The following is a 144179-nucleotide window of genomic DNA, read 5'->3' as shown; positions in this document are numbered from 1 at the left end:
GAAAATCCTACCATTGCCAGATGATGTAATCAGAGCACTTGCTGTTAGCAGCTTCTCATCCGCCATCTTCCCCTCCCTCCCGAAAATAATAATTTTGGCAATACACTTTGAGCATTTTCACTGAAGCTTAGTTTAGGAAACAATGTTATTAAAAAATAAATTAGGGGATCTCGTCATAGTGCAGTGGGTTAAGCACATGTGGTGCAAAATACAGGAACCAGGCATAAGGCTCCCGGTTCGAGCCCGGCTCCCCACCTGCTGAGGTAATCGCTTCACAGGCAGTGAAGCAGGTCTGCAGGTGTCTATCTTCCTCCCCCCCCTCGTCTCCCCTCCTCTCTCCATTTCTCTCTGTCATATCCAACACAAGGTCATCAGTGACACCAATAATAATAATCACAACAATGGTAAAACAACCAGGGTAACAAAAGGGAAAAAATGGCCTCCAGGAGTAGTGGATTTGTGGTGCAGGCGCCGAGCCTTGGCAATAACCATGGAGGCTAAATAAATAAGTAAATAAATTAGTAGGGGGCCAAGTGGTAGCGCATTAAACACATGGCATGAAGCGCAAGGTCCAGTGCAAGCATTCGGGTTCAAACTCCCAAAACCCACCTGCAGGGGTCGCGTCACAGGCAGTGAAGCAGGTCTGCAGCTGTCTTTCTCTTCCCCCTTTGTCTTACCCTGCTCTCTCAATTTCTCGATGTTCTATCCAACAACAATAAAAACAACAAGGGGGGGGTAGAGGGGGGATCGCCACCAGGAGCTGTGGATTCGTAGTGCAGGCACCAAGCCCCAGCGATTAACACTGGAGAAAAAAAAATAGTATGTCTTACAATTCAGAATCCTTTTTATACCATCATATATGAATAATCTATTGAATATTATATAAAATACCAAAATATTGATAAATGAATACACTTAGAGGGGATGGATGGATGGTGGTGTACATGGTAGAGTGCACATGTCATAATGTGCAAGAACCTGAGTTCAAGGCACAATTCCTTTCCTCATTGGCAAGGGATAGGGGAACTTATGGTGAGGGTTTTACAAGAGATAGAGCAGTGCTGCGGGTGTCTCCTTTCTCTTTTCTTGTTTTATATTTATTTATTTATTTATTTATTTATTTATTTATTTATTATCTTTTGTTGTCCTTGTTTTATTGTTGTAGTTATTATTATTGTTGATATTGATGTTGACATTGTTGGATAGGACAGAGAAAAAAGGAGAAAGGAGGAGTAGACAGAGAAGGGGACAGAAAGACACCTGCAGACCTGCTTCACCACCAGTGAAGCGACTCCCCTGCCGAGCCGGGGGCTCAAACCCGGATCCTTATGCTGGTCCTTGCACTTCTCACTGCGTGCGCTCAACCCACTGCTCTACTGCTGGACTCCCTCCTTTTCTCTTTTCTATCTCCTCCTTCCCTCTCAATTTCTCTGTATCTATCCAAAATATACAAATAAAATATGATTTTAAGAGCACTTAGAGTATAGAGAATGGGGAGTAGGGCGGTAGCGCAGCGGGTTAAGCACGTCGTGCAAAGCGCAAGGACTGGTGTAAGGATCCTGGTTTGAGCCCCCGCCTGGCTCCCCACCTGCAGGGGAGTCACTTCACAGGCTGTGAAGCAGGTCTGCGGGTGTCTATCTTTTTCTCCCCCTCTCTGTCTTCCCCTCCTCTCTCCATTTCTCTCTGTCCTATCCAACAATGACAACACTAATAACTACAACAATAAAACAACAAGGGCAACAAAAGGGAATAAGTAAATTAAAAAATAAATAAATAAATAAATAAGAATATAGAGAATGATATTAAATATTGAAACTAAACCAAGTTAAATAATGACATAATAGTACTTAGGAGAATGAAGGCGAAATCATGAGTGACCTGTACTATCTTGAAAACAGTATATACTGAAGACAGAATGCTGGCCACTTTTCCATTCAGGTAGAACAGAGATCTAGATATTGGCAGCTGAAGAGACACAATCATCACAGCACTTGAGTGTCTGACAGTGTAATAGCACCCGTGTGCTGAGACTGAGTTTGGGTTGTGTACATGACAAGTCTGCACACTACTCAGTGAGCTACCCCTACAGTTTCAAACATTGGACCCTTGAAGGGAATGTGTGTGTATATATATATATATATATATATATATATATATATGAATTTTTCATCAGTATTCAGGCCTCTTATTTTTCTCATAAAGTATTTTGATAGTCAATAGAATTGATCCAATAACAATTGTCAGTATTTTAAAAATAATTATTACTTTCTATTTTTTATTAATTTAATAAAGATCGACAAGATTGTAGGATAAGAGGGGTACAATTCCATACAATCCCCACCACCAGAGTTCTATAATCCCATCCTCTCCAATGGAAGCTTTCTATTCTTTATCCCTCTGGGAGTATGAACCAAAGATCTTTATGGGGTGGTGGAAGGTCTGGCCTCTGTAATTGTTTCTTCACTAGACATGGGTGTTGGCAGGTAGATCTGATCCATACTTCCAGCCAGTTTCTAACTTTCCCTAGTGGGGCAAGGCTCTGGAGAAGTAAGGTTCCAGGTCACATTGCTGAGGTCAGCTACCCAGGAAGTCAATTGATGTCATGGTATCATCTGCAATTTGGTAGCTGAAAAACATTAAGATATAAGTAGAACAAATTGTTTCAGAATCAGGAACCTAAAAGTAAGAATAGAGCAGATGAGATTTGGCCTCTCCATTTTTGAAAAAAAGCTAGGAAGTCTATCTTATATATATTTCAAGGGGCCCGTGACTTTACTAATTTTTGTCTGAGCCTGGCAGCTAATATGCCAGTGGGCTAAAGGTATGGTCTGGGGGAGATGGTGTCAGAGTTGGAAATGGGACTACAAAGCTGGATCAGGGCAGAGAGTAGCTTTCTAATTCTTTAATGTAGCACCACAGAATGACATAAAGTCTATAAATACTCATTATTGCTTAGTGTCTCTTGTGTCTCTTTAACACAATTTTTTCTTTCAAATTTTAATGTTTTTTTTTGCCTCCTGGGTTATTGCTGGGGCTTGCTGTCTGCACTATGAATCCATTGCTCCTGGAGGCTGTTTTTTCCCCTTTTGTTGCCCTTGTTATTTTTATCCTTGTAGTTATCATCGTTGTTATTGATGGCCTATTTGTTGGATAGGACAGAGAGAAATGGAGAGAGGAGGGGAAGACAGAGAGGGGGAGAGAAAGATAGACACCAGCAGGCCTTTGTCATCACCTATGAAGTGATCCCCCCACTCCCCACAGGTGGGGAGCTAGGGGCTTGAACCGATATCTGGTCAGTCCTTGTGCTTTTGCACCATGTAGACTTACCCCCCTGTGCTACTGTAACCCCCAATTTTTAATATGTCTTTATCTAATTTTTAATAATTTATGAGGTAATTTTGGTTTAATAGACTATGTTTTAAGTGAACTGGTTTTGAATTGGGGGGAGGGAGAGATTGACAGAAGCATCAGTCCTTCATCTGTAGAGTTCTTCGCCCACTTAGTGCTAGGCATTGACCCCAAAGCCCCATACATGACAAGTGGGTCTTTTATTGCTGACTCCTATATGTTTCTATATAAATAAATAAATATATCACCAGCAAGCAAATCCTGGAGAAATTAAATCACATATTAAAACTGCTGCTTTTGTTTTTAGTAGTTCACTTTATTTTGTCTACCTGACAAATCATAGGCCACTTCTGGAGAACCAATTGGCATTTCATATGATGGTAATGTCTGCAGATGCTCTTGTTGTCAGCACTACTTTCAAAAGGTGTTTTCTGGGTGTCATTACTGACATTAACTTATGTTGTGATATTTTTCTGCACATTGACTTTGCAACCTGCTTGTTATGCACAATGCTTTGGTCTGTCTTCAGAATTTGTTGCTTAAGAATGCCCTTGCCTCGTGTCCTCTGGCTTCATGCAGTGTTTGAGTAGAAGGTGCATTATTCTTGTTGATAGCTTCTGAAATTTTTGATAGGTTTTATGAATCTCTATGTTCATTTTATAATGCACTTTAGTCTTCTCTAAGAGTTCATGACTAAACTCCCTAACTCATTTTCTCAGCAGCCAACAATGTATTTAGTTGTGTATGTTTATTTGAATTAGGAATGCCATACTTTTGCTGAAAATGTTAAATTTAGTTTTACTGGTAAAATAATGATTGTCCCATACTAAGAAGGCATACGATGCACTTATTTTTCTTTTCCTTTTGCCAGAATTTTACTGGGCCTTCAGGCCTGTAATACTCCACTGCATCTACTATTTTTTTTTTTTCAGTAGAAGGTGAAAGGCAGAGAAGAAGAGAGAGTGATAGCATCACTTTACCACTTATGAAACTTACCTTTCATTTGGTACACCCATGTGGTGGCCAAGGGCTCAAACCCCACAGTCAAATGGCAAATTTAATAAGTTGTTGGAACCTGGATATAATTAGCTTGAAAAAAAAAGTTTTAAAAACTCTTGGCTTGATGAAGAACTCACACACTTTTTTTTTTCCATTTATAAGTAAGCACTTTGATATAGTAAATGAAGTGTATGGGGGCCGGGAGCTAGCACAGTGGGTTAAGCACACATGGTGCAAAATACAAGGACCAGCATAAGATCTGGGTTCAAGCCCCTGGCTCCCCACCTGCAGGGATGTCACTTCATAAGTGGTGAAGCAGGTCTACAGGTGTCTGTCTTTCTCTCTCCTTCTGTCTTCCTTCTCTCTTGATTTCTCTCTGTTATTGACAGCAATAAAAACAATAATAATAACAACAATGAACAACAAAAAGGGAAAAATAACCTCCAGGAGCAGTGGATTTGTAGTGCAGGCACCAAGCCCAAGTAATAACCCTGGAGACAAAAAAATAAATAAATAAAGATGTGTATGACATTATTTTATTCCATTGATGTATGTGAATCAAATCACTCACCATTGATCAATATTTATTTCTTTAAAAAATTAATGTTTTAGATTATATCATGTATATATGTATACATGATACCAGGTTTATTGATGGGGCTTAGTACCTGCACTATTATCAGTGTCAAAAGTCATGCCAAGTGTCAAATTCTTGGCTGAAGTGGTTCAGGGAGGTGGGGCCTTTAGCACAAAAAGGAAAAGCACAGAGAACTAGGAAGAGGGAGGGGGGAATGGAGAGAAGGACAGAGGGAGGGAGAGAGAGAGATGGAGAGAGAAACGGAGAGGGAGGGAGAGGGAGAGAGAGAGAGAGAGGCGCCAGGGGAATGACAGCTTTACTTCTCCCTACCTCCTACTTTTGTTGCTGTTCCAAACAGCCTTTATATATTACATCAGTTAGCATCAGGTGCCAACATTACATTGATCAATACCAGGTGCAGAGGGTCAACACCACATCAATCAAGCAAAAATTGAGCTTTGAGCTAAAGCTATCATGAGCTTTGAGTCAGTGCATAATCTTGTCCTGACAACTCTGAATCCCAGGCTCCTGGCAGCCATGTTGTTCCTTTTTATTTTTTCTTTTTCTTAATCTATTTATTTGTTTTTCTATTTTTTGATCAGAGAGAAACTGAGAGGCAAAGACAAGATAAGTAGATAGAGATAGAAAGACACCTGCATATCTGACTCAGTGCTTGTGAAGCATGCCCTCTTCAAGAGGGGAGTGGAGGCTTTAACTTTGGTCCTTGCTCATGGTAAAGTGTGCACTAAACCAGGTGCACCAGGACCCAGCTCCTGTATCTATCATGTTTTTTACCTTTCATTTTTTTCTAGTACAGTTCTTTTAAAATTTTACCACAGTCCTGGAGCATGATGGCAGAGGAAGCCTTAGTGTGGTTTGAATTGTTCTGTGGAAAACTGGGAAATATTACACATGTACTGACTACGGTATTTTACTGTCAGCTATAAACAGTTAATCCCCCAATAAAGAAAAATAAATAAATAAAAGAGTCTCAAATATTTTTTTTTTGCCATAGTACATGTTAAATTTTCTTTACTACTTTGGTATTTTACATTTGTTCTAATTGTTTTAACTTCAATACTCTGTTAACTAAATGTATACAGTGTAATGCTCAGTTAAATGGAAAAATAAATGAATAGATAAATGAGTATCTCCTAGGACTGTGTTGCCTGTCATGAAATTACTAATATATAAATCATGAGTGTCTTGCTTAGGTAAATACGCTCTCTATATGAGTTATTACATGGACCTCACCTCCTACCTGATTTCATGTTACAGTTTTATCATTGTTTTAATGAACAGTATCCTGAACTGATTAGTACCAACAGTTTGAGAAGAACTGTTGAGTTTCAGGCAGCATTTGTTCTTTTTGCGAAGTTTAGCAGGTATGGTTTTGGCTCTGAAGTCAAGCAGAGATGCCTAACCTCCTAAGGAGACATACAGCTGGAATTCATGAGGCGGTTAATGTAGGGCACCCGCCAATTTAATTATTTAACCACTTGAGTTCTGCTGAATGAGCCTTGTACGTGGGGTTAATCACTTATCAGTGGAAAAAGATAAGACACTTGTGCAGGTACAGCACTATGGGCCAGTAGGTGATAGTCTGAGTTATGTGCTTTGCTCTACCCACTGGGTGGCAGAGGCAGTGAAGCATTCAACCATTGAATTTTCTGATTAAGTCCTGAACATACTACTCAGGACAAATTAGCCTCTAGGATCTCTTCTGCTACTTTTCCTTTTTAAAGATGGACATTCTCTCAGATTCCACTAAAAGCACTTGTTTAACTTTCTTTATTGTCTTTATAAGAAAATAATAGACAACCTATATTGACCCCTGTCAGAATGTTTAACAGGAATTTTTTTTAATTGATGCTTAAATTTTAGTTGTCATCAAATGCAAATACAGGATAATGTATTTTAAGTACGGAAAGTGGTTGCATTTTTAAATCGTTTGTTTAAATATTTCTTATGAGATAGCAGTTTGGAAAAACAATTTTGTATGTTCCCTAAAGCATTTCATTAAAAAACCTCGTGGTTAATTAGGGCAGTTCTGAATAAATAAAGACTACTCATGCTTACCAGAATAACAGATAGGAAAATGCCCAAATTCAGAAGAGTTATCAAATTCAAATACTAACAGAATTAAACATTTTGATTAATTAGGCACAATTGCTCTATATCTATTTTTCTCTAATTGTTTAACATGTTATAACTAAATGTGTCATTTTTAATATGAATAGTAAATTAGCATACTTTAGAGCTTGGGCAAAATCATGCAACCCTTAATTTTCACTAAGGTGTATATTTTGTCAGTCTTGGCTGTGATAAAAGAATTTTGTCTATAGATAATTTTGTCAAGGAAGACAACTAATTGCAAATAAAGCTAGTGATGATAAGTGTTAGACCTGAGTAACCTTTCTTTCAGCTCATCACAGAGAATATTGACTAAAATTAGATAGATTTTGTGTTTTGAGTATGGTAACACCTTTCTTTCAGTTTTTCTTACTTTCTTGCACAGAGTGGATAATTCACAGGTAAGTGATAAAATTTCTTTTGAAACTGAGATGGGTTCAGGCTGATTTTTACAACATCCCTCTGTTTTATCTATTAACTATAGACTCAAAAACTAATTATTTTTCCAACTGCAGGGGGAATGTTTCATAAGTGGTGAAGCAGTCTTGCTAATATCTCTTCTTCTCTCCCTCCCTCATTCCTCTCAATTTCTCTCTGTCTCTAACCACAAAAAGAAAAAGGAAAAAAAAGGTGGGGGTGTGGTGGAGGAGGAAACCTGCCTGGAACAGTGAATTCACTGTATGAGCATTGAGCCCCAGATGATAATCTTGGTGGCAATAATATATATATATATATTATTATATATATATATATCAGTTTTCACTCTCTTGATTCCTTTAAATAAGGTATAATCATATGTATGATATAAAATGATGAAAAATTAGTAAAATAAGATGTGTCACTTTGGAAAGAAGACATTGATTTGCAGATGCTTCACTTTCCACATCCGATTCCTTGTTGCTTCAACAGGAATATTGTCCATTTAACTATAGTATGGTGGTGCCTCGATTAGCCTGAATCACTGAATTATTGCCAAATAAATTAATGCTTTGAGCACTTTTCAGGTAAACAAAATACTTTAAATGATTGAGTAGTATAGTTTTGAAAAATTTTGACATGGCTAATTATTGGGAATTCTGTGGTTACAGTACTATAACTTACCTAATACTGACTGAATACACTCTCTTACCAACTCTCTATTTACATGAGGTTTTGTTTTCTGTTGGGAAAATAAATATGACAATGGATATGTAGTGCAGACATTATTTCTGCAACAACTTGAATTTGTTTTAGGAAACTAAATTTTTCAATTCCTTTAATTCATTTTAAATTGAAAGAAAGATGACTCCTGTTTTTGCTTTTTTTTTTTTTTTAAACTAGAAGCAAATGTGCTACCAATAGTTAAGCATTATCTGGAAACTGTTCCTGATAATATTAACTTCTGAGTATGAGAGGGAAAAGTATTGTGTGCTAAGTTATCCATTGTAATTTAACTTGCATTTATAAGCTGATTTTGCCTTGTGTCAGTGAAAGTTCTGAGTAGTAGTGGTCATATCTGACATTTGAGTCAAGCTATACTCTGATATAATTTTACTCCTCTTAACTAACTCAAAGTCCTTTATAGATTTCTATTATCTACAGATACACTACTAAAACTCAATTCTGTAGCTAGACTACTCTTAGTCCCCAATAACAGGAGAAAAAAAAAATGAGGGCCAATTCATGGCTCATCTATTTGAGTGCAGGTTACAATGTGCAAGGATCTGGGTTCAAGCCCCCAGCTCCCACCTGAAGGGGAAAAATTAACTAGCAGTGAGGCACTACTGCAGATGTCTCTCTCTCCCTCTTTATCCCTCCCTTTCCTCTCAATTTCTTTCTGTTCTATCAAATAAATTACTTAAATTTAGAAAACTAGTAGAAATAATTCATCCTCTCATCCATAGACATTGTTCTATTCAGTAAGCTTTTGCTGAATATATGTTGTTTGTCAAATTCTGATTTAGAAATTTAAGAGAAATCAGTAATTGAAACAGGTAGACCAGACCTTTTCCCACAGATGAGATATCTGGCTAAAATGTACCCTAATTCACCCAAAAGAGTTAAGCATATATCATTTTGTAACCAGCTATCAATTTATCAAACAAATTTGGTCTTAAATATTATCTCTTTCAAAGATACACCTTTTTATTATTGCTTGACAAATATATATATGAATCACCAGGGCTTCTTTTCTCCTAGCTGATTGATTTCAGATATAAAGAGACAGAAATGGAAGTTAGGGGGGGTCACCACACATTAAAGGTTCCTCTAGTGCAATGGGGAGCCACACTGGAGCCTGAGTCTTGATAAGGCAGAGCAGGTACAGTATTCTGGTGAGCTGTTTTTCTGGACTATATACTTAATAAATACAAGAATTTTCTGTTTCTAGTATGATTTCTTATTACAGTTCATTTGTGTTCTTTAAGGTTTTGTAATTTATTTTGCATTTTTCCGTTACCTCTACCTAATACAATAATCTATGTTCTATCATCTTTATTACCCATGTGTTTTTATCACACCCATATTGAATTTATCAAATCCAGATCATCACCGAATTATTTAACATTTTTGTATTAAATGACTGGAAATGTAACCATAATCAGGTTCATATTTGCCACAGCCTATATGTGTGTGTGGGAAATTTTAAACATTTATCTTGTCTTCACTAGAACTTCACTGCTCAAAATTAACTACATATATATATATATATATATATATATATATATATATATATATATATATATATGGCAGCAGTGACTCACCGGGTTCAGCACACATAGTAACAAATGCTAGGACCCATTCAAGAATACTGGTTCTAGCCCCGGCTGGCTCTCCACCTGCAAGGTGGTTGCTTCACAGTGGTGAAACAGATCTGCAGGTGTCTTTTTTTCTCTCTCCTTTTGTATTGTCCCCTCCCCTCTGAATTTATCCTGTCCTATAAAAAAAGAAAAATGGCCTCAGGAACCATGGATTTGTAATGCAGGCATTGATAACCCTGGAGGCAAAAAAAAAATTTTTTTTTTTCATCTTCTTTTTCCACCTGGTCTATTGCTTGCAAAAAAATTATGATAATTGCAGTAAGAAAATAGACAAGAAGGGGGATAGAAATGACAGAAAGTTACCTGAGGCTTGCCCCACCATTCAGGGGCTTCAACCTAGGTCCTTAGACCTGATAATTTATGCATTTAACTGGTTGTGCCACTGCTGAGCTCCCATGATGATATTTCAGAAAGAATGGGAGAGACATGAGGAAGAAAATTATCTTATTATATAGTGTGCTTTAACCCAGGTCCTTGCACATGGTAACATGTGTGCTCACCCAAGTGAACAACTGCCCATCCCTGATTATAAATATTTCACAAATACAATCCCTCACCTCTTCAAAATGTGTTACTGCACCTCATGCCCCTTCCCCAACAATATACCAGTTTTTCTCCACCAAAGTCCAGTGGTCTCTGTCCACCCTTACAAACCTCAGTTCTGTAGTCTGAGATGAAAGATTTGGCTATAGTTTTGCTTCTTTTATATTCCATCTTAGAGACAGCATTCAGTATTTTATTTTGATATAATTCCTTTTAGTATTTCTTACTAAAGTGATAGTGAATTTATTTAACCATTGTTTGTTTAAAAAGTTTCTCATTTCTCCATCAAAACTGATTTAACAGCTTGCATCAGTAGAGTATTCTTGAGGAGAGTTACTATTATTATTTTTTTCATTTAAACCTTTGAATATATCCTGTCAGAGCTTCTGTTGAGAGAAATATTGTGGGGATTGCCAGATGACACGTTGCTTAATCTAGCTGCTTTTAAAATGTTATATTTGTTACTTGCCATTTTAATGTTGTGTGCCTTATTGATCTTAGGTTTGAATTAATTTTTCTTGGAACTCATAAACCTACTTGAGTAGGAGATTTTTATCTTCCTGAATTTGGGGAAACTCCAGGCTAATATCTCTTAACCCAAGGATCCTTCCTTTTCACTTTTCTCCTTCTGGTATCTTTATGAAATGAATAATGCTTCTCTTGCTATCCTGGAGATCCCTAAATACATAAGAAATAGACATTCTATATATGATCTGGCATTTTTCCCAACTTTCCATATAAAATACACATTTTGAAGAGATATATGGACATCCATGTTGATTATAGTGGTATATACGTGGCCAAGATATGGGGGCAACCTAGGTGGAAAGGAATAGATAATGAGGATGTGATACACACACACACACACACACACACACACACACACACACAATGCAATATTATTCAGCTGTAAGAAAAGAGGACATCTTTATTTTTTGCTACAACAGGGATGTTGTTAAGTCAAATAAGCCAGAAGAAGAAAGACATGCCATATTATTTCACACATGTATGAAAATTGAGTGTCAAAGTGAGGGAAACAATACACTGAGACATTAATAAAGGCCTTGTCCATACCAACAGATCTGAGGACACTAGTGGGGGTTGAGAGAGGGAGTTTAAAGGAGTGTGGGGACCCTGTGCCCTGCTGTAGTCTTTCACTTTGGCTTCTTTCATATAATATTATACACTTGAGTTCCCTCATGGTTTGAGGTTTATTTCATCTTAGTGTGAATAGTATTCAGTTGACTTAATATTAAAACACTGAAAAGAGAATAACAAAACAAAATTTCATTAGGTTTATATTAATTTCTAACTTATGCTTTGATGTGCATGTGTTTTATATTAAAATATTTTATTCTTAATTTTTATTGATTGAATATTGAATTAAAATCTTGTTTCTGGGGCTGGGTGGTGGTGCACATGGTTGACCGCACATGTTACAATGTGCAAGGACCCAGGTTCAAGCCCCCAGTCCCCACCTGCAGGATGAAAGCTTTGGGAGTGGTGAAGCAGTGTTGCAGGTGTCTCTGTCTCTCTCCCTCTCAGTCTCCTCCTACCCTCTAGATTTCTGGCTGTCTCTATCAAATAAATAAACAAAGATAATTAAATTAAAAATATTGTTTCTAAATTACCACTGATTGGAGTAATTCTTTTACTACAATCATATTGAATGTCTGCTTCTTTCTTTTGTTTTTATTGGAGGGATTAACGGTTTACAGTAGATACAGGTATTGGTACATATGTAAAATTTCTCAATTTTCTGCAAAAAACTTTCACCCCCAGAACTGGTCCATACACCAGAACCTGAAAGCCCCCCAGATCCTCCCCAGAGTACTTTACTTTGGTGCAATACACCAAATCCACTCCAGGTTCTGCTTTGTGTTTCCCCTTTCTGTTTTTATATCTGTCCATAAGTGAGATCAACCCATATGCTTCTCTTTCTGGCTGATTTCACTTAACATGATCCCTTCAAGCTCCATCCAAGATGAGATGAAGAAGGTGAATCCATATTCTTAATAGCTGAGCAGTATTCCATTGTGAGTATAGACCATAACTTTCTTGCTCATTCATTTTTTGTTGGAAACCTATGTGTTCTATTTCCTGTGCATCTGTTTTCAGTGAATTTTACTTCTTTACACAGTTTATCTAACTGGTCATGTGTAATGTCTGCTTCTTTATTTATTTCATTTATTTATTTACCTACTTATTTTGCCTCCAGGGTTATCACTGGGGCTAAGTGCCAGCACTATGAATCTACTCCTAGAAGCACTTTTTTTTTCTCTTTCTTTTTTCTTTTTTTGATAGGAGAAAGAAATTGAGAGTAGAGAGGAGCTATGGGGGCAGGGAAGGGAGCAAGAGACTTGAACCAGGTGACTATCCTGGTGCATAGTACTATGTATGTTTAACTTGGTGCACCACCACCCAGCCCCCGATGTTTGCTTCTTTATCAAACTTAATAAAATAAAATTGAGATACTGTTTTATATTTAATTCCTTGTGTAGATAATGAAAGCCTACACAGAGAAAAAGCTGTTTTCCAAGGGTAAAGGTTACAAAACTACTTGTACGTCATTGATTATAAAAGAGGAAGGTCAAGAGATTTTGCTTAACTTGGTAAACATCAGAGGATTAAAGATACTGAAAAAGTAATTGTTCTGAAGATAATGCATTATTCCTTTCTTTAAATTGTGGAATAAAATGTATGAGAAGAATAATAAGTAAAGCTTTTACAAATTCAGAGTAAGAAACTGCATTTTATGTAATGTGAATTGTAATAGAACTTTTAACAAAGACAAGTTTAGTCCTTAACAAGATATAACATTGTAAATCTAAATGACAGGATAGTGTAACTACATTTTTCTAATATTCATATGGATAATATTTTTCACCTCAGTTGTCATTTACATCATACCTCAGGAGGATGAGAAACTGCTATACGTGTATATGTTGAGTTTTTTTTTTTACTTTGAAGTCCAGAGTTTTTTCTGACTAATTTACATAAAAATATAAAAGTGACAAATTGTCTTATAATCACTTGATTTATGATAATCGTGATTTAGGTGTTTTTAGGTAATGTTAAGTACAAACTTTTTACATATCTATAAAAGAAAAGGAGGCAGAATTTTCTTTAATCTTGCTGCTTCTAGTTGGCCACTTTTGCATAGTACTTGATTAGCATTTTCCTTAACAATAAACAAAAACAGATTTATAACACGTTTTATAGAGGGGCTTTTTTAAAAAAATCAGTTTTACATTACTTTTAGTAAACAGCAAAACTAAAGAGAAAGATGTAGATATTTCCTATCTACAACTGTTCTTCCCCACCTAATGTTACTCCTAGTATCTACATCCCATCATAGACCAATATATTTGCTATAATTAATAAACCTACAGTAACCATTTATTGTTATATCATAGTCATTTATATTTTTAATTCACATTAACACTTACCCTTGATAGCATGTGTTCTGTGATCCTAGACAAGTGTGAAATGATATGTAACTGACATTTTTGTTTTAAGCTCAGTATTTATACTGTGCTAAAATCTTCTGTGCTCTGCCTGTTTCTGCTCAATCCCATACAAAATATGTTACATTGATTTTTTTTTTTTTTTTTACTCAACTAACTTCATGGAATTTTTATTCCCTTGATAGATTTTTTTTTTTCACAGTAATACAACATGTAGCCATTTTGAATCTAGTATTATACATTTAAGGTTCCTCATGGTTCAAGAGGTTATTTCATATTAGTGTGAGTATTCAATTGACTGAATGCATTACACTTATTTATCAATTTATCAGTGTTTTACTAGAGGATATCTTGGCTGCTTCCAAGTGTGGGTAATAAGAATAAATATACAATAAATGACCTCTGTGCGATTGTTTGTGTGAATGCATTTTCAGCTGCTATGGGTACATTCCAAGAGGTGTGAATGCTGTAGCATATGGTTTGAGTGTGCTTTGCTTTATATAAAACTGCCAGAATGTGTTCCAGAATGGTTGTGCCATTATGAATCCCACCAACTATAGATGATAATTCATGTCATTTCACATCCTTGCTATCAGTTAGTGTTTTCAATATTTTGAACCTAAATAGGTACAGAGTAATATCCTATTTTATTAATATTATATTTTTCATTAGTTAATTGGTTTTGGATAGAGACAGAAGTTGAGAGTGGAATGAGAAAGAGAGAAGGAGAAAGAGGCTTCACCACTGTTTCACCACTCTGTAAGCTTTTCCTTTGCAGGTAGGAACTAGGGACCTTAAGCACTGTAATATGTACACACACACACACACACACACAAGCACACGCACACGCACACGCACACACACACACACCTTTTTTATTTTTGAAAGAGAGAGATTTCACAACACTGCAACCTTTTGCAGTTTGGTCTGGTTCAGGCTCAAACCTGGGTTGCTCAAAGTGTATAGCCGTGCATTCAAATGATACCTGTTTCATCAGCATAATATCTCGTTTTAGTTGATTATGATGTTAAATATCTTTTCATATGTTTGCTTTTCAACTTTGTGTCTTTAGTGAGGTCTTTACTATTTTTAACTTAGACAAGCACTGTAAGTTGTCTTTAAAGTATTAATTATAAAACAAACAGAAATGTCTCATTAAAGTGAGAATACATTAGAATGTTGATCAGAGAGGATTTAAAACAGGAGATGAGAGCACAAACAGAAGACAACCTTTTGGCATAACAAATACTATGATAACTAATATCCAGGGAATGAAATAAAATTTCTAAAAAGTTACTTGAATTTCTTAGACTAAGTAGTCTACCCATTTGTGTGTGCTGAACACCCACTACAGTTGTATTGCTCCTTGTTTTGGGAATGTTGTCTACAGAAGAACTTCATTTGTTAGCATTTTCAGTTTGCTTTGGTTGAAAAGGCATCTCACTCCAAGTGTGTTCAAAAGGTGACTAATAATTAGTTAAGTAATTATAGGGTCTGGACTCTAAAGGTGCTTAAGTAGATTTGAGAATAAATAAGAAGCAATTACAGACTTAGTAGGACTTTCCTGAGAAATTGGTTTTTGTTGTGTGAAAAGGACTGCCTGGTAATAAAAACACTGGACATCTCACAGGAGCCTACAAAAAATTAATAGACCAAGTTCAGTGAAATCTAATGCCAAAGTAATTGTGGAAGCCAGTGAATAAAGAGTTTACTAATAGGGACTTGCCAACACCATGAAGAAATGCATTGAAGGCTCTCCTCCGGTGGCAAAGGCTAATGTTTAGAGAGATGTGATTGAATAAGGTACACTGGTGGCAGTAGTAAAGATGAGTATCATCCTAACACCTCAGATTAGAAGCCAGCTAGGAATGAGTAACACTAAAGACGAGGGACATTCAAGTAATACAGAAGGTCTACCTGGTCTGTCAATAATGTATGGGGCCATAATTTGGGCCTGTATAATATATGTCAAGTCCGCAAGTGCACTTACCTGAGCTGATGTTGAGATTAGCCCAGTCCTGTAGTTCTTATAATTGAAGGGTGCATCTCAATTCAAACCACCAAAAAACTTTGAAAAAACAAACAAACAAGAAAAAACAGGTTTTATTACTCATAGGTTATGAAAGGTACTTTGCACAGGACCACAGAGATAGGACATTCCTATAAGGACAGTGGACTTGAGACTGGATGTGGGGCCTGGAGTTTTGCTGATTCATTTTCTACAGACTAATTTAAAAGGTAAAGTACAGAACAGGAAAGACATCTGGTCAAGGGCTCAGGTATCTGGATCTAGCAAGATTGTGTTAAATTAATGGAAAATTATGACAGGAAATCCTGACTGTCCAATTTTGTAAAAGGGATTGTATTTATGTGACTTGGATGCTTAAATAATCAAAAACTCATTATCAGGCACTTAAAACACGAATTTGAAATTGTTAGGCAGTTGTCCTATGAATGTACACTATCAGAATTTAATTGAGAATAAATCATTAGAAAAGGGCATACACCGCACTAAAATTCATTGTTTCTTGTCATTTTTCCAAATATGAGCCAGTTTTAATATTCAGAAGACAATGATTGAGACCCCTAAGAATAAAAAAATGCCAAAATTATTTTATACAGTGTTACTGCATTCCCCAAAGCAATTTATGGTGATATTCTCAAAGGACTGTACATTGGGTAAAGGGAACTAATCTGTGATAAACATTTCAAGAAATGTTTATCACAGATTACAGAATGATAGCAACTCATAGATCCAAAGTCACGATGGCCTTCTGGAAGCATTGGTAAATTGAGTGTTGGTCAAGATCTAACTCACAGTTTGATGTTCCCAGGGAAGGCCACATCATGTCAAAATTTGACCCTCAATTTGTAATTAAGATAGATATACTTGGTAGTAGATACAACCTCCAAAGTGGTCTTTCTTCTACTTGGTAGGGACTATCATTGTGAAAGAAGTAAAATTTAAACCTCTGGAAGTACCCCTCTTGTTAGTAGGAACTCAAAAACTAAAATCACTTGGGTTGAGAGAGCTGATCACCCTAAAATATTTAAATAATTCAAGCTTAGTGATCCTGTTCATATCAATAAATATTTTAATAAATAAATGAAAGGTTATAGCTTCAGTTTCTGGGAGAGTTGTTAGAATATAGTTTAAACCTTAAGTCTCTTCAGGTTTTTCACTAAAATATATCTTTTAAAAAAATTATTAGCTTTTATTTATTGGATAATAACATCCAGAATCGAGAGGGAGGGGGTGGTAGAGAGGGAGAGAGACAGACAGACACCTGCAGTACAGGTTCACTACTTGCAAAGTTTTCCCCCTGTAGGTGGGGACTGGGGGCTTGAACATGAGTCCTTGCACATTGTAACGTGTGCTCAACCAGGTGTGCTACCACCTGGCCCCCACTAAAGTATATCTTAGTTTTGTTTTTTCAAGAGCAAAACTTTGGGAGGTAAGGAAAGGTGGAATATAAGTACATTTATGAATGAATACTTAATCTAATGCTTATGATACAAATTTATCTATATGTACATATTTCATTAATTAGTTGACTAAAGTGTCAGGCTATATATTAATGAAGTAAAATTCTTTAAATGAATACTCATCTTCATGTGACTAAAAAACAGGTGTGTTATTTTACCACCTGCCAGTGATGGTGAAAGGAGTGAAAATGTGTTGGAAAATATTTTCACCTATAAAAATCTAAAATTATAAGCATAATGCTAACAGAGCCTAGATTTGATCAGGTAAATAATACTTTAATACAGAATATTTGTAAACGTATCATAATGTGATGTGACTAACTTCATTTGGAGCCATCAAATAACATACAGACTTAAATATGAAGAGACTTTAGCCAAAAGGACCATAACTTCAGAGGAGGGTATAGAGACTTATATTAGAGGAAAAGCTATGGCCACAATATCTGCATGTGTTTCAAGCAGAAAAAAAAATGTTTCTTTATCAGAAAAGAGCAAACAATGCTGCATAATATGCTGTGCCTCTCAGTGTTCTAATTCTGGCGGTTGGGGATGAGAAAATTTTAGCTTAAATTTGGCCAAGTATGAAGATTTCCACAGATTGTTGGGTGAGGATATGAAAGGTTCAGCTATCCTTTTTTGTTTTTTCTTTCTTTTTCTTTTTTTTTAACCAGAGCACTGTTCAGCTCTGGCTTATGGTGGTGCAGAGGATTGAACCTGGAACTTTGGAGCCTCAGGCATGAGAGTCTGTTTGCATAACTATTATACTATCTACCTTCTGTCTCAGCTATCCTTTTTAAAATATTTATTTATTTATTTATTTTGTTGTCCTTGTTTTTATTATTGTTGTGGTTATTATTGTTGTTGTTGTTATTTATGTCGTCGTTGTTGGATAGAACAGAGAGAAATGGAGAGAGGAGGGGAAGACAGAGAGAGGAGAGAAAGTTAGACACCTGCAGAGCTGTTTCACCACCTGTGAAGCAACTTCCCTGCAGGTGGGGAGCCAGGGGCTCGAACTGGGATCTTTATGCCGGTCCTTGAGCTTTGAGCCACGTGCGCTTAACCCACTGTGCTACCGCCTGAGTCCCATCAGCTATCCTTCTAAGAAGTAAAAAGTGCTGTGATTTTTCTGAGAATTTTTAGCAATCACCTATTAACCTGGTCCTTTAATCACAACAGTAATTTGCTTTACCTGTAGAAGATCAAATGTGAAATTAAAAACACAACACATGTATGTATGTATATATATTTTATATAAACTCCAAATAATTATTTGGTCTATTTGGAACTATCAGTGTAACAAAAGCCAAGTTGAAACCTGAAACTTGTCTCTCTTGTTAAGGCCAAAATAGGAAGTCAAAGATCAAAGTCAAGTCTTTTGGGTTGGGAGTGGGGTACTGACCACCTTTTAATATCTAAAGTATCCTATCTATTTATAAATCTACCTATCTTAGCTGTCTTTCATCTGTCTATCTATCATCTATCTTTCATCTATCTGTCTATCATCTGTGCTGTAAGACAGACTTTGACTTGACTATGCTTATCTACTTATCTTAATTGTGATTCAATGAAACCTCACTGTAATTTTTCACAGTATTTTTATTTAATAAGCCAGAATCTCAAATTGTAGATATATGAGTAATTTGCCTGAGTGTAAATATGTTATCATAAATGTAATCATATTAGTCCGCTCCTTATATAGATGATAAATGATGACATATTCTCTCTTTCTTTATCTTTCAGCTAGCACAGCCTACTCTTCCAATAGAGTCCTATCTTACTGTACATTTCCTGCTATATTTTTTAAAATCCACTTTTGATTCTTATTTGTTACTTTATTTGTGTCAACTGCCAAATCTTCTGATTAATTATAGTAAACTACTCATTTTCTTATTTCTATTTAATAGGTTGTTTCAAAATTAAATATATCATCTTCTCTAGATGAGCAAGACACTAATCTAAGCAATTTTTTCTCTCTCTCTCTCTCTCTCACACACACACACACACACACACACACACACACATACACAGAGAGAGACAGTGAATTATCCCAAGTCCTATGAATCAATTGCTTTCATATATATTACATATGATGAGGCTGAGTTACATAACTTATCATATATCACACAGCTGGTAATTGATGTAATTCTAAGTGTTTTTTTAATTATGTGTATTGTACCAGAATCTTTACCTGTAATTTCTAAATTACTGAGCATAAGTAATTTTTATCCATTAAATAGAGGACAGTGCAGAACATGACAGTTGATCTCATTTAAAAGCCACAGGGAGTGATTTTAGATTTCTGATAATCACAACTATAAAAAGACAGTCATTCCTTCCCTTCCTCTTTTCCTTTCTTTTGCTCTCCCATTACTTTCTTTCATCCATGCCTTTCTTTTATTGTTGGGCTTCAGATGCAAGATCTCACATGCGCAAAGCAATATTATCAGTGCTCTAGAGCTCAAAAAACATAATACTTTGTTTTGTATTTTGTTTGACTTAATCCTCACAGAATTACAGAAGGATAGAGAGGCAGAGGAAGAAAAATACCATTGTACCACTCTACCACTTTTAAAGCTTCCCTTTTTGCATCTTCTCTCATGTGCTGTCAGAAGCTCATACCTGGGTTCTCATGCATGGCAAATTATGCGTTCCACCAAGTGACCTGTCTTCCTGCCCGAAACACAAGATTCTTTATTGTTTTTAAGTGACCTATCTATGGTAACTTGCCTGAGTAATGACACAGAAAATCCACATAGTTTAATATGTCCATTAACTAAAATCAATACCAGTAGTTATAGTGGCATTATTGTTGAGAAGTCTTTCATATATAGTGATTATACTCATTAGTAAAACATTTTTATAATGGAAAAAATTACAGGTATTATAGCAAGATTTGTGACATGTGTAGTATTTATTACATTATTCAATTTTTATTACATATTTTGTGCAGTTTTTCTTTTTTAGATGTCATGCATCTTAACTAATTTTTATTATTGCTAGAAATGGAAGACTTCTGACACAGAATAGGAGAAAATAAACATACATACGATTTTTAGAATTGAGGAAGCAACTTTGAAGTATGGCAGTTTTGTTGATCAATGGGGACATGCTTTTTAAGTTAAAGAACAAGAGAAAAAAAAAGAAATTTAGTATTCCTGGGGAATAATAGAAATGGCAAAGCACAGGCAAGATGAAAATCGACAGATTATCAAGAACCAGACAAGTTCTGGTCTTAAACACTTTAGTAAGATATTTGAATTTATTTGAAATAGGCTACGAAGTCATTGGAGAGTTTTCAACAAAGACAGGAGTGGGAATTTGATTTATATTTTATATATTGTTATACCTGATATGTGTTCTGTAGTATGTGATGTAATGTGAACCATAGATAGAATGCAAACGTCTTCTATAGCAAATTATAGTAATTAAGGAAAGATAGTTGCAGGTATTGTACTGTGGCAATGAGAAAGAAACATGTACACATGTAAGAAAAAATTGACAGGTTTTGCTAAAGAATTAAATTTGAGACTAAGGGAATGGGCCAGAAAAAATCAATATCTTCTGGCAATCTTGTATTCTTTCCTTAGTCAAATATGAGAGACACTTTGGTATTTGTATATTCTATTTTGTCTCATATTAATGAAACCAAGACTTTTATTTGTATTTATTTTTATTTATTTATTTTTTATTTAAAAAAGGATAAATTAAAAAAACCATAGGGTAGGAGGGGTACAACTCCACACAATTCCCACCACCCAATCTCTATATCCCACCCCCTCCCCTGATAGCTTTCCAACTCTCTATCCCTCTGGGAGCATGGACCCAGGGTCATTGTGGGTTGTAGAAGGTGGATGGTTTGGCTTCTGTAATTGCTTCCCCGCAGAGCATGGGCTTTGACTGGTTGGTCCATACTCCCAGTCTGCCTCACTCTTTCCCTATTAGGGTAGGTCACTGGGGAAGCAGAGCTCCAAGACATATTGGTGGGGTCTTCAGTCCAGGAAAGCTTGGCTGGCATCCTGATGACATCTGAAACCTGGTGACTGAAAAGAGAGTTAACCTACAAAGCCAAACAAATTGTTGAGCAATCATGGACCCAAAGCTTAGAATAGTGGAGAGGAAGTGTTAGGGAGGTATTCACTGCAAACTCTAGTGTACTTATGCTTTCAGGTATATATTTTGCAGTAGTTTATGGATACGTGTGAACATATGCTCTCTCTTACAGAAACTGGTGTACATGTAGGTTTTGGGACTTTGTTAGAAAGTGAACCACCTGAGATGGAATTAGAGTATACTATGAAAGGAAAGGTCTCACCTGAGTAATGAAGCTGAAGGGTTGTCATTCCACCCATGAAGTCTCTGACACAGTATGAAGTGAAGCATGTTGAGGTGGCCATCGTTGCATTGATTAAGTTGTGATCAGCAGATCCAATATTATTTTATATAGATTGGGAGAGGCATACGGGAACGTGGGCCCTATCCAAGGGTTCCAGGACTGGGGGAAGTAGAGGCTCCATAGTGGAGATGTGAGGTTCCTGCTGTCTTAGGGTTCAAAAAGACAATCGATAGTTAATGTTATCATCGCATTATTTGGTAATTGGGTTAACTTTGAGAAGTCCTTTTGTTAGGGTTTGCTGTACAGTACCCAGTATCTTGTATATAGCTGTGCTATTGGTTGCTTCTGATCTACTTGGTCTAGGCTTTTGAGAGAGTCTGCATATCAAATACACAGCCTATATATTAAAAAGATTCAGTCTGTGTTTTAAAAAAACTTCGAGACATACAATTAATTTTCCACCTCTCATATTAATTAACTAGTTCTTCTTCTAGCGTTTGCCCTTCTTCCGTAGCCAGTCAACAGCGTCAGGTTGAGACTGATGTAAAGTTTAGAGACCCCCTTTGAATCTGGAGAGGTGGCATTCGTTGACTATGTGGGTCATAGTCTGTCTGTAGCCACAGGGGCAGTTCAGGTCGTATCTGGCTCCCCAGCGATGAAACATAGCGGCGCACCGGCCATGGCCTGTTCGATAGCGATTGAGGAGGGCCCAATCATAACGTGCTGGGTCAAAGCCGGGTTGACGCTTGCAGGGGTCTGTGATGAGGTGTTTGTTCTTTACCTCAGATGACTGCCAACTCTGTTTCCAAGAGACTGGAACAGAGAAGTTAAGTGTAGGCATAGGGGACCAGATAGGGTGATGAGACGTCAAGCGTTGGACAGGGTGGGCGAAGATATCCGCGTATATTAACTAGTGATTTATATGACTACATTTTACTAGGAGTGTACATAAACACCATTCCCACCACCAAAAGACTGTGACCCAGCCCTCCCACCCACTCCCTCCCCCCACTGCCCCAGGAAGCTGCATTTCTACCCCTCACCACAGGGCTTTTACTTTGGTACCCTTCTTACAATTTGGTGAGGTCCTGCTTTTAGTTTCCCTTTCAGATCTTCTTCCTCAATTTCTGTTGATGAGTGGGATCATCCTATACTCATCTTTATCTTTCTGACTTAGCTCACTTAACATAATTCCTTCTAGCTCTATCCAAGATGGGTCAGAGAAGGTGGGTTCATTGTTCTTGATAGCTGGATAGTATTCCATTGTGTATAGATACCACAGCTTTCTCAGTCACTCATCTGTTGTTGGGCACCTGGGTTGCTTCCAGGTTTTAGCTATTGTGAATTGTGCTGCTATGAACATAGGAGTACACACCTCTTTTGGTTGGGTGTTATGGAGTCCTTGGGGCATAACCCCAGGAGAGGAATTACTGGATCATATGGAAGGTCCATGTCTAGCCTTTTGAGAGTTTTCCAGACTGCTCTCCACAGAAGCTGTACCAATTTACATTCCCACCAGCAATGCAAGAGGGTTCCTCTGTCCCTACAACCTCTCCAGCATTTGTTGCTGCTGTCCTTTTTGATGTATGCCATTCTTACAGGAGTGAGGTGGTATCTCAGTCTTGTCTTAATTTGCATTTCTCTGACAATCAGTGACCTAGAGCAGTTTTTCATATGTTTGTTAGCCTTCTGGATCTCCTCTGAGGTGAATGTTTTGTTCATATCCTCTGCCCATTTTTGGATGGGGTCATTTGCTTTTTTGGTGCTAAGTTTGCTGAGCTCTTTATATATTTTGGTGATTAGTTTCTTGTCTGATGTCTGGCATGTGAAGATCTTCTCCCATTCTGTGAGGGGTCTCTCTGTTTGTTTAATAGTTTCTTTGGATGTGCAGAAGCTTTTCAATTTGGTGTAGTCCCATTGGTTTGTTTCTGCTTTAGTCTTCCTTGCAATTGGGTTTGATTCATCAAAGATGTCCTTGAGGTGTAGGTGAGAAATTGTTTTACCAGTGTTTTCCTCTAAGTATTTGATTGTTTCTGGTCTGACATCCAGGTCTTTGATCCATTCGGAGTTGATTTTTGTTTCTGGTGAGACAAAGTGGTTCAATTTGATTTAATTTTTTAAAAATATTTTAATTTACTTTATAGTCTTTATTTATTGAATAGAGACATCCAGTAATCTAAAGGGAAGGTGGAGATAGAGAGGAATATAGACAGAGAGACACCTGAAGCACTTCACCTTTCAAAGCTTTCCCCCTACAGGTGGGGACAGAGGTCTCAAACCTGGGTCCTTGTGTATTGTAGCATGTACACTCAACAGGATGAGCAACCACCTGGCTGCTCTCTGTATTTTTTAAGTATTTTATTTGTTTTACTTTAACAGGAGAAATAAAGAGAGATAGCGATAGATATCTGGTCTCTCTCTCTCTCTTTCTCTCTCTCTCTACCTCTACCTCTACCTCTATCTCTGTCTATAGAGGTAGAGGTAGAGAGAGAGAGAGAGAGAGAGAGATATCTACCTCTACCTCTATCTTTATCTATAGAGGTAGAGGTAGAGAGAGAGAGAGAGAGACAGAGAGAGACCAAAGCACTGCTCATTTCTGTCTTATGTTGGTTTTGGGGAGTGAACCTGGGCCTCAGAACTTCAAGCATTTCAGACTGTGTCCCCAGAGACTTCACGTGTGGAATGACAACCCTTCACCTTCATTACTCCGGTGAGACCTTTCATTTCATAGTATACTCTAATTCCATCTCAGGTGGTTCACTTTCTAGCAAAGTCCCAAAACCTAGATATACACCAGTTTCTGTGAGAGAGAGCATATGTTCACACGTATCCATAAACTACTGCAAAATATATACCTGAAAGCAGAAGTACACTAGAGTTTGCAGTGAATACCCCCCTAACACTTCCTCTCCACTATTCCAAGCTTTGGGTCCATGATTGCTCAACAATTTGTTTGGCTTTGTAGGTTAACTCTCTTTTCAGTCACCAGGTTTCAGATGTCATCAGGATGACAGCCAGGCTTCCCTGGACTGAAGACCCCACCAATGTGTCCTGGAGCTCTGCTTCCCCAGTGACCCACCCTAATAGGGAAAGAGAGAGGCAGAGTGGGAGTATGGACTGACCAGTCAACACCCATGTTCAACGAGAAGCAATTACAGAAGCCAGACCTTCCACCTTCTACAACCCAGAATGACCCTGGGTCCATGCTCCCAGAGGGATAGAGAGTTGGAAAGCTATCAGGGGAGGTGGTGGGATATGGATATTGGGTGGTGGGAATTGTGTGGAGTTGTACCCCTCCTACCCTATGGTTTTGTTAATTTATCCTTTCTTAAATAAAAAAAAAATTAAAATTTAAAAAAGCTTCCAAATTAAAAAAAAAAGAACCTCAAGCATGAAAGTATTTTCACATAACCATTATGCTGTGTCTTCATACCCATTTTGGTATATATTATAAAAATCTCTTTTATGTATTTTGCCATTCTCACTTATGCTTATCTTTTTGTTTGTTTGTTTATTTATAAGAGAGAGGATTATTGAGAGAGGAGGAGAACTTCACTCAGGAAATTGTGATGGCAGGAACTGAATTGATGACATCAAGCTTAAGAGTTTAACACCTTGGGAGTCTGGTGGTAGCTCAGCGGGTTAAGCACACGTGGTGCAAAGTACAAGGACCTTAGTAAAGAACCTGGTTCCAGCCCCTGGTTTCCCACCTGCAGGAGAGTCACTTCACAAGAGGTGAAGCAGGTCTGCAGGCTTCTATCTTTCTCTCCCCCTCTCTGTATTCCCCCCTCCATTTCTTTCTGTCCTATCCAACAACAATGACATCAATAACAACAATAATAACTACAACAATAAAATAGGGTCAACAAAAGGGAATAAATAAATATTTTTAAAAAAGGGTTTAACACCTTATCTGTTGTGTACCCTCCCAGGCCACAACACTCATGCATTTCTAAAAATTCTTTAATAAATAAAATCCAAAGTGTGGGGCTCTGTCGCACCAGGTCAAGCACATATATTACCAAGTGCCAGGACCCAGTTTGAGCTCCCGCTCTCTACTTACAAGGGACCTACTTTGCTAGCAGTATACTGTATTTCTCTCTACTTCCCTGTCCTCTCTCAGGTTCTCTATTCTATTTAATAAAAATTAGGGAAAAAAAAAAAGGAAAAAATGGCTGCCATGAGAGGTGGATTCGTCATGCAGGCACAAAGCTCCAGTGATAACCATAGCGGGTAAAAGAAGAAAGTAAGAAAGAAAGAAAGAAAGAAAGAAAGAAAGAAAGAAAGAAAGAAAGAAAGAAAGAAAGAGAGAGAGGGAGGTAAGGAGGTAGGGAGGGGAAAGAAAAGCCTATAACTTTTCATTAGATACAAAGAAATAAGTCATGATTCCTACCTAGTATGACAGTTCGTTTTCAGTTGGTTAATTTGAGGAAACCATTAAAAGTTACATAAGCTTTATTTAAATTGCAACACTGTAGTAGTGTTCAGTACATGAAATATATAAAAGCTATACCTGGATTAATAATGCAAAACTTCTCGGGCCTTGTAATTATTTTATAGATAACTCCTACTGCCTGATAATTTAAAAGTAACTATTAGATTATTTAAAGTAACACTATATGGAAAATTGAGCATAGTCAATGTAATCAATAGTTTATGCATTTGAATACAAAATAAATTATTTAAATATATTATAAAAATCCTAGACAAGGCATACATCGTGTTTATGGATTTTGTCATGAAAAGTTTGTGTCTTGAAAAATCTTCCTAATTTCTAACACATATATTGAATTCTGTACACAGTAATGAAAGAGTGTCAGTATTTTCTTTACCTTTAAAGAGAGAGTATTCTTTCTGTCCGTTCTAATAACGATTAAAATTAAATGAAACAGCAGTTTGCAAATTAAAATTTAGTAATCATCGGCTATTCATGAAAATCCTTAATTTACATTAGTACTCTGGCTACTTTTTCTATGGGGGACATGAAATTAAAAGCAAAAGTCTAGTTAAAGTAACTGTCAATTATATAGAATGATTTTAAATGGTTACAAGCTAATTAGTTCATTAAATAATTACTGTGTCAGTAAGTTAAGGACAGATCTGACATTTATTTCAAATAGCATATTGAAAAAAAATGATTGAATTTGCTTGAAAAACAATATTAAAATAAAACCAGACTGAGAAATGATGTTAAACTCCAAAAGGCCATATTTTCTTCCTTCATTACTAAAGTCAGTTAATGAGAGATTTTCCCCTAATTTAATGGGGGGGGTCTCTGATGTTTATATGATGGTTGTTGTCACATGGGTACAGTTTCTCATCTCCCTGTGGTAGATATGTGCAGAACATTTTCACCTCCAACTTGCCTTCTTGTCCATCATGGTGTTCCAAGTTCCTCTTAATCTCTTAGCTCCCCTCCCTCTTCAGAGACCTTTGTTTTGGTGCAATACACCACACTCAGTCTAAGTTTCACTTTGTGCTTTTCCTCCCCTTTTCTTTGCCAGTTTCTCTTTAATTTTTCTTGCTTTCTTTTTCTCTCTTTCTTCCTTTTTATTATTGAGGGTGTTAATGATTTACAAAGCAGTCATTAACATATGCACACAATTTCACGATGTACCAGGCCTCTAAAGTTTTCTTCATCTCCTTCCCCTCTGACCCCCCCAAGACCTTTTCTTTGATGCAATACACCATTTCCAGTCTGTATTTCACTTTGTGTTCTCCCTTCACAATAATTTAAGACCCACTAATAAGTGAGATGATTTGATATCAATCTTCTTCTCTTTTTAGCTTATCTCACTCTATATGATGTTCTCAATTTTCATCCAAGAGGATGCAAAGGAGACAGCTCTAATCATCATTTTTAACAGCTGGATAGTATTGCATCCTGTATATACACCACACTCTTTTTTTTTATTTATTCCCTTTTGTTGCCCTTGTTTTATTGTTGTAGTTATGACTGATGTTATTGTTGTTGGAGACGACAGAGAAAAATTGAGAGAGGAGGGGAAGACAGAAAGGGGGAGAGAAAGATAGACACCTGCAGACCTGCTTCACAGTCTGTGAAGTGACTCCCCTGCAGGTGGGGAGCCAAGGCTTCAAACAGGGATCCTTATGCTGGTCCTTGTGTTCTGCACCACCTGAGCTTAACCCTCTGAGCTTAACCCTCTGAGCTTAACCACCTGACTCCCCACTTTTTTTTTTAAGTCACTCATCTGATGTTGGACATCTGGGTTGCTTTTAGATTCTGGCAATTATAAACTATGCTGCTATGAACATAAGTCTACACAGATCTCTTCTAATAAGTGTTTCTGTTTCCTTTGGGTAAATCCCTAGGAGAAGAACTTCTGGGTCTTTGGGTAGGTCCATTCCTAGTGTCCTGATAAGTCTCCAAATTGCTTTTCATAGTGGTTGGACTATTAAATTTCACCTATAAATTAGATCATTAGCATTAATGAGCAATTTAAACTATAACAAAACTGTGCAAAATTGTATCTCTCAGAGAAGGCTCCACAATCTTGTTTTATGTCTGTTTAGCATGCCATTTGACAGAATATTTCTAGTTCTTTTCTCCAAAGTAGAAGACTCAGGTGACAATATATAGACTTCTTTAGAAGTAGAAGGGAGGGAGTCGGGCTGTAGCGCAGCGGGTTAAGCGCAGGTGGCGCAAAGCACAAGGACCGGCATAAGGATCCCGGTTCGAACCCCGGCTCCCCACCTGCAGGGGAGTCGCTTCACAGGCGGTGAAGCAGGTCTGCAGGTGTCTATCTCTGCAGGTGTCTCCTCCTCTCTGTCTTCCCCTCCTCTCTCCATTTCCCTCTGTCCTATCCAACAACGACAACAACAACAATAATAACTACAACAATAAAACAACAAGGGCAACAAAAGGGAATAAATAAAATAAATTTTAAAAAATTTAAAAAAAAGAAGTAGAAGGGAGGGGGGCTGGTTGGTTGCATACCTGGTTGAGTGCACGTGTTACAGTGCACAAGGACTTGGGTTCAATTCCCCTGCAGGGCAAGCTTTGCAAGTAGCTAAGCTGCATTTCAGATGTCTCTTTGTCTCTGTCCCTTTCTAACATCCCCTTCCCTCTTGATTTCTGTCTGTGTCTACCCAGTAAATAAATATATAAAGATAATAAAAAAACTTTTAAAAATGGAAGGGAGTGAAGGAATAAGGAAGGGAGAGAGAAAATTAAATAGCAGATAAAGTAGTGCCAGATTTAAGTCAATTAATACATATAGTGTCATAATTCATACCTTTGAAAATAGAACTGCCTCAGGATTGTCAAGAACTGAAAGCATCTGACTGCTCTAGTTTCATGAATGCTGTTAAGAGACAGAGCTTCTGGATCAGAGACAAATGACTTAGTTATTTATTGCACAACTAGCTGTCTGAAATTGGATAATGACGTCAATTATTCACTTCTTTTAAATCCTGTAGAGATCAAGTAGCTGCAGGTCCAGGTGGATGCTCTGTGTTAGTGTTTTGTTTCACAGCTTAAAAACCTTGAGCTCGGTAAACCCCAATGTTATATAGGACTGCAAACAAGCATACCCCTAAAGGAAGACACTATCTTTATTGCATTGTACCAATAAATCCTTACTCTGCTCTAGACAAAGATGGAATCCTTCTCATAGCAGACAGCTTGAAACTTAAACATCTTAAAATAATGATCTAGAACTAAATTTGATCAATGGTTCATCATATTTTCAGAAATATGATAGTCACAGAGGATAGTTTTATCATTGGTATATTTGTTAAAATGTGGATCAGTGACAACTAAATATATATTCCTGACAAAGGGACAGTGGGTGGAGTTTGTATACAAAGTATAATATTTCCAAAAATATGGCTATAGTCCTTAGCTTATTATTTCATCTTCTTTTAATTTTTAAATGTATTTTCCCTTTTGTTGCCCTTTTAAAATTGTTGTTGTAGTTATTATTGTTGTCCTTGGATACGACAGAGAGAAATGGAGAGAGGAGAAGACAGAGATGGGGAGAGAGAGAGAAAGAAAAGATAGACACCTGCAGACCTGCTTCACCTCTTGTGAAGCAAATCCCCTGCAGGTGAGTAGCCAGGGGCTTGAACCGGGATCCTAAAGCCAGTCCTTGGGCTTTGTGCCACATTTGCTTAGCTTGCTGCGCTAAACTGTCCTCAGCTTATTCAGCTCTATGCCGCTAGGCAAGTTAAACCTATTGAACCATATTTCTTTTTATTTCTTTTTTTTAGTCTTTATTTATTTATTGGATAGTGATAGCCAGAAATCCAGAGCGAAGGGGGTCATAGAGAGTGAGCAAGATGGAGATACACCTACAACACTGCTTTGGCCACTTGCAAAGCTTTCCCCTTGCAGGTAGGGATCAGGGGCTTGAACTCAGGTCCTTGTGCATTGTGATTTGCGCTCAACCAGGTGCACCGCCACCTGCCCCCTTGAACCCTCTTTCTTTACATTTAAAATATAAAATTGCATATGCCTTTCAAATTTAAGAGAAACATGAAAATACATTTTGTATATTTTTGTGCAAAGTAAAATAACATTTTCAATAAGATTCAGTTGTGTTAATTTAAATAAGACCAGATTTACATTCACTATTTACCTATAAACATATTTCTCATGAATTAACTTACCTTATAATATGTAAATATTTAATATCTAAATTTAAAAATTTAAAAGCTTTATTTTTATCTTATATGAGGTAGGCAGAGTTTTTATATGAAGAAAAGAGGGAGTGCAAGAAGCTAAAGTACCACTCTGACACTTGTGGTGCTTAGCATCAAACCATGAGCATTAGGCATGTAGTTTGGTGACCTTCCAGCTGCAATATTTCCCCAGCCACACATCTTTACATTTTGATTATAAAATATTTATCACAAATTATAATGCAATTATTTCTGCATAAAGATCATTGTTAACTTTTCTTTTTTACTGAGGTTTACTACATATACAAAATTCTCAGATTATCAGTGTTCATTTCTGAATGTCTTAACAAGAAGAAAAATTGTATCTTTTATTGTTTATACAAATGGGAAAAATACAATACATAGTCTTTTGAATCTGAGTTCTTTTGTTCACTATTAACTTTTGAGATAGAATCATCATGCTATGAGTGCTCTCCATCCTGTTGATCTATTGTCTTGTGTGATTATGTAACACATCCATTCTACTATCGGTGGCCATTTGGGTAGTTTTACATTTGTTTCATTATGGAATGATGTAATTGAATTATTATAATTCCTAACTCATTGTGAACATATGAATATACACCTGTACATATAACACTTCAAGCAGAGAGTATGTCTAAGTTCTATTTCAGTGAATTAAATCTATTTTACTAGAAATGTTTTTCAAAGTGTCTATAATAAGTTATCTTCCACCAAAAGAATATAAGAGTTTCAGCTATGTATGCTTGCCATACTTTTTCAATAATTTAATTTTAACTAGAGTGGTCATATAATTTCATTTTCCATTTACTTGAAATAATGTCCAGCACTTTTTCAAATGAACAAATGGGTTTGATATTCTACAAAATAACCTAGCTAGTCATATATCTTAAAGTATTTCTATTGTTTTGATATATTATTGTATAGCAACTAAGGGGTACATTGCAAATTAATATACAAAATATCTGATGCATCTGATATTCACATTTAACTAGAAAAAGTAAAATAAAATGATCCCACCTATAGTCACATAAAAATAACTTGGTGAGGCTGGGTGGTGGCACACCTGGTTGAGTACACATCTTACAGTGCACAAGCACCTGGGTACAAGCTCTCAGGTCCCACCTGCAGGGGGAAAGCTTCACAAGTGATGAAGTAGTGTTAAAAGTATCTCTCTGTCTCTCTCCCTATTTCCCCTTTCCCTCTCAACTTCTGGTTGTCTCTATCCATAAATGAAAAAGACAATAAAATAAATACATAATTTTAAAAGCATTAAAATGGTATCTATAAACTTAAGAAAAGTTAAAAGCTTTTTAAAGGGAACAAAAAAAAATACAAAGGGACTAAAATTATCCCATGCTCATGCATTGGAATATATAACATTGTTAAAATATCCAACCTATCTAAAACTATGTACAAATCCAATGTAATTCCTATCAAAATTACAAAGAAATATAGCAAACACACACACACCCTGTACACACAATTTCATGGAAACATAATAGATGCCAAATGACCAGTGCAATTCTAAAAATAATAGTAAAATAAAGGCAACATGCCATTTACTGAATTCAAATTTTACTACAAAGGGATAGTAATTAAAGCCATGTGCTATTGGAATAAAATCAGAATAATCTATATCAGTGGATTATAATTTGGAGCCTGGCTATAAACACACACATTCACTAACAATTAGTCTATATAAAAGGAACCAAGTGGCTACAATAAAGTAAAATATCAATATCTTCAATAAATGGTGAAAAATTTGATGGAGATAGGGAGGTACATGCCTATAAATGAAGTTAGTTACCATGGATTAGAATCTTATATATAAGTCCTTAAAATACTTGGCAGAAAATATGAGTGATGGACACCATGACATTGACCTTAATGATGTCTTTGCTAACTGAATCCCAAGGGCTTTGGAAACTGAGTCCTAATGGCTGGGGAAATAAAACCTGAAATAAATAAATAGTACTAAATTAAAATAGAAAACCCAGAGGAGACTATCATTAAGACAAAGAGAGAGAATATAGATAGAATCTTCACTATAGAAGATATTCAGATAACCAGAAAGCAGATGAAAAAAATGTTCTGGAGCCGGGAGCTGGTGTTCCTAGTTAAGTGCAAACATTACAGTGCACAAGGACTTAGGTTCAAGCCACTGGTCCCCACCTGCAGGGGGAAAGCTTCATGAGTCCTGAAGCAGGGCTGCAGCTCTTTCTGTCTCTCTCCTTCTCTCTCTCCTTCATTTCCCCTCAGTTTCTGTCTCCATCCAATAATAAATAAAATATATTTTAAAAAAGAAAAATGCTCTAAGTCACTGATTATCATAGAAATGTAAATAAAGGTAATGGTGAGATACCACTTTATACCTGTGAAAATATCATATATTAGAAAGGGCAGAAACAACAAATATTGGCAAGAATGAGGGGAATGAAGAACTCTCTACACTTTTGTTTGAAAAGTAAATTGGTCTAATGCCTGTGGAGAATAGATTGGAGATTTCCCAGAACACTAGAAATCATCTTGCCCTATATAAAATAACTTCCTCTCTTAGGAATTTATCCAAAGAAAGTAAGACCATCTATCCAAAGAAATTTCTGTAAATTTTTCTTTATAGGAACACAATTTGTACTATTTCAAACTTGGAAGCAATCCAGATACCTAGTGGCAGGTGAGTGATTAGGAAATATGTAGAATATATATATACATATATATTATATTATATTAATTATATTATATATATTATATTATATTATATTATATTATATTATATTATATTATATTATATTATATTATATTATATTATATTATTATATTATATTATATTATATTATATTATATTATATTATATTATATATGTAGGAGTACTACTCAACTGCTAAAAACAATGAAGTCATATCCTTTGCTTCATCTTGTATTTCTCTCAGATGAGTCATGAACTAAAAATAGATGAACTAAAAGGAGAAAAACAAATATCTGATGAACTTTACAGGAGGAACTTTAGATACAAGGCAATAAAGAAAAATTAAAACAAGACAAAACAACAACAACAAACAAACAAACAACTGTGAAATCATTCCATTCATGATAGCAAGAATGGAAAATGAGGGAAGTTTTCTGAGTGATGTAAGTGAAACGGAGAATAATAAATACCATATTGTTTCAATTATTTGCAAAGTATAATGAAATAAAGCAAAATAAACAAAATTTTAAAAGTGTATTAATTTTATGTTAATGAGAGTGACATAGAGAAACCAGAATACTACTCAGCTCTTAGGGTAGTGGGGGGGCATTGAATCTGAGTCCTTGGAACCTCGTGCATAAAAGTTTTTTGCAGCGGCCTGGAGGTAGCGCACTGAGTTAAGTGTACATGGCACAAAGGGATCTGTGTAAGGATCAAGTTTGAGCCCCAGGCTCCCCACCTGCAGGGGGGTCACTTCGCAGGCAGTGAAGCACATCTGCAGGTGTCTGTCTTTCACTCTACCTCTCTGTCTTCCCCTCTCTCCATTTCTCTGTCCTATGCAGCAACAACGACAGCAAAGACAACACAATAATAACAACAAAGATAAACAAGGGCAACAAAAGGGAAAAAAATAGTCTCCAGAAGAAGTGGATTCATAGTGCGGGTATGGAGTCACAGCAGTAACCCTAGAGGAAAGAGAGAGAGAGGAGAGAGAGAGAGAGAGAGAGAGAGACTGAGAGACTGAGAGAGACTGAGAAAGTAGCAACCTGTATGGAACATTAGCTTTTCTGGTAGTGGTATTTTAGTCATAACATTTGTATAAAGAAGTGTAATCTGTAATCTGTACTCGTAAGACATAAACGTTGTTGTGAACAAATTCCATTTTAAAAATTTAAATACTGTGGTCGTGGGGCATAATAAAATTGTACTCCAGGGAGCTAGGCGATAGCACCTAGGGTTAAGCGTACATGGAGCAAAGCTCAAGGACTGGCATTTGGATCCTGGTTCCAGCCACCGGCTCCCCACCAGCAGTGGTGTTGCTTCACAGGTGGTGAAGCAGGTCTGCAGGTGTCTATCTTTCTCTCCCCCTGCTCTGTCTTCCCCTCCTCTCTCCATTTCTCTCTGTCATATCCAACAACAATGACATCAATAACAACAATAATAACCACAACAATGATAAAACAAGGGCAACAAAATGAAGAAAAAAAAAAAAGGCCTCCAGTTGTGGTGCAAGCACATAGCAATAGCCCTGGAGGCAAAAAATAAAATAAAATAAATTGTACTCCTATGCCAATGACTGCACTATAAAGCATCAACCCCATCAGTAGGAAAAGAAAAATAAATATATAAATTAAAAAATAATATATTTCTACTACAATATGTCACAGTACTCACTGTACTGTATCTGAGTACTTCTCAGATATGGAAAAATAGGGGTATCAGTAACAGAACCTGAAGCCTATGGTTTCTGGCATGTAAGTGTGTTCTAGAAGAAATTGAACTGTCTTCCTAGTTCTAATACTATTTCATGAGCAAGGTTTATTTTTAATTTGTATACCATTTACCATTTCTCCAGCAATATATATTAAATTTGTGGTCATTCTCTAGTCTTGTTTATCCTTTAAACATACTTCCACCAATATTAGATTATTGTGTGTGTGTGCTATTTGCATTTTTGTTTAATTTCTAGCACTAAAAGATGTCTGGACTAATTTTATTCCCTGTAGTAGTCTTAGAATTAGTGATTTTTGTTAGGGATCCTATTTTCTTTCATTAGAAAATGGTATTAAAATGCATCTAAACAGTATGAATTCTCATTGCTACTCTAGGATTGCTCTAAATCACACAATCTGACAATAACTGTGCGTGTATTTAAGATTATAAATAAGCAGAAATATATGTGAGCATCTCTTTCTATATAAAATCTTTTAACTATACTAAGTCATAACATGGATCATTCTAGCTTCTTCTCTTTAATAACCTATAATTTCCCACCCTAGAAGTGAGAGCATGTTGTTCTAACATGTGATACCCTTGTAGTGGTTTGATTATAATAAACATATGTACAAGTATTAGGATTATTTATTTCTCCAAAGGAAGCAAATCATCAACTGAATTTCTCTTTTGCTTTCTGTGTTATAGACTACTCATGTCTGAGACTACTTAGGTAACCTTTCCCCTTTATTACCTTTGTTTTGTTGTTTAATGAATTTGCAGATCACTCAAATTCGTTCAGCACATTCCACTTTTCCTCCTTCTGAGATCCCCATCCTTATACATTTTAACTGATACATAATGGGGTTTCCTCCCATCTTCTGCAAAATATCTCTTGATATCATTAGGCTTTCATAAAAAGCATTTCTTAACACTAATATTAACTAGTAACTAAATATTAGCACTGCAGTTAGTTTTTTACTTACTTTTACATTTCTCCCATAATGCTGGAAGTATCAGCTCTTTCTCACATTCTCTATAGTTTTTGCCTTTCACAGTATATCATAGAAATGTAAGTGGACTTTCAACCTAACTTACTTTACTTAGCAGTATACTTCTGTTTCTCCATATCTAATTGCTGGATGGTCATTTTTTAAATCACTGAATAATATATGTTGTATGAGATAGTTTGAATAAATTAATATTTACTTCAGTTGAGACAGAATGGCAATGAGGCCCAGAGAAAGACAGTGAGAGAGAAAGGGAAACAGAGAGAGAGAGAGAGAGAACATAGTACTGAAGTTTCTTTCAGTGTGGTTGGGGGCTGGGCTTGAACATGGGTTGCAGACATGACAAAGCAGCACACTTTCCATGTGATCTATTGCATTGACCCTTTTTTTACTCAATTATTGTGACTACCAGGCCATCTAAATATCTTTATTTAAGTTTGGTAAATTATGAATTTGCTTTAAACATTCCTGTGTAGGTTTTGTGAACACAAAAGTATGCTTAGTGAGTGATAGGGCACAGCAGTCTTAACTACCCTATAAAGTGGAATCCCTTTATATCTTTTCCCGTGATGAATAAGATTTCTAGGGAATGAGGTGGCTCATCTGGTAGAGCGCCCATTTTACCATGGGTAAGCTCCCAGTCACCATATAGTAGCATCTGCATAAGGGAAGCTTCACGCATGTTGGATCGGTGTTATGATATTTTTCCTCTCTCTCCATCTCTAACTCTTTCTTCCTCTCTGCCTCTCACACTTTATATTAAAAAAAAAAGAAAGAAAAAAAAAGTTTTCTGGGTGCAAAGGAGCCAGGTATGCACAAAGCCCCAAAAATAACACTGGTGGAAAAAAAACACAAAAACATATTCAAAATAAAGAAATAAAACAAAATTTTAGTCACTCCACACCCTCATCATAACTTTTGTTTGTTTTTAAGTTCTAGCTATTATAATAGGTGCATAGTGGTACTGTATTGCTATTTTAATTTCTACTTATTTTGTGATTACTATTGAGTATTCATATACTAATTTCTCTTTCTTATATGCTGTAGGGAGTGAAGTCCAAGGCCTCATATATGACTACTTAGCCATCTCACTAGTGCCGAGCGATTTTATGTTGCATTTTGGGAGAAATTGAGATGTCAGAACACCTCTCCATCATCTATGGAGCTCTGTTGTCATCCTTGCTGTTTGATCACATCAGCACCTCATGCATGAAAGGTATGTGCTCTTCCCATTAACACCCTCCCCAACACCAGTACTGACTTTTATCTATACATGTGTTTTAGTTGGTGTCTGTTCAAATATTTGGCCTATTTTCAAAAGTTTCTTGTTTTCTATTTATTGAATTTAAAGCCTCTTTCCGTAGTTTGAATGCATATATTCATTATATATTAAATAAAATTTGCTTTAATTGTAAGTAAATATTCCATTCTTGGTAATATTAAAGGTTTTTAAATTTTCAGTTGAAATAAGTTACTGTTCTGTTGAAAGGAATGATCTTTTCTAAAATAATACATACCACTACTATAAGAATGCATTAGTAATAGGCTTTTTAATAGTGATTCTTTAGAATTTTCTTTTAATTTTAAATTTTATTTATTATGGAAAGAGATGGAAGGAAATTGAGAGGGGAACAGGAGATAGAGAAGTAGAGAGACAGAGAAACACCTACAGCCCTGAAGTTCACCCTCTTGAAGTTCCCCCTGCAGGTGGGGACCAAGGACTTGAACCTGGGTCTTTGCATACCTTAATGTGAGCACTTGACCTGGTGTACCATTACCTATCCCCCATTGGAATTTTCTACACGGAGATGTGTGTTTTTTATAAGAAATTAGTATTTTCCCTTTTAAACTATACCTGCTATTTATTTTGCTTGCATTATCTAAGAATTCCAATATAGATTTAAAATAGAGTGAAGAAAGAGAATGTCCTAGATATTTTCATGATCTCCTGGTGAAAACATTAAGTTCCTCATCATTAACATTGGTAGATATTGGACTTCTGTAACTGTTTTTGACAAAAATGAGGAAGCTTTCCTGTATGCTTAATTTGATCGAAAATCTTTATTTTTCTTTTTATGATCTGGGCAATTTTTAAAATATATTTCACTTGTGATTTAATATTTATTTATAAAATTATAAGATAATGTGGGTATACTTTCACACCAGTCCCACCACCAGAGTTCTTTGATCCCATTCCTGCCATTAGAAACTACAGTAGTTCTCCCACAGATATTGGTTGACTATTATTTCTATAACTGTCTATCTATCTACATATATATATATATATATATTACCATTTTTATTTTTTATTAGTATTTAATAATGATTGGCAAGATTGTGGGACAAGCAGGGTACATTTCCATACAATACCCACCACCAGAATTCCATATAACCTCTCCTCCACGGAAAACATATCTAGTCTTCATCTCTCTGGGAGTATGGACAAAGATCTTTATGGGGTGCAGAAGGTGGGAGGTCTGGCTTCTGTAATTGCCTCTCCACTAGACATGGGTGTCAACAAGTCAATCCATACCCCTACCCTGTTTCTATCTTTCCCTAGTAGGACAAGACTTTGTTGTCTGGGATTCCAGGACACATTGGTGTGGTCATGTGCCCAGGGAAGTCAGATTGGCATCATGGTAGCATCTGCAACTTGGTGGTTGAAATGCATTAAGATTTAAAGCAGAACAAAGTATTTAATAATCAGGATCCTAAAGGTAAAAACATAGCAGATGAATTTGGGGGTCTTTATGTTGGAATAAGGTAGGAAGACTATTTTAGGTATATTCTAAGGGGCCCAAGACATTACTAATTTTTGCCTGAGCCCCACACATAACATGCAGGTGTGCTAAAAGCATTGTCTAGGAAGACTGTTAGAATTGAGTATAGGACTAGAAAGCTGAATCAGGAGATCCTAGCTGCCAAATATGGGGGAAAAAAGTATATAGACACTATTAACTGTAAACCATATCTATCTCACCTCGGGGCCATATCTATTCATATTTTGCACGGGAGCCTATGTAACCTCTGTATCCCTGTCAGTTTGAAGTCACGTTCCATGGTTGTAGCTAGGAACATTCTAAGCTGCATTCCAGGACCAGTGTTCCTTGAGTGGCAGAGTTTGTTGACCCAGCCTCCTTTTGGAGAGTGGGGAAGTTTCTACCATTGTTGTTCTACACTGAGGGCAAGGTCCTATAGAAGACCAAAAGAGGGTTTATAATGTTGTTCCTGATGAAATGACTAGTGATGGTGGAGAGAGGGATCTGTTAGAGGTATAGGCCCATCATATTTATGTGGGAATTCAAGGACTCCCTGACTAGGGCTCCAGATGATGTGGTGGCCTGATAGGGACCAAAAGGATCATAATTAAAGTGTGCTGATCTCTTGTACTTGTGCAACTTTTGTACTCTGTACTGTATCTGACAGGGTTTGAGTTAGAGTAATTGATGGAAGTGAAATAGGAAGTAAGTGAGGAGGGTATATAGGTCAATTAGAAAATATTTGATTATGTACTTTATGGTATCTATTTTAGGTCTTTCTATTTGCTCCCTATACTTAGTGAGTCACTGCTAACCATTGTGCACATTTACTTTAAGGTATATATTTTTCCCTATCTTATGGATACATGCATACATGTGTCCTGTCTAATGAGCCCTAGTCTATATTAGGTTCTGTGATTTTGTTAGGAAGTACACCACCAAAATGGAATTAAGGAGTCCTGTGAGCTAGGAAAGGTGTTACCTGAGTATTGGAGCTGGAAGGTTGATATCCCAGACCAGGAGTCTCTGGATATAGTCAGAAGGAAACATGTAAAGGTGACACTGCAGATGCTGTATCAAATGGTATGGATCAAGAAAAGCATGAAAGAAAATGATCAAAGCCTCAGAGGTTCCAGTACTGGGAGAAAATGTTTCCTTGGTGTCTTCAAATTATTTGGGCGCTTAGTATATTTTGTAAATACTGTAGTTAGTATTTACTGTATCATACAAGACTTTACGATGATTTATGTCATTTAATCCTATTTACAAATAGCTATATCTTATATACAGACATAGCCAGTTGCTTCTGGTCTCCCTGGCTTAAGATTATAGGTGATTTAATATTTCAGGGGAAAAAAAAGTCATGATTAGAAATGCATTAACCATTTAAGCCCAGCATTAAAATTCAATCATTTTACTAATTTGAAACCTTAAGTGCTTAGATAGGAAGAATATATACTCAGAACTGAAGTTTATGCATTATAAAGCAGCAGACAGTCTACTTTTCCCCTCTCCTATTGATTACACATTGATGTATAAGACTACAAGTTAATAGGAGTATTCCTGTCACCATACCTGCCACTATTTCTGCCACCAAAGGTCTGTACGCCTATCCCCACCCCTTATAGTGGAGCTGAAAATCAACCTTTCTCTGCCCTGAGATTTTTACCTTGGTGCATTACTCCAAACTCAGTAAAAATCTGCCTTGTGTTTCCCTTTCTGTTCTTCTTTCTCAACTTTTATTTATGAGTGGGATCATTCTATACTCATCTTAATGAAAATTCATTATTATAAATGAATGATGAAATTTTCCAGAAATAATATTAATCATTGTGACTATATATCATTTTTGTTCTTTATCCTTTCAATGTGGTGAATTAAATTATTGGACTTTCAATCTATAACTCAACTTGCATACCTAAAACAAAGATCTCCTTGCTACAATTGCTTTATAATTTTAAATGTATTTTTAGATTCACTTTCTTGATGTTTTGTTGATGTTTTTGCACTTGCAGTCATGAGAGAGATAGTTTATAACTATCCTATCTTTAATGTCTTCACATTAAAGCTCTGATATTTGAACAATGCTTACCTCATAGAAGTTATATAGGAAACTATTATTTGAGTCTTCTGGATAAAATTGCATGGAATTAGTATAAATTATTTTCTATAATTTATTATTTTTTAAAATTGTTACCACAGTTTTTGCTGGAACTCAGTGTCTATGCTCCCAGAGACCCTCTTTTCCTTTTTTATTTTATTTTTTCCATTGCATTTGACAGGACAGAAAGAAATTGAATGGGGAGGGGAAATAGAGACTGCAGATGTACTTCACAGCTTGTGAATCCCCCGCCACCCATAGGTGGGGAGTTGGGGCTCAAACCCAGGTCCTTGTGCATAGTGGTATGTCCACTTAAATAGGTGTATGACCACCCCACTCCCATATAATTTGTCTATTACTTTTAGACAAAATAAGGATTAATGCTTCCATTCAGTTTATAATTCTTTCTATGGAAATGTTTGCTACCTGGAATCTTTCCAAGTATTGAGGAAAAATAGATTTTTTTTTAATTTTTAATTTTTTCACTTTTGTTGCCCTTATTGTTTATCGTCGTCACTGTTATTATTGCTGTTGTTGTTGTTGGATAAGACAGAGAGAAATCAAGAAAGGAGGGGAAAAGAGGGAGGGGAAGAGAGAGAGGGGCAGAGAAAGACACTTGCAGACCTGGTTCGCTGCCTGTGAAGAGACTACCCTGCAGGTGGGGAGCCTGGGCTCAAACCAGGCCACGTGCACTTAACCAACTGCACCACTGCCCGGCTCCCCCAAAATAGAATTTTTATATCCATTACTAGGTATAGTTTTAATGACATTTTTGATCCCTTATCAAATGGAAACTGACATATTTAACATCCCACTTATAAATGTATTCATTAATATTTCTTCAGTGACTATTATGGAATATAGTACATGCTCTGCAAGTAAATACTTGCCTATTATAGTTAAAATATGAATTTGGTAAACTATTTTTTAAGAATTGAAAATAAAATTGATCGGTTGGAAAACAAACAAATAACAACAAAAACGAATTATGGACTAGGCAGTCCAGTACCCAGTTATGAGTAAACATATAAAGATGTGCAAGAACCCAAGTTTAAGGCCCCGGACTATACCTGCAGGGGGAACCTTTAGATGCAATGAAGCATAGCTGTCATTGTCTCTCTTTCTCTCCCTTTATATCTCCCTCTCTTTACTTAATTTCCCTTTGTCCTTTCAAATAAGAAAAAGCAGGTGGAAAGGAAGAAATGAGCACTGGGTGTCCTGTATCATGCAGACAATGAGCCTCAGAGATAACTCTGACAGCAAAAGAACAAACAAACAAAAACAAAACACACACACACACACACCAAATTACACTATGACTTCATTATGCTTAATGAAAATAGTGGAAGATTACTACCTTAATACAGACAAGTGATGTTGAAATATCTTGTACAAATTTGTTGGCTCCTATAAATGAACAGACTGAGATAACCATGGAACTGAATTTTCACTATACATGGTAGTATCTAAACAGCTATATACTTGTAAAATACCCCACTATGCGAATTAGGTCATTGCAAATGATATGTGAACATTGGCATATTAACATTATAAGGACAACTTGGTTCTCAAATTGTTAAAAATCCTCACTGTCATACAAATAGATAATGAGCATGTGTCAATGTCATATTTAACTCATTAATGAGAGAACCAGCACAATGGCAGAGCTTATTAAATTTTGATATAAGGAACTTGGATTTATCTAGTCAGCATGGAAAGAAATGCTGAAATAGTAGTGCTAGCTTCCAGAATTGTGAAGTGTCTGAGAATTTTACACTATTTACAAAATAACAACGTAGCTTTTTTACTGTGAAAGGGATGCTTATAATACACACAAGACTCAATTCAAAGGAAAAGGGCAGTTAATTCCTCAGCAAAATGTTAATAATCAGACTGTAGCATTTTTCTATACCTATTCCTTGATATCCAATAGCAATTAAAGGCAACATGATGAGAGTAGGATATGTCAAATATACGTATATATATGTAAGACCGGTTTAACAGGCAAGCCTGGCTTTGTTCAGAACTACTTGAAAAGTGATAGAAAAAAAATTCTAAGCACAATCCCTAGCTGGAAGTCAGAGGCTTTCTATAATTTAACTCTTCTGGAGATGCCAAAAGAACCTCTCTAGGAAATTCCTAGATAAGGAATAAGGGAAAGCAATAAGGAGAGAAAGATTGACTTCAATTCTACTAAGTTTAAAGTGAGGAAAGCATGGATATGTTGGAGCAAGTTAGTAAAAGAGTACAACAGGACATTGGCTGGGAACCAGGTATTCAGTGTGATGGGATCACTAGCACTTCTTAAATTGTGCTCATTTAAGTTTCACAATCTCTTCCAGAGACTGGGAGACAATGCTCTGTTTTTCTCGATGATTTAATTTCAGAAAGGTAGACTCTAAGGTCCTTTTGGAAAACATTACTAGTTTGTAAAAGAGGCAAGGGCCCAGGGAGAGATTTATATTTCAAAGGGACAGAAAAAAATAATTTATACTGGCAATTTATCTAAAGTAAATACTTTAATAAAAGGGAAACAAGGGGCCAACAGTCAGAACGAAAATTATCTAATCATAGTCATTTTGAGGGGAATCTAAGGAAGTCTTTATGATTACTTCACATGAATTGTATTGTAAGACAGAAAAATTCTGAATGCAGAGTTCCATAAATTTTTATTTAAGTTTTTTGTCATCAAAGATGCTTCATCTTTCTGGGTTGACTTTTTCAGTAGGAAGAAGAGATAGATGGATGGATGGGTGGATGGATGGATGGATGGATGGATGATAGATGATAGATAGGAAAATACCAAAGCCCAGAAGCCTCCCCCTTCCCTCATAGGTAGGGAACAGATTTGAACTTTGAATAATAATCATGTTTGCTTTTTGATCTAGAGGGACACAACATTTCTGTCTTTCAAGTCTGTTTATTATAAAACTCTCTGAAAAAGGGGTAGTTTATAATAAAATGTACCCTTTTCTCTTAATGCATAGACATGAAAAAGACCCAATGTTAATGTAAATATTAACCCAGACAATGTGTTGTGGAAAAAAAAAATCATTCTCTTTTCCATTTTCTACATTCAACAGGAAAAGAAAAAAAAACATGTATGTATCTATTTACATTTCCTGATAACGAGATTTGCTAAGCTACTTAGTTCTTTGTAAAGTCCTGTAACACACATTAAGGTGTTCTTTTATGTTTGTTTCCAAGATTTGGATGATCTTGAACAGTGAAAACTTTGAATAACTAGAAATTCTAAAAATTTTTCCTGATCACAAATAGAGTTAATCTGGGCTATGTGAATGTATGTGTTTTGCTAAGTAGTTTAAAATAATATTTTCTTAATATTTTCACTTCCTATTCATACATAAGACATCAGCAGAGATTCAACAAATAAAATAAGTGTCAAATAAAAATTATCAGACATGTTTGTGCAGTAACTGAGGTTACAGTAATTTAAAATCAAACAGTTAAGGTAGTAAATATATATTTTTTCGATTCTTATTGTTGGATAGGACAGAGAGAAATTGAGAGAGGTTGGGAAGACTGAGGGAGAGAGAAAGATCAGCACCAGCAGACCTGCTTCACTGCCTGTGAGGCCACCCCTCTGCAGGTGGGGAGCCCGATGCTTGACCCAGGATCCTTATGCTGGTCCTGCGCTTGGTGCCCTATACACTTAACATGCTGTGCCATCAACCAGGCCCCGGTAGTAAATAAATTTATGACAGTATATTTTGTCTAGTTCATTGGAATTCTTTTACATAGATACAAAGATGAGGTTTACATAAAATCCCAAGAGATAAGTTAACTCTGCAAACCTTCATTTTCAGACACTGAATTAACTGAATTGGATGAAGGTATGGAGAGTTCACTTTTCTTTTGGGATTTTACAAAGCAGAGATTAATACGTTCTCAGCAAGCTACAAACATTATGGTGAAAAGGAGGACATATGTTATGCATATGTAAATCACTATATTGCCATGAAAATAAAGGGCCATAGTAATAGCTCAATACATTATTGGTTGTCATTCTGAAAAGTTGACACACATTTCCAATAAAGCAACTACAGTTTATAGAATCATTTTTTCTGATCCCTAATTTTTTAAAATTTTTTTGCCTTTGCTGAAATTTCCCACAAACATATTGCATAAATATGCAGAAGTTGCTTAAATCTGATTGTCACACACAGTATGTTTCATTCCAGGTATTACCAATATTGCTAAATTGAAGTGGAAAATAGGTAAATATGCTTTTCCAAAGGCCCATGAGAAAATAGAATATTAAAAATCATATCTCAATTTACTGGTACCCTGATAGTAAGGTAACCAAGAAAGATAATAACAAGTGTCCTACCATAAAGGATCTTGCATGCCCATGATCAGGGCCCCTTTAAAAAGCTCTTCACTGAAATAAAGAGATCATAAACATCAGGAATTTCTAAAATGAGTACCCTGGATGCTCGTGTGCTTCCCAAGCTGTATATGTATATGTGAAATCTAGTCAGGATCCAACAACCCCACTTTGCTTTTTACCATCAGCTATTGTACTAATAATAACCTCAATAAAAGTCCTTGTAAGAAACTGATTCAAAAGCTAGAGAAAAAAATTGTCTCTGGTAAAAGTAAAATAAAATAATGTACTTTGTTTTACAAACAAAAAAAAAGTCATAATTAATCATCATAAATGTTTATCATTAATTCATGCTCATATGAGTATTCCAAGTCTACTGTATCTTGTATCTTGATTGAAATCACACTTTTGGAAAAGAGTATTAGAGATATTTGCCCAGATCCTTTCTTCTGTAACATGGCTAATTTTTTTTTTTTTTTTTTTGCTGGGAATGTTAGCTAATACCAGGATATGTTTTAGATAGGAATAATCAGGGAAACTTGACACAGCCCTTTCTTCTGAGATTGTCCTTCAGTATTTACCCCCAATATCCTCATACAGAAGGTAAGATAATACAAAGTAGTAGGAGAGCAGCATTTATGAAAGAAAATCAGAATTACTGTGTATGTATATAGAAATGACTATATATGTTTTTTTCAGATCAGCATTTGCTATTAATTTAAAGAAGTATAGAATCCTATGTTGATGTCATAATTCTAAAAATATTCAATAAATAGACTTAATAAGGCTCTTATCAAAACCCAGAGATTTTTTTTAATTATAAACCTTTAAAATATTAGCATAAAATTGACACTAAAAATGAGTTTTCTGTTTTTTAATTAAAACAATATGATTTATTACATTCTGTATAAGTCAAACATAACCTTGTAAATCAGCTCTAGTTCCCATTCATCATCATACATTGGATCCCTTTTACACAATTTACACAGTTCTCTTTCTTCTTCCCTTTTGGTTATCACTATTTTATCCTTGTAGAGGATATTTTTGCTTAGCTAGGATGGTCCATTTGTTACCTTTCTCCATATGACTTACTTATCTTGACACTTTCTATGTCCTTACATACTATGATAACTAAAAGAATTGCACTTTATAACTGAGAAATACCCCATTATGTAAACCACTATATACTACATTTTCCTAACATTCAACTGGCAGTAGCTCCACTCTATACACATAAAAAATTTTTAAATGTTATATATAAAATAGTATAAAATGTAGTACATAAACATTTTAAACAGCTATAAAATGTTAAACCATTTGTCAGCAAAAATAACCATGGAGATAGTGGTTTTACATCTTTGAACTTTCTTTATTCAGATTGTCTCTTATTTACTTTTTTTTTCTTACTTCTTTTTATTTCACTTGTTGAAATAAATAGTAAATGCTATGTTGAAACTACAATCCTACTACTATACTTCAGTATTTCTTCATAGAAGTTGGTTTTGTCCAATATTCTTTTCTCAGTAGTATCTCACAATGTTTAGAGACATATTAGTTGCCAAAACTAACAACCAAGAAAGGTTGGAATTCATTTGCTATTCACAGCTAAAGGGTAGAAATTGGGAATTTACTTAATATCCTACATTATACAGGGCAAAACATTGATAGTGCTATGATTAAGAGAGCCTGGGGGACTAGCATAATAGCTCACTTGGACAATGTATTGCTTTGCCCTGTGTGTAAGTAGCCCAGGTTCAAGTCTAGCCCCCACAGCATTAAGAAAATTTCAATGCTGTGATCTCTCTCTCTCTCTCTCTCTCTCCTCTGTTTCATAAATAAAATAAAAATAAGGTTTGTTATATGCTTTGTGTTTTTGATACTTTTGTGCACTTTTGGACAGAAAAGCTGTTTTTCCCACGGTACACTTTTTCCCTAGCATCTAGTACCTAATTGAGACTGATGATGTTGACTCAGATTCTCACTCTAAAAAAACAGCCTCCAAATCTAATCAGTACCCAACTAGATAACATGTAAGAAGCAGATTTCTCAGTTCTCGGTTTTTGAAAGATAGAGATGCTTCTACCAGAAAAGATAGACAGATGAATGGTCATAAGATTTCGATACAGGCAATTTCTAACCTGAACCTATATTTCTGTGCCTGAACAGATTCACTGTGCCTTGTAGCAGCTCTGAAAAATGAAGGTCAGGATTAATTCAAGTACTTCATGGTCTTACAGAGCTCTGCTTAACTGGGTTACCATAGCACACGGATCCACAGCACATTATTCCTTACAATCAAATTTTCACCCAATAGAGTGATTAAAACAAAAATGGAGGGGGCAGGTGATAGTGCACCTTGTTAAGAACCTCAATTCTCCCTGTCCCCTCAATTTCTGGCTGTCTCCATCCAATAGATAAAGATAATAAGAAATAAAAAGATACAGAAAAGGAAAGGAATATGAATGGTCCACAAAACTAAGTATATTATAGAAACATAATTTAAGTTTGCAGGTTTAATGGAAGATAGTAATACACATTAAGTTTAGATGAGCTGGGCCTAGAAGCTTATGGTGATGGCAATAAACTGGTACAGTATTTTATGCTATTTAAAAATAATGAAGACTGGGAGTTGGGCAGTAGTGCAGCAAATTAAGCGCAAGTGGCGCAAAGTGCAAGGACCTGCTGGGTTTGAGCCCCAGGCTGCCCAGCTGCAGTGGAGTCGCTTCACAAGTGGTGAAGCAGGTCTGCAGGTGTCTGTCTTCCTCTCCCCCCTCTGTCTTCCCCTTCTCTCTCCATTTCTCTCTGTCCTTTCTAACTATGATCACATCAATAACAATAGTAATAACTACAATAACAATAAAAAATGGGCAACAAAAGGGAAAATAAATAAATATATTTTTAAAAATTAATGAAGATTGTTGAGATTTTCTTTTTCTTTTTTTAATATTTATTTATTCCCTTTTGTTGCCCTTGTTGTTTTATTGTTGTGGTTATTATTGTTGTTGATATTGATGTCGACATTGTTGGATAGGACAGAGAGAAATGGAGAGAGGAGGGGCAGACAGAGAGGAGGAGAGAGACACCTGCAGACAGGCTTCAATGCTTGTGAAGTGACTTCCCTGCTGGTAGGGAGCCTGGGGCCTCAAACAGATATCCTTATGCTGGTCCTTGTGCTTCGCGATGAGTGTGCTTAACCCGCTGTGCACCTGCCAGACTCCCGCTTTTTTCTTATTTTATATGTTATGTTATATCTTATGTATATGTTATACAAATACACATATATTATTTATAAGTATTGCTAACTTTTATAGTTCTTAAGTGAGTTTTTTTCTGACCATTTTATCATTATTTCCCATTATTTATAATATGATTATATATGTGGGTCTCTCTAACAGGGTTTGCATCAAGCAGACCACCTGCAAATTCATCTGTGGCTAAGCACCAGGAAGTAATTTGCTACAAAAAAGTCACTCACATGTGTGTACCCTTTGCTCATGGGACAAAGAAGCCCTCAATCTTAAAGGTCCTGTACTGTGAAACTTCTTGAAAATTGACATTATCACAGTTCCACTGTACTTCTGATTCATAAACTTCCCATTTCAAAATCTGGTCCAGGCGATTACATAGAGTTTTTAAAACAGATCTGTTTCCAGTATGCAGTCACTGGTTGACTTTTCTGAAGACACCAATCCGTGCCAAAAGTGTCACAATTATGCCAAAAGACTTTCAGTTATGCATTGCATACATGGAGGATGTGCTTAGGAATACTTTAAGATTAGAAATATTACATTTTCAAAAGAAGAAATTCTATTCTTCCTGAAACTGTTAGTTCTGAACAGTATATATTTTTTTCCTTTGTAGGGGGAGGTAGAATGTATATAACTATATAATTTCAAGTAGGAAATAGGAAACATAACTCAGTTAATGGCAATTTTTCCATTTTTATTTATGTGTGAATTTTTAATTGAAATGTGAGGATATATAAAGCATTACTACAAGTCAAAATGTTTTGGTGAACAAGTTTCAGCAGTTCACTTGCATAATAGATATAAATAAACCTGAAGACATATTTACCATCTTCTGGTCTGTGTGATGTGCTGGGGATTCAAGAGAATAAATCAACATATAGCAAAGGTTATAGATAGTTTATTAGAATAAAAAAAATTAAAGAAGTCACTGAGAGAAAAGACTGGCATACAGTGAAAAGAACCACCTAATATTTTCAGTGCTGTCAGTAGGCACTATTGACATTAGAGGTGAGTTCACTCTGTTGTCAGGAGCTGTTCTGTGTACAGAACATGTTTAGCAATATTTTTTATCTCTACCCACTAGATGCCTTTATCACACCACAGTTGAGATAATGAAAAGTACTTCTAGACATTTCCCAGAGTGTGGGGCAGAAGCACTGTTGTAAAATGACCTTTAGATACTATTTGCTACTGGTGTCAGAATTGCTTGTGGGACCACTGAGATTTCTCAGGAAGAAACATTATCTAGTATGCTTATAAGATAAAGACCTAGCTGAAAAACACTTTATGCTATTTATTTGTCAAGTCTATTTTATCTCTAATCTTCAACCCCTGTCATTGAAAAAGTAATGCAAATATTTATATTTGTACAAAAGTAAAAAATAAGAACCATCTGCTTCAAAAGTGAGACAGGGAGACAAACTGGCAAGGAAGAAATCTACCGCCCACTGTTAGGCAAGAGTTTACCACTTAGATACCTTCCAGTTGAGATGGGTTCTGTTGAATAAATGGAGGCAGGAGTTTGTAAACTTCACAGTGACTTCAGGGGTAACCTCTTGTTTTATTCAATTACCTGGTGAAGAGTGTTGTCTATTGATATTCTTATTCAGAATGGTTAGCTGCTAGGAGCTAGTCCTTACATTTGCAAATGTCTTAATCTCCATCTAAGGGCTGGGGACTTTCTGTCCTAACTGGCTTTTCTGGGACTGTTTATTTCATTAACCTGTCAAAAAGCCATATTTATAATTTTATAACACAGCAAAACCTGTTAAATGTTGTCTGAGAAAATAAAGTATCATACTACTGTTATTATTATTAACACTATGGTTTTCACTTGTGCTTCTTAAAATGCTCATTATTATTTTTCTTATTTAAGATAAAGTTCAAATTTAACCTGCCCTTCATGTTAAAAATAAGAAAATAGAGACTTCTGGGGGATGTGGACAAAGAGTAACAGCAAAGAACACCAGAAATCTCACAGCACAGCCTGTAAGGGCTAAGGATCAGGTCTGTGCCAACAGATGTGTTGAAAATGTCAGGCAGAACTTTGTGAAGAAGGGACAGCTGGATTTCCAAGCTATAGCCACAGCTATGGGAATCATATTGATTTGTAGATACTAAGCATAGGGAAGAATGCACAATAAGGCAGTCGGAAACCACATTTCAGCCTGAAAAAGGCAGGTACAGCAAGATCCTGAGCCTGGGATAACAGCTTCAAACAGGGGTAGGTAAAGAAGTCATGGGAAACCATTTTGAATCACCCCCACCCACCCACCTACCCACTGAGTGTTTGCCCCAACTGCACCTAAGTAAACCAGCAAGAGGGTCTTCCCTACCGCACCAGCACAAAAACACAACCACAGCCACAGCCCCACCTGCTGGTTGAACAGCAGAAACAAGTCCCATCAAAAATATGAAAAAAATACAAATATTCCTCTCTATATTAATTATGAAAACATGTCTGAATGTGATTTCAGGATGCTAATTATGAAGGCCATATAGGAAGGACTCCAGCCATAACATACAAATGCAAATTAAGGAATCTCAAGACCTACTCATCAAAGAAGTAAGAATTTCACAAAGAGAGCTCCCAGAAGAAATACAGGGGCTAAAAAATGCCCTTGACTGCATGAGAGCCTACATGACAGGTCTTGTATTCAGAATAAACCAGCTTGAGAATAGAGTAGCAAAGGTAGAAGACAAAGCATCTACACAGTCAGGAAGAGTAAAGCAGTTGAAGAAACATGGTTTATAAAAGCTGAAGCAAGTCTCTGTGAGTTAGGATATGCTATCAGAAGGGAGAATGTGAAACCTTCAGGGGTCCCTGAAGATGAAGAAAAAGAGGGGATCTGACGAGCATTTTTAGAGAAATGATTGCAATAAGCTTCCCACATCTAGATAATGGTCAGAAAACTACATATAGTTGAAACTGAAAGGAAGCCAAAGATACTGAACCCTAAACAAATAACCCCAAGAAATATTATAATAACGTTGTCAAAAAGTAAGGAGAAAGAAGAAATATTGCAAGCTCCAAGGGAAGGGCAGAAGCTGACATACAGAGTCAGAACCATCAGGCAGCTGTTACTAGATTTCTCAACAGAACCCTCAGAAGCAAGAATGGAATGGAATGAAATTTTTTTACAACATTAAGGGATAATAATTATTACCTATGTGTACTATGTCCTATCAAATTATTCTTCAAGTCTCTAGGAGAGCTTCACAAATATACAGGAAGTGAAGGAATTCACCACTATAACGCTGTTTTGCAAGAACTATCAAACAGATTACTACAAGAAATGAAATAAAGAAACCCTAACTCTAAATGGGATAATCTGTGGTAGAATATAAATGGAAACTCAAACAAAAAACAACTGAAAGACCAACCATATAGGAAAAAGGATGACAAAAAGAGTGATGTGGGGCCGGGTTGTGGCATACCTGCTTGAGCGCATGCATTACAGTGCTCAGAGACCCAGGTTTGAGCCCCCAGTCCCCACCTGCAGAGGAAAAGCTTTGCAAGTTGTGAAGCAGGGCTGCTCTTCTGCAGGTGTCTCTCTTTCTCCCTCTCTGTCTCCCCCTTCCATCTCAATTTCCAGTTGTATCTAACCAATAAATAAAAATAACAATGATGTTGAATAAGTATTTATTCTTACTAAAAATAATAATAATTAAACAAAAAACAGAAAGAAAGAGTGATAAGACCAAAGTGAATAAACCAAGACCAACCATCAGAGGCCTAGACAGAACAGAAATTCTTGGGAGTTGGGCGGCAGCACAGCGGGTTAAGCCCATGTGGCACAAAGTGCAAGGACAGGCTTAAGGATCCTGGCTCAAGGTGCCAGCTACCCACCTGCAGGGGAATCACTTCACAGGTAGTGAGGCAGGTCTTCAGGTATCTATCTTTCTTTCCCCCTCTGTCTTCCCCTCCTATCTCCCTTTCTCTCTGTACTATCTAACAATGACGACATCAATAACAACTACAACATCAATAAAAAACAACAAGTGCAACAAAAGGGAAAATAAATAAATATAAAATATTAAAAACAAAGAAATTCTTAAATCTCAATCTTTATTTCACCTTCCCTGGAAACAGAAGAAAAATGTTGGGTGGGATAGGCCAAGAAAAGAAGGATGAACATGGGATAACTCCACGTTAGTGTAACTTAGAAGACAGAATTAGAAAGGGGGAAACACAGGGTGAAAGTTGGATGGTAGAAGGGTACTGGAAAGAGAAATTAATGGGGAGTGGGGGAGATTTGAGGCTTTTATTGGGGGTGGGGGTTAAAGTGTGTAGCAGATACCTGTTAGGTAAAATGAGGAAACCATACACACATGTAAATAATTATACTGTAATTCATTACCACCCAATAAAAATTAAAACAATAAAAAAACTAAATATGATAATGCTGGAAGGAGTTGTGTGGATATAGAAATGCAATTATTATAGACATGTTAATTTGTGAAATATGTCAAGTGATGAAAACTTAAAACTCATAGTAAAATAACTTTTATGCTAAAGTAATGCAAATATGGGAGTCCGGTGGTGGCACAGCAGGTTAAGCGCATGTGGCACAAAGCACAGGGACTGGCAGAAGTATCCCCGTTTGAGCCCCCGGCCTGGCTCCCCACCTGCAGTGGAGTCGCTTCACAGGCGGTGAAGCAGGTCTGCGGGTGTCTATCTTTCTCTCCCCATCTCTGTCTTCCCCTCCTCTCTCCATTTCTCTCTGTCCTATCCAACAACAACAACATCAATAACCACAATCTTAAACAAGGGCAACAAAAAGTAAAATAAATAAGTAAATAAATATAAAAAAATCTTTAAAAAAGTAATGCAAATAATAATAATCCAGAACATCTTGTTCCAATTTCCTCATAATGATATAAAATACATTCAAATAAAAATAGTTTCCACAGCCAGATTTATACAACTTGTTTTCAATAAGAATCTTCTGTTAATATGGTACCCTCCTATTCAGACTAATGCAGTACCTCATATATTTAGTTAATCATATCCATCATATAGAAATTAATTTTTAAAGTGTGACTAATGTACTAGAGTCCCAATTCTGCCTGTCTCAATACTGAAGACTTTTCATACCTAAATATAGATTTAAGTGCATTCTTATTAGTTGAAGACATTTCTTTTATTTTTAATCACTAGAAAATGAAAGTAAGGATAATTAATAATCCTTCCCTGATTATTCTTAGAAATAATTTTCCTTTTAGCACTATAGCAAGAAAGTCTTACATGATAATGCAGTTAGTATAGTACTTCTGCTTTTCATCATTATTCTGTTCCTCTTTACATATGAGAGAGAGAGAGGAAAAAATTAAAAAAAAGAAGAAACCTGAAAGAAAATGTTTGTTATTGTTGACATTCTTTTATTCCAGTTCTGAATAATTGTTGCTTAACGTTTAGTGTTCTGTGTCACACTGTCTCTGGAACTTGCTGAGCCTGACAGCCTTGGCAACAGTCCTTGACAACTCATCAAGCCTCAGGCAAATGCATGTAATTTTTCCTCCTGGTAATTAATAATTAATTATTACTCATTAATCTTTAAAGAAAGGGAGTTTTGAAAAAGCTAGTCTTTAACACACAAGACAAAAAAAAACCCCACAAAACTATTGTTATCTCAAAAAGAACCTTTTAATGCAAGACTTTATAAAGTCAAACTGACCCTAAGGTTAACTGTAATAGTCATTGAGATTAAAAACATACAAGCATGAGCAAAACCAGTCACAAGACCTCTAAACTGATTTACTTGAGGTAATTTTTCAGTTCCTCTGTAACGTCTGAATCACAGTGTGCTTCTGAATAATAAGTTAAATACACACACACACATACATACCTACATGCACACACGCACACACATATTACAACAGATTTTTCTCTTAAACTAAAAGAAGTGGCTTTCTGGAACAGTGACATGTCATTGCTATTATCTATTTGTCAGAGATATATATTTCTCCCCTGAAATGTAGAAAGGGTTTTCTGGTTAAGTAAAAGGAAAAGGCTGATTGAATCATTTTAATAAATGTGAATCATTATATATTATTTGTATTCAGCTTTGTTCATCAGGTATTCACAGTGTCACTAGTTGTAATGACAATGTGTTGAGTACTTACTTGATGGGGAAAAGCTGAAATAACTTTTTTCTAGACATTTATAAAAAAATGGTAAAAAAAGGAAGAGAAAAATTCTTTACACAATTGAAACTAATGACAGTCCTCTGTGCTTGGGAAGCTAATTCTCCTGCTTATGTAGAAGTCATTTCAGAGTTTTTTCAATACCAAAGTAAAATAATACCTTTACATTCATTCTGTGCAAGTAACAGAATGGCCACCAAGTTTCTCACTCACGAGTGACAAATACTGCAAAACTTGCATATACAAATATTTCCAGTTGCCTGTATTTTCTCTGGCTAAAATCATATACACAGTTTTATTCTGTGAGCAAAAAAATAAATCTCTCTGGTGATATTTCCCAAAATAGGAGGAATAAGTATTTTCAGGATCTCATTTGTCACTGTCCTGTTCAGTACTTCTCAATTTTTCACCTACTTGATGACTTTATGTTAGAATATATTATACATAGATCTCTTTGTATAGGCCTTTTTGTTTTCTTTTTTATTTAAGAAAGGATTAATTAACAAAACCATAGGGTAGGAGGGGTACAACTCCACACAATTCCCACCACCCAATCTCCATATCCCACCCCCACCCCTGATAGCTTTCCCATTCTCTATCCCTCTGGGAGCATGGACCCAGGGTCATTGTGGGTTGCAGAAGGTAGAAGGTCTGGCTTCTGTAATTGCTTCCCCGCTGAACATGGGCATTGACTGGTCTGTCCATACTCCCAGTCTGCCTCTCTCTTTCCCTAGTAGGCTGGGTCTCTGGGGAAGCAGAGCTCCAGGACACATTGGTGGGGTCTTCAGTCCAGGGAAGCCTGGCTGGCATCCTGATGACATCTGGAACCTGATGACTGAAAAGAGAGTTAACATACAAAGCCAAACAAATTGTTGAGCAATCATGGACCCAAAGCTTGGAATAGTGGAGAGGAATTGTTGGGGGGGTATTCACTGCAAACTCTAGTGTACTTCTGCTTTCAGGTATATATTTTGCAGTATACGGATATGTATGATCATATGCTCTCTCTCACAGAAACTGGTCTATATCTAGGTTTTGGGACTTTGTTAGAAAGTGAACCACCTGAGATGGAATTAGAGTATACTATGAAAGGAAAGGTCTCACCCAAGTAATGTAGCTGAAGGGTTGTCATTCCACACATGAAGTCTCTGGACACAGTCTGTAGTGAAGCATGTTGAGGTGGCAATCGTTGTGTTGGTTAAGTTGTGATCGGCAGATGCAATATTATTTGATATGGATTGGGAGAGGCATACGGGAAAGTGGGCCCTATCCAAGGGTTCCAAGACTGGGGGAAGTAGGGGCTCTATAGTGGAGATGTGAGGTTCCTGCTGTCTTAGGGTTCAAAAAGACAATCAATAGTTAATGTTATCATCACATTAATTGGTAATTGGGTTAACTTTGAAAAGTCCTTTTGTTAGGGTTTGCTGTACAGTACCCAGTATCTTGTATATAGCTGTGCTATTGGTTGCTTCTGATCTACTTAGTCTAGGCTTTTGAGAGAGTCTGCATGTCAGTTAACACAGCCTATATATTAAAATGATTCAGTTTGTGTTTTGAAAAACTTCGAGACATACAATTAATTTTTCCCCTCTCATATTAATTAACTAGTGATTTATATGACTACATTTTACTAGGAGTGTACATAAACACCATTCCCACCTCCAAAAGACTGTGACCCATCCCTCCCACCCACTTCCACCCCCACTGGCCCAGGAAGCTGCATGTCTACCCCTCACCACTGGGTTTTTACTTTGGTGCCCTACTTACAATTTGGTGAGGTCCTGCTTTTAGTTTCCCTTTCAGATCTTCTTCCTCAATTTCTGTTGATGAGTGGGATCATCCCACACTCATCTTTATCTTTCTGACTTAGCTCACTTAACATAATTCCTTCTAGCTCTGTCCAAGATGGGTCAGAGAAGGTGGGTTCATTTTCTTGATAGCTGCATAGTATTCCATTGTGTATATATACCCCAGCTTCCTCAGCCACTCATCTGTTGTTGGGCACCTGGGTTCCTTCCAGGTTTTAGCTATTATGAATTGTGCTGCTATGAACATAGGAGTACACAGCTCTTTTTGGTTGGGGCCTTTTTGTTTTCTTTGAGTAGATCTCTAGGTGAGAGATTGCTGAGTCTAGGACAGGTCCTTTTCTAATGTGCTGAAGATTCTCCAGATTGTTTTCTAAAGAGTTTAAGTCAATCTGTATTCCCACTAACAGAATATAAATGCACTCCCCCCTTAATTACTAGTATTTATTTTTCTCTTTTCTTATGTATGGCATTCTTAAAGGTACAAGGTGATATCACATTATAATTACTCTCTGTTAATCAGTGCCTTTGAGGATTTTTTCATGTGCCTCTTGGCCTTCTGAGTATCTTCTTTGCTGAATATTATGTACATGTTCTCTCCCCATTTTATTTATTTACTTATTGCCAATGAATTTTGTGAACTCTTTACACATCTTCGTTATCATCCCTTTGTCTTACATACGGTATGTATAAAGGTCTTCTCCCATTCAGTAGGTCATCTTTTTGTTTTGGTAATGTTTCCTTTACCTGTGCTTTTTCATTTGATGTAGATGGACAATCTTTCTAAATATTACGTCAATCTGTGGTACAGTAGTAATTTGTGTTAGTACAACAAGAGTGGTAAGATATCATAATGTACTTGGAAAGATATAACAATATAAGTTCAGAGAATACCAAACAGAATTGATTCAGAGATGCATACATCAAAAGATGTCATAATTAAACTCACAGGAGACCAATACATTTTTTAATTATCTTTGTTTATTTATTGGATAGACACAGCCAGAAACTGAAAGTGAAGGGGGTGATAGAGAGGGAGAGAGACACTTGCAACCCTGCTACACTACTCATAAAGCTTCCCCCTGCAGGTCCCCACCTGGAGGCTCGAACCTGGGTCCTTGCACAGTGTAACATGTGCACTCAAACAGGCACACCATCATCAGGTCCCAAGACCAATAGTTTTTAAAAAGGTCATTGAAAGCAGTAAGAGAAAAACCAAAGAATAACATATAGAGGGAAATCCATAAATTTCTCTGCAGATTTCTCAGAAGAAGCTCTAAAAGTCAGAAGAGAATGACAAGGTATCTTTGAGTGCTAGATGAGAGAGGCTTCAGACATTTCTCAAATAAAGATGAAGGAATAAGGACATTATCAGAAAAGGAAAATAATCACTTGCCACCAAAGCAGCTCTATAAGAAGTTCTAAAATGACTCTCATAAAATCAAACACACTCAACACATACACACAAACAAAGACACAGTACCCACATACAATATTGGTACTGAAATATCTCAAATCTGAAATTTTACTAAATTTTATTAGTCCCGAAGTCACCCATCAAAAGACACAGGGTAGGTGTATGGGTGAAGAAACATGTCCTAAACATATGTTGTCTGTAGGAGGCATACCTGACCCCACAGGACATTACTTTCAAAGTGAAAGGATGGAAAGCCACTATATAAGCCAAAGGATTCCTGGACCACACCACCAAAATAAATCAGGGACAGTCATATTCAAATAATTTTAAAATAATGATAAATTCTGACATTACATAATTCTTATGTTGTCAGTCAGTCAGTCAGTCAAGAGGAACTCAATAATCAATATCAATGCTCCAGTTAAATGGACAGCAAAATATGTAGAACAGTTACTGGACACCTGAGGAAGTACATCAATAGCAATGCAGCAATTAAACATTTTATAGAAGTAAAGTCACAATAAAAAAACACTACTAATGGACAATTTATCACACAACATTGTGTGATCATGTTGCTTGAGACTTACCTCCCAATATTCATAATTAAGCAGTCAGATTAAATGTATAATATCTCTAAAAGGTAAAAAACCCAAAAAAGAGAGACACTTTGACTGTCTTAAAAATGAATATTAAATATCACTGAAGCTGCATAGTATTCCATTGTGTATATATACCACAGCTTTCTCAGACACTCATCTGTTGTTGGGCACCTGGTTTGCTTCCAGGTTTTAGCTATTATGAATTGTGCTGCTATGAACATAGGAGTACACACCTCTTTTTGGTTGGGTGTTATGGAGTCCTTGGGGTATAACCCCAGGAGAGGAATTACTGGATCATATGGAAGGTCCATGTCTAGCCTTCTGAGAGTTTTCCAGACTGCTCTCCACAGAGGCTGTACCAATTTACATTCCCACCAGCAATGCAAGAGGGTTCCTCTGTCCCCACAGCCTCTCCAGCATTTGTTGCTGCTGTCCGTTTTGATGTATGCCATTCTTACAGGAGTGAGGTGGTATCTCAGTCTTGTCTTAATTTGCATTTCTCTGACAATCAGTGACCTAGAGCAGTTTTTCATATGTTTGTTAGCCTTCTGGATCTCCTCTGAGGTGAATGTTTTGTTCATATCCTCTGCCCATCAAGCTATCATATCCTCTGCCCTCAGCTATCAAGAACAATGAACCCACCTTCTCTGACCCATCTTGGACAGAGCTAGAAGGAATTATGTTAAGTGAGCTAAGTCAGAAAGATAAAGATGAGTATGGGATGATCCCACTCATCAACAGAAGCTGAGTAAGAAGATCTGAAAGGGAAACTAAAAGCAGGACCTGACCAAATTACAGCAGGAACCTCACATCTCCACTATAGAGCCTCTACTTCCCCCAGTCCTAGAACCATTGTATAGGGCCCACTTTCCCATATGCCTTTCCCAATCCATATCAAATAATATTGCATCTGCCGATCACAACCTAACCAATGCAACGGTGGCCACCTCAACATGCTTCACTTCAGACTGTGTCCAGAGACTTCACGTGTGGAATGACAACCCTTCAGCTTCATTACTTGGGAGAGACCTTTCCTTTCATAGTATACTCTAATTCCATCTCAGGTGGTTCACTTTCTAACAAAATCCCAAAACCTAGATATACACCAGTTTCTGTGAGAGAGAGCATATGTTCACACGTATCCATAAACTACTGCAAAATATATACCTGAAAGCAGAAGTACACTAGAGTTTGCAGTGAATACCCCCCTAACACTTCTTCTCCACTATTCCAAGCTTTGGGTCCATGATTGCTCAACAATTGGTTTGGCTTTGTATGTTAACTCTCTTTTCAGTCACCAGGTTCCAAATGTCATCAGGATGCTGGCCAGGCTTCCCTGGACTGAAGACCCCACCAATGTGTCCTGGAGCTTTGCTTCCCCAGAGACCCAGCCTACTAGGGAAAGAGAGAGGCAGACTGGGAGTATGGACAGACCAGTCAATGCCCATGTTCAGCGGGGAAGCAATTACAGAAGCCAGACCTTCTACCTTCTGCAACCCACAATGACCCTTGGTCCATGCTCCTAGAGGGATAGAGAATGGGAAAGCTATCAGGGGAGGGGGTGGGATATGGAGATTGGGTGGTGGGAATTGTGTGGAGTTGTACCCCTCCTACCCTATGGTTTTGTTAATTAATCCTTTCTTAAATAAAAAAGAAAAAAATATCATTGAAGCATATTATTAGCACTTCAAACCCTAATTATATTTTCTATTGCTATCAGGAATAATTTTTGTAAACATTTAATATGGTTTAATGATTTTTGGATAAATATATGGCACTTTTCTGCTATAGACTCAATACCATTACTATAATATTATTTAAAAATTTTATATACTTCTATAATATGCTATGTAGATATATAGTTTGGGGAAATATTACAAAATGACTATACGATTAAAATTAGGATAAGGAAAATATTGTCAACATAAACATGTTGCTATAAATTGTACCTCTATATCTAAAAATATAGGAACTGTTAGGGTAATGTGAAATTTTATGGCTCAATTTGCATCCATATTGTAATTTTTGTATAATGCATAGTTATTATTTGTATATAGCTAATGATTTAGAGACATAATTTTAGTTTTTTTGCTTGAATGATTTTCAAAAAGTATGATTAGGTAAATGTGGACAAAAACTCAGAGAGTAAAACCATTAGTAAAGGTGATTAGAAAAATTAGCAGGGGTGTTTCACGAGTTAAGAGTTGGAAATAACTAAAATTATGTGAATGCAATTATTAAAAATTGAGAGCTTTGTCGTAAGACTGAGAATCAGAAGCAAGAGTTATAGCTTATTAGTATCTGTATGGATATTTTATTATATATTCACCAATAAGCCATACAATTACAATAAAGTCATTAGAAAACAAATCATTGCAGAAATATTTATCAAGACCTTGAAGGAAATAGTCACAGTTATGCATCTCTTTATAAATATATGTGCATCTCTGACATGTATATGTGCCTATCTATTTACCTATGGACTATTTGCCATTCTAAAGTACAGGCTATATGGGAATTATTTTATCTAATGTTTGCATCTTCAAGCCTGCGTTTCTCAATGTTTGCATCTAGATAATGCTCAATTACACAATTTCATAGCCTTTTATAATTCATTGTTTTTAAATTCTCACATACTCAACCAAATAATGTTGTATAAATCTAATAAAGAATTTTCTCATGCTGGAGAGATGGTTCAACTGGTAGAGCATCCCGGACCTTCCCAGGTTTATTGATAGCACCACTGTACCAGAGTCAGGCCCCAGTCTCGCTCCCTGTCTTTATCTCTGTCATATCTAAAGCTTTGTCTCTCAACTATAGTAAGTGTTAAAAACATAAAGCATTGCATCTTTAAAATTATAAATTTAAACAAAATCTTTAAATGATAAAGTGAAACTTTAATTTCTTTCCAAATATTTTCTCTATGTTCATCTTTTTTGATCCCAGTAATACTGATGAGCTAGACAGGACAAGCATTCTAACCAATAGCTCTATTTTTTAATTTTTTTTAATATTTATTTTATTTATTTATTCCCTTTTGTTGCCCTTGTTGTTTTATTGTTGTAGTTATTATTGTTGTTGTCGTCGTTGTTGGATAGGACAGAGAGAAATGGAGAGAGGAGGGGAAGACAGAGAGGAGGAGAGAAAGATAGACACCTGCAGACCTGCTTCACCGCCTGTGAAGCGACTCCCCTGCAGGTGGGGAGCCGGGGTTCGAACCGGGATCCTTATGCCGGTCCTTGTGCTTTGCGCCACCGCGCTTAACCCGCGCTACAGCGCGACTCCCAATAGCTCTATTTTTAAAGTAGAAAAGATATATAAATTAAATCATTGAAGTTTAAATATATCATGTATAATAAAATAGATCTTGTTACAAACTTATAAACATTTCCTCTCAAGATGCAGTCACTTGTGTATATTCCTTTGCATTACTGTCCACATAAATTTGCATCTATACTGACTTTCTTATCATACACTAAAATTAATTTTGTAAGAATCGTATTAGGGGCCAGGCAGTGGTGCACCTGGTTAAGCTCACATACACATTTTGTGTGCAAGGACCTGTGTCCAACACACAATAAAACAGGGTGATATTTTTGTGAAACAAAGATAAAAAGCTAGGGAATACAAAGCTTTAAAAGCAGTATAGCAAAATTCACAAGGAAAGAAATTTTTAAAAAATGAGATCCAATGCAATTTGTGATTTAAAATTTATTAGTGATTAAATAATTAACAAGATTGTAAGATAACACGGGTACAATTCCATAGTTTCCACCACCAGAGTTCCCTGTCCCATACCCTCCATTGGAAGCTTCCCTATTCTTTCTCCATGGACATGAACACTGGCAGGTTGATCCATACCCCTGGCCAGTCTCTACCTTTCCCTAGTGGATTAGTGTTCTGGAGAGGTGAGACGCTGGGACACATTGGTGAGGTTGTCTGCCCAGGGAAATCAGGATGGAATTCGAGTAGTGTCTGCAACTTGGTGGGTGAAAGGCAGTAAGATATAAAGCAAGAAAATTTGTTTAAGAAACAGGAACCCAAAATAGAATTAGGGCAGATGTAATTAGGGGTCTTCTTGTGGGAAGAAGCTAGAAAGTCTATTTTAGGTTTGTTCCAAGCATCTGAATTTTAGTGATTTCTGCCTGAGCCTGATAGCTAACATGCTGGTGGACTAAATGTCTGGGAGGATGGTGTCAGAGTTGAGAATAGGGCTAGAGATCTGAGTTAGGGCAGAAGGTAGCTCCCAAGCAGGAGGAAAGTATATAAATACCATTAACAATTTATACTATCAATTTGAACTAAGGCCAATATATATTCATATTTATCACAGGAATCTGTGTCAAATCTAAGTCCCTATCCATGAACTTGCAGTCCATGGTCACAGGGAACATTATAAACACTGTAATTATTTGATTATTTACATTACCTTAAATTCTTAAAATTTAGTTCTTAAAATTTAGTTGGACAAAGTTATCCTTAAAAATACTTTCAGAAGATTTTAGCAATGTATCCAGAGTCTCACCTTTCCAGAGTCCTGCCCCAACAGAGAAAGTTAGAAACATGTTAGGGATATTGATTTACCTGCCAATGTCCATGCCCAATGAAGAAGAATTCCAGAAGCCAAACCTTCCACCTTGTGCATCTCATTAAGAATTTTTGTTCAGGGAGTCTGGCGGTAGTGCAGCGGTTAAGTGCAAATACTGCAAAGCACAAGGACCTGTGTAAGGATCCTGGTTTGAGCCCCTGGCTCCCCACCTGCAGGGGGGTTTGCTTCACAGGTGGTGAAGCAGGTCTGCAGGTGTCTCTCTTTCTCGCCCCTTCTTTGTCTTCTCTTCCTCTCTCCATTTCTCTCTTTCCTATCCAACAATGATGACATCAATAACAATAACTACAACAACAATAAAAAGGGCAACAAAAGGTAAAATAAATAAATAAATATTTTTAAAAAAAAGAATTTTGGTCCTTACTCCCAGAAAGATAAAGTATGGGGAAACTCCCAATAGAGGGTGAGACACGAAACTCTGGTGGTGGGAACTATATAGAATTGTACCCCTGTTATCTTACAATCTTGTGAATCATTTTTAAATCAATATTGAAAATTAAAAAATATTTTTAAAAAGACTCAGTGAAGTCTGTTAAATATTATTGGTTTCTTTTTTTTAATTTTTTATTTCTAAAATGGAAACACTAGAAAGATCATAAGATAAGAGGGGTAAAATTTAACACAATTCCCATCACCAGAACTCCATATCCCATCCCCTCCCCTGACAGCTTTCCTATTTAACCCTCAGCAGTATGGACCCAGGGTCATTATTGGGTACAGAAGGTAGGTCTAGCTTCTATAATTGCTTCCCTGCTGATCACGGGCATGGGTAGGTCGATCAATATTACCAGCCTGTTTCTCTCCCTAGTGGGGCAGAGCTCTGGGAAAGCAGGGCTCCAGAGCACATAGGTGGGGTCATCTGTCCAGGGAAGTCCAGTTGGCATCATGTTAGCATCTAGAACCTGATGGCTAAAAAAAAGAGTTAACATATAAAGCCAAACAAATTGTTGACTAATCATGAACCTAAAGGCTGGAATATTGTAGATGAAGAGTTGGGGTCTCCATTTTGGAAAAGCTAATAGGTTTATTTTAGGTATATTCTAAGGGGCCCATGACTATACTAGTCTTTTTTTTTTTTTTTCCCTGAGCCTGACATCAGATATACACGTGGACCCAAGTTGTTGTCTGGGTAGATGATGTCATAGTTGTAAAAAGGACTAGAAAGCTGGATCAGGGAAGAGAGTAGCTCCCAAATATGGGAAACATATATAAATATTATTAACTGTAAACCTCATTGATCTGATCTGGGCCCCATAGTCAGCGCAGGAGCCTATGTAACCTCTGCATCCCTGTAGGTTACATTTTGTGGTCACAGCTAGGAACATTCCAGGCTGCATCAATTTCAGGACCCTACATCTCTATAGCTTACATTTTGTGGTCACAGCTAGGAACATTCCAGGCTGCATCAATTTCAGGAACCATCATCCTTGGAGATTGCAGAATATGCAATCCAACCTCGCTTCGGAGAATGAAACTCTCCCCACCCTTGTTGATCCACATGAGGCCAGGTCCTATAAGAGCCCAAAGATGGGTCCATTATGTTGTTCCTGATGAACATGACCAATGACAGTGGTGAAAGGGATCTGTTAGAGGTCTATGCCCATCATGTCTGTGTGGGAATTCCAGGATTCCCTGCCTAGGGCCCCAGGTTCATCATTAAAGTGTGCCTGTCTCTTGCCCTTATTCAGCTCTTACAGTTCTTACTTATTCTAACAAGTTTAGCTTTGGAGTGATTGAGGGACGTGCAATAGAAGGTAGGTGAGGAGGCTATCTAGGTCTAAGTAGAAACTATTTGATTAGGTACTTTATGGTGTCTTTTTAAGTCTTTCTGGTTGCTCTTTTTTATGTTATCACATTGTTCAAATATATGTTTTTAAAATACGAATTGAAAAGTGATAAAGAACTGATAAGATGCATGCTGTTTGAGATCACTTCTTTCTGGAGTTTTGCCTAGTGTTCCCTACTATGCTTTGAGGTGATTCTGTAGACCACTAATTAACTGTCCCATGTTATGTGGAGTTCATAGCAGTGAAGTGACTAGTACATCAGTTTCCCGTGTTCAAAAAAAATAAATAAAAGCTTCAAACTGGTGGATTTGTAGGCGCAAAGGTAACTTTACATCAAAGTGTAAAAAAAAAAAATCCAAAATGGATGCTCTTGAATGACAATACCATACCCATTTTAATGATTTGGGAGGTGGTACAATGGACTCTCAAGCATGAGGTCACAAGTTCAACTCCCAGCAGAACATGTACCAATGTGATGTCTGGTTATTTCTCTCTTCCTATCATTCTTATTAATAAATAAATAAAATATTTTAAAAAGAATGTATACATTCATCCTTGTTCAGAAAAGTTTTTTAAACGATGGATACCTACACAATTGAGTGTGTTAATATGTCCTAAAAGAGAACAGTGAGTTTTTAAAATACTTTCCCATTGTGAAGAGGACATGAACAGAATATTCACCACAGAAGAGATTCAAAAGGCCAAGAAACACATGAAAAAATGCTCCAAGTCTTTGTCAGAGAAATGCAAAAAAGACAACAATGAGATATCACTTCACACCTGTGAGAATGTCATACATCAGAAAAGATAGCAGCAGCAAATGCTGGAGAGGTTGTGAGGTCAAAGGAACCCTTCTGCACTGCTGGTGGGAATGTAAATTGGAGAACAGTTTGGAGAACTCTCAGAAGGTTAGAAATGGACCTGCCCTATGATCCTGTAATTCACCTCCTGGGGATATATCCTGAGGAACCCAACACACCCATCCAAAAAGATCTGTGTACACATATGTTCTTAGCAGCACAATTTGTAATAGCCAAAACTTGGAAGCATCCCAGGTGTCCAACAACAGATGAGTGCACTCACTGAGCAAGTTGTAGTATATATACACAATGGAATACTACTCAGTTATTATAAACGGTGACTTCACCATTTTCAGCTGATCTTGGATGGACCTTGAAAAATTCATGTTAAGTGAAATAAGTCAGAAACAGAAGGATGAATGTGGGATGATCTCACTCTCAGGCAGAAGTTGGAAAACAAGATCAGAAGAGAAAACGTAATTAGAACCTGAACAGGAGTTGGTGTATTGCACCAAAATAAAAGACTCTGGGTTGGGTGGGGGAAAGAGTGCAGGTCCAAAAAGGATCACATATATTTCCATATATGTATGTATATATATATGTATGTATATATATGTATATATGTATATATGTATATATGTATATATGTATATATGTATATATGTATATATGTATATATGTATATATGTATATATGTATATATGTATATATGTATATATGTATATATGTATATATGTATATATGTATATATGTATATATGTATATATGTATATATGTATATATGTATATATGTATATATATACATATATATACATATATACGTATATATGTATATATGTATATGTATATATTTCCATATATTTCACATATATTTCCATATATGTCATATATATCACATATATTTCCATATATGTCATATATACCATATAATATATGGGTATATCTATACCTATATAGGTATAGATATACCCATGTATTATATTTAGAGAGAGAAAGACTGACTCAGTTGAGCACTTCTCAGCTGTGGCTTATGGTGATGTTTGAGATTGAACCTGAGACTTCAGACCCTCATACACAAAAGTTGTCTGTATCTCCATGCAGTGGGAAATACCTGTATGTGTTATATATTGGACAGAGGACTGATAACCAAAACGCACAATGAACTCACCAAATTCAACAATAAAAGGATAAACCACCCCATTGAAAAGTTGGGGGAATATATTGGCAGAATCTAGAAATCTAGAGGGCCAATGGAAAAATTAAAAAAAAAATGTTTTAGTCACTGTTGATACCATTTTACACCTGTGAGAATGTGACACATTAGAAAAGACAGAAACACCAACCATAGCTGAAGCTGTTAAGTGGAAAAGGGACTCCCCTACATTGCTGGTGGTAATGTACATTGTCCAATCCCTTTGGAAAATGATCTAGAACATCAGAACTCTTGAAGTGGACCTACATTTTATCCAACAATCCCTCTCCTAGGAATTTACCCAAGGAAACAAAAACACTTATCTGAAAATACATATGCAAACCAGTGTTCATAGCAGCAATTTTCAACAGCTCGAACTTGGAACCAACCCTGATGCCCAATGACAAATGAACGTCTAAGGAAGTTATGATGAAAGGCCAGTACCAAATGATGTCACTTATAGGTATAACTTAAGAACAAATAACAGTAAGGGAAAATACAAGGTGAAACTTGGACTGGGTATGGAATATTACACCAAAGGACAGGACTCTGGGGAAGGAGAGAAAGGAACAAGATGAAGAGATATTGAGATCCTTTTGTGTCTCCTAGACACCAACGGAGGGGGGGAAGAAGTTGTGCCTATATGTTATATACTACTGTAAATGGTTAACCTTACCCCCCAAAAAAGTCTAAAATAATAAAAAAACAGTTCTTCTGTATAACCATTATGATGTCTCCCAGTTTGATTTGAGATTTTATAATAGGAACTAGATTTTTCTATATATTTTCAAATAAAGACTTATTTTTTCCCCACAGAATTTTATATTTTGTGGGGCAGGGGTAGATAGCATAATGGTTATACAAAGAGACTCTCATTTCTGAGGTTCCAAAGTCCCAAGTTTAATCCCCCACACCATCATAAACCAAAGCTGAGCAGTGCTCTGGGAAAAAATAGAAAAGAGAAAAGAAAGAAAGAAAAAAAGGAAGGAAGGAAGGAAGGAAGGAAGGAAGGAAGGAAGGAAGGAAGGAAGGAAGAAAAGAAGGAAGGAAGGAAGAACTTAAGAAATGAGAATCTTATAGTTTGCCTTTGCTTTTTGTTCAAATGCCAATATAAAAATTAGCAGGGGTGGGGGTTACTATTAAAAAAAACACCTAAATTCATTGAATTTTGAGTTCTGCCTGTGGTTGTCTAGTTAAGCCCTGAACAAATTATTTTGTGGGGCATATGTGGTCCATAGGCCAAATGTGCCCCACACTCATTTAAGCCACTATTAACTAACTAATGAAAATGTGAAAAGTATATGTACTTGAGTGGTAGGCAGTGGCACACTCTGTCGAGAACACACATTACCATGCTCAGGGAACACCAGTCAAGGTCCCAACTACACATCAAGAGGAGAAATCTTCAGGAGCAGAGAAGTAGGGCTCCAGGTGTCTCTTTCTTTCTCCTTCTCTATACTTTCTTCCCTCTCAATTTCACTCTGTCTCTATAACAAAGAAAAAGGAAAAAAAAATCTGTGCTTTAGAAAGTAGTGCATCTGATTGTTTTTGGTTTTAGACACAGGTTACAATAAGGATAAATATCTTGGTATCTATCAATTATTTATATACCTGCACTTATCCTTGGAGTCTAACCTATTTTAAAGATTTTGTATATATTCATTTTATGTAAGTAAATAAATATTATTTTTCCTACTCGGTACATGTTAATATTATTTCAGTCTTTCTGATTATTAAAACAAATGCATTTTAAACTACATAATAACTCATTATTTGCCAGGTGGTGGCACACCTGGTTGAGCGCACATGTTACAATGCGCAAGGACCCAGGTTCAAGCCCTGGTCCCTACTTGCAGGGGGAAAGCTTCACAAGTGGTGAAGCAGGGCTGCAGGTGTCTCTCTTTCTCCCCCTACCCTCTTGATTTATGACTGTTTCTATCCAGTAAATAAATTTAAAAAAACCTCATTACTTCTTGACATCTTGAATCTTTAGAAGATTCAAATTGCTTCATAAGAGTATGCCAGTTATGCATTATTGATAAATGTCATATCATTGGCCTACTTTTCTTATATTTAAATGTATTTTACAATATTACTCTTTTGTCATAAAGGAGGCAATGACAATTTTAACAGTGGTCTTAGTTTCTCTTTTATATATGACTTGCTTTTTTTTTTTGCCTGAAGGTCCTGAAAAGTTACATTTTCTTTTAAAAATTTAATGATTTTCTATCATATGTCTCATTGTTAGCTTTCTCTGTTAGTAGTGTGCCTTTTTCAGGGTAGTTTTTATTTCAGAATTTTTTTTTAATTATAGTTTCTAATATTTATTTTTTTTAATTTCTTCCGAAACTTTACCTTTTCAAAGTATTTCTCCTGTTTATTTCTTTTGGAAATAAATGAAAACGGAGTTGCATTGAGAGAGGGTAGAAGAGAAAGGGGAGAAAGCTTTGAGAAAACTATGTGGGCTGCAAGACATCTGTGATTATTTTTAGTTTAACAGAAAAAGTTTCTAGGGAGTTGGGCAGTAGCTCAGTGGGATAAGTGCACATGGCACGATGTGTAAGGACCAGCATAAGGATCCAGGTTTGAACCCTTGACTTCCCACCTGCAGGGAGAGAAGCTTCATGGGTGGTGAAGCAGTGCTGCAGGTGTCTCTCTGTTTCTCTCCCTCTCTTCCCCTCCTCTCTCAATTTTTCTTTGTTGCTATCCAATAATTAAAAAAAAAGTTTCTAGACAAGGAGATAATGAAAACATGAAAGACAGGATACTTACCTGAATAAAGTTTTTGTGACTGATAGCAAAAGATAGGTAGTACAGCTCAGGATTAAGGTCTATTTTTTTTTAATCTGACTATTTTTTTAATTTTCATTTTCTATCACTTTATTGAGGAAATGTTCATTTATAGGACTCTTTCTATTAGTATACCATTCCATATATCCTGAGGTAGGTGTCAACACATTTCACCCACCAAATTATTCTCTCTCATTACCCTAGGGCAGTGGGTTACCCTCTTTTAACTTCTTGTTGCCTTCCCTTTGAATCTTTGGATTTTTTAAACAAACCATAATACGTTAATGTTTCACCATTTATTTTCCTTTAATTCCCATCTTAAGTCCCATCTATATGCAAGTTTATTCCATCTAGTTCTAACCTTGTTGTAGCAAAAAGAACTGAAAATTTCTCATAGCTCAGTTGTATTCCTTGTGTATTTATACGTTTTCTTTTCTTTTTCCATTTAAAAAATATTAGAGATCTAATAATGATTAGCAGGATTGTAAAATAACAGGGGTACAATTCCATACAGTTCCCACCACCAGAGACCCCTGCCTATCCCCTCCATTGGAAGCTTCCCTATTCTTTGTCCCTCTGGGAGTATGGACCTAAGATATTTATGGGGTTCAGAAGGTGGAAGGTCTGGCTTCTGTAATTGCTTCTCCATTGGACATGGACATTGGCAGGTTGACCCAAACTCCCAGCCTGTTACTATATTTCCCTAGTGGGGTAGGGCTCTGAAAAGGTGAGACATTGGGACACATTGGTGAAGTTGTCTGCCCAGAGAAGTCAGGATGGCATCATAGTAGCATAAGCAATTTAGTGGCTGAAAGGCGGTAAGATATAAAGCAGGAAAATTGTTTAAGGAACAGGAACCCAAAGCTAGGGATATAATTAGGAGTCTTCCTGTGAGAAACTAGAAAGTCTATTTTAGGTATGTTCTAAGGGGTCCATGACTTTTAATAATTTTTTCCTGAGCCTGATAGCTAATATGCAGGTGGACTAAAAGTATTGTCAGGGAAGATGGTGTCAGAGTTGAGAATAGGGCTAGAGATCTGGGTTAAGACAGAGAGTAGCTCCCAAATATGATGGAAGTATAGAAATACCATTAACTGTTGACTCCGTTCATCTGACCTAGGGTCCATATATAATCAAATTTAGCAAGGGAGCCAGTGTAACCTCTGAGTCCCTGTCAGTCTGAGCTCACAGTCCATAGTAACAGCTAGAAACATTGTAGACTGCGCTCATTTTAAGACCAGTCTTCCTCAAGTGGCAGAGTAGGTTGACCCAACCTACTTTTGGAGAGTAAGATAGTCCCTACCATTGCTGCTCTGTAGTGATGGCAAAATCCTGGAAGGTCCACAAGAGGCCTTGTGACAATGTCCCTGATGAAAGTGAGCAGTGATAGTATAGAGGAGGACTAATTAGAGGACTAGGCTCATCATAGCTTTGTGGGAATCTCAAGATCCCCTGACTAGAGCCCCAGATGATGGGGTGGCCTGGTATTGATCAAGAAGGCCAATATTTAAGTGTGCCAGTCTCCTGCCCTTATCCGGCTTTATACAACTTCTTAAGCAAGAAGAGCTGAGATATCTTAAACTGAAGATAAGATTGTCAGAATGTGATTTTGAAGCACACGTTTTTAAAAATAAAAACATACTGAGAAATAATCTGTACATGGTGGCCAAGAGATAATGACTTGAACACAAAGAGTGGATGTTTGGATGACTTAGTGAGATACTAAAGATTTTATGTAACTAATAAGTACTTGGGAAATTTATCATATAAAGGAAAAGTGAAATGACTTTGAAAGGACAATGAATATACATTTGATTTTTATAAATTATCTAACCTGAATGGTCAAGGAAGTAGTTCAAGCATTACTTCAAAGTGTATGTGCAATACCAGAGGAAAGAAAAATGTAAAGTATCTAATACATGTATGATGAAATTTATGGTAAATATAGGAGTAAAATAAGTTACTTTTATCTTAAAGTTATTTTGCATAGAATTCATGTTCCTACTTAAAAATGTGCTCACATTGCATCATCCTGTTCCATCTGGGTTTACTTTATCAGATTATTCTGTTGGGAAATGACTTAAATAGATGTGCACACATTAATACTATATTTTATTTCCTGAAGAAGTGAGGAAATTAATTGTCTGAGTCATTATTCATATGCCTTAATATAGGCTGTAGGCTAATCTTCAAATGAATCTACCAGCATGACTTTATCACATCTTCAATTTTGAACCGTTATAGTATTCTTTTATAGGCTAGGCATAAATAAGGTTATATTATATAGTTCTAATATCACTATATTTATCTATAGATCTATAAATACTTGTGGAATTAACAAAGTGACACTAATGATATGTGCATAAGTGTTTTATGATATAATTTCTCCTATAATATATAATTAACTAATGATTATGACAGAATAACATTTCATCTGGGTGCCAATTATTAGCGATTTTATATTTTTATGATTTACTAAATGAAATTTACATTCCTCACAAGATTCTCTTGTGAGGCATGGTTGGTTCAGTGGTAGAATTCTCACCTGCCATGAAACAGATTCTATTACTGCTAGTGCTCTATAAATTGGACACATTCAGAAGTTTATAACTCATTTAGAGACACTGAATCCTATAGTTCATCACTTTCAACAAAAATCTAGGAAACCATAAATAGAACCTATTTGTTGAAATGAGTTCATTTTCAAGAGAACTCAAGGACATTTAGTTAATATACCCAATAAAATGATTAATTTACTTCTTAAAATATATGTATTAAACTTTAAGATTGATTGTTTTAAAGCAGATATATATATATATATATATATATATATATATATATATATATATATATATATATAAAATTTTAGTCCATTTACTATACAGACACTAGAATACAAATTGGTTCTAATTCTAAAACAAATATTTCCTATATCGCATAGGTTATTCTCAACATTCTCCATTTTGGCCAACCTAGCACACTATAATTAGCAAAGGGTTAGTGCATCATAATTTTTCCGTCAGAAAAAGACGGGGAATTATTTAAGGTTACCATACACTGCTCTTTCTTAGGTTGTAGTGATTTTTTTTTGTGAAATAGCTCAATGTATATAGCTTATGTAAAACACTACTCTGTCTTTAGAATAATCTATTTGGATTTTAGTCTTGAACTCTGTCTTTAACTTAACATCTCTATGCTTCAATATCTTCATTTTTAATAAGGAAAATAACTTTCCTTGGACTTTGGTGGTTTTTAAAATATTTATCATTTTTTCAATAACTTTATTGGTAGAAATAATGGTTTTAAAATCTATTGTTGTCACAATAATACAATTTTTTAGGTCCCAGAGTTAGGTATCTATGTACTATTCTCACTGCCAAAAGCGGTCTCCCTCCACCATAAAGCACTAGTCCGCTTGTGTATTCACTTCTAAGTTTTCCCTTGTGACTTCCCTTTCTCCCTTCCTCCCTTCCTTCCTTCCTTCCTTCTTCTTTCCTTCATTCCTTCCAAGGTTTTAAAAATTTATTTATGTATTTATTTATTTATTATGGATAGAGACAGAGAGGGCGTGGGGATATTAAGAGAGAAACAAAGAGATACCTGTAGCCCTGCTTCACCGCTTGGGAAGCTTTCCCCCTGCTGATGGGGACCAGGGGATTGAACCCATGTCCTTGCACACTATAATGTGAATGCTTAACCAGTTGTGTCATCACTAGGCCCCTTTTCTTTTTATTTTAATTGGGGGAGTTAATGGCATACAGTATAGTTCGCATATCTACACAACTTCTCCCCTTCCCACCTCCCTCAAAGAAAGTTCCTTGCAGAGCACTGTGACCCACCATTTTGGTCCTTTTACACCATCATAAGGAGGTTCCCAAGATTCTTTATACCTTTCCTCTCTTGCACTCTCTCTTTCCCTAGAGTACTTTCTGTGGTGAAATACACCTCAGTCAGTTCATGTTTTACTCTGGACAGTATTCTACTATTTTTAGCCACTCCTGTGACATTGGACATTTGATTGCTTGCAAGTTTTGTTTATTACAGGTTGTGCTGCTATGAATGTAGAATTACATAGATATTTTCTGATAGTTGTTTTTGTTTCATTTGAGTAAATCCCTAAGAGAGACAAAAATTGGGTCAATGATAGGTCCATTTCTAATGTCCTGAGGAATTATCATGCATTTTTAAACAACTTTTTTCTATATTTTATAATATGTTTTTAATTTATGTTGTTTTTGCCGGGCTGGCTTCACGGGCGGGTAACAGATGACTAGAGACTCATGGTTGAGCTGTAGGCAGTATTTCTTTATTCATGCAGGATGCAGCGCAATCTATACCAAGCTAAGCTAAAACTCTAAACTAAAACGAACAATGTTGTCTTTATATATACTTCCCAAGTAGGGTGTGAACAGGATGTGACATAGAGAGGGTGGAGAGAAAAGTGACTGGTGAAAATCAGAGTGTGACAAGGAGAGGGGGCAGAGCAAAAACGTATCATGAACCAGTGGGGATTGAACCAATGCCCTGGAGGGAGGGTGGTGCTTGTTAACAGCGGTTATGTAAATAGAATGAAGTGGTTATGTAAATAGAATAGTGTTAAGCAGGGGGGATTTAAACCAAATGAAACAGACGGGGTTTTTAAAAGCAGACCAACAATTTCCCCTTTCTTTTTAACTAATGGCCATAGTATCAGGATTGTGGGGTGAACAGAAACCTATATCGTACAGGTGTTTTCAAAAGAACTGGCATAAGACATGGAAAACAAAATAGGTGAGCAGAAATAACCAGTGTGATGCCAAGGGGAACGTTTCTTGCCTCAAAGGGCAAGGCCTAGCAGGCAAAAGGGCATTTCTTGCCTCTGGGAGCGCTTCATGCCTCTGGGGGCATCTCTAGCCTCAAAGGGCGTTTTCTGCCTCCGTGGGCATCTCTTGCCTCTTGGGGCGCTTCCTAATAAGGAGGGGGAGTTTTCTGCCTCTGGGGCAGAGCCTGTAGGTGAGGGGACATGGTCTATAAAGTCTCAAGGCAATTGGCTGAAGTTAGTCTTTGAGAAACACAGCAGTGTGTACCAGTAAATCCAATGGAGGTGTCAGTCCAAAGTAGATGACCACGGAAGAAAATGCCAGGGGATGGAACGCTGCACGTCTGTCTCAATGAGGAATGTCGGCCACCAGAATTCTGCTTTTCTGTAGAGAGTGATCTTTGGAGTCTGTGAATCTGTTTCTTCAGGTCGTGCCAGGTCACATCATTGGTTTCCGGGGGTGTGTTGTAGTCATTCCATCTTGTGGGCAATGTCAGAGAACAGGAGTCCAAATGGATTTCCGGGAATTCCATTTGAGTAGATGCTTTTTCATGTGAAGACTTGACAGCTGAAATTCACTTAGTTGTCAAACAAAACTTACTTGTCAAACAAAACTTGTAGCAGATTAGAAGTTTAGTATAATTGATAACTCCATTTTAATTGGAAGTCCCTTCTAGTATGATTTTAAAGTTTGTTTAAACAGTTTAAACTCAATAAAATGTGGAAAGGTAAACAGAAGAACCACAGTAGAAGCCTCAGGCATGAGAATAATTAACATAATCATTCCACTATCTGCTCCACCCATAACTCATACCGTTTCAAGATTAAACATTTCAGATTTATGCCAAGACGTAAAAAAGAAATCAAAGGAGGAAAAACCAATTTTTTGGATTGTTTCTGGATGTCTCTAGAAATCATGGCTGTGTCTAGCATTTTTTTTTAAGTCAATGTCAAACAAAAATTCAGTCATTCAAATCACTCTCTTACAAAACAGATCTCACCATGTAGCATCAAGAGTCCCCGGAGGGCGTCCTAGTCCAAAAAGCTCTTCAAAATTCCATTTAGGGTGCTTCTGACTGTTCCTGCTGGATTGCTTCAGGCACCCATTTTTAAAAGTGTCTTCCCATCAAAGAAAGAATCCAATCAGGAGAGTAGAACTAACCACCATGTATCTCCATTCTTGGGGACTGCCAGGGTACTGGAGAACGCTCCTCAAATTAGAGTAGTCCTTCTCCATGGGAAACATGCGAGAAGAAGTCCAGAAAGTCCCAGTGGAAATCCCCATGCATATCCCAAGGTCTACGATCATGGTCATAAAGAACCAAATTGTGGCCCAGAGCAAAATGTAGTCCTTTTCCTCTGGAAACATGGGAGAGGGAATCCAGAAAGTCCAAGGAGAAATCTCAGTGCATCTCCCAAGCTCTATGATTAGGGTCACAAGAAACCAAAGTTTCCGGTCAGGGAAAAAAAGTGTGGCCCAGAGAAAAATGTTCCAGAGACGAGTAACTGTCTCATGATGAAACAGTAGAGGCTTTGGCAAACCTCTTCATAAGTAGAAGAGAAGACCATAGTGCATAGGTAGACAAAGTCTTCACTTATCTGGGAGTTGCACAGGTCCGGTCCCTTCTGGGTCACCATATGTTGTTTTCGCCGGGCTGGCTTCACGGGCGGGTAACAGATGACCCAGGACTCATGGTTGAGCTGTAGTGGCTGCAGGGGAAACTGCATACATATCTATGGGGACGGAGCTCTTGGGGTGGACTGCACATGGTTTAAAGTCCTTAAATGCTGTCTTTAACTCCCGTACCTCAGCCACTAGGTCTCTTAATGATGACGTATCAGCAGGGGGTGGGGTCAGAGAAGCAGAAGCCTCAGGGGAAGCCAAAACCGGGGTAGTAGGAGGAGGGGCTAGAGAACCGGAAGCCTCAGGGGAATCAGGGGGTGGGGCCAGAGAAGCAGAAGGAACTGAACACGTGTCTGCAGGGACAGAAGTTTGGGTACTGACTGCAAATCGCTTAGGGCATTTAGATTGTAAGCACATATATCTTAACTCTTGTATCTCAGGAGAAGCTGAACCCTGGGCGGCAGGGGGCGGGGGCGGAGGAGGAGCTTCTGAACACATGTACATGTCTGTGGGAACTGAAGTTCTGGGTCTATCTGCTGATCTCTGAGGGCGTCTGAGTCTTAAGCACATGTGCTTTAACTCTCGTATCTCAGCCTCAAGGTCACTTATCCTCATGGCAGACCACGTTGTACATATCTTGTAAGTGGCGACCACAGTTATAAAAATCCAAGGGGTAGCGAAAATTAAACCGTCTGTGAGAGCACGAATTTGTTCCAGGGCAGAAGGAGATAATAACTGGGACACCTCCTCATAAAACGAAAAAATTCCCATGGTGGAGGGAAATGCGGGGCCACAGAGGTGGGCGGATACCACTTACCTGTGTCTGGGCGGCCATTCTGGACCTCAGGCTGGGCATGAGTGCGGGACACATTGAGCGCCAGATGTTGTTGAGTGCCAGATGTTGTTGAGCCAGATGTTGTTGAGCCAGATGTTGTTGTGCGCGGGCTGCGGAGAAGAGAGAGGGGGTCCGGAGCGAAGAGGAAACACAAATCTTTATTTGTGCTGGCACCTCAGAGTTGGGTGCTAGAGAAGCAGGTTGGGCCACGTGGAGGTAGCGAAAATGGCTGCCTCTCGCAGTAACCTTTCCTGCATCTGAACACCAGAGTGAAGCACTGGCAAGAGAGAGAGGTGCAGAAGAAGAAAGGCTTTTATAGGAGCAGCTTTCGTGAGAATGGGAAGGGGGAGGAGTAACCATAGCACTCCAGGATAGGATGATAACTCTCATGAGAATGGGAGGGGGGGAGGAGTAACCAAAGCACTCCGGATATCGCGGGGATATAGACAATGCCCTGAGGGCATAACATGGCTGAACAGGCACTCCGAGAATGTCCCAACTCTTGCGGGAACTAGCAGTAGCCTGAGGAGACAACATGGCAGATGTGACTGCATCGGCATAATTTCCCAGCACACTTTCCAAATCTATGCATCTGGCTCAACAACAAATGTACTGCATAGAGACGGCCAGAAATTAAGAGAAAGATGGAGATAAAGAGGGAGAGAGACAGAGTTGTGAAGCTTTCCCCCTGCAGGTGGGAACCAGGGTCTTGAAACTGGGTCCATGAGCATTGTAACATATGTGCTCAACCAGATGCACCACCACTTGGTCCCTCCATACTGTTTTCAATAAAACTTGGACCAATTTACATTCCCCTTTCTCCCTGCATCTTTTCCAATATTTGTTGTCACTGTACTATTTTTTTTTGCCTTCAGGGTTGTTGCTGGGGCTTGGTGTCTACACCACAAATCCACTGCTCCTGGAGGCTACTTTTTTTTTCCCTTTTGTTGCCTTTGTTGTTTTATCATTGTTGTGGTTATTATTATTGTTATTGATGCTGTTGTTGGATAGGACAGAGATATATGGAGAGAGGAGGAGAAGACAGAGAGGGGAAGAGAAAGATAGATACCTGCAGACCTGCTTTACCACTTGCGAAGTGATCCTCCTGCAGGTGGGGAGCAGGGGGCTGGAATCAGGATCCTTAGGCCTGTCTTTGCACTTTGCACTGTCATTGTCCTTTTAAATTTATGACACTGTTGTTTTTATTTGCAATTCTCTGATGATCACTGACTTTGAACACTTTCTCAGGTGACTGTTGGTCCTCTAGATCTCATCCTCAGCTCTCCTTCATTGTTTATGACCCTCCACCCACCCCACCCCAACACACTTATAGGCTCTCAGGGAACAGCGGTTTGAACCCAGCTCCTGCATAGGGTATCATGTTCATTCTACTGAGTATGCCACTGCCTGGCCCCTGAAGTACTTAATTTTATGCATATGTTACTGTAAAATTACAATTTTTTTGGCTTTTAGATTAGTGTGTAAATGAAAGCATTTGGAGCACCAACTTTGAAATCTCACAAAAAATTACAGAGTCTATTGTGAAAGATAGTACATCATGGAGTAAATTTTTGGTAGATTTAAGTCTATTCTATATACAAGAAGCCTATAATCTGACATAATGAGTCAAGTGGTAAAATTTAACCCTTATTAAATGAGCAACTAAGTCATTTCATGACAGATAAGGTATTTATCACAAATATGTATCTACATCTATCACAAACAATTGTATATTAAATGCTGTGAGATTCCCCAAGTGTCTCATGTATCATAGGACACTAAAAACAAGAATTTACATATGAAAATATAGCCCTAAGTATTTATGTGCAATATAGCAATTAAAGACTGTTTTCCTGTTGATTTTTCAAAAATAATTATTATTATTTCAAAAATAATTTATTGAACACAGTAAAAGCAAAATGTGGGATCATTCTAAGGCAGGAGTCACAGACTTTTCCAAATATGCAGTTCTTTTCTAATATGTGCACCCTTAATATGTGGAAGGTCAGTTCAGACCTTGTTACTCTCTGGAAAAGTTGTTACTATTATTTCAAAACTGTAGATTATTTTGAGTTGAGTACAGTGAAGGCTTTGAAGGTAAATAAGAAGCTTCTGTCTTTCCCTTAGTTTCTTCATTTTTTTTTTCTAGTGAAGAAGAGATTGCTGTTGTCCTCATGATCTAGAAGAACATAGAGAGTTATGGGATCCAGAGTTCTGGTGGTGGGGAATTGTGTGGAGTTGTACCCCTCTTATCCTATCGTTTTTGTCACTGTTTCCTTTGTATAAATATAAATATATATATATATATATATATATATATATATATATATATATATATGTATTAAAGAACATATGTATGGAAGTACCATCAGTGAACTTATCTTTTACATCAGAGAATTTTCTCATTGCAGTCTTTGAATACAGATAAAGTCATTTCTTCCTCAACCCCTCTATCTATTTCCTTGAGACTGAACATCCCTGAGCACATAATACATGTCGCTGGTTAGCTTCATTTTCATTTAGAACTCAGAGCCGCTTAAAAACTCCATATACGTGCTATTAAATGTTCACTTTTCTTTCCACTGTTTTTTTTCAGATAATAACTTTTCCATTTGTCTAGTCTCAGATAGATGGGTAAGGGATTTTGGTTCTCAAATAAAAGAACTTTCATTTTGGAAAGTTACATTTGCACTTTTGAGCAAACATTATATGAAATATGAACATTAAAAATGTTATAGATTTGGTTGGTCCAGGAGGTGGCTCAGTGGATAAAGCATCAGACTCTCAAGCATGAGGTCCTGAGTTCAATCCCCGGTGGCACATGTACCAGAGTGACGTCTGGCTCTTTCTCTCTCCTCCTATGTTTCTCATTAATAAATAAATAAAAAATCTTTAAAAAAAAAGTTATAGATTTGGTTTTTGACTTATGTAACAATCCCTTTTGACATAAACAACTGCATATAAGAATAAAAATTTAAAGCTGTTATTGATTGATGTATCCCACATTCTTTTAGGTGTTGTTACGTATATAAAATCATTTGTTTACACATAGATAAAACTTTCTTCTAAAGACAAATTATCACTTGCCTCTCCTCACATATATGTACAACCTCCCTCATTATCAATTTCCCACACTGATATACTTTCAGTTTATGCCAGTTTTGCTGTGAAGCTAAACCTACTCTACAAAGCAAATACATTTTTATATATTAAATGGAAGTATTGACAAGACCATAAGATAAAAGGCATGCAATCCCATATAGTTCCTACCACTAGAAGTCTATATCCAATCCCCTCCCTTGAAAGCTTTCCTATTCTTTGTCCATCTGGGAGTATGGACCCAGGATCATTATGGGGTGCAGAAGGTGGGAGGCCATCTTCAGCAAATACTTTTAAGTTGTAAAAATCAATGAATGTCTTAACAGAATAAATGAAGAGTACATGTTGATAGCACAAGCTGAAATCTTGCTTGTATGAAGATTATTTTCCCTTGATTATCAAATACATACTCTGGTTTAATATAATTAATTTTTATTAATGGTATTTGATGAATAAAAATGAAACTATTAGGCTTTTATTTTACTTTATTTCATTTTTAGGAAGAAGGGGGATGGAGAGGAAGAGAGAGAGGGTGAACAGCACCAAAATTCCCTCAAAATATTTCACTGAGTTGGTGGGGTCAAGAAATGAACCTGGGTTGCATACTTTGCAAAGCAGCACACTATTCAAATAAGCTATTTTGCCACCCCTAGATACTGCTGTTATATGTGATTTTCATTAGCATTGTACATTTTATTCTAATTTATACAGATTTATATCTACATGGATGATTTAATTTATTTTAAATGCTTGAGTGATTTGGAGATTCGTTTGGCACTTGACAAGTTACTTTATGGCGTGCAATCAAGTATGTATTAGACAGACACTAATTATTTCAAAGAATAATTACATGGAAAATATATGTTAAGATTTGGTTATTGTAGGGAGTGGGTGGCAGAGAAACACCAAAAGATTTGTCAAATATAAAAGTTTAAGTTTAAAAAATTCAAGAAAGTCGAAGTACGCTCACTATTTTTTCTCTTTGTAGGACAGCATTAAAAAGCAAGCAGATATGTGGTCTGGGATGTGACTCAATTACTAGAGATTTGGATTGAAAAGCATGAAACCCTGAGTTCACATATCTCAGAGTAATATTTTTTTCAATTAAAAAGTAGCAAATATAGAATGAGTTATGTTTAAAACATTTCTTTGAATAAGGTCATCAACAATAGTTATAGCGGCTCACTTAATTCTATTTCCAGTATTAATATGTACATTCAAACTTGAAGCAATTTTGTTGCAATGCATTGTAATACATAATAGAAACTAGACACATACCTAGATCAGTAAAAATATGTGTAACTTTATTATCATTATCTATGTTTAAAGTTTATTGGGAGAAGAGTTGTTGAAAGTTCTCAGCTATATAAGATAAGTTGTTGACACATGAGTACAGTGGCTATCTTGACGTCTGGAAGACACTTTACATCAGGGTTATTACTGGCACTCTGTATCTGCATCACCACCATTTACAGTGGCCTTTTCTCTCTTTCTTTTTCTTTCCTTTCTTTTTTTTTAAATTTATCTTTTATTTAAGAAAGGATAAATTAACAAAACCATAGGGTAGGAGGGGTACAATTCCACACAATTCCCACCACCCAGTCTCCATATCCCATCCCCTCCCCTGCTAGCTTTCCCATTCTCTATCCCTCTGCGAGCATGGACCAAGGGTCATTGTGGGTTACAGAAGGTGGAAGGTCTGGCTTCTATAATTGCTTCCCCACTGAATATGGACGTTGACTGGTCGGTCCATACTCTCAGGCTGCTTCTCTTTTTCCCTAGTGGGGTGGGTCTCTGGGAAAGCAAAGCTCCAGGACACATTGGTGGGGTCTTCAATCCAGGGAAGCCTGGCCGGCATCCTGGTGACATCTGGAACCTGGTGGCTGAAAAGAGAGTTAACATACAAAGCCAAACAAATTGTTGAGCAATCATGGACCCAAAGGTTGGAATAGTGGAGAGGAAGTGTTGGGGGGGGGGGGGATACTCACTGCAAACTCTAGTGTACTTCTGCTTTCAGGTATATATTTTGCACTTGTTTATGGATATGTGTGAACATATGCTCTCTTTCACAGAACCTGGTGTATATCTAGGTTTTGGGACTTTGTTAGAAAGTGATCCACCTGGGATGGAATTAGAGAATGCTATGAAAGGAAAGGTCTCACCCGAGTAATGAAGCTGAAGGGTTGTCATTCCACACCTGAAGTCTCTGGACACAGTCTGAGCTGAAGCATGTTGAGGTGGCAATCGTTACATTGATTAGATTGTGATCAGCTGATGCAATATTATTTGATATGGATTGGGAGAGGCATGCGGGAAAGTGGGCCCTATCCTAATGTTCCAGGACTGGGAGCAATATAGGCTCTATGGTGGACATGTAAGGTTCCTGATGTCTTAGGGTTCAAAAAGACAATGGATAGTTATTATTATCATCATATTATTTGGTAATTGGGTTAACTTTGAAAAGTCCTTTTGTTAGGGTTTTCTGTATAGTACCCAGTATCTTGTAAATAGCTGTGCCTATGGTTGCCTATGATCTACTTGGTCTAGGCTTTTGAAAGAGTCTGCATATCAAATACACAGCCTATATATTAAGAAGACTCAGTCTGTGTTTTAAAAACTTCAAGGCATACAATTAATTTTCCCCCTCTCATATTAATTATCTAGTGATTTATATGACTACATTTTACTAGGAGTGTACATAAACACCATTCCCACCACCAAAAGACTGTGACCCATCCCTCCCACCCACTCCCTCCCCCCACTGTCCCAGGAAGCTGCATTTCTACCCCTCACCACAGGGCTTTTACTTTGGTGCCCTACTTTTAATTTAGTCAGATCCTGCTTTTAGTTTCCTTTTCAGATCTTCTTCCTCAACTTCTGTTGATGAGTGGGATCATCCCATACTCATATTTATCTTTCTGACTTAGCTCATTTAACATCATTCCTTCTAGCTCTGTCCAAGATGGTCAGAGAAGGTGGGTTCATTGTTCTTGATAGCTGTATAATATTCCATTGTGTATATATACCACAGCTCTCTCAGCCACTCATCTGTTGTTGTGCACCTGGGTTGCTTCCAGGTTTTAGCTATTATGAATTGTGCTGCTATGAACATAGGAGTACACACCTCTTTTTGGTTGGGTGTTATGGAGTCCTTGGGGTATAACCCCATGAGAGGAATTACTGGATCATACGGAAGGTCCATGTCTAGCCTTGTGAGAGTTCTCCAGTCTGCTCTCCACAGAGGTTGTACCAATTTACATTCCCACCAGCAATGCAAAAAGGTTCCTCTGTCCCCACAGCCTCTCCAGCATTTGTTGCTGCTGTCCTTTTTGATGTATACCATTCTTACAGGAGTGAGGTGGTATCTCAGTGTTGTCTTAATTTGCATTTCTCTGACAATCAGTGACCTAGAGCAGTTTTTCATATGTTTGTTAGCCTTTTGGATCTCCTCTGAGGTGAATGTTTTGTTTATATCCTCTGCCCATTTTTGGATGGGGTCATTTGCTTTTTTGGTGCTAGGTTTGCTGAGCTCTTTTTATATTTTGGTGATTAGTCTCTTGTCTGATGTATGGCATGTGAAGATCTTCTCCCATTCTGTGAGGGGTCTCTTTGTTTGTTTAATAGTTTCTTTGGATGTGCAGAAGCTTTTCCATTTAATGTAGTCCCATTGGTTTGTTTCTTCTTTAGTCTTTCTTGCAATTGTGTTCATTTCATAAAAGATGTCCTTGTGGTATAGGTGGGAAAGTGTTTTACCAATGTTTTCCTCTAAGTATTTGATTGTTTCTGGTCTAACATCCAGGTCTTTGATCCATTTGGAGTTGATTTTTGCTTCTTTTTTTCCTCTTCTTTTCTTCTCTTTCCTTCTCTCTCTCTCTCTTTCTTCTTCTGCTTTCTTTCATTCTCTTACTGAGAGATAGTATGAATGAAACCTGCATCACTGTTCCATTGCTCTGCAAGCATCCCTCTTTTAGAGAAAGGCTATCTGGGGGTGGATGGTGTGTGTGTGTGTGGGGGGGTGGCATTGAAGAGCTTGAATATGGATCCTCAAGTAATCTTAGAAGCAGCACATTACTAAATTAAAATTACTAATACAAAGTTATTAGTTATCTTCTTTGATCATGTATCTATCCACACAGAAATCTCACTTCCCCAAATATACGGTATTCATACAAGCTTTTATAGCTTTTATTCTCCTGCTTCAGAATTTTGCCTTAAGAATAAATTTCCCATAAATTTTATAGAGACTCAGAAATTATAAAGAAATTGGGAAATGGTAGAGTAAAATAGATTCTGAATTATTTACTGGACTGTATGTAAGATAAAGTTTAAATTCATGGTCGACTTTTAAATGAATTTGATGCTGTCTAGAGCACCACTGCTACATACTCAGTAGTATAGTTCTAAAGTTCATCTAAGGGATGCATTGGGTTTAAAGAGATTTCTAGAAAGTGAGAAAAAAGCATAAGAGAACTAAAACAAATCACAAAATAGGAGTGTTAGAAACAGTCTCATCCAGAACAACACTAAAATAGAAAGCATTAGGAGGAAGAGATCTTCAGAATGGACATGTTATTTTTAAAATTTAATTGATTATTATTTTTCTTTTTTAAAAAAATTACCAACAGGGTTATTGCTGGAGCAATGTGCTATCCCAGTAATAAAAAACATATGATATATCCTTTATAGGTTGTTACTTTGAAGAAGAATTATATCCCAAAAGCATCAGTGTATCATAGAGAGGCCATTCCTGTGGGGTTAGAAGACTAATGAGGACTGCAATTTGTTTCTGTTTTATACATTACAACCCCAGGAAATTACTATGATTTGTCAAGAGAAAAATGACTATCAATTCTGATTCTTACAATCAAAATTTTCTCTTATAAAGCTCATGATTAGTTCTAGCCTCTCTTTCCTGTTTCTTTATTTTCATTATTTTATTTCTTATTATCTTTTTATTTCTTTATTGGATTGAAACAGCCATAAATCAAGAGGGAAGGGAGTGATCAACAAAGAGAGAGAGAGACAGAAGGACACCTACAACACTGCTTCACGATTCACAAAGCTTTCCCCCTGCAGGTGGGAACCAGATGCTGAACTCTGGTCTTTGTGCTTCATAACTCAGCCAGGTGCACCACCACCTGGCCCCTCTGCATTTTATTTCTTTGATCAGTATATCTATTCTTTCATCTGTACTAGATTGTTTTAACTAACATGTCAGCATGTTATTCTTCAGACTAACAATAGTATTCCTTCAACATTGCACTTCCTTTCAAATATTATTTTGGTTATCTAATTGTGATGTTGAATATAACTGTAAGAGACAGTGTTATTTTCTTGTTTCTAGATCTTAGTGGAAAAGTGTTTTTATCACAATTAAGCATGCAGCTAGCTATAAGTAATTTTACTGAGAGTTATTAATTAGAACTAATGCTATACTTTGACAAATTATTCTTCAATTAATAAAATTATATGAATCTTCATCTTTAATTTACTGATGTGGTAGATGACATTTATTTCTGAAAGTTCAAGCAGTCTTGCATTCCAGCAATAAATCTTACCTCTTAAAGGCATATGGTATTTCTATATGTTGTTAAATTTTATTTGATAGCTTAAAAATCTATACACATGGGAAAGGTATTAATGTGCAGTTTTCTCCCATTTTTATTATGCTTTTCATTGTTTATTTTTCACCAGTTACACTGTGTGTCTATGGTGTAATATACAATTTCCAATTTCTGTGGCAGTTTATTGATTTATAGGATGGTTTTTGTCATGAGCGTAAAATTTCACAATACCCAAAATAGGTGTCAATCTGACCTTCCATCAAATCATCATTATGTTTCATCACAGAAACATGTATTCCCAGTCTCCCCTAATGACTTTTTATGTTTGTATATTTCTGAGAGAAAACTATAAATAATTAATTGGTATCCTACTTTTGAATGTTTTATGATATTTCTGTCAATTTTTAACTGGGGATGATAGAAATGTACCTTGATATTTTAATATGGAGACTAAATAAATATGGGCATATAAACTATTGGAATGTTTGATACAGTAAGTATTTAGTGAAGAATCACTATTATTATTAAATTTGTTGTGCCACTCATATGATAAAAAAGTTGAATGAAAAGGGACACACACACACACACACACACACACACACACACACACACGCATTGCAAAGCTTTCTCTGGTGTAAAGGGATTGAGTTCGAAACTGGGTAGCCCATATGTAAGCTATTTAACTAACCCAATACATCTAATACAGTGGATGTTTCTTATCTCAAGCCAGTAAAAGAAGCTAGTAGTAATGCTATTGAAACTTTTGATATCTGCATTTATGTATCATTAACCAATTTTTAAAGCTGGTGTGTGTGTGTGTGTGTGTGTGTATGTGCATGTGTATTCCATTATTTCACTCAAATTAAGTTCTATAAGGGCAGCACATTTAAAATATATATTAGGTAGTATTTTGGAGATATAAAATAAACCACTAATGTGTTTAGATTATGTTTAACACATTTAGTTATGAACATATACATATATAATTTAAAAGATAAAATAAAACATTTTAAATTTATTTTCTTTATTGGGGCTAATGGTTTACAGTCAACAGTAAAATACAGTAGTTTGTATGTGTGTAACATTTCCCAGTTTTCCACATGACAATTCAACCCCACTAGGTCCTCCTCTGTCTTCTCGTTCCAGAGACTGAACCCCCAGATTCTTTTACTTTGGTGCAATACAACAATTCCAGTCCAAGTTCTGCTTTGTGTTTTCCCTTCTGATCTTTTTTTTCAACTTCAAATTCATGTATTAAGTTAAAGAATTGATAAATGGTTTAGTAAATTATACTTAGTCTTCTAAATTTAATAGTTCTCTTGAGAAGTATGAAAGTATTACTATTAAGAAACTACATGCAAAAGTTAGCTCCATTATCATTTTGTTATGTATAAAAAGTTTCTAGTCTTGTCTTTAAAATTCCTTAATGCTAAATGAAAATCAGATTTGAAGATCTTTTTTTCTGAGATAAATGGTTGTAGACAAAATTGTGGCTTATGCACTGAATTTGATTTAAAGTTTATAGGGAATGTAGAAGATACTCCTTTTAGAAGGTAACTAGGATTTGGAGCTGACACAACATTACTTACTATTAACTTACAAGGATAGCCAGAGGTTAATAAGAAAATAGAAATATGTTTTATTGAACTTAGTATTTAAAAAACATTAAGTATAAAAGTAAAAAATACAGTTGGCAAAGTATATTAGATTATAATTAAGGTCTTTTAATTATGATAATATGTGCCATTTAGAAAGTTGGAATATTATTATATTTTACCTCTACAAATAACAGTGTGGTCTGTCTGTATCTGCAGGTAGCACACCTTAGTCACTAAAGTTACTTTTCTCAATTCTCCAGAGTCACATATCTACATATTTTCTTAAATAGAAATATATCCATGGAGGCTAGAGAATTCAATTTCTGCATGCACTCAGTCTTTAGTTTCTCAGCTGAATCTCATAAAAAGGATGTCAATTTGTTACAAACATTATGACCATTTTACACTGTGACCATCTGTCCACTAGATCTTCAAATACGATGAAAACTTATTTCACACAGACTGGCACACAGCTGCCAGATGGCAGAATTTGTGATCACCATAACCCGGCCTAAATTTAAACAATAGTAGTAATAATACTTATAAATTTCACTTCAGAATAAAGTGTGAGAATTATAGGCTTCTCACTAAAGGTCAATAGTTCAGATATATTCTGAGTTTTGTAGACATACTGATGAACCATGATTATCACTATCTCTTTGTGTTCTCTGTACCATAATTTTAATGACTTTAAGAATTTCATCTTCAGCAGTTTTATATTCTTGATTTTATTGTAAATAACATTAACCTAATAACTTAGATGATGCATATTTAATGCATTTGGCTTCTATAAGCAAAAATAACTGTAGTTCAGACAGATTATATAAATACTAAAGAAACAATGGAATATTTTTTGTTTCATGGTTATGTACAAAGCATAATTAACTTTAGGAAAAAAGTATGATAGATGTTCATATTCAAACTGCAGAGTAAGGAAAATGGAATTATGGCAATGGGGCCAAAACCACTGGAGGAGGGGAAGAAGGCCTCTTCAACAAATGGTGATGGAACATTTGGACAGCCTCCCTCTCAATTTCTTTGTGTTCTATCAGATGAAATAAATAAAGTTTTAAAAATACATATATATATATATATGTATATGTTTATATATGCTTATCATCTAACACCATGCACCAAAATCCGATAAAAATGGATTAATGATCTAGATATTAGGCTAGAAACTCTAAAAAATATGGAAGAAAACATCAGTGAAATATTGCAGGACCTTAACAATAACGATAAAATTGGAGGCTTGATCCCATGGGCATGTGACATGAAAACAAGAATAAATAAATAGGACTCTATCAAACTAAAAACTTTTTGTGGTGAGTGAGGCAGCAGCACAGTGGGTTAAGCACGCACACGTGGCGTGAAGCGCGTGGCGTGAAGCACAAGGACCTGAGAAAGGATCTTGGTTGGAGTCCCCGGCTCCCCACCTACAGGGTCGTCACTTCACAGGTGGTGAAGCAGGTCTGCAGGTGTCTTTCTCTCCTCTATCTATCTTCCCTTCCTCTCTCCATTTCTCTCTGTTCTATCCAACAATAATGACAACAATAATAACATCATAAAAACAACAGGGCAACAAAAGAGAATAAATAAGAAATGGCTGAAAAGCATTAATATAAACTGCAGAACAAATTGTTTAATAATCAGGAACCTAAAGGTAAAAATAGAGCAGATGAGATTTGGAAAAAGCTAGGCAGTATGTTTTATGTATATTTCAAGGGGAGCATGACTATACTAATTTTGCCTGAGCCTGGCAGCTAACATGGAGGTGGACTAAAGGTACTGACTGGTGAGATGGTACCAGTTAGAAATAGGACTAGCTGAGAAATCCCACTAACTGTAAATCCCATCAACCTGATGTGGGGCCCATATTGATGACAGGAGCCTGTGTAACCTCTGTACCCCACTAGGTCTAAGCTCACCTTCTGTGGTCATAGCTAGAAATATTCTAGGCTGCACTCATTTCAGGACCCCTCTTCCTAAAGTGGCAGAGTATGTTGATCCAGTCTCTCTTCGGAGAGGGGGGGAAGTCGCTACATTTGTTGTATCACATTGAGGGCAAGGTTCTGTAGAGGTCCACAAGAGCACATATATCCATAAGTTAAGAAAAACTATACATCTTAAAATAAAAGTGTACAATAGTTTACAGTGACTCAATAATTGCAGCAAGTAGAAGACCTAAATAGATACCATAAAATGCTTAATCAAATAGTTTTTACTAAGACCTAGATACCCTCCACACCTACTTCATACTTTACTTCCCTCAATCACTCCAAGGCTAACCTTGTCAGACAAATTAAGGACTACAAAAGCTGGATAAGTGTAAGAGATCTATATACTTTAATGTTGTCTCTTTAGGTCACTACCAGGCCACCCCATTATCTGAGGCCCTAGTCCAGGAATCCTGGGATTCCCACACACATACATATGATGGGCCTAAACCTCTTAACAGATCCCTCTCTTCATCATCACTGGTCATTTTCATCAGGAACAGCATAGTGGAACCCTTTTCATTTTTAATTTTTCTTTTGTTCTTCTTCATTTACACATTTCCATGGAAATTTCTTTTCATTGACTTATCTGTAACTTATAATTATCAGTTCTAGTTTATTGTCTTTGAGCACACAGAACACAATAATTGTCAGCTGTGGCTTGACTTGGATTATTACATTTTCTTTTTTCTTCACTATGGGTCATGATTTTTTTTCTTTTTTATTTAAGAAAGGATTAATTAACAAAACCATAGGGTAGGAGGGGTACAATTCCACACAATTCCCACCACCCAATCTCCATATCCGACCCATCCCCTGATAGCTTTCCCATTCTCTATCCCTCTGGGAGCATGGATCCAGGGTCATTGTGGGTTGCAGAAGGTAGAAGGTCTGGCTTCTGTAATTGCTTCCCACTGAACATGGGCGTTGATTGGTTGGTCTATACACCCAGGCTGCCTCTCTCTTTCCCTATTAGGATGGGTTTCTGGGGAAGTGGAGCTCCAGGACACATTGGTGGGGTCTTCAGTCCAGGGAAGCCTGGCCGGCATCCTGGTGACATCTGGAACCTGGTGACTGAAAAGACAGTTAAAATACAAAGCCAAACAAATTGTTGAGCAATCATGGACCCAAAGCTTGGATTAGTGGGGAGGAAGTGTTAGGGGGGTACTCACTGCAAACTCTAGTGTACTTCTGCTTTCAGGTATATATTTTGCAGTTTACGGATACGTGTGAACATATGCTCTCTCTCACAGAAACTGGTGTATATCTAGGTTTTGGGACTTTGTTAGAAAGTGAACTAACTGAGATGGAATTAGAGTATACTATGAAAGGAAAGGTCTCACCCGAGTAATGAAGCTGAAGGGTTGTCATTCCACATGTGAAGTCTCTGGACACAGTCTGAAGTAAAGCATGCTGAGGTGGCAATTGTTGTGTTGGTTAGGTAGTGATCGGAAGATGCAATATTATTTTATATGGATTGGGAGAGGCATATGGGAAAGTGGGCCCTATACAATGGTTCTAGGACTTGGGGAAGTAGAGGCTCTATAGTGGAGATGTGAGGTTCCTGCTGTCTTAGGGTTCAAAAATTCAATCGATAGTTAATGTTATCATCACATTAATTGGCAATTGGGTTAACTTTGAAAAGTACTTTTGATGGGGTTTGATGTACAGTACCCAATATCTTGTATATAGCTGTGCTATTGGTTGATTCTGATCTACTTGGTCTAGGCTTTTGAGAGAGTCTGCATAATTACACAGCCTATATACTAAAAAGATTCAGTTTGGGTTTTCAAAAACTTTGAGACATACAATTAATTTCCCCCTCTCATATTAATTAAATAGTGATTTATATGACTACATTTTACTAGGAGTGTACATAAACACCATTCCCACCACCAAAAGACTGTGACCCATCCCTCCCACCCACTCCCACACCCCACTGGCCCAGGAAGCTGTATGTCTACCCCTCACCACAGGGTTTTTACTTTGGTGCCATACTTACAATTTGGTCAGGTCCTACTTATACTTTCTCTTTCAGATCTTCTTACTCAACTTCTGTTGATGAGTAGGATCATCCCATACTCATCTTTATCTTTCGGACTTAGCTCACTTAACATAATTCCTTCTATTTCTGACCAAGATGGGTCAGAGAGGGTGGGTTCATTGTTCTTGATAGCTGAATAGTATTCCATTGTGTATATATACCACAGCTTTCTCAGCCACTCATCTGTTGTTGGGCACCTGGGTAGCTTCCAGGTTTTAGCTATTATGAATTGTGTTGCTATGAACATAGGAGTACACGCCTCTTTTTGGTTGGATGTTATGGAGTCCTTGGGGTATAACCCCAGGAGAGGAATTACTGGATCATACAGAAGGTCCATGTCTAGCCTTCTGAGAGTTTTCCAGACTGCTCTCCACAAAGGATGTACCAATTTATATTCCCACCAGCAATGTAAAAGGGTTCCTCTATCCCCACAACCTCTCCAGCATTTGCTGCTGCTGTCCTTTTTGATGTATGCCATTCTTACAGGAGTGAGGTGGTATCTTAGTGTTGTCTTAATTTGCATTTCTCTGACAATCAGTGACCTAGAGCAGTTTTTCATATGTTTGTTAGCCTTTTGGATCTCCTCTGAGGTGAATGTTTTGTTCATATCCTCTGCCCATTTTTGGATGGGGTCATTTGCTTTTTTGGTGCTAAGTTTGCTGAGCACTTCATATATTTTCGTAATTAGTTCTTGTCTGATGTATGGCATGTGAATATCTTCTCCCATTCTGTGAGGGGTATCTTTGTTTGTTTAATAGTTTCTTTGGATGTGCAGAAGCTTTTCAGTTTGATGTAGTCCCATTGACTTATTTGTGCTTTAGTCTTCCTTGCAATTGGGTTTGATTCATCAAAGATGTCCTTGAGGTGTAGGTGGGAAAGTGTTTTACCAATGTTTTCCTCTAAGTATTTGATTGAGTCACATTTCTTCCCCAAAATAATTGACAAAATAATTGACAAATTCAGAAAGGCAAAGAAGAAGGAAGGAAGAAGTGTTTGACAAGATAAAAAAAAAAAAAGAAAAGAAAGAAAAAAGAGACAAGAGAGAGAAAAGAGAAAAGATAAGAAAAAGAGCTTTAATTAAAAAGCAGTGAAAGGAAATTTTTTTGATTACTTTATTTTTAATTTAATTTAATTTTTTTAATTAGCTAGTAGGAGGAGTGAGGGGAGAGTCTGTAGAGGAGGTAGGAGTAACGAGACAAGTTCCTCCCACAATAGATAAGATGCCCCCTACCCTAGCAATGAAAGATACCCTAAGAGTTAATTCTGATCAACCCAAAGGGGGGGGGGAGATATATGCCTTTATATAATATTAATAATAAAATAGAGGAGGGTAAAAAAAAAAACCTGTCCCAGATTACCTCAAATCTCATGATCAGAGGCAGCTGATTGTTAAGAAAGAGAAAAAAAAAAAAAAAGAAAAATCCTCAGGACTAGACAAGGATAGCTGAAATAGACAGTTATGTAGATCTACTATCCACTGTATATTCTAGGGGTAGCTAACGGAGGAAGGGATGTTGAGCAGAGATACTCGCAGTGAGAGTCCAACTCTGAGTCAGAATTCTTCCCCAAAATTATTCCCAAATGTGTATCAGTGAATTCAAAAAAGCACACTGTTTGGTGGTGTGGGGGATGGGGCCTGTGGCTTTGGAAACTGTAGGATTAAGGAAGAAAGGATGGCAAGAATGAGAAAATCAAAAAAACAAAAAAGAAAGAGAGAGAGAAAAAAGAAAAAGATAAGAAAAAGAACAGTCATAAAAGAGCGGTGAAAGGAAAGAGTTTATTTATTTATTTATTTTTAATTATTTAATTAGCTATGTGGTGTGAGGTGGGGGGGTTGGCTACTTAGAAAGAAAAAAGGCCAGAGGTTTCAGAAGGGTATAGACTTTGAATGAATGATACTCCCTGGTGGGACAGGAATTTTGGTAAAGAAAGTGGCTCAGCAAAGGAGCCTACTAGAAGCTGGTCCCCAGGGACTGGTTATGGGAATGGGGGAGGGGGAGGAGTTGTGCTTAATAATTTAAAAGAAAGAAAAAAATTTTTTTTCCCTTTTTTCCTACTCTATATTTTAAACCAAATTAAGTTATAGTCACCTCCTTGGTGTCACTGCTAGGACCCCTTATTGACTGGCCTACTAAAGGCAGAAAATCCTACCGTTTCCAGAAGATGTGGAAGCCACTAGCAGCTTCTCAGTCCGCCATCTTCCGGGAACCCCCTATGGGTCATGATTTTATGTTTCTTCATGCTGACAGTTTCCCCCCCCCCCATGCTGACAGTTTTTATTGGATCCCAGATAAAGATTTTATCTATGTGGAATTGATTTTTTTCTTTGTATTTTTATAAAAACTCTCGTTATTTTGAGACACGGTTAATTTATTTAGAAGTACTGTGGCTTCAGGTCCCACTGAATATTCGGTTAGCAGGAGTAGTGCTATATTTTGAGCCTGATAATAACAGTTTTTTATAACATTTATTCAATTAAAATATTTAGGAGGCAGAGTGGTGGTGCACCTGGTTGCACCAACTGCCCAAGGACCAGAGTTCAAGTCCTCTGAAGTCCAGCCCAGTTCCCACTTGCAAGTGGAAAGCTTCATGAGTAGTGAAGCAGGTATGCAGGTGTTTTTCTTTCTCTCTACTTCTCCCTTGCCCCATTCCTTCTCAATTTCTCTGTATTTATTTAATAAATAATAAATGAAATTACATTTAAAAAATGATCTAAAATATTTAGGATTAAAAGTCTCTGGGTACTATAAATAAAAAAAAAACAATAAAATAACCCCCGCCAGTTGCAGTAATACAAAGCAGAAATCACCAGTTGTCTCCTAGAGGAAAATATATATTTCTAGATTGCAAATAAGAATTATACAGCTATTTAACTTCACTATCACAGAAATAATTATTTATGTAAACTTAATGATAAACCACCACCCACCCACCCCCACCCCAGCAAGTAAAAAGGTCTTTCTAGTCTGGGTAGCAGGCTTAACTACTCTTTTAAACAATGCTATGAGCACTAGTCTTTTCCTGTATATATATTTCCAAAGATTCAGAGATAACTCAATAAAACTTTCTTTTTATTTTATTCCATCCTGTATACTCATGTAGCCTTGGGTTCCTCATTTTTTTCTGTTCCATATACTTAGTTGAAAGAGCATGCAAGTCTTGGCCTGGAAATGTTGTTACTGTAAGAGCACTAAAACAACAGTGTTGCTCTCAACATTTTCTTTCCTGTCTCTAGTGTAACATTTTCTTTTGTTGTTGTTGTTGTCTGGTGTCCATTATTTTATATGCATCGTCCATTCTTTATTGATTTAGGTAGTAAAGTGGATCTTATTCATTTCATAGAAGCCCAGTCTAATTTACTTTTTATAAATAGAAAATACCAATAATTGTCTAGCAAGTAACATAAAATATAAAAATATATTCCCTAGCACTTATGCACTATGTGTTGGAATATGAAATTAAAATCTTTGAACTCCTAGTTATACTTATTATTTCAAATGACGTGTTAGAAGAATTCAACAGGTGATGATATTTAATGTACAACAGCGTAGCACACATAGTGGGGACATATGAACAAATCCCTGGAATAATTCTTTCATTAAAATAATTAAGAAGCTATGATAATTAACAGAAGAGGCCTTAATACTTTATTGTTGGTTACTTATCAGTCAGTTGTGAACAATTTGAATTATGTTTTAGAATATTGTATATTTAGTCAACATGGTTACTTTTATTAAAAATAAAAATATGGCATAAGAATCCTGGTTCGAGCCTATGGTTCCCCACCTGCGGGCAGTGGGGGGTCGCTTCACAAGCGGTGAAGCAGGTCTGCAGGTGTCTTTCTTTACCCCTCTCTGTCTCCCTTCTGCTCAATTTCTTTCTGTCCTATCCAACAATGATGGCATCAGTAACAACAATAATAATAACTATAACAATAAAACAAGGGCAACAAAAGGAAATAAATAAATATTTAAAAATATAAAAATAAATCACATACAATACCTGTAATATATTAGGTAGTGTCTATTAAATGTTTTTCTGTCACTAAGTCATACACTAGTTATCACAGTGAATATAATCTTAAGTTATTTTTCTTCTAGAGAAAGGCAATTCCCTCTCACACATTTTTTAAGTGATGAACAATATTTTCCTTTAAGCTACAGGAGACTTGATGATATGTTTAAGCTATTTTCAAAACAAGTACATTGTTTTATGGATAGAATATGAAGTGAATAAGTAAAATACTTATTTTTTCAGAAGAGCATCTCTTAATTTGTATTTGTGAGTATCCTCTGTGCATTAAAAGTGAAATTAAGCTTTAATTTATATTATCCCAGAGATGAATTTAGATTTTCAGAAATATATGTTGCTCAGTAAAACTACACTTTTTAATTGAGAGATTAATGGTTTGTAGTATAGTTGTTGGCACATGGGTACAATTTCTCATATCACCAAGACAAATGTCTGCTAAACTCTTGCACTCCCAAGTTATGTTCATTATCATGTACTAGCACTTGAAAGCCCCTTTTTCCCAACCCCTGTTCTGCACTCCTTCCCCAGAGTTCTTTGCTTTGGTGCAATACACCAAACCCATTCCACATTCTACTTAGTGTTTCTCCTTTCTGTTCTTGTTTCATAATTTCTACCCATGAGTTCTATCATTCTAAAATCACCCTTCTCTTCCTGGCTCATCTAACTTAACATGATTCCTCAAGCTTCATTCAAGATGAAGTGAAGACTGTGACTTCACTCCTAATAACTGAGTAGTATTCTACTGTATATATAGACCACAACTTTCCTAGCCACTCATCTGTTGTTTAAGACCTCAGGTGCATGTTTGGATTATTACAAACTATGCTACTATGAATATAGGCATATGCAAATCTTTTTGGATGAGTATCTTTAGTTCCTTAGCATATATTACAAGGAGAGGAATTGCCAGGGTAGGTTAATTTCATCCCATCCCATCCCATCCCATCCCATCCCATCCCATCCCATCCCATCCCATCCCATCCCATTCCATTCCATTCCATTCCATTCCACTCTTCCTTCTTCTTTCCATTCTCTCCCTCTCTCCCTCTCTCTCTCTCTCTCCCTCTCTGTTTCTCTCTCTCTGTGTCTCTCTCCTCTCTCTCTCTCTTTCTTTTTCATCTGAATGCTGCTCAGCTCTGGCTTATGGTGTGGTGCAGGGGATTGAATCTGAGACTTCAGAGACTCAAACATCTGAGTCCCTTTATGCTATCTACCCCTTTCTCTATCTTTCTTTCTTTCTTTCTTTCTTTCTTTCTTTCTTTCTTTCTTTCTCTCTTTTCTTTCTTTCTTCCTTTCTTTCTTTTCCCTTTCCTTCCTTCCTTCCTTTTCTTTTTCTTTTCCTTTTTATGTTGCATAAGACAGAGAGAATATGAGAGAGGAGAGGGAGATAGAGAAGAAGAGAGAAAGACAGATACCTGCAGACCTGCCTCACCACTTGTGAAACTATATCCCCTGAAGGCAGGGAACCAGGGGCTTCACTTATTATGTACATTTAACCTATTGTGCTGTTGCAATTTAACTTAAAAAGGGGTTTGTAGGGGCTGCTGCAGCATGTAAAAGGATTCACAGTGGGGAGCTGGGAACTGGGCTGAGCTTCATGGGTGGGAGACAGAGACGACCAGGTACTCATGGCTGAGTGGTATGCAGTTCAGTCATGTGGGACGCAGTACAATCTAAGCTATCTCTAAACACAATCTTGTCCTTCTCTATCCTGAGGTGGAAGAGTCATGTCCGAAAAGGATGCACACAGGACAGGGGGTGGGGAGAAAGAAAAAGCGAGGATTAAACCAATGTCCTGGAGGCAAGGGGGTGCTCAGTCAACAGCAGCTATGCAAATAGAATACAGTGTCAAGCAGGGGGATCAAACCAATGAAACAGAAGGGATCTTAGAAGCAGAATTCAGAAGCATACTAACAGAGGGGTCTAAAATTTAACAGCTAGCAGAGTCACACATGCTCAGTTCCAAGGAGAAGTAGCCATGGAGGATAGCTGGTGTATCTCTGCTTCTGATCAGGAGAAGCAGCCGCAGCTAAAGAGAGTGGCTTATGGCTGGCTGTACTTTTTATTTTTTTTTTATTATTTTTTTCTGCCATTTTTTTTTATTTAAGAAAGGATTAATTAACAAAACCATAGGGTAGGAGGGGTACAACTCCACACAATTCCCACTGCCCAATCTCCATATCCCACCCCCTCCCCCGATAGCTTTCCCATTCTCTATCCCTCTGGGAGCATGGACCCAGGGTCATTGAGGGTTGCAGAAGGTAGAAGGTCTGGCTTCTGTAATTGCTTCCTCGCTGAACATGGGCGTTGACTGGTCGGTCCATACTCCCAGTCTGCCTCTCTCTTTCCCTGGTAGGATGAGTCTCTGGGGAAGCTGAGCTCCAGGACACATTGGTGGTGTCTTCAATCCAGGGAAGTCTGGCCGGCATCCTGATGACACCTGGAACCTGGTGACTGAAAAGAGAGTTAACATACAAAGCCAAACAAATTGTTGAGCAATCATGGACCCAAAGCTTGGAAAAGTGGAGAGGAAGTATTAGGGAGGTACTCACTGCAAACTCTAGTATACTTCTGCTTTCTTACTTTGGTGCCATACTCCAAACTCAGTCAATTTCTGCTTTGCGTTTCTACTTCTTTTTTTTTTTTTTTACATGCATAACATTCCCCAGATTCCCATTTAGCAATACAACCCCCTGATTGTCAGAGAAATGCAAATCAAGACAACAATGAGATATCACTTCACTCCTGTGAGAATGTCACACATCAGAAAAGGTAACAGCAGCAAATGCTGGAGAGGGTGTGGGGTCAAAGGAACCCTCCTGCACTGCTGGTGGGAATGTCAATTGGTCCAACCTCTGTGGAGAACAGTCTGGAGAACTCTCAGAAGGCTAGAAATGGACCTACCCTATGACCCTGCAATTCCCCTCCTGGGGATATATCCTAAGGAACCCAACACATCCATCCAAAAAGATCTGTGTACACATATGTTCTTGGCAGCACAATTTGTAATAGCCAAAACCTGGAAGCAACCCAGGTGTCCAACAACAGATGAGTGGCTGAGCAAGTTGTGGTCTATATACACAATGGAATACTACTCAGCTGTAAAAAATGGTGACTTAACCGTTTTCAGCCGATCTTGGATGGACCTTGAAAAAATCATGTTGAGTGAAATAAGTCAGAAAGAGAAGGATGAATATGGGATGATCTCACTCTCAGGCCGAAGTTGAAAAACAAGATTAGAAAAGAAAACACAAGTCGAACCTGAAATGGAATTGGAGTATTACACCAAAGTAAAAGACTCTGGGGTGGGTGGGTGGGTGGGTGGGGAGAATACAGGTCCATGAAAAATGATGAATGAAATAGTGGCTGTACTTTTTAATTCTATCCACTCTACCCACAATGCTTTGTACACCAGCACAGACTGTATCCACCCACAATCCACCATGCACCTGTGCAGCTCACTTCTTCTTCTTCTAGCGTTTGCCCTTCTTCCGTAGCCAGTCAACAGCATCAGGTTGAGCCTGATGTAAAGTTTCGAGACCTCCTTTGAATTGGAAGAGGTGGCAGTCCATACTCTTGTCGCCAAGGCTGACTCAGTACTGTATTGGGACTTCCAACCATGGTCGCTGGTATACTGCATCACCACATTGTGCCACTGCCCAACCCTGGTAGATTAATTTATAATCTTCCTAATGTTCTTTGGACTGCCTTGCATAGAAGTTAGACCAATTTACATTCCCACTTGCAGTGTAGGAGGGTCCTTTTACCCCTGCAACCTCTTCAACATTTATTGTAACTGTCTTTTCTAATGTATGAAGTTCTCACAGGAGTGAACAATGAGATACCTCTTCACTCCTGTGAAAATGTCAAAATTACACTTTTAATTAACTAGAAAAACTTTTTAAAAATTATAAAACAGTTTTCTCCTTACCTTTTTATGAGTGCCATTTAAATTGCATTAGGAGTATTACACAGGAAAATGAGTGACTTATATACATATAAACTAATGCATAAAATCATAAGCAAGAACTGAACTCTTTTCTGTGTCTTTAAATATATGAGATAAACAAAATATAGATTACTTTTTTGTGAATTAATTATTTTAAAGTACTTTCTGTAAAAAAAGCAGTTAAAATTTCTACTTCAGAAACTGTATCCCTTTGTTATAATAGTATTCTACATTTACTATATTGTTTTGATAAATATATTTCTTCTAAAAGTAGTTAATTCTGGTAGTAAACATTTATAATATCTAAATAATTTAAAATTTTAAATAATTTATTTTGTTATTCCTACACTGAATTTTTTAAACTATATCAAATGATATAGTTAAGCATAGTTAAATTTCCATATATCCTTTCATGCTCATTGCTCTCTTTTTTATGAAAAATAATTAGTTGACATTGTGAATTTTTTATTTCAGCATTAGGAAGTAAAACCAGACTGACTCATTTAAAAGTTAAACAATATTTCAAATAGGTATGAGCACACTCTTGAATCACTTGTATGTATGCAGTATTGTTTCTTTTATTTTGGTTTAGGATTTATCTCTATTATCATAAAGTAGCACAGTCCTTTTTAGCTTTATGTAAAGCTCTCATATGTGGAAGAAAAGCCAATTATGCTCTCAATAACAAAGCATACCAAAATAAATTCATCCATATTTTACATGTTTTATAAGGATAAAGACAAAAGTGATGGCTTAACAACAACAAAATAATATAACATATCATTATAAGATCTGTAAATGCTACTCTAAGCAATGACTAACAAGGAATACAAACCTAGTGAGAAAGAAGTCATGTTCATTTTAATCAAATTTAAATAGAAACGTACTGGAACTTACCTCATTATTATGTGCAATCAGATATGCATGGATTAAAACATACCCCTGAAGTATAAATTTAATAAGTAAATGTTACAAAATAATCTTTGGCTGTATTTTTGAGTGCATTAGAAATGTTTTCTACCTTTCTATGAAAGAAAAAGTTAGATTTAATCCTGTTTGATTGACAAATTACATCTTAAAATGATTAAAGCAAGCATCTTAGATAAGATATAGAACATATCTAACATGAAGAGCAGTAATGATTCTAGTTCAAGTCATTTATATCCCAAGCTCTCTGTCTTTGTAACACTTCATTATTACTGTTTTCCCAATTGCCATCAAGGTTAATTCTGTGGCTCAGTGTGTGCAAGATGAATGCATTGTTTCTGGTGGCCTTTCTTTGGTTGGTTCATTCCTATGTTCATTCCTTCCATCCTTCCCTTCCTCTTTCCTTCCTTCCTTCCTTTCTTCCTTCCTTCTTTCCTTCCTTCCTTCCTTCCTTCCTTCCTTCCTTCCTTTCTTTCTTCCTTCTTTCCTTTATTCTTTTTGATAGAGATATAAATTTAGATATAAGGGGGATGTAGGAAGAGGAAAGAAAGATACCTGCAGCACTACTTGAACACTCGTGAACCTGCCTCCCTCCCCAGGCACCCACCGCAGAATTTTATGCTTAAACCTGGATCCTTGCACGTAGTAACCTGTGTTCTCTACCAGATGTGCCAACTGTTGTCCCTGCCACTTCAATTTTTAAAAGAAATCTATATAGAGAGTAAATCTTAGACACCACTACTTTGACACATGTCACAGAAAAGATACCTCTGGGGTATCAGCAAAATAACTTTCTTGGATAGTGTGTTGCTATGCCAAGTGCATGTTACAAGCTCGGCCCCCACATCACTGAATGAAGCTCCCATTGTACATAGTTTCTTCCTATCTCTGTCTTTCTCTATTTCTATCTGAAAAAGTCAATCCATAGCAGCAAAGCCTTGAAGATGGCCAAAATCACAAAAAATTCTTGTTACCATTTATATTCCCTGTCATCCAAATAAGTAATTGGAGATTGGTTCTCAGGTTGCTATTAATCCTCTTTCCTCTTTCCTTTTTCCACGTCAAATACTTTTCTTTCTTCTCCTTCCCCTTCTTCTCTCCTCCTCCTCCTCCTCCTCCTCCTCGTCGTCATCCTCCTCCTCCTCCTCCTCCTCCTCCTCCTCCTCCTCCTCCTCCTTCTCCTCCTCTTCCTCCTCCTCCTTCTTCTTCCTTCTTCTTCTTCCCTCCAGGGTTATTGCTGGGACTTGGTTTTAGGCACTCTGAATTTACTGCTCCTGTAGCCACCCAACCTCCCCATTTTATTGGATAAGATTGATAGAAATTGAGAGAAGAGGGGAAATTACAGAGGAAGAGAGAAAGACAGAAACTTCACAGATTGTAAAGCATGTCCCCTGCAGGTGGGGAGTCAGAGGCTCCAGTGGATCCTGGCACAGTTCCTTGTGATTAGTACTATGGGCACTTAACCAGGTGTGCCACAACCTGGCACCCTCAAATACTTTTCTTTTATAACTCCATTTATATGAAATCACATAGGGTAAAAGAATTTATAAAGTAACAGAGTGTAAGGAAATGATCATTTTTAGCTCAGCTATTTTCAGGCATGTTTGCTTGATGAAGTCTTGGTGGTCTAACAAGTTACACTGGTAAGTTATATTAAAGTTTGTATAAAATCTATTAAAATAGGACATGTGTTTCTGTAGCCATTTCCTATAATACTCATTTATGCAAAAGCATATGTGGATTTAAAAAAATAGATTTGCAGGACTGGAGAGACAGCATGGTTATATTAAAAAATGTTCATGCCTGAGCCCATATAAAATGGAATTGGGTAGGGATGTCCTCTGCGATAGGAAAGGTCTCGCCAGATTACTGTAGTTGGAAGGTTCGCATCTGAGGCTTGCCTCCCCTGGATAAAATTCAAAGCACAGTGTGGCATGATGACATAGGTTGCACTGATTTAGCTGAGGTCAATAAAAGCAGTATAACAGGGATAAAGGACAGATCGAGAGAAAAAGTATCAAGAAATACAAAGTACTAGAACTTCTGGGACTGTGAGAAATATGGATTTTAAAGAGAATGTGGGGGGCTGGATGGTGGTACACCTGGTTGAGCGTACATGTTATAATGTGCAAAGACCCAGGTTTAAGCCCCTGGTTCCCACCTGCAGGGGGAAAGCTTCTCAAGTGGTGAAACAGGGCTATAGGTGTCTCTGTCTCTCACCCTCTCTCCCTCCTTTCCCTCTCAATTTCTGTCTCTATCCAATAAATAAAAATGATAAAAATTTTTTAACAAAGTTTAGAAAACTACTGTTTCAAAGCATATTATAAAATGGGGGTGTGTGGAAAGTTCCTTATGGTCTTTGAGTTTAAAAACATCAATAGATAATTATTGTTATAACCACATTAGCTGGGAATTTGTTTTTCTCTTCTTTCTTTATTTTTTTTATTTAAGAAAGGATAAATTAACAAAACCATAGGATAGGAGGGGTACAACTCCACATAATTCCCACCACCCAATATCCATATCCCATCCCCTCCCCTGATAGCTTTCCCATTCTCTATCCCTCTGGGAGCATGGACCAAGGGTCTTTGTGGGTTGCAGAAAGTGGAAGGTCTGGCTTCTGTAATTGCTTCCCCGCTGAACATGGGCATTGACTGGTCTGTCCATACTCCCAGTCTGCCTCTCTCTTTCCCTAGTAGGCTGGGTACCTGGGGAGGCGGAGCTCTAGGACACATTGGTGGAGTCTTCAGTCCAGGGAAGCCTGGCTGGCATCCTGATGACATCTGGAACCTGGTGACTGAAAAGAGAGTTAACATACAAAGCCATATAAATTGTTGAGCAATCATGGACCCCAAAGTTGGAATAGTGGAGAGGAAGTATTAGGGGGGTACTCACTGCATACTCTAGTGTACTTCTGCTTTAAGGTATATATTTTGCACTAGTTTATGGATACATATGCTCTCTCTCACAGAACCTGGTCTATATCTAGGTTTTGGGACTTTGTTAGAAAGTGAAACTACATAAAAATGTAGTTTCATGCCATCCCCACCACCACAAGTCTGTGTCTCCACCCCCATCCTCCTGCTGTGGACCTGAAAGATCTTTCTTTAGGTGAGCAGAGTAATAAATTATAGTGTTAATAGATTATACTGTGTGTGAAGTATGCTACTGATATATTAGGAATTGAATATAAGAAAGAAAAAAGGGGGGATAGCTAGATCTCTCATATACAAATAGGCTCCTGGGTTCAAGTCCCAACATAATACATGGGATTGGGGAAAATTTCTATGCTATGGTGTATCTTCTTTCCTTTGAGTTCTATATTTGAGTGAAAAAGTGGCCCAGGAGTTGTTAAATAGCACATATTTGAGACCCCAGTCCCCCTCCACCCCCTAACAGAGCAATATTATATTCAACCAGGAAAAGACATTTTCTTTTATCTTACCATTTCAAAACTGCATGCTATTAATAATCCGACATTCTAAATTCAGGAAAAGTATATTTTGCCTAAGTTCATTAATTCATTGAAACCACTGAATAAACATGTAATGCATACTTTCATTTCTTAAACTTTTTCTCTATTTTCAATTGGCTTTCCATATGCATGACTTCCTATGTGTTTTCTTGGGTATCAGGTAGTAAAGTTCAGGCCTTGCTAAGCCTGGAGTTCTGGTTTGATCCCAACAGAGCATGTACCTAAGTGAGGAAATAAAGTAAAATAAAAGCTTCAAACATTACATTCATATTTAAATCTATTATGCAAAACTTTAATGTAATTTCATATTAGCAGCTTAAATTTTAATTATTTATACTAATATTCAAAATGTACTTTCCTATGGTTATCAATACATTTGTATTAATGTACATCAGAGTTGTGTCCTCTGTACTCACATTATAGAAACAAAAAAGATAAGCAAATAGTGGTAAAATGATGGCATGGGTGGATTTAATCTGAGGCCACATATCCCTTCCCTTGCAGAAAGAATGTCATGGGGTCTTGGGGTGGTGCACTCAGCTGAGCAAACACATTAAAGTGTACAAGGACACAGGGTCATGCCTTCTGTTCCCACCTGCAAGGAGGAAGCTTTACAAGAGGTGAAGCATGTTGCAAATGTACCTCTCTCCTCCTATATCTTCTCCTGTCAATTTCTGTTGATGTCTATCCAAAATAAATAATGTATTTAAAAATTTTAAAAAGGATCAATGCTTTTCCAGGGTTCAATCCTCCCTCCTCACCTACGGGGGAAAGTTGCCTGAGCAGTGAAGAATGGAACTGTATAACAGGGGGTTGTGCTTGACTCTCTCTCGCTCTAGAGAGAGAAAGAAAATGAGAGGTGGGAGAGGGAGAGGGTGAGGGAGAGGGAAAAGGAGAGGGAGCGAAAATGGGAGCAGGCAAGCAGGAAGGAGAGAAGGAGGCAGAGGAGAGAGGGAAAGAGGGAGTAAAGCAAACATATGGCCACTTTGAACTGTGGAGTCCTGCAGGCACCAAACCCTAGTGGAAGCAAAATACTACATTATTATTATTATTATTATTATTATTATTATTATTATTATTATTATTACATTTCCTATTAAAGGTCAAGTGTCAGTTTTCTCCCCACAACTTAATGTTAATTTCCTTAGGAAACATGATATTTTCAAGCTTGTATAATAACCGTCAGTTTTGCTTTAATTTTGTATCTTTCCCCAAATCACATCTTTTGAATTCTTTGATTTGTTGTTATCTTTAAAAGAGTTTTGACAGAAAGAATGAACTATTTCTGTGATGTAATCTTACCTCCTTTCTAGCACCATCTCTCATTTCCCTTTATGAGAGGAGGAAATTTTTTATTTACCAAAGATATTAATTAAGTTAAAACTAACTCTACTGAGGGATGGAGGGAATGTTCATCATTTAAAACTATGCCTTTGCATTTCTTCATTTATCTATAGGCATGTCTAAAGATTCTTGTCTATACACTGAGACAAGGGAAGAGACACCTGATCCTGTGTACCTAAATTTCATCCATCAAGGAAAAAGAAATATATATATATATATATATATATATATATATATATATATATATATATATATGTTAGCATATTGTGTATCTCTAGATGATAGGTTCATTTAGACATGTATTGACTTATTCTAGCATTTACTAGAAAGTCTCACATAGAAAAAAACAGAGAGAAAAGTAATAAAATGAACCATCATGCCATTATCAGCTTAAATAATCATCAAATATAAGCAAAATAATTTATATGATTACATCCCCCAATCTTTGTGCTCAACTGAACAAGTTTGAATAAAATTCCAAATCCTGGACATTACAACATTTATTTGGATAAATAAATTTCAACAAATTGCAACACACACGCACACAGAGAAAGAGAGAGGAAGAGCGAGAGTTAGTAGAAGAAGAAGGAGGAGGAGGAGGAGGAGGAGAAGGAGAAGAAGAAGAGAGAGAGACAGATCTATTTATTAGTATATTTGATAGTTCCCTCTTAGGAGTTCTGCCTGCCCACTTAGACAATTGGAGAAAATAATGAAAACAGTAAAAGAGCTTAAATACTTGGGGTATGTTACTATGAAGCTAATCTTGTGCATAACGTGTTAAAATGTAGCAGTAATTCCACCATGTGGTGTTAATGTGGTCATGATAGCACATATGTAAAAATAGAGACTAGCTAGTATTCCTAAGCAGATAAGTGTATAAAACTCTTAGTGATAGAAATTTCTTCCTAGCTAGACTTTTCTTACAAGCTCTGTTGAATTTGTTTAATTCAGTCCAATGGGATTTCCAGCACTCACAGGTGAAGACAGACACACAAATGCACCTGGAGAGAAAGAAAGGCTCCTACAACAGCTGTTGGAGCCAGATTTGTACCATCTGTTTCAGTGACATCAACCTTAAGAAAAATCTGAGTATTTGAGAATGTGGATTATGTGAGTAGATTGTAGTGCAATATTATGATTTGTAAAAAGGGATATATTGGTCACCCATATAATCAAATGTATATTCCTCAAAAGTAGTTGATATTTTTCAAGATTTATGACTGCTGCATTCCCCAAGCCATAGAGATTCTGAGCTCTGTGAGTCTTCTGCCATGAGATTGGATCTCTTGCCCTCAAAGTCAAAGAGGTTAAATGTGTCTCTTGTATTCATAAAAAGACTCCCTCTGTTAAAACTGGATTCCTATTAATGAGGTGGCTTCTATGAAACTGAATATCAGGGGAATTAACAATGAGTAGCAGGCTGGAAATGTCAGCCCTCCCTTCTGATTCCAGGGGAGGAGAGAGACTTGAGGTTGAATTAATCTATCTTGTCTGTGTATTAATGCCTCCACACAAACTTAAATGGACAAGGTAAACATGGAGATTTAGAGTAGTGTTTCTGCAGATAGCATAGTGCTTTTCCCACACTTTGCCCTATTCACCTCTTCCAACTTTCTATTCTTGAGCTATAACTTAATATAATATGCTAGCAATATAATAAGTAAAATGGGACAAAACATTGGTACCTCTATTCAATAACTACTAATCAGATGCACTAATAACAACTGGTGATTGAAGTGAGGATAGTCTTGTGAGACTAAGACCTTAGTTTGGGGAATGTATTGTGATCTTAGCACAGAAAATATCATAATTGAGTTGAATTGTGGAAAACCCAAGAGAGACTGAGAAATGTTGGTTATAATTTAGAAATTGAGGTGGGGTGGGTGAGATCCATATTCCACTCCCACATTGTACTTTGGTCCAGCATTCAGAATATATGTTGATAGTAACAGAACAAAATCTACCTTAAACAAAATTATATTAAAATTGTTAATATCATTATAATCAAATGGAATATTTTATAGCAGAAATCAACATAGTATAGAAAATGCTTAAACCAATTATTTTGAATTATAACAATAATTTCTGGGGTCATATACAATTTAATGTTTAATAAAATGTAATTTGAAGAATGATAGAGCTTCACAAGAACATGGAATATCCCTGGCTGTTGCTCAATGTGTCAGTAATTGAGAGGTTGCTAAAAAATAATTTTAAGAGATGTGTCATTATTACACAGAGTAAGTATTTCTGCAAAGGCAAATGAAATTTTAAGTGAGATTTTAGCTTTCAGCATGTTTATAAAAAGTAGAAAATATTTCAGAGACTACTTTTAGTGTTTTCACATTTCCTGGAATTGTTTCAGGTTTTAGGGAGAGTTTCAATATTTTGAAGACTTGAATGATGTTTTTGATCAATGAATAAGTTCTTCCAGCATTTTTTTTAACTCTACTGTAATATTCTTTACTCAACTGAATCATTCTTCTGCTTTGAAAAAATCAGTGCAGTGGCATAATGGAAATTAAGTGATTCCCAAGCTAGGGGAAAGAAAAGGGAAATTTGTTTTCTTTTGAAGTGCTTTCCTGTGAGTCTCTCAACATGTCTGTAGGACTTGTAAATTTAGTCACTGACTCTCTCTCTCTCTGTGTGTGTGTGTGTGTGTGTGTGTGTGTGTGTGTGTGTTTGAACTGTCTTTTCAAGTGCATTTATATATAAGTAACAGTCTTAGAAGAGAGAAAGTGTGTTTCCTTTTCGAGAAAAGGACAGGATCCTTTACTCTTTAGGACAATAAAGATGGCATGTCTCTTGGGACAAAATGCAAGTGTACATGCTTCCTATTCTTTATTATATAATATTCATCTTCCATAGCTCAGGGTCCCTCTCCTGTATTGCATACATCAAATATGCATGCATAACCTTTTATTTTTTCATGCAGTTTTTTTGGGGAACTTTTGTCTCCAGAGCTTGTAAAACCATGAGCATTGGTGACTGTTATTGCCATAGATTACTTTTAAAATCATTTGCTATGTTTACTTTGTCAACATTCATAAAACTGTGGCAGGCTATATTTATTTATATTTTATCAAATTTTCAATGATAACAGTGGAAGGGAGCAAGAGAAAAGAGCATTAAAAGATAAAATGAGGTGCATTAAAATTTTTACTTATTGGAGGAAACATTCACTTGAAATGTGTAATGTCAAACCAAACGTGGTAAAGAAGCACCATCAATAGGAGTGACAAAAGTTTCATATAGAAATGGTACAAGCGGGAGCCCAGCGGGTTAAGTGCAGTTGGCACAAAGCCAAAGGACTGGCATAAGGATCTGGGTTCCAGCCCAGGCTCCCCACCTGCAGGGGAGTTGCTTCACAGGCGGTGAAGCAGGTCTGCAGCTGTCTATCTTTCTCTCCCCTCTTTGTCTTCCCCGCCTCTCTCCATTTCTCTCTGTCCTATCCAACAACGAATATAGACAATAATCATAACTACAACAATAAAACAATAAGGGCAACAAAAAAGGAATAAATAAATAAATAAATAAGTAAAATAAAAAGAAAAATGAAGTGGTACAAGCAAAGCAAATAAATGGTTTTAGTTGGCTGTAACTTAAATAGTTCTATTTAGGAAAGGTTCCTTAACTATTTTGATGATTTTTATTAAATTTTAATTTCTCAGATTAGGGTGAATTAACTTTGCTTTAGCTTTTGATTAGTTCATGTAGGCTGTCAAAACTTTTGACCCATCTGAATGTTACCAACTCTCTGTCTAAACATGTTAATAGTAAGTCAACTGGTCAATAGATAGAAACCTATTTAATATTATCTGTCTATCATAAAAATATCTAATTATCTATGTACTTATAATTTTCTCTATAAAATGGTAAAAAGCAACTTTGGGAACATTTAAAAAATGACTGAAAATCTTCTCTCTCTTTTTTTGCATATATCCCTTTTTTTAATCCTACAATATATCTATTTAGTATTATAACCAAGACTTAGAGATGAATACCTATATTGGAAAAAAATCAGTGGTGCTCATAGGTATATTGAACTCATCTGAAGAGTCTGTTCTGAAAAAAAAAAACACCTTTTCAAAATACTACTTTATAAGTGATTGTGAGTGAAAACTGGAAATAGAAAATCCATAAAATACTAAAGCACCATTAAAAATTAATAATCAAATAATACATTTGAAAAATTCAACAACACAGAAGAAAAATTTAAATTGTGAATACCAACAGAAAAATATGCTCATGTGACTTATGAAAAACACACAATCCTTTTTCAATAAGAGATAAAAAAAATGATTAGTTCATGAGAAAGTTGGCTGTAAAAGAATTAATTTTGCAACTATAAGATAGTAGTTAAAAATTTAGCCAGATATGCTGAGTGTGAATTGCAATTCTTTTAAGATGTAGTTATGCATTTTAGGGAAAGTTACTTTATCTGTAAGTAAAGGTGAAATATTGTGTATGAGACAAGATGTGTTTTAGGGTTATAATAATAAATGTGTTATAAAATACTTAGATAATTAGTAGTTTGCTATTGTTGAAACAGAATAATTGTTATCTCATAAACAAAATATTTATGTCTCAGGTGATAATAATAATACTACTTATGTCATTATTTTCTAGTACACAAACTGTGATTCTATGTTTGGATATGTTATCTTCATCCCGACTCTATTGCTGGTGGTCATTTTCCTTTTTTTTTTTTCTATTTTATTTGATAGGTAAGAAGGAAATTGAGAGGGCAGAGAATGGGTGAGAGGATGAGAAAAAGATAGATACTGGCAGTCCTGCTTCACCACTCAAGAAGCATACTGCCTGCAGGTGAGGAGCAGGGCTAGAATCAAGTTCCTTGTGCACAGTAATGTGTGCCCTCCACCAGGTGCACCACTGCCCTGCCCCTCAAACATATTCTCTATTCTTGACCACAAGATGGTCAGAGAGAGTTCTGATATTTCTATACTTTCAAGAATATATCTAGTTTAATAACAATTTTTATTAACTTTTCATTGAAATCAAGATACCTGCTGCAACTTGTGTCACCAGTCCTGCATTGTCCCCTCATACACACACCTGCCTGAGTGCACATGTTACAATGTGCAAGGATACTGTTCAAGCACCCCAAATATCCAGCCACCACCTGCAAGGTGAAAGCTTCATGAGTGGTGAAGCAGGGCAGCATGTGTTTCTTTCTTCCTTTCTACTTACCTCCAGATTTCTCTCTGTCTCTATCCAATAAATGAAATAAAATAAAGAAAAAAAATTATTTAAGAAAGTAGACATTAACAAAACCATAGGATAAGAGAGGTACAGTTCCATACCTGATCTCCATATCCCATCCCCTCCCCTGATAGCTTTCCCATTCTCTATCGCTCTGGGAGTATGGACCCAAGGTTATTGTGGGTTGCAGAAAGAGGAAGGTCTGGCTTCTGTAATTGCTTCCCCTCTGAACATGGGCATTGACTGGTCGATCCATACTCCCAGTCTGCCTCTCACTTTCCCTAGTAGGGTGGGTCTCTGGGGAAGTGGATCTCCAGTACACTTTGGTGGGGTCGTCTGTCCAAGGAAGTCTGGTCTGCATTGTACTGGCATCCTTTACCTGGTGGCTGAAAGGAGAGTTAACATACAAAGCCAAACAAATTGTTGAACGACCATGGACCTAAAGACTGGAATAGTGCAGATGAAGTGTTGGGAGTTATACCCTGCGGGCTCTTGTGTACTGCTTTCAGGTATATATTTTTCCCCTAGTTTAAGGGCACATGTGAACATATGCTGTATCTCAGGGGACCTGGACTATATCTAGGTTTGGGGACTTTATTGGGGAGTGGACCACCTAGGATGGAATTAGAGAATACTATGAAAGGAAAGGTCTCACCCGAGTGATGAAGCTGAAGGGTTGTCATTCCACACCGGAAGTCTCTGGACACAATCTGAAGTGAAGCATATTGTGGTGGCACTTGTTGCGTTGATTAGGTTGCAATCTGCAGATGCAATATTATTTGATTTGGATTGAGAGAAGCATGCAGGAAAGTGGGCCCCACCCTACGGTTCCAAGACTGGGGGAAATATAGGCTCTATAGTGGAAATCTGAGGTTCCTGCTGTCTTAGGGTTCAAGAAGACAATGGATATTTATTGTTATCATAACATTATTTGGTGGTTAGGTTAACTTTGAAAAGTCCCATTGTTAGGGTTTAGGGTATAATACCCAACATCTTGTATATAGCTTGCTTCTGTTCTCCCTGTTCTAGGCTTTTGAGAGAGTCAGCATATCAAAGACAGCCTATGTATTAAAAAGACTCAGTCTGTTTTAAGAAGTTCTAGACATATGATCAATTTTTCCCCTCTCATATTAATTAAATAGTGGTTTATATGTCTACACTTTAATAGGCATGTACATAAACACCATTCCCACCACCAAAAGACTGTGTCCCATCCCAAGCACCCACCCACGCCACCCCCCCACCATGCCGGGAAGCCCAATGGCCTCCTTCCCCTTCACCACAGGGTTTTTACATTGGTGCCCTGCTCTCGATTTAATCAGATCCTGCTTTTAGTTTCCCTTTGTGTTCTTCTTTCTCAACTTCTGTTGATGAGTGGGGACATTCCATACTCATCTTTATCTTTCTGGCTTAGCTGACTTAACATAATTCCTTCTAGCTCTGTCCAAGATGGGACAGATAAGGTGGGTTCATTGTTGTTAATAGCTGCATAGTATTCCATTGTGTATATGTACCACAGCTTTCTCAGCCACTCATCTGTTGTTGGGCACCTGGGTTCCTTCCAGATTTTGGCTATTAAAAATTGTGTTGCTATGAACATAGATGTACACATATCTTTTTGTTTGGGCTTTATGGAACCCTTCACATGCCATACATCAGACAAGAGACTATCACCAAAATATACAAAGAACTCAGCAAACTTAGCACCAAAAAAGCAAATGATCCCATCCACAAATGGGCAGAGGATATGAACAAAACATGCACTTCAGAAAAGATCCAAAAGGCTAACAAACATGAAAAACTGCTCCAGGTCGCTGATTATCAGAGAAATGCAAATAAAAACAGCACTGAGATACCACCTCATCCCTGTAAGAATGGCATACATCAAAAAGGACAGCAGCAACAAATGCTGGAGAGGCTATGGGGACAGAGGAACCCTTCTGCACTGCCTGTGAGAATGTAAATTGGTCCAGCCTCTCTGGAGAGTAGTTGGAGAACTCTCACATGGCTAGACATAGACTTTGCATATGACCCAGTTATAAAGGAAATTTTAACAAAGGTGTCTAACAATGAGGATGTTGAAAAGGAAAGAACATCAAATAGAAATAGGGGAAAATCACTTTAAAGATTAATTTTGAGCAAAAATAATTCATGAATGAATTCATCTTACAGAGAAATTCCTATCACCCATCCAAGCTGGTTTCCGCCCAGGAAGATCTACCTGCGAAAAAGCCCTGGCCCTCTCAACTTACATTGAAAATGGATTCCAGAAGAATTTAAAGACGGGTGCTGTCTTTGTTGATCTCACAGCAGCCTATGACACGGTCTGGCACCGTGGTCTCCTGGTCAAGATCTCAAGATGCCTGCCTCCATGGGTGGCCAACACTATATTGTTTCGTCTCCAAAACAGAAGATTCCGGGTACATCTGGGTGACAAGTCTAGCAGATGGAGACTTGTCTCAAGTGGCCTCCCCCAGGGCTCTGTTCTGGCTCCTACGCTATTTAATATTTACATCAATGACCTCCCAGAAACTTCTTCAAGGAAGTTCATCTACGCCGATGACATCTGCTGTGCAACTCAGGCATCCAAGTTCGACATCCTCGAGGAAACACTCACGAAAGACATGTCTCTGATATCTGATTACTGTAAAAAATGGCGACTAATTCCTAGCACTGCTAAAACGGTATTATCTGTTTTCCATCTACACCATGCCTCGGCCTCACGTGAGCTTAATGTGCAGCTTGGCGATACGAGAATCCGGCATGAAGCCCAGCCAGTCTATCTTGGCGTTACTCTCGATCGCACTCTATCATTTCACAAACATCTCATAAAAACTGCAGCAAAGGTGGGCGCGAGGAATAACATCATTGCAAGACTGGCCAGCTCCTCATGGGGCGCGAGCGCTTCCACACTACGATCATCGTCTCTGGCATTATGCTATTCCACTGCAGAATACTGTGCCCCAGTATGGTTCCGTAGCCCCCATGTCCACTTGGTCGATTCGAAATTATATTCCTCCATGAGGATAATTTCTGGAACCATCCGTTCCACCCCGGTTCCATGGCTGCCAGTTCTTAGCAACATCGCCCCGCCAGATATTCGTCGGGATGCGGCATCATCTAAGTTCATTTCCCACGTCCCACTTGGGACCTGCCAATATACACGGATATCTTCGCCCACCCTGTCCAATGCTTGACGTCTCGTCACCCAATATGGTCCCCTACGCCTACACTGAACTTCTCTGTTCCAGACTCTTGGAAACAGAGTTGGCAGTCAGCTGAGGTAAAGAACAAACACCTCATCACAGACCCCAGCAAGTGTCAACCCGGCTTTGACCTAGCACGTTATGATTGGGCCCTCCTCAATCGCTATCGAACAGGCCATGGCCGGTGCGCCACTATGTTCCATCGCTGGGGAGCCAGAGACGACCCGAACTGCCCCTGCGGCTACAGACAGACTATGACCCACATAGTCAATGACTGCCACCTCTCCAGATTCAAAGGAGGTCTCGAAACTTTACATCAGGCTCAACCTGATGCTGTTGACTGGCTATGGAAGAAGGGCAAACGCTAGAAGAAGAAGAAGAACATCTCATTGAAATTAAGACACTATCTATTCACTTTTCTAGATATTCTCCTGATCATCTTCTTACGTAACCTCTATACAATAGCTAAATCAAACCTATTTTATTCTCTAGAAGTGTTCATTCTTCTGATATCTAGACATTTCTTCTACTGCCAGCAGTATTAACTCCTTTCCCCTTTTTGTTATCTAAGCTCTTATTTTTCTTTTACTTTTCAAATGCTACTTACTAGTGGAGATTATTATTTTATTTTGTTCCATATGTTTATCTTGTTCTGAATACTACTTTTAATCATTTGAACTTTAATAATCTCTTTTAATTTCTGCCTGTTGACAAAACTGTGAAAATGATTAATGTTTTCCTTTTTTCCTTTTACAACTTATTTCCCTATAAAAATTGAGTTTTTAGTTAATGATAAATTCTGACTTAATCACATGTAAATCTGTATTTTTCTTTAAATGCACTTAATAATATATTTATCATGTGTATTTTAGTAAATATATAAAATCCATACCTATTTTGTAAAATAATTGATATTTTAAATCTTATTCAACCCTATTATTGTGCTGAAACTGCACATAGTACATTTAACAATTATCTCTCCTAATTAGATGCTAGAATATTCATTGATCTAGTCACATTCATTATTACTAACTGTTTACTGACTATATTATCTGTGTCAGACTTAACAGAGTACTCTCCTGTCACAATTTACAGTATTACTGAAGGCAGAGTATGACTGGATCATAATTAATTGTAGAGTAAGCTATTAAAATTATAACTAGCTGTGATTACATGTAAATGACAAACATATTTTGTGTTTAATTACTGATTCACCTTGAAGATATTATATGTATATCTTTCCTGTCTACTACTTACTAAAATATTACTTAGTTTAGATTATAGTTAAAATGAAATTGTCTCAAAGAGTTATCAAAATGAAATATTTATATATCTTTAGATTTACATTATTTTGGGATATTGCAAATTTCTGCTTTAATACTAACTACAAAAGTATTTTTACATAACATTTTGCATAAAAATAATTAGTAGGGTATAAAACCAATGAGCATGTAGTTTTTCTGAGACTGGAAATGGCATATAGTTCCCAAATTATAATTCCTTATAATACTCAACTGAAATTTTATTAGGAAATATTGCATTTATATGCATAAAATGATTATTAATTATAAAATAATAGCTGTTCAGACTTTTAGTAGTTGCAAGTTAATATACTGAATGAGAGTCATGTTTTGCGAAAGCTTTATTAGGGAACAGCTTTACTAAGATTCAGAAGCACTTCAGGAGTTTTTCCCATTCATTTATGTTACAAAGTCTATCTGATATGCTATCTTTCAGAATTAGCTCTCACATATGCCTTTTTTCCTTGCTGTTTATTGCAGGTTACATGACTCAAACTTAGAGACTATTGATCTGCTTACCCCCATTTTAAGTTCTTGAGTAACTTACACATTTCCTCAGTTATGATAATTTAAGCCTGTAATTCTTTATGTCATTGCCATAAAATTATCTTCTAAATATTAATAATTACAAATTAAAGAATTAACAAGAAATATTGAAAATAAATAATTATTGACATTTTAACATTCATTTGCATTATTAGTTTTGTGGTCTTGTTTTTTTCTTTGAAATTTTTTTTTCCACACTAAATTATTTTATTTTAAAGTTACCCTAGGCAGGTAATCACTCTCAAAACACCTTTAAAGACACAAGGAGAACAGATGTCCTTTAAAAAATGTAGTTAAATTTTTATTACATTTAAATTAGTCTAAATAAATTATTAGATTTATTTAAACCAGGTGTAGAGAAATGTGAGGAGCCTGTTAATTGATACAAGTGAAAGAAGAAAAATATGAAACTTGGAACATAGTAGCTAGTTGAAGAAAGGTGACTGATTTACATAAAATTGTTAGTGTAAAGCTGTTACATATTACATTACAAATAGAAAAAAGCATTGAGTATTTTTCTTTTAAAACAAAGAAGATTTTAATTGAAGAAAATAATGAAATCTTTGCTAATGTAAACATAGAGTTTTGCATTCCACATGAATTTTTTTATTATTTATAAAAAAGGAAACTCTGATAAAAACCACAGGATAAGAGGGGTACAACTCCACACAATTCCCACCACCAGAACTCCTTATCCCATCCCCTCCCCTGATAGCCTTCCTATTCTTTATTCCTCTGGGAGTATGAACCCAAGGTCATTACAGGCTGCAGAAGGTAGAAAATCTGGCTTCTGCAATTGCTTCCCCGCTGCACACGGGCATTGGCAGGTAGATCGATATATCCAGCCTGTCTCTCTCATTCCCTAGTGGGGTGGGGCTCTGGGGAATCAGAGCCCCAGGACACATTGGTGGGGTCCTTTGCCCAGGGAAGTCTGATTGGCATCATGGTAGCATCTGGAACCTGTTAGCTGAAAAAAAAGAGTTAACATATAAAGCCAAACAAGTTGTTGACTAATCATGAACCTAAAGGCTGGAGTAGTTCAGATGAAGAGTTGGGGATCTCCATTTTCAGATAGTAGTCCTATTTTAGTTATATTCCAAAGAGCCCTTGACTATACTAGTTGTATTTTTTCTCATTCTTTCCTGAGCCTGATATCTGATGTGCAGCTGGATCCAAGTTACTGTCTGGGGGAGATGATGTCTTTTTAGAGAGCTTGTTGATAAATAAGTACACTTTTGCAAAGACAAGATCAGGCAAGGCGTTTTATGTTATGATTATATGACTGTGTCTAAATGTGTGAAAAAGAGATAAATTATTCTAGGGAGCATATTAAGACCTAATGCAATTACTCAATGCATACACTTATGCAAACCAGCTTAAGCCGCCAAAATCACAGGCTCTGTTTCAGTTTTGCTGATTCAACAATATGTAGTCTAATTATGTTGTATTTGGTCCTTTTTATAGTTAGTGTTAGTATCTTGTCTTATAAACTGCTTTTTGGCCAAGGTCTGATATTCCCAATCACTATTTTCTAGGTGCACTCCACAAATATAAAACCATGATAAGGTCATTGCATATTAATTTTTTATTGCCTCCAGAGTTATCACTGGGGCCTTGAACATGAACCCGGTTCTTGCACACAGTAAGATGTGCACTTACCCAGGTGTGCCACTGTCCAGCCCCCTGGGTTTTTTTTTTTTAATGTTTTCATTACTGTTCTAGTAGAGACATGATGGTTTCAAAGACAGTTGTTGCCACTTGGAAACAATTTATTTTCATTCTGTGACAGATGTCTGCATACCTTTCCTACCACCAACCTAGAACCTCTTCAAGCACCATGTATTGCATCCCCAATGCCTACTCAGCCCCTTTGCCCCCTTCACATACTCCTAGTACTCAAGCTTGTTGCAACAAACTATATCTAGTCCCAAATTTCCACCCTATGTTTGGCCTTTTTCCCTTGTTTCTTAAGTTTCACCTATAAGATCTATCACAAAGGAACTGGTTGTTGGCATACTTGGCTGAGGGCACATATTACCATTCACAATGACTTTCCTTCAAGCCCTTGGTCCTCACCTGTGGGGGGAAGCTTCAAGAGCAGTAGGACAGTGCTACGGTATCTCTCTGTTTCTCTTTTTCTCTATTCCATCTCAGTTTCTATCTCTATCCAATAAATAAATATATAAATAAATTATAAAGAACGTTACTTTAGTCTAAATTTATCATCTGGTATTGGTTCTCCGTTTCTCAATGATCTTATTTAACGTAATTCCTTCAAATTCCTTCCTTAATGAGGCAATGTTTTGGACCCTCCTGTCAAAAATTAGTTAACCATAGGTATAAGGACTTACTTCTGTGATCTCATTTCTATTCCCTGGTCTATGTTTCTATTTTGGTTCCAATACCAGACAGTTTTAATTAAAGGAGCACTATAGTATAATTTAAGGTCAATAGGTGTAATTCTTCAAGGATTGTTCTTTTTTCTCAAGTTTTTTTTTTGGCAATCCTAGGTCTTTTCTGGATTTCTTCTAATCTGGAGTTTTTATTAAAAAAATACCACTGATTTTTGTATATTGACTTTGTAGCCAAACACCTTACTATAATATATTATGCAATAATTTCCAGAATTATTATATTAGATTTGTTAGTATATTATGTATATATATATATATTATCATATCATCTGCAAATAATGACAGTTTATTTTTTCCAATAATATCTTCAATCTTAATATCTTCATCTCTTTTCTCTTGCCTAATTGCTATGTTTAGAACTTTCAAGACAGTGTTGAATAGTAACAGTGATTATTGGCAACAATGTCTTGTACATGAGTAAAGGGGAAAAGCTTTCAATTGTTCACCAGAGAGTATGATATTGGCTATAGTCTTGCTCTATATAGACTCAATTAGTTTGAAAAGTTTCACATCTATTCCCATTCTTTTAAACTTTTTGATCATGAAAGGATGCTGAATCTTGTCAGAGGACTTCTCTGCATCTCTTGAAATAATCATGTGGGTTTGGTTTATCTTTTGCTGATATGGCAAATCACATTAACTCATTATGTATATTGAACCAAACGCAAGGTATAAATCCTATTTGGTTATGTTGCACAACCTTCTTTATTTACTGCTACATTTAGTTGACTTTTTTTTTAACATCTTAGTTCTATGTTTATTGGTCAGAAGTTTTCTCTTTTTGCCATGTCTCTATCTGCTTTTGGCATTAAGGTGATGTTGACTTTGTAGACAGTGTTAGGGAGTGTTCCTTTGTCCTCAGTATTTTGGGTGAATTTAAAAAGTATAGGTAGGGTGGGGGTACAGCATAATGGTTATGCAAAGAAATTTTCATGACTGAAGCTCTCAAGTCCCAGGTTCTATACCCCGCACTACCATAAGCCAGAGCTGAGCAGTGTTCTGGTAATGCTCTGGGCATTACCTAGCATGGGGGGCGGGGTAAGGCCTAGAGTCTCAAGGCAGCTGGCTGCAGTCAGTCTTTGAGAAACCCAGCAGCATAAAGGGAAGCTGCTAGTTTTGTGTAAAGTGTCCAAGAAGTGTACCAGTGAGTCTGATAGAAGTGCAAGTCCAAAGCAGATGTCCATGGAAGAATGCCAGGGGGTGGAACGCTGCATGAGGAAGGTCAGCTGCTGGAATTCTGCTTTTCTGTAGAGAACTTGACAGCTGCAATTTACTTACTATGAAACAAAACTTCTAGCAGGTTAGAAGTTTATCACAATTGATAACTCTATTACAATTGGAAGTCTTTTTTAGTATGATTTTAAGGTTGTTTAAAGTTTAAACAATAGAATGTGGAAAGGTAAGCATAAGAACCATGGAAAGAAAAAAGCCTCAGGCATGAGAATCATTAGCATAACCATAGCACAATCTAACATTTCTAATTGAGAAGGAATTTGAGAGTTTTACATATCAATAAGTCTATTTAACCTTTTGTTACACCCATTCAAGATGGAGACACACCCTAGGTGTGTGCAGGTTTTTGTTTTATTTTTTTCAGACCAACTTAGTTAAAATATATTGATTTTTAACTAATTTTTAACTCAGACTTTAAATGTAAGTTAATTTTACCTTTATGAGAACTATGTTGAAAACCTTTTTCATTTAACTCTGTCTGGTAAGAATATAGCCTTAAAGTTACATTTTTAACCTTAAAGTTAATGTTTACCAAACTTTAAACACACATGACTTAACTTGTTTTTTGCCTGCGCCTGACTGACATCTAATGTGCAGATGACCTAAGCTACTGTCTGGGGGGATGATGTCATAGTTGGAAAAAAAAAGAAAGCTGAATCATGGAAGAGGGTAGGTCCCAAATATGGGAAAAGTATATAAATACTGTTCACTGTAAACCCCATCGATCTGATCTGGGGCCTATAGTCAGCACAGGAGCCTATGTAACATTTGCATCCCTGTAGGTCTATTTTAAAGGTGAACTAATTTCTTAGATGTGAGTGGCTATGTTCTTTTTCATTTTGTGTCCTTACATTGTAGATTGGCATGCCTATGATTACATTGTTAATATTTGAAATACTACATGCCATTTAGTTCTATTCCCCTAAGAGTGTTCTAAAGTATTTACATTGACAGACTGCCAATAAATTCCAATGAGATGGTAATCATCTAAGACTGAACACTTGTCTACAAATAGAACTAAACTACGGAGTGTTGTATTGCTGTTCATATAAAGGTAATTCTAGAAATTAACCTAAAAATACTATATGAATTGTTTCCTATGTAACATTATCAAAATGAAGTGACTCCTATGCTGATGGGGCTTGAACTTGGATCTCTGAGGGTCCTTGCACCTTATATTATGTGTGCTTAACTTGGTGCACTACTGCTTGCCCCGTTTCATTTTATTTTATTATTTATTTTTTTTAAACTTCTTTATTGGAGGATTAATCATTTACAGTTGACAGTAAAATATAGTAGTTTGTACATGCATAACACTCCCCAATTTTCCATATACCACATAACAATACAACCCCCACTAGGTCTTCCTCTGCCATCATGTTCCAGGACCTGAACCCTACCCCTAACCCAAAGTCACTTTATTTAAATATTTTATATGTATATGTATATATATATATATATATATAATATTATGAAAAGAAAAAAATTCTCCTGGAAGTTTAATGTAGTATTCATTAACAGCAGCAGTATGTTCAGTATGTTGGATATTTATTTACTTACTTCTTAGACCACTTCTCAGCTCTGGTTTATGGCAGTGCTGGTAATTGAAGCTGAGGCCTTTGGTGCCTCAGGAGTAAATGTCTTTTTGCATATCCATTAAGTTATCTCCATAGCCCTCCTGGGTTATACTTTAAATAAACTAAAAAATTAAAGATGAAAATCAGTTCCATGCGGGTTGTATTCACAATAGATGTAAAAGTCTATGTTAGAACAATTTAAGGGAAAAAAAGCAGAACATATGCATAAGTATAGAAAAATATAATGGGCACCAGGAGGTGGTGCCCTTGGTTGAGGACCCATGTTACCATGCACAGGACCCTACCTAGTTCTGTGGTGAAAACTTCAAGTTTTGAAGTTGAAGCAGTGCTACAGATCTCTCTCCTTATCTCCCCTGCCCTTTCAATTTAACTCTGTCTCTTGCTGGTAAATAAGTAAATAAAATTAAAATAATATATAGTGTCCGTGAATGAAATAGTATATCCAATTTTTAACAAAATTAAGTATTTATTGACTGTCCACTGAACCAGTTTCTCTATCATATTATTCACTAACGACATAACAAATATGAGGGAATTCTTAATCAAAAAAAGACAGTATTAATTCCTTAAAAGTAAAACTTTTATTTATTTTTCCTGCAGTATATAATATGAATAAATGTCAACTTTATATGTGAGATATCTAAATGTGGATGTGAAGTTAGAATGTTCATTCTGAGTTTTATGTGAGAAAGAAACTTGGCAATATTTGATGAAAGTGATTTATTGAATCATTCCAACACCTACTGAATAACTCTCCCTAATAAGCCAATTCAAGGTAAAACAAAATAAAGGGAAATATATTGATTTCTAAATTAAATTGAAAATACACCTACTTTGGAAATCAAAATGCTTACTTAAATTATTCTGTGCTGGGAGAACTTTACATAAACTTATTGGATCTTAGGTTTTGTTGATGCTTTTGTTATATTATCTGTAAATTCTTGAAATAAATAACCTTTACCTATATCCAAATCAATAATTTAAGTGAAGAAAAGTCTATGACAATAAATTTGAGTAAAGGTGAATTTTCTGCTTGATAGACTATTTAAAAATGTTGTCTTGATTAAGAACACTATGTTAAGTTTTAGGAGTGTCATTTCATATCTCTTCAAATATACCTATTCCTGTCATTAAAATTCTCATGATCTCCTCTTTTTATAATTTATTTATTTATTCATGAGAAAATGGGAGAAAGGGAAAGAATCAGGCATCACTCTGGTACACCTGCAGTTGTGATTTGAACTCTAGACCTCATGATTGACAATCCAGTGGTCTTATCCACTCCATCACCTCCTGGACTACAAATTCTCATAATTCTCTATAATCTCACTGAAACACCCCTCCCTGCCACTCCCCTACTCTTATAACTGTCCCACTAGGAGTTATCACTAGACTCTAAGAATCTAACAGTTTTGTGTTTGCTTCTGTGCTTTGTTGGTTTATATTCCCAATTTGCATGAAATCATGTGATATTTGTCTGACTTTTTCACTTAGCAAAATATGTCAGTATTCACTCATACTGTTACAAATGGCAAGGTTTCATCTTTTGTAAATAGCTGGTCAGTATTCTATTGCGTGCATATATTTTTTTATTCGTCCAATGATTTCTCTTTATGGGTGTTTAGATTGTTTCCATGTCTTTGGTATCACAATAACATTGAGATATCTATTTCTTTCTGAATTAGTGTTGTCATATTCTTTGGGTAGATAGCTTGACATTAAATTGATGGTTCATGCAGTAGTTCTCTTTTGACGAAAGTGAATTATGGTAAATTATATTTTTTAAAGTCTTTGAGTTCTGTCTTACATTTCTTGTTTTTAGCAGTGCATTGTCACATACATATGATTTCATTATACGCTTGCCCCCCATAGTTCTCCATTCTTCCCCAGAGCTTCTTGCTTTGATGCAATACATCATGCCCTGTTCATGGTTCACATTATTTTCTTGCTCTCTGTTCCTAATTGTTAGGTCTCACTTTTAAGTGAGATCATTTGGCATTTGGTATTTGTCCTTCTCTTTGTGGCTTATCTCACTTAACATTCCAAGATGACTTCATATTTTAATAGCTGAATAGTATTCTATTCTGTGTGTATACAAGTTTCATGTTTTTTGTTTATTTGTTTTTGTTTTGTTTTTTCCATTCATCTGTCACTAGACATCTGGGTTGCTTCCAAGTTTTGGTAATTACAAATTGTGCTGCTAGGAACATGGGTATATGTAGATATCTTCTGATGGGTGTTTCCATTGGATAAATCCCTAGGAGATGAATTGCTGAGTCATATGACAGGCCTATTTCTAGTGTTCTGAGAAATCTCCATACTGTCTTCCATAATTTACACTCCTCCAGCAGTGCAGGAGTGTCCCTTTTTCTCCCCATTTTCTCCAACACTTCATATTGCTGTCTTTTCTAATATATGTCATTCTCACAGGTACAAAGTGGCATCTCCTTGTTGTCTTTTAATTTTTTTTAAATTTATTTATTAGAGACAATGAGAAATTTAGAGGAGAAAGGGAGCTAGAGAAGGAAAGACACAGAGACACCTGAAGCCCTGCTTCACCACTTTTGAAGCTTTCCCCCTGCAGGTGAGAGCAGGGGCCTGAACCTAGGTCCTTGCACACTATATTGTGTGTGCTTAACCAGGTGTGCCCAGTCTGGCCACTGTCATTATTGTTATTATTTGTATTTTTTCTGATAATCAGTGACTTTGTGCACTTTTTCATATGTCTGTTGACCCTGTCTTGCATTTGATTGTATTAGATTCTTACCATTCCAAAGTATTATTCTCAGGAAATTACTTAGCAATTTATGCTGGAAATGGTTTAAAGGACTCAAATGTTTCTCTGTCTTTTCAGTAACTATGAAGTCAAGGTAGACTGAGAAGTGACAAATAAATGTGTAAAGGATCCTTATATATGTGAAAGTACAAAAGAAAACAAATAAGGGGAAACATCATTCTAGAGATTAAGAGTTTCATCCGCTTATGTATAGCTAAAAGCAGTTATAATCTCCATTACACTCATCTTATAGTGATTAGATAGTGTCATTGTAGGAAATATTGCACAACCCATTACAGTAAAATTAAATGTCTTTCTGTTAAAACTTGGAAATTGTGCCATGGACCCAAGAGGTGGTATGGTGAGTGTCAGATTTACATACATGAGCCCCCAATTTGATATCCAACATTGCATATGCTAGATACTATGTTTCTTTCTCTCTTCCTCTTTGTCATGTAAATACATAAATAAATTAATATTTTAAAAAAGAAATTAAACCTTAAAGACTGAATGACTCCTGTTTCAGAGAGAAGGCTTACAATCACAAGGAAGAACACTTAGAAAAAGCTTCCTATTTACAAGTGATGGGTTAGATAGTGTTTTATTTTCATTATGACCAAATATACTCAGCAAACATAATGTGCTTGAGCTTAAATGAATGTATTGCCATAAATTATCAAAAGAAAATCATACAGGATTGGTTTGATATAATGCATATTTAAGTCTTTAAGAAATGCCCATCTTAAAATAATCCATAAAGTTCCTTAAACATAGAAAAATTACAGTACAACATTCATCCCAAAGAAAAATAAATGTAATTATAAATAAAAGTCTCTGATTATATGACATTATCTCCTTTTTGGCTGTATGGGTCTTTATTTCTATGATTGCTGGAAAGGTAGGGATGAGGCCTATGATGAAGATAAACTCACATACCTAGAAATAAAACTAACTTTTTATGGAAAGTATGCAACTATCTAAGTTGGCAGCCATCCAGCAAATCACTTACTTACACTAACTCCCTCCTCAAAAAAGTTTTGTATATATTATAGATATTATAGTTTAGTTGAAGTTTAAACCTGTTTATAAGACTGATTAAACTAATGTATGCCACAATTGACATGGTCCTCTATTAAGAAAACCAAGAAGAGGGGTCAGGTGGTGGCACATCTGGTTGAGCACACATGTTACACTGCACAAGGACCTTGGTTCAAGCCCCACCTGCAGGGGGAAAGCTTTGCGAGTGGTGAAGCAGGACTGTAGGTGTCTCTCTGCCTCTCTCCTTATCTCCCCCTTCACTCTTGATTTCTGACTGTCTCTATTCAGTAAACCAAGGTAATACAAAATTAATTTAAAAAGAAAAGAAAACCAAGAACATATGTATTATTAGTAGTTGATAAGGTAGATGAGAAATCTTTATACAATCATACTACTAATTTGGCTACTAAGATTTTAGTTGCTACGGCGATGCGGCCATTTTGGCTAGCTCCATGTGGCCCAAACCACTGCGCTCTCACCCAACCTTCCCTGCATCTAATCATGGAAGTAAAAAGTGGTCGAGAGAGAGGTGCGGAAGAAGAAGGGCTTTATAGGGCAAAAACTGGGAGTAACAAGCTGGGACAGGATTGGTTGGGAAGGGCACTTAGAGAATATCATCTTAACTCTCGCGGGAAGTGGCACTAGTCTGAGGGGACAACATGGTGGAACAGGAGCTCCGAGAATGTCCCAACTATCACGAGGGGACATCTGCGTAGCACGCTCTGATATCAAATTTTCTGATCCTCAGTGCTATGCAAAATTGGAGCCTGCTCCCTGGAATAAACACTTTATTTACATCTTAGATAATTATGCATCTGTAGTGATAATCCTTTAAATTTCTTTAAACTCTTGCTCTCTGTTGTTTGCATTTTCCATATTGAGAACTATTTGGTACAATTATTTGTATCACAACAGGAGTCCACAGGAGTGCTTTGATGATTCTGTTTCTCACCAACTTAAAAAATATTTCCCTATCTGTTTATTTTCTATTTATCTCTTTATGATTTTCATGGCCTCATATATGTCAGATTTCACACTCTAGGCTGACTTTTTTACATTCCCCTTACTTCAGATAGAGACTCAGAGAAGTAGAGACACCATAGCACCGAAGTCTTCCCCTACTGCCTAGTGTCCTGGCACTCCTGACTGGTGTGAAAGTTTAAACACAAGCTTTATGTATGTCAAGGATAACTCTACTGAGTGGGTTCCTCAGCTCTTCTTCTATCAGCCTGGGGAAAAGTGCACCTGTTGCTTTTGTTTTCTCTATCTTTCTTGGATATAGACTATATAGAGATTTCATCATTACAGCCCTGTACTCTGGGGTTATGCATAGGCAATTGGTTGAATCAGTTACATCAAATTCTCTTGATGCTACCTACTACTCTGGGTAAACATATGGCATACAATGAGTAATCAAGATTGTATTCTAAATTCAATCTTTACTGTCATTCATTTAGTGGAAAACTTCTCCAGGCAACAACAAACATTCTGTGCTCTCACCAGACTTTGATGTTTCTGTATGCACAAGGATATCTTAAAGGGAAATAGAAAGAAAAAAATCAACACAGTTTTGTATTTGGAATAGACACTCTTTACTTTCTGTCTGTTATTTTTCCCCTAACTCTTTGAGGTCTAGGCTTTGACTCCCTAAAACCTAGGACAGTTACTAACATAAAATATTCATTCAGTAAATATTTACTGAGATGAACTTGCCTTCAGAGAATTACACCTGCTCTGAGTTGACTTTTTTGTCTGTCGTTGTGGTATAGTGCGAGTCTATGAAGCAACAAATATCTTAGATTTTTCTGATCACAATCCCTAGAGTCATATTTTATTTTACTGCATAAACATAAGTCAAAGTTAAAGGGCATACAACACGCAGAGAATGGAAGAAATAGTTGATAATCCTTTTTTAATAATCTTTTTTATACAGAGGAACTTGTGTTTCTTTTGTCAATGTGTTGCATCAGTGAGTCAGTTATTTTATTAAAAAACCTCCCATTGTAGTAATTGTCAATATTTCAATAAGTCAATAGGAGCCCTGAGATGTTGATCAAATGCTCATATTTAACAGGCTTTGGAGAACTAGAAATTGTTTTCTGAAGAAAATTGAACTAAAGTAATTCCATTAATACTTTCCAGGACTTAAATTTTTCAAAATCTGTAGTGAAATAAATTCATTAATACTTCTGGTAGTACCGCTAACAAATTGACTATTTAACAAAAAGGAGAATTTGGAAAACTCAAAAACCTTGGGAAAAAAAAAACACCTCGATAACACCTAACATATCTATAACATAATTTATACTGCCTCTTTAACAGCGAGGAAACATTCTGCATTTAATGGGATATTTGTAAAGCTTCCCAACTGTAATCATTAATATAGAGATGCCATTATGAAAACCCCCTATTGTTAAGACTTAAAGCCTAGAAAATAATTTTAAGAGAAAATACAAAATTAAATTAAATGATTATTTTCACCCAAATCTACTTGCTGTGCCGTAATTTAAATGAAATGATCTTTGTTAACATCATGCAGTATTAATATATTTGAAGAAAAAAAAGCATCTGTTATAGCATTCATAAATTTTCTTTTGATTGTCTCTGGACATAATGAGTGTTGACCTGAAAAAAAAAGTCAGTAGCACCCATTTATTTGTTGAGTGATACTTTTCTAAGAATTGATGTCTTAACATATTATGATGCTATACATTTGTACCTTTGTCTATACATATATGACAACCAATTTAAGTAATGTGTACAAAATTCTGAAATTCTGAGATCTTAATGAGAGCTTAGAGCTACTGGAAATTTATTGTTGGATCAATTAAATTACTTAGAGTCAACTTTAGCTACTATAAGAATATCTACTATCCACAATATGATTTATTTCGTTAACATATTTAATGTCAAAATGAAATATGCCAATAATTTGTTGAAAGTTTACTTTTTATTAGCTATAAATTACACCTCGTTATATATAGTTATCCTATAATAGTCTCTACATGCATCATGCAATTTAGCACGTACCATTATTTTCTATGCCTTTTTAGGCATGTTATTATTCCAAAGCCCTGAAATATTTCAAAGTCTGAAATACATCCACCGATGTACTTCATTGTCTGATGACAGGAAGAATAAATCTTTGTCACCAGTAAATATATTTGTTTGCTGATGATGCTTTCACTCTTTTATCTGCATCTTCATTTAATCTGGTCCTCTCCATTGAGGATCTTTATTTAGCAGTTTAGTAATCTGGACATAAATATATGTGTATATATATCTTTAAATGTCTGGCCAGAAACTGATGTTTCATTATTTCAGGCTTTGTACAACATAATGACATTCTGCTATGACAAGAATTTCCAACTGTCTGTTGAAAAGTTTAGTTTAAGGAGTCAGGTGGTAGCTCAGCGGGTTAAGTGCACGTGGCGTAAAGCACAAGGACAGGCGTAAGGATCCTGGTTCGAGCCCCCGGCTTCCCACCTGCAGGGGAGTTGCTTCACAGGATGTGAAGCAGGTCTGCAGGTGTCTATCTTTCTCTCCTCCTCTCTGTCTTCCCTTCCTCTCTCTATTTCTCTGTGTCCTATCCAACAATAACTACAACAATAAAACAAGGGCAACAAAATGGAATTAATTAATTAATTAATTAATTAAATTAAATGGTTAAAAAAAAGAAAAAAGTTTAGTCTACTCTGACATATGCAGATTACAAGTAAACTATTAGCTCCAGCTACATAGTTAGCTCCTTGAAAATGTATTATTGCAGTCTTTTTACAGCTGTGAGAATATTTCTTGACTTTTGCAGAGATTTTCACGTGAAATACACAAAATGGTTTTACACTTGGAGCTTCTATTTGTCTACTGAACGTACTTTATTTTGAGACTTTCTTTTCATGAGCGGAGATATTACTTATTAATATGCTCTAAACTCCGTACTATGCAAATAATTTATGAGCTGCAAATGTATTATTTTCCATTCTAATATGCAGTCATATCTTTGGAAGGATATGTATGACTTTACTGTGGAAATGCTGAATTTTTTGATGTCACACTATGTTAGAGTTCAATATGTTAGATGTCAGCATCTCACACCCCCCAGTAAATTTTTAATACTAATAGGCCAAGTTACATATTTTTTCATAGCTTTATACTCCTATGGCAGTATCATATAGGGAAATTTGCAGGTGATAAAAATTCTATGGTTAATAATCTCCATTAATTTTTAAAAGAATGCATAATATTATAGTGATTGAAATCACGTAGCTAATAAGAAGTGTTCAATTCTTATAAATGTAATTTTAGTATACCTAAGAAGTTCAGCTGTATTGCTCAAAAGTCCTCTCTTCACATTAGTTTTCTTTAAGATGGTATCATAGATTAACAGCAAATTTATATTTTTGATTTTAGGACATGAAATTCACTCAGACTCAGTGGTAGCTTTCTACTTCTTAGGAGAAAATAACATCTTTGTGTACTTTTCCCAAACATTCAAATAGTGAAGAAATAGCACATTACAAAATAAAACCCATTGCTTTTTTATTTTTTAAATATTTATTTATTTATTTATTTATTTTCCCTTTTGTTGCCATTGTTGTTTAACATTGTTGTGGTTATTGATGTCATCCTTGTTGGAAAGGACAGAGAGAAATGAAGAGAGGAGGGGAAGATAGGGAGAGGGACAGAAAGCGACACCTGCAGACCGGCTTCACTGCCTGTGAAGCAACTCTCCTGCAGGTGGGAAGCCCTGAGCTCAAGCTGAGATTCTTAAGCTTATCCTTGCACTTTGCACCACATGTGCTTAACCCGCTGTGCTATTGGTTGAGTGCCAACATGCTGCTTTTTAAAGAGGAAGTTTAGGTACTTCTATTTTATAAATTGCTTTCCAATATGTTTTTAAGTTTATTTTTGGATAATTTGCTTAACTTTAAGTCTAATGAATTATATATCTGTATTCGATATCCCCTTTCTTTTTCCAGTGCAAATCTGTCTTGATAATATTTTTAATGTCACACTTCATTTTCAAAATATGTTTTTCTACTAGAATTCTGCCCATATTCCTTTGATTTTTTTTCCTTTGTTAGTGTCAGTGAATTTGATTTTTATCATAAAAATGCATTTTAATAGCACTTCTATCAAATATATAATGCCATTGATTGAAATAATTATTGAGTTAGTAGGTCCTAAGAAATAAAACATTCTCATAGAAAGTATGGCACAATACTCTTATAATGCTTTTATTGTAAAATACTTTTTCGCCGTTTTTTTTTTACCTATAAAACACTTTATTAGTGTTTTTAAAGTATTAAGCTTTAAAACAGGTTACAGAAAGCAAACTATTTCTCATTTTGTTCTGTGACTTTGTTAACTATGTAATTAGTTGCAGGTGATTGTGTTGTGTGTGGAGTCTTTAGGGGTTTCTACATATGGTCATGATATTCATAATACATGTTGAACTGACTTAAAACAATTGGCATAGGCTTGTGATGCAAAAATTCTTATCATTAAATACAAAGTAGAGCTTCGGCTGATTTTAGTCTATTATATCAAAGCAGGGGAATATAGGGAAAGAGAAGAATAGAAAGGACTTCAGAAGCTTTGGGTCCTGGTATATGATGATGGGATATAGGGACCTAAATGGTGGTGAGAGTGTTTTCAGTCACTTAACACAGAAAGATAAGAAATTATACCTGTGTGTCATCAACTACACTGTAATTTATTTATCCTACCCAACCTAATAAAGCAATATATATATATATATATATATATATATATATATATATATATTCATAGGATAATTGAAAAAGCAGCTTTCATAACATGCATGCTATAATGATATTACTCCTAAGTTTATTATATAATTTAGGTATGTTTTAAGCTCTCACAATTTCTTCCTTCCCTATGGTATTTGATTTTGGTGCCTCAAACCTGTCAAACTAACTTCTGCTACTGAGGCATCTTCTTCTGCTTACTAGTGAGGCTTTTCATTCCCCTTAACATTCTCTGACAGATGAGATAAAACTGTTGCATGCTGTGGTTCCCTTCACCGACTTTAACCAATGTCCCAAGAGAAATTGTCTAGGGTAAATTTTTAATGGGATAGAAAGGGTCTTGAGAAAGGATTTACAAATTCAAAGGTTTGCAGGGAATGAACATTTATTAGTGGACATATACTGTATCAATGGGCAGAAAAATAAAAATGAGTTTTATGATTTATGAAGAAGGTGACAGAAGACATGAACAAAAAATGAGGCTTTTAAGAAAACTTGCAGCCTTGGAAGGGCATTAATTTTGGAATGTAATTATTTTTCTCTTGTCTATTTTTGTCTGTTACCAAATAAATGATAATATATACCTCATTGTGTGTATATTCTTTTTTTAAGCTTGCCACTTTTTAAAATTATATTTATTTATTTATTTCCCTTTTGTTGCGCTTTTGTTTTTTATTGTTGTTGTAGTTATTGTTGTTGTTATTTATGTCTTTTTAGATAGGACAGAGAGAAATAGAGAGAGGAGGGGAAGACAGAGAGAGGGAGAGTAAGACAGACACCTGAAGACCTGCTTCACCGCCTGTGAAGCGACTCCCCTGCAGGTGGGGAACCATGGGTTCAAACCGGGGTCCTTGCGCTTTGCGCCACGTGCGCTTAACCCGCTGAGCTACCCACTGACTCCTGCTTGCCACGCTTTTAATTTCTTTTTTTATTATTCCTTTTGTTGCCCTTGTTGTTTTGTTGATGTAGTTATTATTGTTGTTGCTGTTGTTAATGTCATTGCTTTGGGAGGGAAAGACAGAGAGGGGGGAGAGAAAGAGACATCTGCAGACCTGCTTCACCACTTGTGAAGTGACTCTCCTGAAGATGGGGAGCCGGGGCTCGAACTGGGACCCTTAAGCAGGTCCTTGTGCTTTACACCACCTGTGCTTAACCCGCTACGCTACCACCCGACTCTCTGTATGTATATATTTTTATGTGTCTTATTTGTATTGTATAGTTAACAAGTACTCATAACATTTAAAAATATATTCTGTTTTATTTTAATGAGAGATAGATCTGTAAAGAAAGACAGAGACAGACCAGAGACTAGCTCAGTTTCAACTTGTGGTGGTATTGGGAGCAAACCTGGGATCTAGGACCCTCAGGCATGAAAGCTTTTTGCATAAACATTATGCTATTTCTCTCACTCAGAGTTTAATATTATTGAGGAAATGGTTTTTGTTTATTTATTTGTTTTTATTTTTCCTTCAGGGTGATCCTTCAGTGCTTGAACTACAAATCCACTGCTCCTGATGGCTGTTTTTTCCATTATTGTTGTGCTGTTATTATTGCTGTTGTTGTTGCTGTAGTTGTTGGATAGGACAGAGAGAAATTGATAGAGAAGTGGAAGACAGAGAAAGATAAGACATATGCAGACCTGAATTCACAGCTTGTGAGGCCATGCCCCTGCAGGTGGGGAGTCAGGGACTCAAACCCAGATCCTTGCTAGGGTGTTTGAGCTTTGGATTCTGTATGTTTAACCTACCGTGCCACCTCTCCACCCCTGGAAATGTTTTTAAGCTTGTTTCTGTCACAGGGATACAGTTTAACATATCCCCAAAATATTGACAGAATATCTCACTACCACCAAATTGCCATTTGCCTCTATGGTCCCAAACTCCTATTCTTCTCCTGTATTCCCATTTTTATTTTTTAATTTAATTTATTTATTTATTTATTTATTTTCCCTTTTGTTGCCCTTGTTGCTTTTTATTGTTTTAGTAGTTATTATTGTTGTTGCTGTTGATGTCGTCTTTGTTAGATAACACAGAGAGAAATGTAGAGAGGAGGGGAAGACAGAGAAGGGGACAGAAAGATAGACACCTGCAGACCTGCTTCACCACTTGTGAAGGGACTCCCCTGCAGGTGGGGAGCCGGGGGCTCAAACCAGGATCCTTATGCGGGTCCTTGTGCTTTGTGCCACGGGCACTTACCCGCTGTGCTACTGCGCTACTCCCTTGCCTGCCCATTTCCAACCCCTGATTCTTCTGAAATAGCTTAGGGTTTATTAGTGTTTCATCCTCTATTTACTCTTGTTTTGTTTCTTAGCTCTCACCTATGGGTAAGATTATCTCATATTTGTTTTCCTTCTAACTTATTTTGCTTAGTGGGATTCCTTCTGTTCTATCCATGTTGCTGTGCATCTTTCTTACATTTGAATAGTGTGTATAAATATTTATAGAGAACACTCCTGATTCCTGCCACTCTTTTAGAGACTGGGAATACAAACAGAGAAAATGACAAAGTCCATACTACACATAATTTACAATCAAAGTAGGGAGACAAAAATAAATAAATAAATAATTTATAATATATTGTAGCTTTATAACATTAGCTCTAGGGGGCCATACTAAGCTCATAAAAAAGAGTAACCACATGGTAGTCATTTTAAATAACTCATTATTTACATGTGTATCAACTACCTATATGTGGTATACCATTATTAAAGTTTATTTATTTTATTTTCTTTAATTTAGTTGTTTATTTATTAGGGCAGGGAGAAATTGAGAGAGGGAAAGGAGATAAAATGTGAAAGAGAGTAAGAAACACATGTAGCACTGCTTCAACACTTGTGAGGCTTTGCTCCTAAAAGTGAGAATGGGGGCTTGAACCATGGTCCTTGCTCATAATAGTGTTTGCTCTGCCTGGCCCTTTATAATACCCAATTTATTTCTCTACTTTGCTCTTAGACAAGTGGCAGCTTTTGAGATAGAAAAGACATATACTAAAATAAAAGTAACAATCAATCCTTCAATCTTTTCTAGAGAAAAAATAACCATGAAAAGAAAGTGGAACAAAGTATAGGCTCCAAACCTTCATCTGCACTTCACCTGCAGGCACTAAATCCAATATTTTCTTATAAAGGTGGAGACTCTCACTGCCAGGCATTGCTGAACACAAGACAGAACTCTTGTAGTTTAGGGACAATGCTGTATGGTGTGTGTGTGTGTGTGTGTGTGTGTGTGTGTGTGTGTGTGTGTGTTCAGTAGTAAGTAGAACTAGGAATGAGAAAATTTCTTAATACTGAGGTCGAGTGGAAAAAAATATTTTCAAGTATGCCCCTCCTTCCACTGTGGTGATCTGGAAAAGGCAACTGTTAGTGTAGTCTATCTACTGCTTCGTAAAGAGAACTGCAAGTGATATGAACATGGGCTAGGAAGTATGGTCATGCAGGGAGTAGCATTCAGTAGTAAATATCTCATATAGATCCATCAATGCAAATCTCTTCAGAGAAAGTGATGCATAGTCTGAGCACCAAGTGTGGTGCACCAAAGATAACTTTCCCCTGTGAGTTCTGGCAAGTAAAGCCCTGTTACTACATCTGGAAAAACTTTGAAAATCACACACAGACCACTGGAGAAATAGCACAGTGGTAGCATGTCAGACGTGTTTAAGAGATCCCAGGTTCAATCCTTCACACCACCAATAGTCAGAGATGAGCAGTGTTCTAATGATGAAAACAGGCACTCACAGATTCTCAGCAAAGAACCAGATCTCTTGGGTAGTACTTGAAAAAATATCAGATTAAGCAGATGTCACTTCAATGCATTCATATATTCATCAAAATATATTTATAGATTTCACTCATTGTGCTATATATGATGCCAGAACTTGAAACAACCAAGATATCCTCCAATAGGTGGATGGAAAGCTGTGGAAACTCAGACATGGGATATTACTCAACACTAGGAAAAAATGAATTATTAAGCCATAGGAATAAATGGAAGATTCTTAAATATATATTACTAAGTGAAAGAAGTCAATGGAAAGCTCTAATACTATATTATTCCACATTATATTACATTCAGAAAAAGGTTAAACTATGGAACAGTTAAAGGTCAGTGAATTTCCTGGGCTTTGCTAGGGAGGGAAAAAATAGAGGACTTTAAGTACAAATATTCTATAAATATGGAAATTATCTTTGCATATGTGTGTCATTATATACTTACCCATATCCCCCTCTCTGTCTTCCCTTCCTCTACGCATTTCTGTTCTATACAACAATGACGACATCAATAACAACAATAACTACAACAACAATGAAAAATAAGGGTAACATAAGGAAAATAAATAAATAAATACGAAAAATAATAAAATTTAAAAAATCAAGTCTCAAAAAGTATGAGAAGAAAATTTCATCACCAAAATATGGAAGCCAATAAATGAAAGCATATGCTATACAACATGGGATAAATAATAATGAATAATGTTGGGACCAAGTGGTGGTGCTCCTGATCAAATACATATTTACAGTGCACCGACTTGGGTTTAAGCCCACCTGGAGAGGGAAATCATTATGAGTAGTGAAGATCTCTCTCTCTCTCTCTCTTTCACACACACACACACACACACACACACACACACACACACACACACACACACACACACACTTTCTCTCTCCTCCCATTTTCTTGATTTCTTTGTCTTTATCTGATAAAAAAACAAATATAAAAAGAAGAAATACTAATGTCAAAAATAAGAAGATAGTTCACATGTATTAAAATATTTTCTGTGTTCTGAATTATGATGAAATTACTAACCTAAATAAACCTCTAAATTAGTGGAGTGAAATTAAGTTTTATAAACTAAACTTTTGATAAAGACTGACTTATTCTCATGTTGTCTGCAAATATCTAGAGAGCATATGGACAATAATTGTATCATGACAACTATTCACAGTTGCTTGGGCCAAATTTTCTAACTTAAGAGTACATTTAACATAAGGCTTGATAATTTATTAAAACAATTTGACAGATAACAGAGCACTCAGTATAGATTTTACTCATAGGCATCCTTGACGTTGGAGGTCAAAAGTAACTTAACTGTTGCTATCTAAAAGCAGGTCATTTGACATTTATATTTAGAACTTGCAAATAATGTTCCTCAATTCTAACAAAAGAAGTAATTTATATATTGAATTATACATTGACTAACTATGAATTATGCAACATGACCTAAATGTATTATAAAAATATGTCAGTATACTAAATAACATCAAAATAATAGTGCAACATTTCCTGTGCACAGATAAAATTTCTCTCTAAATCTCCCCATGCAGCCATTATAAAATATTCAAATTTCATTTGAAAATAACATTTTAGGAGGGGCATGGTAGCGCAACTGGTAGAGTGTACATGCCACCACACTCAAGGTGCCTTTATTTATTTATTTGTTTGTTTTTAATTTTTATTTATAAAGTGGAAACACTGACAAGACCATATGATAAGAGGAGTACAACTCCACATAATTCCTACCACCAGAACCCTGTATCCCATTCCCTCCTTTGATAGCTTTCCTATTCTTTATCCCTCTGGGAGCATGGACCCATGGTCATTATGGGGTGAGGAGGCAGAAGGTCTAGCTTCTGTAATTGCTTCCCCACTGAACATGGGCATGACAGGTTGATCCATACTCCCAGTCTGCCTCTCTCTCCCTACTGGGGTGAGCTCTGGAAAAGCGGGCCTCCAGGACATTAGTGGGGTCATCTGCTCTGGGAAGTGCAGTTGATATCATAGTAACTTCTGGAATCTGGTCACTGAAAAAAGAGCATATAAAGCTGAACAAATCATTGACTAATCATGAACCTAAAGGCTGGACTTTTTTTTGTTTTGTTTTGCTTTGTTTTTTTAAACATTTGAGTTCATTTAATAGGATGTTTTTTTTTCACATTTTTAAAAATTTTATTTATAAACAGGAAACATTGACAAAACCATAGGATAAGAGGGGTACAACTCCATACAATTACCACCTCCAGATCTCCATATCACATCCCCTCCCCTGATAGTTTTCCTGTTCTTTAAAACTCTGGGAGTATGGACCCAAGGTCATTGAAATGCAGAGGATGGAAAGTCTAGCTTCTGTAATTCCTACCCCTCTGAACATGGGTGTTGACAGGTTGATCCATACTTCCAACCTGCCTCTCTCTTTCCCTAGTGGGGTGGGGCTCTGGGGAATTGGAGTTCCAGGACACGTTGGTGGAGTTGTCTGTCCAGGGAAGTCCGGTTGGCATCATGCTAGCATCTGGAACCTGGTGGCTGAAAAGAAAGTTAACATATAAAGCCCAAATAGTTGACTAATCATGAACCTAAAGTCTGGAATAGTGCAGATGAAGAGTTGGGGGAGTCTCCATTTTTTAGATAGCCATTAGGCATATTTTAGTTATATTCCAAAAGGGCTTGTGGCTATACTAGCTTTTGTTTGTTTGTTTGTTTATTCCCTCAGCCTGAAATCTGATATGCAGGTGGATGCAAGTTATTATCTGAGGAGATGATGTCATGGCTGGAAAAAGGACCAGAAAGCTGGATCAGGGAAGAGAGTAGCTCCCAAATATGGGAAAGGTGTATAAATACTGTTGACTGTAAACCCCATCAATTTGATCTGATCTGGGCTCCATATTCAGCTTAGGAGCATATGTCGTGACCTCTGCATCTCTGTAGATCTGAGTTCATATTCTGTGGTCAAGAGTAAAAACATTCCAGGCTGCCCCAATATCAGGACCTATCTTTCTCAGGTGTAACATAGAGTATGTTGTCCAGCCTCCCTTTGGGACTTTGGAGCCTCATGGCCTGAGAGTCTCTTTGCATAACCATTATTCTCTCTTTTCCCACCCAGATTCAGAATTTTTATTTATTTATTTTCCCTTTTTGCCCCCCTTTTATTGTTGTTGTAGTTATTATTGTTATTGTTACTGATGTTGTCATTGTTAGATAGGACAGAGAGAAATGGAGAGAGGAGAGGAAGACAGAGGGGGAAAGACAGACACCTGCAGACCTGCTTCACTACCTCTGAAGTGACTCCCCTGGGATCCTTATTCTGTTCCTTGTGCTTTGTGCCACGTGCGATTAATCCACTGATACACTGTCCGACTTCCCAGAATATTTTTTAAATATGTATTTATTTATTTTCCCTTTTGTTTCCCTTGTTGTTTTATTATTGTAGTTATTATTGTTGTTGTTATTTACTTTGTTGTTGTTAGATAGGACAGAGAGAAATGGAGAGAGGAGAGGAAGACAGAGAGGGGGAGAGAAAGACAGACAACTGCAGACCTGCTTCACCAACTGTGAAGCAACTCCCCTGCAGGTGGGGAGCCCGGGGGCTTGAACCGGGATCCTTACTCTGGTCCTTGTGCTTGGCCTCACGTCCTTTTAACCCACTGTGCTACTGCCCTACTCCTGATTTTTTTTTTTAACCATTGACTATTTCTGGGGCTTAGTGCCTGCACAGCAAATCCACTACTTCTAATGATTATTCACCCCTTCTGTTCTGATAAAGATTAGAATGAAATTGAGAGTAAAGAGCTAAAGAAACAAGGAGAAAGAAAATACTTGCAGCACTATTTTCACCACTCATGAAGCTTCTTTTCTGCAGCTAGGAGCCAGGGACTTGAGCCTGGATCCTTCATCATTGTAACATGCACTCTGTCAAGTGAGCCACATCCCAGCCCACTAGATTCAGAGACTTTATAGGAGTTATTGATTTCTCTGGCCTAATTAGCATGCCTACCTATAGTTCTTAGCAAAGAGGAAATAAAATCCTCCCATGCATTCTGAGGTGTAATGTCACCCCATCTCCCTTTAATAAAACAAGTCTCACTATGAATCATCAGTTAGGGTCAAAGCTGTTTATATTATCCCAGGGCATATAATATGGAAGAGACATAATTACATCTGAGCTTACTAGATATATTAGATTAAAAGGATGCAGTAAAAAATATAAGCACATGTGCAACAGTATTATAAAGGAATAGATTTGGTGACTTATTAGCAATTAAGATTACGAATTTCCCTAAGATTTATCAAGTTTCCAGGTTTGTTTTCTTATCATACGCTGACCCTTACTGTTTTGATCTATCTTACTCAGAAAGGGAGAAGCAGAGACAGAAAAGGGAGGGAGAGACACCATTGTACCAAAGCTTTTCACAGTAAGATAGGGCTTGAGTGGAACCTGGGTCACTCATACGGTAAAATAGGCACCTACCCATGTGAGCTCTCATATTTGCTCTAGTCTACGAAAAACTATATATACGACTAAGAGAGGGTGGCTAAGGCACTTCTCAGAACTCCTGTAAGGCAGTATTGGAGAGTAACCCTAAAGATTTAGTCCCTCAGGTCCTGTGCTGTTATACAGAGATACCATCTTAACCCTGGTAGTCTAATTTTAAAGGAATTATATATAAACACTATATTATTAAATTAAAGCCTCTTGATCTGACCTAGGACCCATGTTTATTTATATTTAGCAGAGGAGGCTGTGTAACCTCTGCATCACTGTCAGTCTAAGCTTACAGTCCAATGTCACAGCTAGGAACCTTCTAGGTTGCACTTATTTCAGAAGACCAGTCTTCCTCTAGTGGAAGAATAGGTTAACCCAACCTCCCTTAGAGAGTAAGACAGTCCCTGTAACTGCTGATCTAAAGTGAGGACAAGGTCCTAAAGAGGCCCACAAGAGAGACATTCCTGATGAAAATGACCAGTGATGTTGAAAAAAAGAATTAGAGGCCTAGGCCCATTATATCAATGAGAGAAACAAAGGATTCCCTGACAAGGGCTCCGAATGACGACATGACTTGGAGGTGATCAAACAGGCCATCATTAAAGTGTGCCAGTCTCTTGCCCTTCTCCAGATTTTGTAGTCCTTTTTTTTTAAATCAGATTATGTTAGAATTAAAGAGATTGAGGGGTCTGAAGTAGGAGGTATGAGAGTAGGGTATCTAGGCCTAAGTGGAAAATATTTGATTAGGTACTTTATGGTGTTTTCTTTAGGTCTTTCTTCTTGCTTGCTGAACTTATTGGATCTAAGTCTACTTAGAACAGATTACTAAGTACTTTTACTTTGATGCCAGGCTAGCGTTGGGGTGCCTCTTCCTGGGAGAACTCGACCAGAACCAGCCTGGGCTGCAACTCACTCAGGGAATCGAGGGAGATGACTCAGGAACCAAACACGTGGCAGGGGAGGCAATGCAATTCTTCATTGATTAGAGAGCCAAGGCTTTTAAAGGGCAGACCCAGAAGTGGCAAGTTAAAAACGGAAATGGCTAGGAAAGGGGCAGAGAAAGGCAAAAGGGGACTGGAAAGGTAGAAAGTTCTTAGCAACTGTTGCAAAGGTTTTAACTGGTAGGATTAATATTACCTTGCAGGCAGGGAGGGTCTTGGGGGTAGAAAGAGGATAGATCAAAGGAATGGAATGGGTGGGGATCTTTCAGGCAAAACAATGATTATGTAGATAGGCCATAGTATTAGGAATGCAGGGTGGAGCAGGGGGAGCTGGCTTAATGTTTTAAGGAATGCCAGGCTCCTGGAGGCAGAAAAATGCAGGGTGCTTTGTGAGGCTCCTCACAATTTCCCGACATCTCACCCTTTCTTTTCATCTAATGGCCATAGTATCAGTAATGTGGGGTGCTTTGTGAGGCACGGAGTCTGATAAGATGGGGCAAACCTTTGGGGTTACTCCTGTCCCTCCTTGTTCAACCTCTTCATAGAGAGAGAGACTGACAGGATAGACACACTCCTCAGGTCAAGCCCTGCCAGGCTCTACTACATCCTCACAATATCCCTACACTTTGAGTTATATATTTTCCCTAACTTTTGGATAAATGTTCACATGTACCCTGTTCCCTAGGCCCTGTTCTATATCTAGAGTCTGTAACTTCATTGTGGAATGCAGCATTTTAAATAGAACTAGGGAGTTCCTTGTATTAGGAAAGGTCTCATTAGATTATTGGAGTTGGAGGGTTGACATCTCAGGCTTAGCATCTCTGGATGTAGTCCAAAGCAAAACATGGCCTAGAGGTACTGGTTAAATAATTGATTTAGTTTAGGTCTGCAGAGGAAGTATCACAGGGGAGGGGATCAAGAGGAGAAGCATGAAGAAATATAAGCAAAGTCCAAGGACTGGGATATTAGACCAGAAACTATCAAATACTTAGAGGAAAGCATTGGCAGGACTCTTTTCCAACTAAATTTTATAAATTTATACTACATCAAATTTAAAAGCTTCTGCTAACTGAGCCACCACCCAGAGTCCTCACAGAATGAGAGATCTTTACATGCCATACATCAAGCAAAAGGCTAATAATCAAAATACATGAAGAGTTCACCAAACTCAGCAACAACAAAAAAACAATGACGCCATCCAAGTCTTCACTACAGAAGAGATACAAAAGGCCAACAAACATATGAAAAAACGTTCCAGGTCATTGTCAGAGAAATGCAAATAACAACAACAGTGAGATAATCAAGTCACCCCTGTGAGACAGCAACAACAAATGCTGGAGAGGTTGTGAGGACGAAGAAACCCTCCTGCACTGATTGTTGGAATGTAAATTCGTCCAATCCCCATGGAGAGCAGTCTGGAGAAGCCTCACAAGGCTAGAAATGGACCTTCCATATGACCCAGTAATTCCTTTCCTAGAGATAGATCCTAAAGAGTCAAATGCACTAATCCTAAAACGTATGCATATACATACATTCATAGCAGCAGAATTTGTAAAAGCCAGAGCCTGGAAGCAACCCAGGTGTCCAACAACAGACAAGTGGCTGGGAAAGTTGTGGTATATATACATGGTGGAATACTACTAAGCTTTTAAAAATGATGAATCACCTTCTTTGACCCATCTCAGATGGAGTCCGCAGGAATTATGTTAACTGAGATAGGCCAGAAAGAGAAAGATGAGTATGAGAAGATCTTAGTCATAAATAGAAGTTGAGAAAGAAGAACAGAAAGGGAAATACAAAACAGAACTTGGACTGGGTTTGTACTATTGCACCAAAGTAAAAGAGTAGGGGTGGGGTTGGAGGGTGAGGTAAATTTTAAGCTCCTTTGTAGGGGGTTTTGAGAGGGACACAGATCTGTGGTGGTGGTAACGGTGTTAATCTATATCCCTATTATCCTATAGTCTTATAAATCACTATTTTTTAATATGTCAGGGGGAAATAGAATGAATGTTTATTTAAATGCATAGGTTTCATTTCTGAGTATATATTGCTTTGTTCTAAGTACTTAAAGTTTCAGACTTATAGGCTGAATAAATTTACACATTGAGCTTAAATTGTTAATACATTTCTATTTTTTAATACTAAATCACCTATGATCTTTGACCAGATAGATCAGAAGCAACTGGTCCTATCAATATCTAAGATATAGCAATTTTTAAATATCATTAAGTAACGTAAATCATGGTGAGGTCTCATATGGTACAGTTAATCTTAACCATGAGATTTTTTTTAAGTAAACCAAACTCCGAAATAACTTAGTTATAATAATAATTATTTGTTGCCTTCTTAAAAACTCTAAGACAGCAAGGAACCTTCCTCATTCTTTTCAAAATCCATATTTTTCCTGGGATCATTTCTTTCTGTTAGCATATTTAGTCATTCCTCTTCATTGGTCCTTTCAGTCTAAATCTGTCTGTTCTCAAATTCACACTTTTCTTGATAACTAATGAAACATAACCCATTTAGATGGCCTCAGAGTCTTGTTTTCAATTCTCTGATCCAAATTGTCACAACTTCTTGCACAGTTAACTATTCAACTGTCTGAGAACTGATCAACACTCACTTCAATAACTATTTTCTCTGCCTTAATCCACCTGCCCAGAATGCTTATTTGCATATTTCTTACATGATTTTGTTTGTAGCTTAAATTTCTACATCAACTAAAATACTGATTTGACTACAGCATATTATTTTTATGACATGTATTTCAGTGTGAGGACATGAAATTATATATCTTACTTTTTTACAGTATGATTTTTATCCTTCTATCTTTTTGCTATGTACTTCAATATATATCAGTATATAGGTTTTCCTCATCCACTTTTTCAAATTAGTATGTAACCCATAGTACTGTTAGAAACTTACTAAGTCTTTCTCTTTTGCATGTGACTTTTATACCTCATTTAAATCTTGCTGTGTTTTGTGCAACTTTAGTGTGAATGTCAATTTCAACATGAATTTGTGAGTTCTACTAAGTATCATTTTAGAAAAGTGAAATAAGTATTTTGAGATAAAATTATAAGTTTGTTAGAAAATTGATGTTGTATAATGAAGTTTGACCCTCTAAACAATCATATTGAAGTCCTAATCCCCATATTTCAGAACATGACTCTATTTGGAGATTAAAACTTAAAGAGATAATTAGGATCACATGAAATCCAGTAAGTGGGCCCCAGTCAAGTATGGCTAGTGTCTTTTTAAGAAGAAAGAAGAGTGGCCTTGCACAATAGCATAAGATAGCATAATGGTTATGTAAAAAGATTTTCATGTCTGAGGCACTAAAGTTTCCAGGTTCAATCCCCATCACCAGCATCGTTGCCATAAATCAGAGCTGAGCAGTGCTTTGGGGAGAAAACAAACAAACAAAAGCCAGGGTCAAGACCACAGAAAAGACAGTACAGCAAGTCGGTAGTCATCTGTAGAACTATGAAGGATGCTTTAGAAGAACCCAAACTTGGGAGCAGGGCGGTAGCACAGTGGGTTGAACGCACGTTGCGTGAAGCACAAGGACAGGCATAAGGATCCCAGTTTGAGCCCTCGGCTCCCCACCTGCAGGTGAAGCAGGTCTGTAGGTGTCTTTCTCTCACCCTCTCTGTCTTCCCCTCCTCTCTCCATTTCTCTCTGTCCTATCCAACAACAAAGACATCAAGAACAGCAATAATAACTACAACAATAAAACAACAAGGGCAACAAAAGGAAATAAATAAATATAAAAAAATACTTAAAAAAAAGAACCCAAATTTGTCAACACCTTTACCTTGGACTTCTATCTTTTAGACTAAAAAAAGAAAAAAAAAATACATGTATTTTGTCTATACCACCTGATCTGTAGTATTCAGTTGTAACATTTAGAGACTAATATAGATGTTATTTCATTATATAACCAAGTGATTAAGATAGTAAGAAGTGATTTCTTGTGAACATTTAAACATTTGATTGGTATGATAGAAAAAGAGTTGGGGGTAGATAAAGGTATAATAGCAAGAAATGGAAAAATAAGGTATTCAAGTATATAATAACTAGTAGTGTTTTTCTTGAGACTAGAGAAAAAAACATAACTTCTTAACTGTGCTGTCTGGAAAGGAGATATTCAAATTGGGATTCATAATAGCCATCATACTTTATGAGCCCACTAAAATGCAACATTTAAAATAGTCACAATCTTAGAAGCACAGAGCAGAAAAAAATATTTTCCAGGAGTTGGGGGAAATATAGTGGGGAGATGTTCAATGCATATACCATTTTAATAATGTTAGATAAATGACTTTTCAAAATCTATACAGTACAATGTTTATAGGCAATAACACAATATTGAACTCTTTAAAATTTTTCAAAACATTAAATCTCATACCAAGTCCCTTAGCATGGAAAGGAGAACACACACACACACACACACACCTTGATAAGTGGTTCACATAAGTCAAATAATAAACTAACCCAGGTATTTTTAAGTCAGACATAATTATGCTTCCTACCACTATACTCATTTATGGAAACAGATCACAACTCTTTTCTTGGTTAAATATATTCAGCACAAACAAGAAGCTTAAAAAATATTCTATGACATGTCATCACATCTATTATTTCAAAGATTATTTTTTTAATTTATATATTGGTCATCTGATTTCACTGCTTTGATCCAGTTTTTCAGACAGAAATATACAGGGACTGGCAAGATAGCTCCCCTGAATATTATACCTCTTTTACTATGTGGATGGCTTAGGTTCAAACATGACGCTCACCTCACTGGAGAAAAGTGTAGGTGCTGTGGTATCTTTCCCCCTGTCGCTGTCTTTCTCTTTCTGTCTGAGGGATGTCAATCCAGAATGGTAAAGTCCTGACAATGGCAAAATATAGAAAGAGAGATGAGAGAGATAGATAGACTGACTTCAGCACACAAGCTTCTGAAAATGCTGTATGACCCAGAGTCTGAACCCTGAGTCACATGCATAACAGACCTGACACTTTTGCAGGTGAGCTTCTGGCCAATTTGGATTAGTAGTTTAAGCAACAGCAAATAAATAATCATAGGTATTTTATTTCATATTATTTTATTTTGTTTTGTTTGTTCTGAGGCTATAACTCAGTATTTCATACATAGTAAGCAGGCACTCTATCACTGAGTTGCATCCCAGGCCCAGTCATACATGTTTGTAACAGGAAAAAAAATTAAA

This window comes from Erinaceus europaeus, chromosome 5 (assembly GCF_950295315.1).
Source record: "Erinaceus europaeus chromosome 5, mEriEur2.1, whole genome shotgun sequence".
In the NCBI taxonomy this organism is placed as follows: domain Eukaryota; kingdom Metazoa; phylum Chordata; class Mammalia; order Eulipotyphla; family Erinaceidae; genus Erinaceus; species Erinaceus europaeus.
The sequence above is the reverse complement of the archived record's forward strand: the minus strand, read 5'-3'. Positions refer to the sequence as shown.